This window comes from Budorcas taxicolor, chromosome 14 (assembly GCF_023091745.1).
Source record: "Budorcas taxicolor isolate Tak-1 chromosome 14, Takin1.1, whole genome shotgun sequence".
Classification (NCBI taxonomy): domain Eukaryota; kingdom Metazoa; phylum Chordata; class Mammalia; order Artiodactyla; family Bovidae; genus Budorcas; species Budorcas taxicolor.
This window is the reverse complement of record NC_068923.1, coordinates 40,541,560-40,685,738: the sequence shown is the minus strand read 5'-3', so window position 1 is coordinate 40,685,738 and position 144,179 is coordinate 40,541,560.

Below are 144,179 nucleotides of genomic sequence, written 5' to 3'. Positions count from 1 at the left end.
GAGATGCTCACTGGCTAGTTTGCAAGCAAATATTTACCAAAATAGCAGTAATTCCAAGTTAAAAGGGATATGATTGTTTTAAAAGATAAGTCGGGTTAATCACTTTCACCACTTAAAACTCAACCATGGCTCCCCAAGAGATTTACATGAAAATCCAAACTCCTAGCCTTGGTCTAACCATCTTCCATAGCTCTCTGACTGTACTATCTTTCCTTGCCCTCTGTTATGGCTAGGGTAAAAGTGTTCATTCCAAAGGATTCCAGACTCTCTGTTGCCCCAGGATCCTTGCTCTTGGTTTCTTCCCTCTGCCTGGAAGGCTGCCCCTTGGTTATCGGTCACAGTCCTTTCAGGTGAGAAGGAAGTCGTGAAAAAAGTGAAAAGTGAAAGTATTAGTCTCTCAGCTGTGTCTGACTCTTTGCGATCCCATGGACTGTAGCCTGCAAGGCTCCTTGGTCCTTGAGATTCTCCAGGCAAGAATATTGGAGCAGGTTGCCATTTCCTGCTCCAGGGAATCTTCCTGACGCTGGGACTGAACCCGAGTCTCCTGTATTGGCAGGCGGGTTCTTTGTCACTGAACCACCAAGGAAGCCTCTCTCTCTCCGTATAGTTATAGATACATAGATACGAATGAATCAAGCTATGAATAGGAATCTCTTTGTTCTTGTTTCTCTAGTGAATGCTTAATACAGAAAGGATTCGAGAAAACCTCAAGGTGAGTTGTTCCTTCTGAGACAGAGGGTGAGTGTGGAATATAGAGGTAATAAGCAGCAGTGCAAGTACTTAATGGGCTTCCCTGGTGGCTCAGATTGTAAAGCATCCTTCTGCAATACAGGAGACCTGGTTTGATCCCTGGGTAGGAAAGATCCCCCAGAAATGGGAATGGCAACTCACTCCAGTATTCTTGCCTGGAGAGGTGCATGGACAGAGGCGGGTACTTAATAGATCCTGAATATATTCTTCTATTTTTAAAGATAATTGTTGCCAGGTGGGCTGGTATTGTCCTTTGCTTTAGTGACTTAGGCTTAGCAGAAGCCTTGTGGTTCAGACCTTGATGCCATGAACACCATTCTCATCCCATTCTCATGTTGCTATTGACTAGAAACAGTCTATTAGCATCTACAAGGCACAGTTACAGAGTGAAGGCTTCACTCACTGGTATTTGCAATGCAAGGCTCTCTTAATATAAAAAATCATCCCAAAATAAATCTTCAGGCAGTTCATGTTTGAAATTGAATAAGAAACATTTAGGCAGCATATTCTATCTATTGATACTCTTGCTAACTGCTGCCCTTTAATTCTTCTATTGTTCAAATTAAATACCTTGCAGCCGTTCAGAAACTGTGAATTGTGTTGCCAACATCCCTCTGCCGCCAAAGCAGTTAATTAGCTCCTGACGGGTCTGAACATCTAAGAGTGAAAGAGGATTTCTAATTGCCTTCGGAAGTGCAATAAGTTGCTTAAATGGCTTTCGCTCAGCATGTACGAGTTCTACGCCATTTAGGTTTTCAGCTATCTGATAGAAATAGAAAATTTTATGCTTCATATTCCTCATGGTGGCATCGTTATCATTCTTTTAGCTGGATAAAAGGAAAACCAAAGTGGATCTTACTGCGGCAAATAGCTCTATAAAATCTGAAGAAGACTTCTCTAAGGCAGGTCTATAACCTGAAATTTATTCTTATTGGTACTGATACCTGCAAAGCAGTCAAATCTGAAGAATTTACTGAAAAAAATACCTTCTTATTGTCTTTTGACAGTAAAACAAAGTTCATTATTTTAATATTTATACTGACCATCAAGAATTCCAACAGTGTTTGAAATTGGCAGGTGGATTTCTCTGATCAATTTTCTCCTATTTTCCTATATATACATTATATGACAATTAAACAGGATACCTTTGGATTTTTTCCATATTATTTTTATCCTTTACAGCTCAACTCAATTTTTTTGAAACTCCTTTGAAGTCCTGTGGTGCATAGCGTCTGTATTTGTCTCTTGTCACCTCTTATTTTCAACGAGGTTTAATGTTACTTCCTCGGGTAGTCTTATCAGCATATTTTGAGACTAGAAATCAAGTCTTCTTATCTTCTCTTTGGAACACACTGTTTCATTTTTCATAAATAAGAAAACAACCCTGTTGTTCTAAAAGCCATCTTTCTGTCTAGAGTCAGAACAATGTCTTTAATACTTCCTTGGATTTTCCATCTATTCATAGGTTCAGTTCAGTTGCTCAGTCATGTCAGACTCTCTGTGACGCCATGGACTGCAGCATGCCAGGCTTCCCTGTCTATCACCAACTCCTGGAGCTTGCTCAAACTCATGTGCATCAAGTCAGTGATGACATCCAACCATCTCATCCTCTGTTGTCCCCTTCTCCTCCTGCATTCAATCTTTCCCAGCATCAGGGTCTTTTCCAGTGAGTCAGTTCTTCATATCAGGTGGCCAAAGTATTGGAGTTTCAGCTTCAGCATCAGTCCTTCCAATGAAGTCCTTCCAATCCTTTCCTTTAGGATTGACTGGTTTGATCTCCTTGTAGTGCAAAGGACTCTCAAAAGTCTTCTCCAACACCACAATTCAAAAACATCAGTTCTTCAGCACTCAGCTTTCTTTATAGTCCAGCTCTCCCATCCATACATGACTACTGGAAAACCCATAGCTTTGACTCTGTGGACCTTTGTTGGCAAAGTAATATCTCTGCTTTTTAATATGCTGTCTAGGTTGATCACAGCTTTTCTTCCAAGGAGCAAGTACCTTTTAATTTCATTGATAGGTAGCCCAACTCAATTTTCCATAGAAATAAATAAGACAAATTAGAAGCTAAAATGAAATCATAGTTACTTCTCTGTCTTATTTAAGTCTCCGCTAGGCACATTAGGAGGCACAAATGCTAACTCCAGAGAATGGCCACCTGTGGAGGCAGTGGTCAGAGGGAGAGTTGGTGTCTAATGGGTCAGTGAGTCTGATGTGTCGGCTGAAGAATAGAAGCAAGGGGATCAGTGGGAACTGTCTTGGTCAGGGAGGCCTCCCGCAATAGACAGGGAAGAGGGAGACAGGAAACAAGAATCCCAGCTATATCAGCCAGTGGTCAGGGAACTATGTGGATCGGAATTCAAGCCACAGCCCCAAAGTAGTAACGGCAGAATAATCTTAAAAAAAAAAAAAAAAATGCTGGCTGAGGGGATTAACACCCAGCCCAGTCCTGTGATGTGAACCAAGCCAAAAGATCAGAAAACTGTAATCTGTGGAGCCCACCTGGGGCTGCAAGCACAGCTGCGCTGTTATTGGAGATGAAGTTGTTGATTTGCAGCAGCGGCCAGCAATTGTGGGGGAACGAGAGTGAAAAACAGAAACATCCTTAATGTTCATGACAATGGAGCAAAAAATAGAGAAAAGTAGCACTGCCCTTCTCTCGTTTCCTCCCCACAAACCGCAGCATATCTTGTCTGTTCAGGGGGATGTCTGTGTCAGTAGACCCATAAAACCTTGTTAACTTTCCCATGAACACTGCGGGTTGCACTCAGAAATTTGCATGTTTGACTAGAGTTGGAGAAGCACTATCTTAATTCTTCTCTTCTGGTCAAAATTTAATTTCCTTTTACTTGTTTATTAAACTAGATGTTCAGACATATCATGATGGCAAGAATAACACCAAGGAAATTTCATGACACGCTGAAGACCCTGTACTATGTCACTTCAGTCATGTCCAACTCTTTGCGACCCCACGGACTATAGCCCGCCAGGATCCTCTGTCCATGGGATTCTCCAGGCAGGAATACTGGAGTGGGTTGCCATTTTCTCCTCTAGGGGATCGAACTCTTGTCTCTTATATCTCCTGCGCCGGCAGGTGAGTTCTTTACCACTAGTGCTGCCTGGGAAGCCCCATAATGCCTTCCATCTCCTAGGAGCACAATTCACATTGTACTGATGTGAATGGCACTATCTAATGCTATACTACCTGTTTGCCCTGGGCAAACTTGGGTTGATTCAAATAGAAAAACATCATGTTAAATTGTATCAATAGATGGTGTAGTTAATAGAGTTGCATAAAGGTGTGGTCATGAATAATAGCTCTGTGACTTGAGTCCCTGCAGGCAAATCACAGTTCTGTTTAGTGTCTTACTGAAGACTTTGGACAAGTTACTGAAACTCTGTGCTTTAATTCAGCTCAACAATAATAACACATGGGCTTCCCTGGAGGCTCAGATAGTAAAGAATCCACCTGCAGTACAGGGGACCCTTGTTTGATTCCTGGACTAGCAAGATCCCCTAAAAAAGGAAATGGCAACCCACTCCAGTATTCTTGCCTGGAGAATCCCATGGACAGAGGAGCCTGGTGAGCTATCATCCATGGAGTTGCAAAGAGTCGGACATGGCTGAGCAACTAAGTACATACTCACATAATAAGACATACAAAACTGAAAGGAGACTTCAATGAAACAAAGCAAGCTGTGTGTTTAGAACTGCGCCTGACACATGGCAAGCCCTCCATAAACCTTTATTATTATTATCACTGTAGGTTCCAGTTATGAATTTGCCAATCAGATTTGCATTAGCATCAGCTTAAGGCATTTCACTGTTCCAAGATCGAATAAAAAGGTTTAACTTTTTAGAACCAGTTCAGTGATACTTATTTTATATGAATATTGGGCCCCCGAAAAAGAAGTATGTGTATGAAAACATAAGAAAGCATCAAGAGATTGAATTGCTGTTTCCATCAGATGGGATTTAGGCCAGAGAAGTTTGCACATCTGAAGACTTGTGGGAAAGAAGTGAATGACTGCTGCATTTTTATTGTGTAAACTTTGTTATGGGTGTGCACATTTTCACAGTAGGTGCAAGTTTCCCATGTATCTCAAAAAGAAGATGAAATACTCCTCTCACTTCCCCTATTTTTTCTTTTTGGTAATTTATATGTTACTTTCCTCTCTTTGTCTCTGTCTCCTTTCACCTCTTTCATAAATAACATACAGCTTTCCTCTGTCATTCTAAAAGGGTTGAGGGGACTTTAAACTAAATTGATACAGCTATAAAGCAGGAAACGAGAGGTGAGGGAATAACCTGTGACTTTAGAATGGAAAGATATGTGACTGGACTGCAAATGTAGCGGCAGCTTCACTGAGATGAAATATAGGAAAGGTCCACGAACTACCAGAGAAAAGTTACAGATCTGCTGGGCAGAGGGAAACATCGGTGGGAGAAGTGTTCCCACAGAGGGGTGGGAGGGGAAACAGCTGGTTAGAAGGTTCGAGTATCCATCACGTGGGGAAGTACACAGCGCTGAGCTAGGTAAGAGCGCAGGCTCCTTGCCAGGGCTGGAATGAGGGCAGGGTGCGTGGAGATTCACAGACTCACACATACCCATACACGCATGTGTGCACAGATGGACACACACCTTTTAAGGATTTTCTGCCAAGGACTGGGCCAATAGCACCCGCATGCTCTCCTGGCAGTGAAGAAGCCAGTAGCTGGGTGAGTAGGATAACTGGCCCATCCGTGCACGTCACTGCAGGAGCGCACGCGTTGTTTTCATGGCTCCCATAAATTAGGAGCTGAGGGATTTGCCCCGAGCCCTCTCTTCTGCCACACCCCACCATGTACTGTGATGTTCCTGCTCACAACCTCTGAAGGCAAGGAACCTGAGCCCAGATCCTGCTACCAGCATTTGGACTGATTTCTTTGCTCTCTGTTGCTCACATACTGGCTGTGAGTCAAGGAAACAACTTCTATGTAGATGGTAATTTAAGGCTATTGTTGGCACACTCCCAAATCGCTAGTATTAAGGATATTGGAAACACCATTACCTGCAGAGAGAAGTGTAGGCTTCATAGGCAACCATGAGAGCTGCAGAAGGACATCTTGGAGATGTTCTTACAGGTTCCAGGAAGCATCCCAGAGAAGCAGAAGGTGCTGGGAAGTTGGAGATAGTGTTTGGAACACAGCAACTAGGGGGAGAAGTGAGAAGAATAGTTATGACACCCGATTCAATGTATACAGAGGAGGGAAGCTGTAAAGCAACTCTGGGTAGTTCAAAATCTGGGGAGTAAGAGACGTGGTGGGTGTACGGGAACTGGGAAAGAGACCAGCTCCCTAGTAAATCAGGAATTGAGCAAACACCAAAGAAAAGGTTTTTGGTTGCCTAACATGAATTTAATCCAGGGAGATGAACTCGCATTCATGAACTGAAAGGAAAAACATGAATCTTCTTCATATTAATAGAAAGGTCTAAAGAGGAACATTATAAAATACCAGCATTATGGACTGGGCCACACTGAAAGAATATGAACACTAACAAGAAGAAGTGGTAAAAGGAGAGAGTCCATGTTTCATGGTAGCTTCTGTGTGACATAATATGACAAACAATGGAGAATAATCTGGCTTTAGTGGACATAAAATGTTATTATATCTGAGATCCTTCTGTGACCTGCAGTGACCCAAAATTGCTGTACAGGAAACAAGATTGGGGGAGGAATAGTTTACATTATATGTGTACATGATATGTCTTTTGGGGAAAAATTATGCAAAAATTAATCACATCAGGGGTAGTAAGTGAAAGAGCAGTCTAAGACCAGAATAACAAATGATACTAATGAAAAAAAAAAAAAGATCATAGATTAGACACTTCTCCAAGGAAGGTCTAAAAGTAGCCAATAAACACATGCAAAGGTTCTCATGTCCTAAGTCTTCAGGAAAATACAAATCAAAACCACAACAAGATACTACTTGGCTCCCACTAGGATGGCTAGAATCAAATAGATAATAGCAAGTGTTGATGAGGAAGCAGAAAACTGGAACCACTGTACATTGCTGGTGGAAATATAAAATGGTGCAATCATTTAAGAAAAAAAGTTCATCCACTTTTCGAAAAGAGTAAACATAGAGTTACCGTTTGATCCAATGATTCCATTCTTAGGTATGTACCCAAGAGAAATGAAAGCATACATCCACATGAACCCTGTTCTGTAAGTGCAGATATTTACAGAACAGTACTATTCATTGTGGGCAAAGGTAGAAACAACCCAAGTGTTGCCACAAGTTTGAGGCAATGACCAAAACCTTAGAAAAGCTGCTGGTAACAGTGGTAGTGAGGCTCCAAGCATTACCTCCAAAGCACAGTGTTTTATAGTTTATTTTTTAGGAGGCACTGGAAAACTGCATGGAGTCTATAGAAAGGATTTAATGTCGAATGGGTTAAGTTTCTATATTTTGCTTTTACCATAGGAGAGATAAAAATTAGATGTGTATATTAGTCTCAAATTGTTAAGGATTTTTCATGTTGCTCCAAAAATTTGGACTTTAGTCTGAGTCTGGGGAGCCACTATCTCAGGGATTATATCATTAAGATGTGCTGGAAGCAGGATGTAAGATAGGTAAGAAAGAAAAGAGACAGGAGTCAGCAAGATCAGCATATGCCTTAACTTTTAGAATAAACTCAGGGTGAAGAAACTAAAACCCAAGCTAGGCCAATGATCACTGGAAAGCAAGACAGGGAATAGGGTTTGAAGTGCATTTTGGAGGAGAATCTGACAAGACTTAGCAACAAATCCATTTTGATGTATATGGAAATGTTTTCTAAGTTGAATGACCAGGTGATTATAATGCATCCATTGATTTATGAAATCTAAGTGGAGACAGAGTGTTGAGGGTGGCAATAATGTCTGTGCTGTTTAGCTAAAGTATGTGATTGCATTGGGGAGTCTCACTGCGGAGAGAGGTCAGAAATGGAGATCAAATCAGATTTGAAATTTTTTTGCTTTATAATTGAAGCTCCATGAAAGGATTATATCACACAAGTTGAGAGCAGAAAAGAAATCAAAATAGGGCTGAAGACAACATCCTAGGGACAACACTATTTAAGAGATGAGATAAAGAAAATGAACAAGTAGAGGAGGCTGTAAGAGCAAGATAGGTGGACAAACAGGTGAGAGGCACAGTGGAGGAACCCCATGGACTGTAACCCACCAGGCTCCTCTGTCCATGGAATTCTCCAGTCAAGAATACTGGAGCAGGCTGCCATTTCCTCCTCCAGGAGATCTTCCTGACAAAAAATTCAGAGGATCATTTAAACCAAAGTTGACAAGAATCCTGAAAAATATTTTGCTGCTACTTAGATATCTGATGGTGTCTTGTGATGGTCTTCTAGATGAAAGAGAACGTGCTGGAAAAATCCAATCTCCTCACACACATCCAGACTGAATCTCAGGAGCACGATTATCTTTTATTTTCTTTTTTTTTCAATTGAACCACTAGCTAGAATACCCCATTCCCTGGCCTTGCCAGGTAAGATAATTCTCTGTAATTAATTTTAATAAGCACTTAACCATTTAAAATATCTAAAAGGCAATAATTATCTTCAATACACTGAGGACCCACCTGCATTTCTGACAGGCACTTGGCATCACATGCTGTACTTGGGGCAGGACTGTAGCATTTGATGAGCTTGAGATTGGAGAGTGGAATTTCTCATATACACAATTAGTTTCCAAGGTGACGCAGAACATGCTAAGGAACTGAAGAGGCCTCTGCCTTCTTTTTTAAATAGCACAAAACCCCTCAGAACTATGGGGGTCAGTCTAGGAAATAAAGGACAGCAATGGTCCCTTAGAGATGACATAGTGGAAAATATTCGATGAGGTGTTTTTTTACACACTGAGGGAACATAACCAATATGCAACGGTTCCATTCGTTTCTATAAGAGACATTTATATAGGTAAATTCATCTTTTAAAAAACATTTACGATGGTATATGCTTTCAGAGGATAAAGCAGTATTTTCTGCTTTGTGAAAAAATAGTGTTGCAAATGTGAAGAATCATGGTGAAATTTCCACATGGCTTAACCACTACATTATTACTTTAATATTTTGCTATTAACCTCATTGAAGTTGACTTTTTCCCCAAAAGATAAGATATCTGCATTTTCAAATGTAATGACAAACAAATACATTTATAAATCACTAATTCACAAGAGCTAGGGAGATCAAATCAGTCAACCCTAAAGGAAATCAACCCTGAATATTCATTGGAAGGACTGATGCTGAAGCTGAAGCTCTAATACTTTGGACACCTGACGCGAACAGCTGATTCATTGGAAAAGACCCTGATGCTGGGAAAGACTGAGGGCGAAAGGAGAAGGGAGCGGGAGACAATGAGATGATTAGATAGCATCACAGACTCAATGGACATGAATTTGAGCAAACTCTGGGAGGTAGTGGAGGACAGAAGAACCTGGCGTGCTGCAGCCCATGGGGTCGCGAAGAGTTGGACATAACAACTGAACAATAGCAACAAGGCAGATGTGGTTTATTACACAGCTGTATTTGTATATCATTTCCAATCTTATTATTGCTATGTGCTTTATATAACAATCACATCCTCTTTACCTGCAGCATATCACTCTCAACAGAAGATGCACTTAACCCACATATATCATAGTTCTTGATCCCCAGTCACAATCTAACCATGAGAGTAGAGTTGGGGAGTCAACCAGGAGAATGACAAAAAAACACAGTAACAATAAATCTTTTGGGGTCTTGGAAACATTAGTAAATGTGAGAAATTAACTTTTGTAACTTACTAGGTTTCTAGGAAGACAACTGGCTCGCTGAGGGATTCTTAGGAGTTAGTGATGGACAGGGAGGCCTGGCGTGCTGCAGTTCATGGGGTTGCAAAGAGTCGGACACAACTGAGCGACTGAACTGAACTGAATGATAATTTTCATTTTTATTTTTGTGACCAACTACTGCATCTTCAAATTGTGACTTTATAAAATTTAAAACATTTTAGCAATAACGTATCCATGTGTAAGTCCAAACCAGAATCAGACATCATCTCTAAGACATCCATAAACCTCATCATGTACGGCTGTCTTTCTTTCATTAATATACAGAGAGCATATACTGTTCAGAACACATACTTTTTATATGCTTTGAAGTCATGCCTTTATTATTCTGCCTAATCATATTCTATCCTTCAAGGACAAGCTCAAGAAACACCTACCCAGAAATGGAGATTCCCTCAAGCATGATTATTCTCTAGCATCTGCTTCTAATTTCCCATCGCATGTATGCCCATCTTTATTATAACACTTGTTTATCTGTTTACATAATCATCTGCTCCCCAGCACACTAACCAGACATCAAGTTCTATGAGAGTAGAGATTTCTTCTAATTCACCTTCATATCCCCAGTGTCTACATGCGTGTGATACATTATGTGTTAATGACTTAAGAATGCTATTTACTGGGAGTTCTGTTCTTTTTGAAATTTCATGGAGACTACTTGGGAGAAGTTCTTCGAATATACACCTATCTTAATATTTAGAAAATAGAGTGGATAACAGTGCATGAATACCTACAAGGATAGCTACCAGTAGCAATGCATGAACAGTAAGTTACCAAGTACAAGACAGAGTCTTTGTAGAACACGAGCTGTTCAAGTATACGTAAGGAAAATTAGAGAGGCAGTATGGCCAGTGAGGCTAAGAACATTCAACCTGAAGTCAGCTAAATTCTTTGTTTGAACTGTGGCTTTGCCGCTCATCAGCAGAGCTAAGTTTTAACCTAAGTTTCAGTTTCTTCTCCTGTAAAATCATTTGGGGACTGTCTTGGCCCATTTGGGCTTCTATAATAAAATATCACAGATTGGGTGGCTTATGAACAACAGAAATTTATTTCTTAGAAGTCTGGAGGCTGGAAGATTGACTAGGATTCTGGCATGGTTGGGTGATGGCTCTCTTCCAGATTACAGACTTTTTGTATCCTTGTGGCAGAAAGGGCTAGGGAGCTTTGGAGGGGGGATCTCTCTTTTAAGAGCACTATTCCCATTCATGAGGATTCCACCTTCGTGACCAGTCACTTCCCAAAGGCCCCACCTCCTAATACCATCGCACAGGGTGTTAGGATTCCAGTGTGTGAATTTGGTGGGAGATGAGGGGTATGGGATAGAAACATTCAGACAATAGCAAAGGGTGACTGATAGGTAAATATCCTATGGAGTGCTTGTCCAAGTGCCTGGCACATGCTACATGCTGAATTATAGGTATTAGTGTTATTATTCCTTTCATGTGTAATTTTATTTTCCATCATATTTCTGTTCTTTTGTGTTTTCAAAGATGCATATCTGAGGCTTAAATTACTAAATGTATCCATGATCACTCCTTTAAAAATATAATCTAAAATATTTTGAGTGATGAGAACCTTTAAATTTTAGTAACATATAAACACCATCTCATATATTAATTTGGGAGAGAGATGAGTGAGAACAATGGGCTAGACCAAAACTCTGATGGTCTATAGTAGCTTTTGTAAATGGGGGCACATTTTGCCCTGTTTTTTAAATTTGGAAAATAGAGATAAGAAATCCAAATCTAACTACAGATAGATTATAAGGAATAGCAAGTAGGAAAATAATAACAAAGCACTCAGTATTCTTCAAAGTGTTGCAAGGTGACATCATATTTGAACTGTGGTTTTCCGACAAGAGAAATAGTTAAAAAAAAAAAAATCAATCAATAAACTAAGGGCATAGTTCACTGAATTTAAAAATGGGCCTGAAAATATGATCTGAGACACACTGCAAATAAATCTTCAGTGCCACCCTTTTGTGAATACTGCCCAGTGCCTGAGTAAGTAATTAATGCAGTGGCATTAATGCCATCAGGAGGTGGCAGCAGAGACAGATATGAAATCAAGTACCAACTGCATCGTGGTCTAATATGGGGACCAGTGACACAGTGGTAAAGAACCTGCCTGCCAATGCAGGAGATGCAGGAGATGCAGATTCGATCCCTGGGTCAGGAAGATCCCCTGGAGAAGGAAATGGTAACTTGCTCCAGTATTCTTGCCTGGAAAATTCCATGGACAGAGGAGCCTGGCAGACTACGTTCCATGGGGTTGCAAAAGAGTTGGAAATGACTGAGCACACCTGTGTAAACACACACACACACACACACACACACACACACACACACACTGACCCTGGATACACACACCATCAGGTTATCAGGTGTTCTGCAAACTAAGGATGATTAGCTTCTTCCAACTGCATCAGAGTTGTTGTTAGGATTGAAAACCATAGTAACAGATTTTTATACACCTGTCTGCTTTGTAGAGAAAGCAATGAAAACAGGATGAGATGAAGGGTTATGAATAGCTAATAGAAACTCCCTGAGAAGTTACAGTGAGAGGAACTTAAATGGAAGCTAAAAATGCAAGCAACATTCAGTAGTTTAGTTCTGTGGTGCTGGACTTAGTCACTAAAGAGGAGACTTTCATAAATGCTTATGAGGTGACCCTGGAGGCTGGAGGAAGGCTCCGTCTACCAACCAAGTCCCAGGGCTGGAGTCATGGTAGAAGCAACGTTGTCATGGAAAGAGCAAGAGCTAGCAGGCAGGTGTGCCTGGCTAGGAGTCCTGCTTTGGGGAATTACTGTGATCTGTCTGTCCTTGATGAGTCTCAACACCTCTGTAAGTAAACTGAGGATAATAATATTTATCTTATGGGAGGCTGTGAGGACAAAAGGAGATAATGCCTGTTTAGTGATTAACCTACAGTCACACTCTCTAAATAAGACTAGTGTTAATCCCTTGGAACTGGGTAGACTCAGTGACCTGTTCTTTTCCTCATTCACCTTCATTCTTGCGGGAAACTGCACAGATCAAGTTTCTGTAGATGAGCTCATCATTTTCATTTATTATCAACAACATATTCCCTGTCTATTTTGTCACAAAAAAGGAGATATGTTAAATGTCTGAGAACTTAAAATTGATAGAACAATGTATTGTAAATCTATTGACCTAATCCCTGACCGTGTAGACAGCATCATTTTTACACTTGTGACTTTCACCACTTTTCAGTTACTCTCTCTTACTGGTAAAGTGTCCCGGAAATAACGGAAGAAAGGGAACTGCCCCTCCCTTTTTCTTTTAAGCTCGCCATTTCAAATCTGAAAATTTTGCCATTCTATATTCTTTGCAGGGTACACTGTGGAATTACTTTTTTGGCACGTATTGGAATGTATTTATGATAATATTAGGAATGCCACTCAAAAACACCATTCTTTAACTTGGGTGGCAGAGTTTTACTTGATTTATATAACTTTGGAAAACACGCTCATTTTCAAATTGAGATTTGTGTGAAGATAACAATATATGTTTAAAAAAAATCTAGAAAGAATCTAAGTAATTTTCAGGGTTTACTATTTTGCATACATAAAGCCTTCACATAAAAATATACTTTGGGGGACTTCCCTGGCAGTTCAGTGGATAAGACTTCGCCTTCCAATGTAAGATATTCGGGTTCCATCCCTGGGAGCTAAGATCCCACGTGCTTCAGGGCCAAAAAAACCCAAAACATATAACGGAAACAATATTTTAGTAAATTCAATAAAGATTTTTAAAATGGTCCATATCAAAAAATCTTTTAAAATTTTAATGTATTTTAAATTTAATTTTGAATTAATTTATGAAGCTTAAAGCAGAATGCTTAGTTTACATAAAGCTGTAATTTGGGGAAACACTAGACTTCCCTCTCCGTATAACGCTTGGTTTTGTGACTAGTAAGCGCCTTTATCCTGTCTAGTGGTGCAGCATCCCCATTGTGTTTCTCCTTTTGAGGTATTATTTTTCGTAAAGACCGGAGAAGTCATGCAGGGTGGTGGAAATGTCAGTTGAACTGGGCAGCCTTCTGCAAGCTTGGCACGAAATGATGCCTGAGGCTAACCAATTGGACTCTCTCTCCTGTGATTTGTAAACATAATTAAAATAATGCCTATACAAAAAAGAAAAAGAGAAAAACTAATTGGAGCCAATTCATCTGTCAGCACCCAGGTTTGGTAAATCCAGTGACTTAGTTATAACACTAAAGACCCAGAGTCTTTCTGATTTATCTCTACCTTCACAGACTCATCTTTTTGAGCATCCTCCTTGCTTGGTCTCAAGATGTCTGCTCAGTTCCAGGTCTTACAAGACAATGTGATTCTGTAGAGTGCAGATTATATCAGGGCTCAGCTGGACCACTCACCTCTGCCTACTAAGCTTGGTCATGTGGCTGAATAAATACACACCAACTATAATTGTATTGCTCTAGATTTTCAAATACTCTGATTTATTTTACAAATCTCTGGAAATATCCTAAGTACAATATTCTACCAATTTGCATTATGTCTTTTGAAGTTGTACTTCAAAAGAATACTTTTCAGTGACTCTTTTGGTAGCAGTTTTAGAGGGAAGAGAAAAATATCTTTTCTCCACTACTCAGAAATCCCACACATCTGTCTTATTTTATATTTATCTCTATATAGAGTCCCCTCCAGCTCGAGCAGCTGTAACTAAAATTGCCTATTTGATGCTGCAGTGGGGTTTTGCTTTTTCACTCTCCCGTGCCCACTTATGTCTAAGATATAAGGATCTTCATTAAGTGTTTGAGGAATTAATAATTAAAAATAGATTGAGTGAGGAAAGCAATTATTACAATATAAGCACTAGAGAGTGCTTACTGTAAACATCAGTGTGGACATGATTTCCACAAAAGAGAAGGACATGTATAGCTAAGATTTAGAAAAACGAGCGACTGCAGAATATGAGCTGCATTTATACCACTATCTTGGGGTTCATAAGATTTGGCTTAGAGGGTTATGAGAATCACTCAGGCACACATTCTTAACAATGAACAATTGACATTTTTCTTGTGGTTCTCTCTCTCTCTTTTTTTTTTTTTTTTTTGCTTGTTACAAATTCATTCCGTCAACACTATTCCTGGTAAGAATACAAAGGTAGAAATTGTCTCTATTCTTGTTGTACAGTATAGCAGAAAGCATATCAAATTTACAGTTGTATAGGATTAGAGGAACCTAAATTTATTTTTCAGTCAAATGTGTTCATTTTATCAATGAAAAGATAGAAGCTTGGAGAGATCCAGCTAACCCATACTATTTTAATAGCATGTTGACCATTTATTCTGTGTTGTCTTATTCACACACATTATCTTATTTAATGGATCCAACAACTCTACGAAATAAGAGTCCCAGTTTATGGATCAGGGAACTGAAATTGAGCAAGGTTAAGAAACTAGTCCAAGGTCACACAGCTGTGCTTCTCATCAGCTGTGGGAGGATCTCTGTTGACTCCCAGATGAGCGTTAATTCCACGGCACTGGCAGCCAGTGCCCAGACTTCCAAAGCAGCCTAAGTGGAGAATCTGGAAGCCAGGTTTCAGGCCGAGAAGTTTTAGGTGGCTTTTGTGTGCAGGATGTGGAGTATGATTCTATTCATTTAACAGCTTTCACAAGCACGCTTAACTATTTATAAATGCGAACAAGTGAAAAATGGAAAATTATGAAACTGTCTCTGATTAAATAAACGGCATTACACTAGACCACTAATTCATTCTAAGCAGCTGATGTTCCTGCTGTAGCATAACCAAGGTGTATGGGGAGGAGGCAGGGGATACCACAATTAACAGCTCCATCGATATTGTTTTTTCTTTCTGTCCAACTGATGTTGAGAGCACAGAGTGTCCATATGAAGTCATGACAGACAGGGTTCCAGCAGAAAGAGCCAGATTGTGCCGGAAAGAATGCCTGCCATCAGCTGTCATCTTGACAGCAGATTCTGGTTAATACATTAAATGTCTGCAATGAGTTCAGCAGAAAGCCTCTGTAGCTTCCCATGCTCAAAGCAAGGACTGTGCATTCATTCTTTTACACATGCATTTACTCAATGTGTCATCATGATGGAGCTCATATGATTGGTAGGTTGCAATTATGGCAGGAAATATGGGAAGAGTTCTAAACATTCCCTTTCAAAGAAGCAGAGTTAAAATGTGTTTGGTAACATTATTACAGTAGATTAGACTAATATTAGCTCCTCCTCTTTCTAGAGGTAAAAGCTTCATTTTTCTATATCATTTCATATAATTCGTTTTCTAGCCAGAAATGTTTTAGTTTTGTTCAACAGTCTCTCATTTACTGTCTCTTTTCCTAGGGGAGTATTCCCTAGCATCTTAGTAACTACAGTGGAGTGGCCATGCTCTGCTTAACGGGCATGAGCTTTAGAGAATAATTTCGTTTCGGAATACTTAACACGTTTCACAATGAAGAAAGTGTTGAAGTTCAAAGTCTTATTTTTAAAAAGTCACTTTCTTAATCATAACATAGCCATCTGATTTAGTAATCCAAGTAGTCTTTTCTTCTAATTTAGGGTTCAAAGACATTAATTTATTCCTATTTCTTCATGACCTTGAGATAATCCAAAATGTGAAATGCTATTTGATGACCAGCACAGAAAACTACTATATGTGTATATATGCTTTTGCATGGGTGTATAGACCTATATAAAAGAGTAAATATGGTATAAGGTAAAATCTACACTGCTGCTGCTACTGCTAAGTCGCTTCAGTTGTGTCCAACTCTGTGCGACCCCAGAGATGGCAGCCCACCAGGCTCCCCCGTCCCTGGGATTCTCTAGGCAAGAACGCTGGAGTGGGTTGCCATTTCCTTCTCCAGTGCAAAAAAGTGAAAAGTGAAAGTGAAGTCGCTCAGTCTTGTCTGACTCCTAGCAACCCCATGGACTGCAGCCCACCAGGCTCCTCCATCCATGGGATTTTCCAGGCAAGAGTCCTGGAGTGGGGTGCCAAAATATACCCTACAGATACAGTAGTCTGTATCTGTGTCTATACGCACATATACATATATCGTGTTTTGTCTGATGGTTGTCAAATATCCATATCACATATTGAATTATGCCAGTTATAAGATAGCTATGTGTATGTACTATATTATATATAGTATAGTCTCTATATCCAGATCTACTATATATTATAATGTATATAGGCATGTATTAATGTATATAGTGTTAGTCACTCAGTCATGTCCGACTCTCTGCAACCCCATGGACTGTAGCCCACTAGGCTCCTCTGTCCGTTGGATTTTCCAGGCAAGAATACTGGAATGTGCTGCCAAGCCCTCCTCCTGATCTTCCTGATTCAGGTTTCGAACCCACGCCTCCTGTGTCTCCTGCATTGACAGACAGATTCTTTACCACTGTGCCACCTGGGAAGCATGCACACATTTTCTGGGTGGATAGAAGCATTTCCTACTAGGAGCCAAACAACTGCCAAAGTGACTAAAGTATTGAAAGAAATAACTACCAGGTTTGGACTCCCAGGATTCCTCCAAGACAATAATGGTCCAGCATTTGGGTCTTAAGTGATGAAGGGGATAATGAGATCCCTTGTGACCAGGCCACACAGACCACGTCAGGATGCACTTTCATACAGGCTGGAGACTTAGCTGCATTTTTAGGAAACATCTGACAGGTGACCACATTTCTCTTGCTGATATGTGGGCCATGCATCCTGTGTTGTCTCAGGTCCTTTGTTTCCAAAAGTTAGACAAATGGGGGTCTCTCAGAGCTACAAACACGTAGGGTTGAAGCCTGGGGACAACCAAACACATGTAAGGTGGCTTGGGGCATTTTGCTCCTCTCCCTGGGGTCAGAATGATGCCCACACCCCTGGGAAGTGGTCACAGATGCCAGCCCTGTGCCCTCAGTGTCCCTCAAGAATGAGGAGCAGGACAAAAGGCAGAGGAGACACATGTCACCAGCCTACTCCATGAACAGATCCCAAGAAATGAAAACAGAATCTGGGCAATAAAATCAAGACTAACCTTCCTTTTTCTCCTTTGGGCTCTGTCTAGTTTCATTTGCTCAGAGTGTGCTGTGTGCAGAGGCCTTGCACCTGGCCCTTCAGACCAGAGTTCCTGGTGCAAAATGGCGGCACCAACACCTCAGCTCAGCTGGAGAGACACCATGATTCAAGATGGCAGTGGTGCCTCATAAGAACTGCCCCCAGCAAGAGGTCCCTCCAAACCAGCCCTGCCTACAGCCAGGGTGGTTGGGGAGTGAGGAGTGTGTGCCCCAGAGCTTGAACCAGCACCTCTCCATTCTGTGATCAAAGCCTTCCTCTACTTCTAAGTTGAATTTGGTTTTGTTCTATTGGCTTGAATGCTCCTAGTCAGAAGGACCCATTCAGGAGGGTAGGTAACCCTTCCACGACTGTTACATCCGTCTTTCTAGCACAAATGTCAACAGGGTACAGGCTTTTCAGGATGCCTGCAGAAGCAGAATTTGATTGCCTTCCAAATATAAGAGCAGCTTGTGTTGATTTTTTTAATGATTTAAATATTTTCTTGCACACAGTTTAAGCTGTCATTGTGATGAACCTAAATAGTACGATTAAACAAAAAGCCACATCTATGTTTTAAATTTCCAACTATAGTCTTCAGCTGCATGCTGTTGCTCTTTCTGACTACCATGAAGGGTTTCTGCTGGTCCTTATTGTTTAGATCTCGGAAAAGCTGCCAGGACTAGCAGATTCTTATACAATAATCCTAACAAAAAATCCAGTGAGGCCCATTTTGTGGGAAAAAAAAAAAAAAAGCACTTATTCAGTTAAGCAGCAAGATATCCCTGGAGGATTTCCTCTAACACCCTCAGAAATGGCTTCTCTTTGCTCTACAATATAAATACTGTGTAGTTAGAACTTGTCACATCTTATATCAATAGCTGTGCACTGTGGACCACACAGTGCATTTCTTACACCAAGTTCAATACCTATAAGCTAGTATTTCTCCTTTATAATGTGCTAATAATTGCCCAAGTGTCTTCTATCATTTATAGATTATAGGATAATTTGGACTTTACAAACAGAAACATTATGTATATTATGTTATGCTTATTTCAATCCAGTTTGCATCTTGCAATTTGCATTTGCTTTATTTCCTTCTCTATAACCTAATTTGAAATTGATAGCAAATTAGACCAGAGAAGGTACATCCTATGGACTTGGCAACAGGCAGCCTATTTTTCTACTGGGATTAAGTTCCTCATTGTCACTCCCAGTTCTCTTGTCCCTCTACCAGTTACTTCCTCTGTTGCATCAAACACCACAAACACAGGACGGTTGGTCATAGCAGACACTTATTGGAGACTGGGACAAAAGATGGCAGAAAGCACATGATGAATGAGAATTTATCTTGAACATTAGACATCATGATCTTCAACCATCTTGACAGAGAATTTCTCATTGGTCATTTCTTCCTCTGTCACCATTCTAATTGCCCTCATTCAGCATCTCTCTGATTTCATATTTATAATAGAACTGTATTGAACAGGTCTTTGCAAATACAATTGAATAACTACACTGAAATATATTGTCTCTGCCAATTTTATTTCATACTATATTCTCCCTCCAGTCAACATACAGAAATAAACATTTTTTAAATAAAATGAAATGTTTTGTCTGTGTAATTCATTTCCTTCATAGCTTCAATTCAGGAATACAAATATGAAAGGATTATATTTTCTCCAATAACTCCTTCCCTAATTCTTCTGTGTTACATCCCTGTTTCAATTTCCTTAGTACACCATACATTGAGTCTGGACCAACTTTAACTGTTAAAACTTGATTGTCAAATCTCCATCTCATATTGCTCCCTGGCCAAGCCAACCACACTTGTGGCTTGTGGCTTGAGGGTTTTCTCCTCTTCCCACACTTCCTTCCCCAGGCTCTGCCACCTAAGCAAGGGGCAGGATGGAGCCGCGTTACACGTCTGAGTGAGACTGAAGCTGGAGGGAGGGTGGAGGTAATCTTGCTCTCACTCATCTCTGATCTCCCTGAGGGTCTGTGGATGTGATGGTCTCCACATTTATCCACTTTGCTCACATGCATCGACAAAAACAGCATGTCTTTCTTAATAAATCTGAAATAATTTCAATCTATGAGAGTTAGGTCACTGTTAGCCGAAGTTAAAGCATTGAGAGTAGGCTATGACTGCTAAATGTCAGTGAAAGCATTGCTATGCTCCAAAGAAAACAGCTTTCATAATATTCAGTGCAATATGTTGCTGTGGGTTTTGAAAGGAAATGCGAATGTACAAGTGGGATTCGAGATGGAGCAAGCATATGTATCATAAGGTCATTCTAGAATAACAATGTGTAGAACAAATAGTACACCTGTAAACGTCATTAGGACTGTCAATTACCCTGCAGTGAGGTTAATTCACGTATTTAATGGATACGCCCTTACTGTTACAGTAATAGTTGAGAAACTTCAATGAAGAGGTAATGTGGCATGAAGAATTTTAGGTGACATTTGCAATGTTTCAAAAGACTATAAAAGGGAACCACTAACTACACTGATGTTCAAGTCACACTGTTTTCCTTAACACAATGGCAATGTACGACTTCAAGCAGTTTGATTCAATAGTTAAGAATATATCACAAAATTAAATGGTCACTGATGAATATTTAGCCAAAGGGCCTTGCAGGAACAAAGTTTATAATTTGCAATTATGCAGCACTCCCTTCTGAAATATTATAGAGGAAAAAAAAAGTTATTGAATTGCCATACGAACTTGCCTCTGTAACTCATTTGACAAGAATCACGTACTTATGGCAGAGCTAAAACATTTCTCTTTGCAGAGAAAGTTCACTGCACATTTGACTTGTGGTTTGACTGGTGTGTCAGTCTTAGGACATCCACCAGAGACTAGATCCCCTATGCTGAAGGAGAAAGGCTGAGAGTGAGGATAAACAGAATGATGGGGAAATCAAATGAACTATGTAGCGAAAGATAGAAAAAGGAATTGGCTGAAGCCTAAACAGCCAGCTTGAACCATAAAGTAACCTGGAACAGACAGATCATTCATTTGGATAATAAAACAAAGACAGGAGGAGGGCCTGGGACTTTCTGACTTTAAGGAGCTGTGACATCATATCTAGACTGTCTTATTAGATTTCTTGTAAACAAGAGACTATCCTGTAAGCCATGGTTTTAGGGTTTTTTCATGATACACAAAACAAACCTAATATGAACCAATTCATCCAAATTTTAATTTAGAACTCATGAACATGGCGATCGGGAACATAAAAATACACCAGGTAGTCAGCTTCTGTTCTCAAAAAGTTTTCTACATAATGAGAAACATAAACAATTTAATAAATAATGATCCAATGTGAAAGTATTATAATAAGGGACTTCTCTTAGAATTCTGGCTACATAAAGCAAGAGTGTTAAACCCAAGGATGAACAATGGTCTCCAGAGGCAAACATAATAAGTTTATAAGTTTAAGAACTTATAAACTCACAATTTTAAGACCTAGAGGGAGTGGGATGGGAGGGGGAGGGAGGCTCAAAAAGAAGGTGTATATATACACGCGCCTGTGTGTGCTAAATCGCTTCAGTTGTATATGACTCTACATCCCTATGGACTGTAACCCACCAAGCCCTCTGGCCAGGGGATTCTCCAGGCAAGAATCCTGGAGTGGGCTGCCATGCCCTCCTCCTGGGGACCGTCCTGACCCAGGGATTGAGCCTGCACTGCATCTCCTGCATTGGAAGGCCAGGTTCTTTACCACTAGTGCCCCCTGGGAAGCCCTATGCATACATATAATTAAGACTGATTCAAGTTGTACAACAGAAGCCAACAGAGAATTGTAATTACCCCCAATAAAGAAAAAAGAAAACAAAGTGTGTTTAAGAGCCAAGAGGATATAGCCTTAATATTTCCTATGTAATGTTGATATTCACATATGAGGGTGTTTATGACAAACCACAGTTAAGAAAAGCAGTGTTTTTCCTATCTCCTGTGATGAATTTGTGTTGATTTGCCCATTTCCATCCCACACTCTTTTTCCAGATTCTTTTACCTGTAGCTATGCTTGTGATTGCATGTGATCATGAATCAGAATACGAATCACTGTCCTTAGAAGGTGATCTTGAAGAGAAATGCTCTAAATAAAACTGAGCTACAATGTTATAGACCGGAGCAACTGTGACAAGCCTTCTTGATGGAGATCCTTCTAAGGTGCCTTGAAGTTAATCTTCCTGAGCAAATATAGATAAATGTGTTTCTCACATATAAGACACTTTTATGATCCATGTGTATTATTTAACTCAGAGCCAGTACTGACTAAAAAACATGCTTCAAGGAATGGTACATATGCTTCTGGAAAAAATCCCCTTAAAAAAGTATACTGCTAGGAAAAAAAAATGGTGCTAAGAAGTCTCTGCAGAAAAAACTACATTCCTAAACTGACTTTAGGAACAAAATTCTATTTGTTTGAGCTGTTTAAGATGATTTAGCCCTGTTCCCAGAACAATGTGCAGTGGTGTAATAGCATCATTTCTTAATGGGGCATCTCATGTTTTATCTTGTACAAATAATTAATCATTTAATTGTTAATTAAATGATTACACAATTAACAGAGAAAAACTCTGTATTTGAAACATTAGGGGGCATTGTTAGTCTGAAAAAACAGTCTGCTTTACTTCCTAGCAGTATGGGAGAGCAAAAGCCTGAGTAGTGACTTGTGCTTCAACATCAACTGAGATACTGCAACAGGACGTGTAGTTATTATTCCTGCTTATGGTTTTAATTTTACATTTGAAGACAATAGAAACAATCAAGTGGCAAATTCTATCTCAGTATAAGAGGCAGAATTCCAGGTCCCCAAAATCAATGACTGTCAATCAGAACGTAGACACTGGGTGATCTGATGAATAATTTAAGACTGATTTGTTAACTGTGCAGAAGGAAGTTAGCTGTGCAGGGAGACACATTGTCAATTGCCAGCAATTTGCCATGTTTTTGAAAACCACAGGCAGCAATTTACAGAAAAGATTAGACCCGTTACTGTACACGCATGACATTTACTTGATTTAAGATGTCAATCTGGAAAGCTGTTCACTGACAACTGGAGTTTGGGAATGGGGTTATAAAGTTTATGAAGAATTGCTTTTACCTGAGAGCCTCTGTATTTCTGCCCTGAGGGACCCCTGAATGCACACCTCCTGCTGGGAGTAAATGTGCATATGCAAATGAGCACTGTCAGAAAGGGCGATGCACCTGCCCTGGGACCATTAAGCATCTTTGCATCACTCAGTGCTCTAATGCACTTGTCCCTGAGAGAGCATGGTGATGGGCTTTGTTTCTTAGAGCTGCTACTCTATTGAAGAAAACACTACAAATGCACTTTGTGTAGCTTAAGCCATTTCAGTAGATATAATTGATCCTGCACCAGAATTCTTATTTTAAAAGTTGCTTTTTAAAAGACTATGGTATGAGCAAAGTAGAAAATTCCTCCCTGGATAATACAATAATAATCACTGTAGGCAAGATCCACTAATGAACAATAAATTTAATGGGAAAGCTTTAGGGAGAAACATATTATCTGCATAGCTTCAGAGTGTTTACCTCCAAACACTTGCTTGGGTTTTAACCTATATTTTTTATGTTGCCTTCAGTAAAGGAGGAGCTTTCCTGGTGGCTCAGATGGTAAGGAATCTGTCTGCAATGCAGGAGACACACAGGTTCAATCCCTGCATTGGGAAGATCGCCTGTAGGAGGAAATGGACCCACTCCAGCATTCTTGACTAGAGAACTCCATGGACAGAAGAGCCTGGTGGGCTACAGTCCATAGAGTCACAAAGAGTCGGAAACAACTAACTAAGCAAGTGACATTTTCAATTTTATTTTTCCACTGAAGGAGGTGAAACTTAATTTTCCTTCCTTTTAGTATGAACTGGAGTTAGTAACTTTCCACCAAAGAACAGAATATTGAAAAGGGAAAATGGAAACTTTCCTACAGAGAAACCCTATCAGACAGAACCCTAATCAAATGACCCAGGTTGGTGTCATCAAAGACAAGCCATGTTGGTATCATGGGCCTCCTGATATGGAGTAATGGTCAAGGTTTTTCACTTCTGTGACATCCTTCCCCAAAATTCATAATCCTAGTCTAATTACGAGGCTAATAGAGTTCTGCCAAGAGAACGCACTGGTCATAGCAAACACCATCTTCCAACAACACAAGAGAAGACTCTACACATGGACATCACCAGATGGTCAACACCAAAACCAGATCAATTATATTCTTTGCAGCCAAAGATGGAGAAGCTCTATACAGTCAGCAAAAACAAGATGGGAAGCTGACTGTGGCTCAGATCATGAACTCCTTATTGCCAAATTCATACTTAAATTGAAGAAAGTAGGGAAAACCACTACACCATTCAAGTACGACCTAAATCAAATCCCTAATGATTTTACAGTAGAAGTCACAAATAGATTTAAGGGACTAGATCTAATAGACAGAGTACCTGATGAACTATGGACGGAGGTTCGTGACATTGTACAGGAGACAGGGAGCAAGACCATTCACAAGAAAAAGAAATGCAAAAAAGAAAAATGGCTGTCTGAGAAGCCCTTACAAATAGCTGTGAAAAGAAGAGAAATGAAAAGCAAAGAAGTAAAGGAAAGATATAAGCATCTGAATGCAGAGTTCCAAAGAATAACAAGAAAAGATAAGAAAGTGTTCCTCAGCAATCACTGCAAAGAAATAGAGGAAAACAATATAATGGGAAAGACTAGAAATCTCGTCAAGAATATTAGAGATACCAAGGGAACATTTCATGCAAAGATGGGCTCAGTAAAGGACAGAAATATTATGGACCTAACGGAAGCAGAAGATATTAAGAAGAGGTGGCAAGAATACACAGAAGAACTGTATAAAAAGGATCTTCACAACCCAGATAATCATGATAGTGTGATCACTCACACTCACCTAGACCCAGACATCCTGGACTGTGAAGTCAAGTGGGCCTTAGGAAGCATCACTATGAACAAAGCTAGTGGAGGTGATGGAATTGCAGTTGAGCTCTTTCAAATCGTGAAAGATGATGCTGTGAAAGTGCTGCACTGAATATGCCAGCAAATTTGGAAAACTCAGCAGTGGCCACAGGACTGGAAAAGGTCAGTTTTCATTCCAATTCCAAAGAAAGGCAATACCAAAGAATGCTCAAACTACCACACAATTGCACTCATCTCACACACTAGCAAAATAAGGCTCAAAATTATCCAAGCCAGGCTTCAGCAATGTGTAAAATGTGAACTCCCTGATGTTCAAGCTGGTTTTAGAAAAGGCAGAGGAACCAGAGATCAAATTGCCAACATCCACTGGATCATGGACAAAGCAAGAGAGTTCCAGAAAAACATCTATTTCTGCTTTATTGACTATGCCAAAGCCTTTGACCATGTGGATCACAAGAAACTGCGGAAAATTCTTCAAGAGATGGGAATACCAGACCACCTAACCTGCCTCTTGAGAAACCTGTATGCAGGTCAGGAAGCAACAGTCAGAACTGGAGATGGAACAACAGACTGGTTCCAAATAGGAAAAGGAGTACGTCAAGGCTGTATATTGTCACCCTGCTTATTTAACTTATATGCAGAGTACATCATGAGAAACGCTGGACTGGAGGAAGCACAAGCTGGAATCAAGATTGCCAGGAGAAATATCAATCACCTCAGATATGCAGATGACACCACCCTTATGGCAGAAAGTGAAGAAGGACTAAAGAGCCTCTTGATGAAAGTGAAAGAGGAGAGTGAAAAAGTTGGCTTAAAGCTCAACATTCAGAAAACAAAGATCATGGCATCCAGTCCCATCACTTCATGGCAAATAGATGGGGAAAGAGTGGAAATAATGGCTGACTTTATTTTTCTGGGCTCCGAAGTCACTGCAGATGGTGATTGCAGCCGTGAAATTAAAAGACACTTACTCCTTGGAAGGAAAGTTATGACCAACCTAGACAGTATATTAAAAAGCAGAGACATTACTTTGTCAACAAAGGTCTGTGTAGTCAAGGCTATGGTTTTTGCAGTAGTCATGTATGGATGTGAGAGTTGGACTATAAGGAAAGCTGAGCACTGTTGATGCTTTTGAACTGTGGTGTTGGAGAAGACTCTTGAGAGTCCCTTGGACTGCAAGGAGATCCAACCAGTCCATCCTAAAGGAGATCAGTCCTGGGTGTTCACTGGAAGGTTTGATGTTGAAGCTGAAACTCCAATAATTTGGCCACCTGATGGGAAGTGCTGACTCATTTGAAAAGACCCTGATTCTGGGAAAGATTGAGGGCAGGAGGCAAAAGGGATTATAGAGGATGAGATGGTTGGATGGCATCACTGACTCAGTGGACATGGATTTGAGAAGACTCCAGCAGTTGGTGATGGATTGAGAGGCCTGGCGTGCTACAGTTTATGGGGTTGCAAAGAATCAGATACAACTGAGCTACTGAACTGACCTGAATTATGAGGAAAAATCAGAAAAACCCAGTGAAGGACATTCTACAAAATACTTCATGTTTTGAAAAGATACTCAACATCACTCATTATCAGAGAAATACAAATCAAAACCACAATGAGGTACCATTTCACGCCAGTCAGAATGGCTGCTATCCAAAAGTCTACAAGCAATAAATGCTGGAGAGGGTGTGGAGAAAAGGGAACCCTCTTACACTGTTGGTGGGAATGCAAAACTAGTTCAGCCACTATGGAGAACAGTATGGAGATTCTTTAAAAAAAAACTGGAAATAGAACTGCCATACGACCCAGCAATCCCACTACTGGGCATACACACCAAGGAAACCAGAATTGAAAGAGACACGTGTACCCCAATGTTCATTGCAGCACTGTTTATAATAGCCAGGACATGGAAGCAACCTAGATGTCCATCAGCAGATAAATGGATAAGAAAGCTGTGGTACATATACACAATGGAGTATTACTGATCCATTAAAATGAATACATTTGAATCAGTTCTAATGAGACGGATGAAACTGGAGCCGATTATACAGAGTGAAGTAAGCCAGAAAGAAAAACACCAATACAGTATACTAACACATATATATGGAATTTAGAAAGATGGTAACGATAACCCTGTATGTGAGACAGCAAGAGAGACACAGATGCATAGAACAATCTTTTGGACTCTGGGAGAGGGCGAGGGTGGGATGATTTGGGAGAATGGCATTGAAACACATATAATGTCATATGTGAAACGAATCGCCAGTCCAGGTTCGATGCATGATACAGGATGCTCAGGGCTGGTGCACTGGAATGACCCAGAGGGATGGTATGGGGAAGGAGGTGGGAGGGGGGTTCAGGATGGGGAACACGTGTACACCCGTGGCGGATTCATGTTGATGTATGGCAAAACCAATACAATATGGTAAAGTAATTAGCCTCCAATCAACATAAATAAATTTATATTAAAAAAATACTTCATGTTTTTCAAAAGTCTCTATGGCAGGTTCATAAAATATCAGGTAAAGATTTTAAAAACTGTTACTAAATAAAACTTAATACCCTAGGTTGGATCCTGGAATACACACAAAAAAATTGAAACAGGTATTAGTGGAAAAATTGTTGAAACACATCCTAAATTTATTCTCCAGGCTTATATTAAGTTATTAAATTCTTCAGTATTTCCCAGGAAGTTTAAACCTGTAAACTAGGGTTCTTATTATAATTTCTACACTGAAACTGCATATGCCAACTGTCATTATTTAAAATACCAGTTGAAGTTTTGTTTTCTATGTGAGAAAAAAATCAATCAATATGTTCTTCTTGTTTAGCAAGGAACTATATCTGAACATTTATACTTACAGATTCTTCTGTCTCACACTGTTTACTATTCATATCTGATACTTTTCTTCCTCTGAATTTTTTCTCAAAAGGGGAAAGAAAGATTGTTTAAAAAAATTACTTTTTTTTATCTTCGAACTTGATTTTCAAGAGTTAAATGTAAAATGGTAGATGTGATGATTAAAGTTAACTACTGAAGTGGTTTGTGATTAGAAACTATTATTCAACAATCATCCTGAGTCTACTCAGGGTTTTTATTTAATTTGTGATTACAAAAGACACAATTCTTTGTTTCAACAAATCATCAGAGATGACATTACACTGTACAAGATGAATTACACACCCAGGTAAGTGGACAGGCAAGATGCATATGAATGGGCCGTTGATATTTTATTTACTTTTAAAACACTGTTTTGAAGACTGGCAAATTCAACTCTGAGGTTCTTCATCAGCTGGTCTTTCAGATAATGCTCCTTTTCTCAGACACAATACTTTTTATCTTAAAAACAAGCCATAATATAAACTTTTTAAATGTACATTTGTTTTATAGTCTTTGCATTTATATACATGTTTGTGGACATGTGTGTACAGTTTAATATATTACTAGCATTTTTAATGAAATTCCTATTACTGATGAATTAGCATCCCCCCATAGTCTCAGCATGGTGAAATGCTGATTCAAGGCCTGCAATGTCACTTGGCTTCCTTTCTGAGTACAGCAAAGTTTTAAAGCCCTTTGTTCTTTACAGTTCTGCAAGTTTGAAAATATATTCTATTAGATTGAAGCAGAGTTTGAAGAGCAAAGTGTGCACGAATACAATTTTGGTGCAAAGTTCTTAATTAGGAGATAGTATTTAAATGGCCCTGAAGGATTTTGACGGAGAGAATAAATTCATGCCCTTATTGGAATGGAAATTCTACTCAAATTTAATTAAAACACGTCCCTATCAGTTTTTTTTCCTGTCCAGGAGGAAATGTCCTATTTCTATCTCATCCTTCAGAGGGAATCCGAGGACCTGAGCAGAGTGGCCCTCGGCCACAGGAGGGATCAGGACAGCTCCTGAAGGATTCTCAGATGATTCGTACCAAGCATGCCAAGTTTAGGGCAGGAGCAGGAATCGGCAACCTGTCCCTCCTAATTTCAAATTCTCACTCGTCTCCTAATAGCTGGATGTCTGAGCAAGTTACCTAACTTCCCTGGACTTCTGTTTCTGCTTCTGTAAAAATTAGTCCAAACTTCTCAGGACTGCAATGGACACTCCTCAAAGGATAAAGTTTATTATGTAATACATCTTTGTTTTTCTTATTTCATAATATTTGAGAAATTAAAAATAAAATCATTTCTGAGGATATGCATTCCTACTTGTCTTATTCTTATAAGACAAGTAGGAATGTAATTGCCTCTTCAATGATGTCTTCTGTTTCTACTAACAATTTCATTTCTCATCGTTTCAGAGAAATGAACTTCCTAATCAATGCTAGACTTCTATTTTGAAAACCTCACATTTTTGGATGGAGTTTCCGAGTGTAGTAAAGTCAAATCTACATCTGTAGTCCTGACTTTTCTCTGAATTTCCATGTTTCTTGCAATGAGAAAAATAATAGTGCCTGAATTCCTTGTCATTAATGCAAACTAAGTAGACAACTGGATCATCTCTAGCTTTGCTCTTTTCCACCTGCCTTCTACCTTTAGACAATTTGAATGAGCTGTGAGTTCTTTGGGAACAGGGACTGCTGCTTTCATCTCTGTTCATACAACCTGAGCAGAGTGGTAGGTGGTCAATAAATCGTCAAATAAGGGAGTGAATGAACGATTGAAGAATGAAGAGCTTTTGTAGTTGAAAAGGGTAAGGACAATGGAAACAGAAGGGAAACAAAACGAATAATAAGACATATTACCAATCATTCCCTCTTTAGCTAAAAGAATTGTTTGGGGCTGGGGAATTGTGATGGAAAATGCCAAGTTTTCAATTCTGTTAATAATTAACTTAACCTCTAGTATGCATTTCTCAATGTGTAAAATAGTTATTCTCCAAATATTTTATATCATTACAAGGGCTTCTTGAGATAACCTCAAGAAGTAGAAATAAAGGGTTTACCCATTTCAAAAATTTCAGACTCAAATAAGCTAGCAAAACAGTATGCAGAATAGAGTTTTGTATCTGTCTTATGGTGCCTTGGCCTCTTTTGTTCCTATTCACCTCTAAAATTTCCAGCTGAGACATTTAAATACTAAATACTATTTAAATACTGAAACAATTCTAGAAGATAACATGCTTAGACAGTAAAAAGTCCTTGCTGAGTATATAGTGTTTGTGCCAGACCTAGAACTAAAACATGAAAGTCCCTGTCTAGATAGACCTTCTACCACCCACAGTCCACCACTGTATATCATGCTGAAGATGAATTTATGTATTTCTAATATTTATAGTTTAAAACAATTATATAATATCTATATAGCACTGAATCATTTCCAACATACTTCAGTTCAGTTCAGTTCAGTCGCTCAGTCGTGTCTGACTCTGCAACCCCGTGAATCGCAGCACGCCAGGCCTCCCTGTCCATCACCAACTCCCGGAGTTCACCCAGACTCACGTCCATCAAGTCAGTGATGCCATCCAGCCATCTCATTCTCTGTCATCCCCTTCTCCTCCTGCCCCCAACCCCTCCCAGAATCAGAGTCTTTTCCAATGAGTCAGCTCTTCGCATGAGGTGGCCAAAGTACTGGAGTTTCAGCTTTAGCATCAGTCCTTCCAAAGAACACCCAGGGCTGATCTCCTTCAGAATGGACTGGTTGGATCTCCTTGCAGTCCAAGGGACTCTCAAGAGTCTTCTCCAACACCACAGTTCAAAAGCATCAATTATTCGGCTGAAGATGAATCTATGTATTTCTAATATTTATAGTTTAAAGCAATTATATAATATCTATATAGCACTGAATCATTTCCAACATACTTAGACTTTAGTAATTTTTATTTTTTGAAAAAATACAACATTTAAATAGTTCTCACATCTTACAAACTTGCAATTCATTTTATAACCTTACAAATCACCATCGTTAATTTCTACTCAAGAGATGATAAATTTCAAGTTCAGCAACACAGAAAATGGAAACAATGCATGTGTCCACAACACAGCAAAGAGGCACAAAACCAAGATCAACAAATATAGTGACAGCTAAACACTTTTCAAAGAGGGCAATAGTATATGAAACCTACTCCATTTCAATTATGAAATTAAAAGCCCAAAGAGGACCATGATCAAACACAGTGATGATCGTTAACACCAAGAGACAAGGGTCCAGAAGAATGCAGTGTATCTCCTGAGGATGTTTGTGTCTGGTCTATGTGAGTGACAGCCCCCTGGCCTGCAGGCACTCCACCCCAAGTGCTTCAATCACTCACATGTTGTAAAACTCAGTCTTAAAAACTTCTTAAGAGGATCCATTTTCCCTGTGTTATTGTCAAATCCACATTTAAAACAGAAAGCAGAAAAACTTTGAAATATGTAATGGCAATTGCATTCACATCTCAGGGGTGTTATTTCGTAGAATGGGTAGTAATACATTCTACCTTGCCGTCTTCAAAGCCTTTAAAATGCCATCTCCTGTCATTCTGAAGGAGACCTTCTAAAATAATCTAGAAAAGAAAGTCTATCCCCATAAGTTTTCTAAAATTCTGGGCACTTGCTATTAGAAAAAATTACTTTAAATGAGGTTGTTGTGTTGACATCGCTCTTGGTTTTTAGGCATATTTAAGTCATTATTGTGTGTCAGTCACCATACTGGGTTTGGGGGAAAGTGGCCCCACTCCTATACACAAAGGAGAAGGACAATTAACCCCTCTGATTAAGAGCTCTAGTAAACGTGGCAATGGTGACCATAACAAGGACCCTTCTCAACTGGGGTTAAAGGAGATCCCGGAAGGCTTCCTGGATGAAGTGATATCTAGCTTAATATCAGAAGGATGAGAAATCAACAAGATGAAGAGGAAAGAGAAGACCATTTCAAGCAGAGAAAACAACTTATGGTAGGACTTAGAGGTAAGAAAGATCATGGGACTGTTTGAGTGTTTTGTTTTGTTGTTTCATTGAGCCATGCGGCGGATAGGATCAGAATTTCCCAACTAGTGATGGAATCTGTACCCACTGCTGTGAAGGCTCAAAGTCTTAACCCCTAGACTGCCAGGGAAGTCTCTCTGCCCCAAGTTCTGCTTCTCCTTCTTCCTCTCTGTTAGTATCTGTGATTTCGCCTTTCAGGTTTGGGTGTCGTTAACACCTCAACTGCTGCTGGATTCCTTGCGCTGATAGGAACATCTGTGGTTCTGTAAACCTCGGTACACCCTGGTAATTATTTCCTTTGTAAATTAAAAGTTTCCTTAAAATATCCTAACCTGTGGGTGCCATCTCTTTCCCCTTAGGGTCGATCCTGATTGATCCAAATGTTAAACTTTTATATCCTAATGTTTAAAAAGGAACTTAGACTCACAGACATAGAAAAACAGACGTGTGGGTTGCTAAGGGGTAAGGCAAATATTTTTTTTAACAAAAGGAACTTAAAGCACAACATTCTTATTAAAGAATTTAGCTTGTTATATTGTTTTGTGGGGCTTCTGCTTTGTGATTTTTTCTTTCCATCTTGCCTAGAAAACCCCACGGACAGAGGATCCTGGAGGGCTACAGTCCATGGAGTCACAAAGAATGGACATAGGATCCCCTGGAGAAGGGAAAGGGTACCCAATCCAGTATTCTGGCCTGGAGAATTCCATGGACTGCATAGGCTATGTGGTCGCAAAGAGCTGGACATGACTGAGTGAATTTCACTTTCACTTTGGTGACTAAAAAGAAAAAAAAAGGCATTTTTACTTATTTTTAAAATTTATTTTATTCAAATATAGTTGATTTACAATGTTGTATTTATTTCTGCTAACAGCACAGTGACCCAGTTATACATTATATGTGTGTATATATATATATATATAGAGAGAGAGAGAGTTTATTTTTTTTTTCATCTTCTTTTCCATTATGGTTTGTGTGTTGTTCTGCTTGTAAGGCAGTATTTGAGACAGTCAAATCCTTCAAAATGGCAGACCTAGACCCTGGTGGCTCAGATGGTAGAGAGTCTGGCTGCAGTGCAGGAGACCTGGATTTGATCCCTGGTTCGAGGAGATCCCCTGGAGAAGGAATGCAACTCACTACAGTATTCTTGCCTGGAAAATCTCACCAATGGAGGAGCCTGGCAGGCTGCAGTCTATGGGGTTGCAAAGAGTTGGACACAACTAAGCAACTTCACGTTAGACAACTAGAAACTCTGTTTATCTGCCTTTCTATTTGTCTGAATATCATCCATCCATCCCAAAGTTATGTTTGAGATTTTTAGGGCTCTTTGTAAAGTTAAGTGAATCAGATGTTTCACTCATAAAGTCAATGGAAAAGAAAACCACAGGGCAATAATCTTTCATTACTGCTGAAAACTAAGTAATGGTTGCACATTGATTTTAAATATCAATTCACCTTTTATTCTGAATAGCTTTTGTTATATTTTTTTTCCCAAAGTACTTCTTGAGAAATTAATATGTATCTCTAAGGGCATTATTCTACATCATTCATACCACCTAGCATGCCTTGAGGTAAAGAGCAAGTGATTAATAACTGCTGGCTGATTAATCTGTTCACATAATTAATTGTTTGTGCGATTGACAGTTCTATAGTTATATATGCAGGCAGGTCATCTTTACCTTTATTAACTCTGAAAAATGTGACCTTTTTGCATTGCCTCATTAGATAGATTAAAATAACACTCATTGAGGGACTATGTGGTAAATACCATGTATAGGAAAGGTCTTTCTTCACCCTTTTCCCACCCCCATAATCAATTCACACATTTAAATATCTGAAGACTTAGAAATGATTTTCTGAGACTTAACCCAAAAATATCAGTTTAGATAGGAATGAAAGGTTGCTGGTGCAAGCTATGTGCTATGCCGAGATTTGTGTCCTCTGGAGGAGAGCGATCCGGGGATCAGAGACAAGGCCTGACCACTTGGAGCTTTTGTGTAGCAAAGTTTTATTAAAGTATAATAGAGATAGAAGCACCTTCTCACATAGACATCAGAAGGGAACAAAAAGAGTGCCTGCTTGCTAGTTTTTAGCAAGGCATTTTATGTCTGTTAGCAAGCTGCTAATCAGATAAGAGAGACACTTCAAGGCTAAGAAAGTTTCACCAGGCTCCTCTCCCTGTATTTTTGAGACAGGATGGCACCAGATGTGTCATCCTTTGGCCATAAAACAATTGACATGAATACTGGTTTGTTGAGCCATTATCAAGCCCAAGGTTTGAGAAAAGAAAAAAAGTTAGTCTTAGGCAGAACCATTTTGAAGAAAGGCAGATTCCAAAGCAAATATAGTTTAATTAACATAGCTTAAGAAAAACATTTCCATGAGAAAAATGGTATTGGTTAGCTCAAGGCAGAACCAGGTGTCGCCAACACAGAATTAAAAGTGCCTTTTGATTTTGTGCAGAAAAGGAAAAAACATCTGCCACGTGCAGTTTATTTCCACCTGCCACTTGGGGACCTCTGGCTTTCCTACCTGTTACCCTCTCAGGAGATATGTTTCAAACTACAGAGTCCTTATTAAGCTGATAATAATTTCTCTGAACATAAAATGTAAAGTTAATTTATGTGTTTCTAATATTTATTAAAATCATTGTAATATCCATTCTTTTGTTGTTTTTGTTCAATCTGCTAATTTTGGGGAAAGTTTTTAATGCAACAAAACCTAAATGAAGTATTCCACCTCTAACTGGCATATAGGAACATGTGAAACACCCTAACCCCTAACAATACAACCACAAGTCACTAGGCAAACAACCTATACAGTAGAACCTTGTTGTGTAGCCATCCTGTATATAAGAGTTTACATCTGCTAATCTCAAACTCCCAGTCCCCCCCGCCCCCAACCCCCTCCCCTTTGGAAACCACACACATGTTCTCTATATCTGTGAGTCTGTTTCACTTTTGTAGATAGACTCATTTGTGCCACAGTTTAGATTTCACATATAAGTCATATCATTTGGTATTTGTCTTTCTGACTTACTTCACTTATGAAAATCCATGTTGTTGCAAATGACATTATTTTGTTCTTCTTTATTGTAACGTCCATTCTTAACAGACTTATCTGTATTGTTAAGTTGAATACTTTGGAAATCTATTCTAATTTTTTAAATTATCATTTATGACCTGAGCCCATATGGCATTTAATAATCCTAAAAATTGTCATCAGCAATTAGATTTCAACAGATGATAAGGTTGACAGCTTTCAGAGGTGTTACAGAGCAACAAATGTAATGGAAATAACGTACATGCTCATATAAAGTAACAGACGTCCCCACTTACATGAGCCCACACACAAAAGGATCCTTAAAAATAATGCCATACGGTGGAGCCCCTGAAGTTCCCTGGACTATTGCATCTGGTGGTCCAGCCTCCTCGTCCTCACTCCCACCCTCCCTTCCTAGCAGTGGGAAGCCCACCAGAGATGCCAGAAATACGCTTACAAAAATGGCAGCATTCTTGGCTGCATTGTTTAACCTCCTTCTCTGGATCAGCAATCAGATTTGTGTGTGTGTGTATTTTCTCAGTGTTTAGTATTTTGTTGGAAAAACAAGGTGACTGACACCCAGCCTAATATTCTGAATTCCCCGTCTCCAGGGGATCTTCCCAGCCCAAGGGGAGTGAACCCAGGTCTCCCACACTGTAGGAAGATTCTTTACCATCTGAGCCACCAGGGAAGCCCCAATATTCTGAATAATTATCTTCATTCTAGACATTCAGATAATACTGAGCAGAATTACCTAGAAGGGCAGATGAAGTCAAAACCAGGTGCTAGTCATCATAAATATGAGACCACAAATGCTGTTGAAAATCTTTATAAGAAGGTGAAAATTCTTTACTGGGTTATGACAGGACCTTAAAATATAGAGAAAAGGGCCAAATACATCAGAACAACATGAACTCAGCCTTGTAATAAAGTGATGTTTATGAGCTCAGAAGAAAATAAAGAATTCTTTACTGTGGGATTCAACACCAAAGAAGGAGGAGACCAACTATACTGAAAACAGTTAAATCCTCTCAGGATGTTCATGACAATTATCTGGGGTGTGCAGGTCAGTTTATGAAAGCAGGTGACGATACAGAAGTCACACTAGACAGCTTGAGATGGCTGCTTGTAAACTGTGACCCTGAAGACCCCATTTACTTGGGAGAAGATTTAAGAATGATGTAAACCAGGGCTAGTGGGTAGAGGAACAGGGCCAAGAAGCTGTGACGGTTTATTACTATTAGTACTATTTTATTTATTTATTTACTTACTTCTTTTTATTCAAGGATAATTGCTTACAATGCTATGCTGGTCTCTGACATACAACAGTGCAAATCAATCATAATTTCCAATAAAGCCCTTTCCTCTTGAGCCTCCCTACCTCCATCCCACCTCTGTAGGTCATCACAGGGCTCCAAGCTGTGCCGCGGCCAGCACAAGCAAGAGTTGCACCTGCACAGGGAGAGAACGGAGTGTCCCCGCTAAGAAAAATAAGAGATAGAGACAAAAGATGGGGTTGAGAGGATCAGACCACAAATGGCTGATGCCTTTCTTTATTAGGCTACAATATTTATAGGCTAAAATACGTGACTTAAGACATGCACAGGATTATTTTTTAACCTCAGGATACAATCACCAGACCCTTACCATTGTGTACAGAGCACTATAAGATTATCTATCTTACATGTTGCAGAAACAAGACATCTTGGGGCCTTAAGGGCTATAAAAATTCTTGAGGGTGGCGGGACAGGGAGCTTAGGAACGTGCCTAAGGCTCTGCATACCTGCCGAGCAGCTCCCAAGACTTAACCCTTCACGGGCAGTCCCCCGCAGCTCCCCTCTCTTTATTATTTAAAAGCTCAATAAGATGTCGGTGTTGCAACATGTTTTTATGTATCAGAATTTTTACATGTAAAAATTCTTTAACAATACTACGAATAAAACAAGGAGCCAAACAAATCACGATAAGCACAACAGTCAAAACCACGCCCACAGCAATTATGCTTTGCCACAGTGAATGCAGGCTAGGGAAGTTAGAAAATAAATTTTGTAAAAAATTGTTGACAGTATCAGCTATATTTAAAGTAGCCTTAGGAGAATTTTCAGTATTAAGGATTTCATTATGTAATTGCAATAGATCTAGAGAAACATTAGTATTAAACCAAATTCCTTGTAGATGTTTCTTTACCTTATCCCACGGAAAGTCAGATGCATTATAGGCCTTTTTAGTAACACAAATCCATTTATAATTAGCATGACATTGAATTTTCATACGAAAGTTAATGCTCTGAACTTGTTCCCCTAGAACTCTAACCACATCATATAAAGCTGATAATCTATCTTCTATTTTTCTATCTATATCTTCTTGTGTTCCCATTACTTTAGTAACGTTATATGACAAGGAATCTACAGTATGAGCAGCTTGAATGGATTGTGCTAGAGATACAGAAGCGGTAACAGCAGTTGCTATAAGGGTGATTAAAGATACTATACCCAGAACAATCAGGCTTACACTTCTTTCAGTGCGGCTAAGAGCCGTGTTAATGAGTTGTAGCAATTCTAAAGCAGTCTCGTCATACCAAGCTTCAGTTATTTTAACTGGTAACATTACAAAAGCAGGTTGTTTTACTATTATAACTTGTTCTCCTTTTTCAACACCTCTTATGCAATTGGTAAGTATGCAATTAGAACAATTTAAATGATAAATATTCAATGACAATGTTATTTCTATATGGCCTTGTATCAACATGAATGGGTAAGGGACACAAGCTCGGGGATATAAATACCCCGTAACTCCTACATTACCATATTTACTCCCACTGATATTGGGTTGCAAATATAGACTATTACCATGACCAAAGGCAGCCAAAAGTTTCCACAGTTCTGTTTGATATACATTAGCAGTGTTTACAGAGAGAATGGGTGGATGCTGTCCTCGATTTTCAGGAAAGGGGGGGGGGATTTTCCCCCAGGTGCCCAATCCCACAAAAAAGTGGTATTTGCATTGTTGATGTTGTACACCGACGCAACCCGGGCTCGACATAAAGTCCAAGGAGTGTCTATTCCTATGCGGATGCTTAGATGTTTGTCACAAAACGGAATGTTGAGAGGTCCAGTTCTGTCACGGTGCGATCTTTTTCCGGTTTTTTCATCAATGCCAGAAATAGTCACTCGAGGATAGGATATATCAGCTGACACCTGTATACAGTGAGGATGTTGTAATTGATAAGAAAAGCACATAGGATATTGCGTAGTAAGACCATAAAAGGAGATATTGGCTTGCTGAGGGGAAATATGAGTGTCTGATTTTCCTCCTAAAAGACTTGTGTCATTGACATAGACAGGTACTATTTCTTTATCCCATCCTAATGATTGAATCATAGGCGGGTCAGGAATGTATGCCCAAAAAGCCGTAGCCTCTCCGTTTTGTATCCGCTGTAACAATAATAATAACATGATCAATATATTTGTAGGTGTCACTGGGGGTTGTATATGAGCCTCATTCCAAGCATGCCGCATCAATGCCTCAATCTGCCTTTGGGTAGGCAGCTCACTCGTGGGCTCGCTCAATGTCATGCGGTGCATTTGATATGTCAGGGAGTTCCTCCATCGCGCGTACCAGCCTTTCCGGAACCCAGCACGGCGCTTCGGCATCCTGTGGAAAAATACAAACATGACCCCGACCCCATATTAATACAGGGTCTGGCCCATGCCACAAATTGGTAAGTGGATCTTTCCATCGTACAAGTGGTTTTTTGCATGGAGACCGTTCTCCCCAAAAGCGTTGGGCTGCTGAATTGCCTTCTGCATCTAAAGTTAAAAAGTTTAGAACAAAAAGAGCATGATTTAAGGCGTTATGCGGTGAGGGGCTATACAGTTCATTCCCCTTTTTTTGTTTTAATAATTGATGTTTGAGGCGTTGATGTGCTCGTTCTACAATACCTTGTCCCTGTGGGTTATAGGGAATTCCTGTCTTATGATGAATTTGAAAAGAAAGACAAAAACGCTGTATAACCGGGTCCATTATCTGTTTTAAGGGTGTGTGGGATTCCTGAAATGGAAAAGCAAAAAAGTAAATGTTGAATACAATGACGAGTTGATTCTCCAGTATGAAGGGAGGCCATGAGAAAATGGGAGAAAGTGTCAATAGAGACATGAACATATTTAAGACGTCCAAATTGAGGAATGTGAGTGACATCCGTTTGCCAGAGATGATTAGGGCGTAAACCCCGAGGATTGATTCCATATTGAGGGAGAACAAAGAATTGAGGACAGGTAGAGCAAGATTTTATGATTTGTCGTGCAGCTTCACGGGAAATCTTAAATTGTAACCGTAAAGAATGACTATTTTGATGATGTAAGTTATGAGATTTTTGGGCTGCATCGATAGCTGATTGAAAAAACACCTGTTTAGTAAGAACGTCCGCAGTGTGATTGCCTTGTACCAGGGGACCAGGAAGGGTGGAATGCGCACGAATATGTCCAAAAAAGCACGGGTTTTGACGACGGTGAAGGGCCTGTTGAATTAATGTAAATAAGTTAAGAACTTCAGGAGAGGTTGTGCCGATAATTGGAACAGTTTCAATCATCTGTAGAGCACCGACCACATAGGAGCTGTCTGTAAATAAATTGAAAGAAGTGGGTACAGTCAGCAATGCTTGATGGACTGCAAATAATTCTACAACTTGGGCAGAGGAGAAACTGGTATGTGAATAATAGGTTTGATGGTTAATAATTAAAGCAGCAGTACCATTAGAAGATCCATCTGTAAATATAAGTGTCGCTTTTGGAATGGGTTGTCGGCGAACTATTTTTGGGAAAATAAAGGCATGAAGGCTAGCAAATTGTAGCAATTTATCAGAAGGATAATGGTGAGTAATCCGCCCCGGGTAATTTGCGAACGCTATAGACCAATTATCTGAAAATTGAAAAAGCCAATCTTGTTGTTCCAAAGCATAAGGAATACAAATGAAAGGGGGTTCCATACCAAAATATAGAATGGCTTCATGACATCCTTTTGCTACAACTTTTGCAACAAGCTCATAGTATGGGAGCAAATGTTTAGTTGGAGTAGCCGATAGGTATATCCATCGCAAAGGTTTATCTTGATAAAGAACCCCTGTGGGTGCTCGAGGGGTGGCAAGTATATACAGACCCCATGATCGTTGGTAATCACAATAGGTAATCTGTTGTTGTCTAATAGCTTCTTCTATTGATTGTAAGGCTGATCGTCCTTCTAAAGAAAGTGTTCGGGGTGATGCAGGGTCAGAGTCACCTTTAAGGATGTCAAATAATGGTTGCAAGGTGTAAGTGGGTAATTTCAAGTAAGGGCGTGTCCAATTAATATCTCCCAGGAGCTTTTGAAAATCGTTTAGGGTTTTTAAATGATCAGTCCGTAACTTAACTAATTGAGTGCTATAAGCCCGAGGATATAAGGAGAAGCCCAAATAATTATAGGGAAAGTGAGTTTGAATTTTATCATCAGCTATGACAAGACCATTAGAGCTCAAGTGTTGTTTTAGAATAGAAAAAGCTTGATACAATAGATGTTCGTCAGCATGGGCTAGTAATATATCATCCATATAATGAACTAAATATAACTGAGGAAAAAGCTGACAAACGGGAGCCAACGCTGCGGCAACAAACTTTTGACACAGTGTAGGGCTATTAGTCATTCCTTGTGGAAGGACTCTCCATTGATAGCGTTGCATAGGCTCTTTAAAATTAACAGAGGGCAAGCTAAAGGCAAATCTTTTACAATCTTGGGGTGCAAGAGGAATAGTGTAAAAACAATCTTTTAAATCTATAATTATGATAAAGGATTTGTCAGATATAGCGGAAGGGGTGGGTAACCCAGGTTGTAGGGCTCCCATATGCATCATCGTTTCATTTACCTTGCGAAGGTCTTGTAGCAATCTCCATTTTCCCGATTTCTTTTTAATAACAAAAATTGGGGAATTCCACGCAGAGGTAGAGGGTTCAATATGCCCGAGTCTCAGCTGTTCCTGCACCAGCTGTCGTGCGGCAGTAAGTTTTTCTTGTGTTAGGGGCCACTGATCAACCCATACCGGTTCCTCAGATTTCCAATCAATAGGATCGGCATGTGTCACAAGAGAATCAGAGGTCCCTAAGGAAAACACCCCAAGCCCTTTCGACTCTGATTAGATTTTAAATCAAGAGGCAAAGTGATGCCTTGATGTTGTTTACCTAAACCTTGGTTAGGTAGTAAACCTTGATCTAGCATTAAATCTGTTACGGTGGGTGAAGGACTATATAAGTATACACCCATTTTGCTTAATATATCACGCCCCCATAGATTAACTGGAAGATGGGGCAGAATATAAGGTTTAAATTGGCCCGTATGGCCGTCTTTATCTTTCCAAGTAAGAAGGGACGAACTTTGTTCCGGATTAGTAGTTTGGCCAATTCCTTGAAGAGTGGAAATGGCTATTTGCTTAGGCCATGTAATAGGCCAGTGTTTTTCAGAAATAACACTAATATCAGCCCCTGTATCAAGTACACCGCGGAAAAGCTTACCATTGATGTGCAGTTCAAATTCCGGTCGTGCCTCGGTAACATTTTGTACCCAATAGGCGTCAGAGGACCCGAAACCTTTGTCCTGACGATCTCGGTTAATTGTTCTTCCTTGTAAAACTAATGGAACTAAAAGGAGTTGAGCTATACGTTGTCCTGCATTGATTACAATAATTTTGTTAGGAGCGGAGGCTAATATTTTTATCTCTCCTGTATAATCAGAGTCAATTACGCCAGGATGAATAAGTATTCCTTTTAAAGACGCACTGCTGCGCCCCAAAAGCAGTCCAGCAGTTCCTGGAGGTAAAGGCCCAAACACTCCTGTGGCAAGGGTTTGAACCCCCATCTCAGGAGTTAATACTGTGTAGGAGGTGGCACAGAGGTCCAATCCTGCGCTGCCTCTTGTGGCTCGGTAGAGGTCTGCAATGGTTCTTTGGGAACCTGCAGTGTTGCCCCATAACATTGTTTCGGGGCCAGGGGCTGGCCCCTCACCCAGTTTCCCGAAACCGGGGGTAAAGGATTACCTTGAACATCCGTTTTAGAACGGCAATCTCGGGCCCAATGCTTCCCCTTTTTACATCTTGGGCATAAATTAGGAGTGTTAACAGGAATTTGTTGTTTTGGGGGGCACATTGCAGCCCGATGGCCAGGTTGACCACAAACAAAACAGCCCGAATTACCTGACTTTTGATATCCTTTTTTGTTTTTGGCTTGTTGCTGAAAAAGTACCTCCTTAATGCTGTTTCCTTGTAATGTCGCTGCCATGGCAATGCCTTGCATATAGGAGGGTCCAATGTCAGCACAAATGTGAATAAAATCAGACAGATCTCCCTTCTTTCGGTAAGGTCGTAAAGCAGCTTGACAGGCAGAGCTGGCGTTTTCAAAAGCCAATTGTTTTGCTAATACCATCCCAGCCTTTTCATCTGACATTATCTTACCTATAGTATCTAAGAGTCGTGCCACGAAGTCCTGATAAGGCTCATCAGGTCCCTGTCCGACTTTTGAAAGATCTTCTCTTAGTACTGGAGCTAGGGAGTTTTTTCCATGCCTGCCGGGCTGCATTTGATATTTGCGCATATGCACCAGGTAAGAAATTAAGTTGAGTATTAGTAGCCTGGAAAGCACCTTCACCAATCAACATTTCATAGGAGGTTTGTATACCTTGCTGCCGATTAACATCGGCTATACGAGCACACTGTTCAAAATATTCAGATTTCCACAATAAATAATCTCCCCCCGAAAGACAAGCTCTAGCTATTTGTTTCCAATCATTTGGGGGTAGATTCTGAGTACCCAAATTTTCTATCATAGCAATAGTGAATGGAGCGGTAGGACCGTATTGTGAGCAAGCAATCTTTAACTCTTTTAATTGTTTGAAAGGCAGCGCTTCATAGAAACGCTCGTTGTTATGTTCAAAGACAGGAAAAGCAAGAGAAAAATCGGAGACAACCTCACCAAGTCGTTGTGCTTGTCTTAATGCCTTTTGTAGCGGAGACACAATTTCAGATGGCGGAGGAGGAGGAGGCCCCGGAGGGGGACCAAGACCCGCAACAACAGAAGGAGCATAGGCAGGGGGAAGAGGCGGAGCAGAAGCGGATTTTAAATTGTTATTAGGAAACTTAATTCCTGAGTTCTGTAAAGCAACAGTGAGATTTTTTAAACATTCAACCAATTCATCTTTAGATGTTAACGCCCCCTTTCCTTGTGCTAAAAAACCCCAATCTTCTTGATGGTATTTAGCAGCCCCTTCGTCTAATTCTGCCTCATCTGTGGAGGAAAGTGAATCATCATTATCCGAAGGATGCGATAAGTTACAAAATGGAGGGTCACCTTCAATTCCCTCGGGAACAGCATACTTGGGCTCCGAATCAGGAACATGAAGAGGATTTTCTTCCTGTTTTAAAAAATTTCCTAAACGTTTTAATTCATCATTATCAAAGTCCAAGCAATCACGAATTAGTGTCCAAAAAGATAAAGTTTCTACAGGAACCTTTTCAGGGCCATGTAAAGTATAATGAGTCCGAATTTGTTCCCCTACCTTCTTCCACGTCTCTAAACTTACTGTGCCTTCTCTGGGGAACCAAGGGCAAACTTCTTCAATAAATGAAAGAAAATTGATTAATTTAGGTTTGGAAATAGTAATTCCCCGGTGTTTTAACATTACAGATAACATATGTGCAAACAATTGACGACTATGCGTCTGTCCCATATTTATACTCTCAACTATATACCTTACTACTCCTCCTTAATTTAAATCACTTGTATACTTATATACTCACTCTTTTCAGCTTAATAAGAGTAGTGGCGAGGAAAACTGTCGAGCTGCCCCACATTGGGCGCCACCTGCCGTGGCCAGCACAAGCAAGAGTTGCACCTGCACAGGGAGAGAACGGAGTGTCCCCGCTAAGAAAAATAAGAGATAGAGACAAAAGATGGGGTTGAGAGGATCAGACCACAAATGGCTGATGCCTTTCTTTATTAGGCTACAATATTTATAGGCTAAAATACGTGACTTAAGACATGCACAGGATTATTTTTTAACCTCAGGATACAATCACCAGACCCTTACCATTGTGTACAGAGCACTATAAGATTATCTATCTTACATGTTGCAGAAACAAGACATCTTGGGGCCTTAAGGGCTATAAAAATTCTTGAGGGTGGCGGGACAGGGAGCTTAGGAACGTGCCTAAGGCTCTGCATACCTGCCGAGCAGCTCCCAAGACTTAACCCTTCACGGGCAGTCCCCTGCAAAGCTGGCTTCCTTGGGCCATACAGCAGCTTCCCGCCAGTTATCCGTTTCACACATGATAGTGTACAGATGTCAGTGCTACTGTCTCAATTTGTCCCAGTCTCTCCTTCCCTTGATGTGCCCATAAGTCCATCCTCTACATCTGTGTCTCCATTTTTTCTCTTTAAATAGGTTCATCACTTCTATTTTTCTAGATTCCATATATATATATATATATATATATACACACATTAGCATAGGATATGTTTTTTCTGGAGAAAAGTGTATGCACCTATGTGTATATATATATACATATATGACATTACTGTATATATATAACATTACTATATCAAGAATACATTCTAATATTCTTCATGACTCCTGCCAAAGCCTCAGTTTACAGTCATCTCTATGAAAGAGATGTATGATATCTGTTATGATATCTGATATATGCTATCTGTTTTCCTCTTTCTGACTTACTTTAGTCTGTATAACAGGCTCTAGGTTCATCCATGTCACCACAACTGACTCAGATTCACTCCTTTTTCATGGCTGAGTAATATTCCATTATATATTTTTGTGTGTGTGTGTGTGTGTGTGTGTATATATATACCACATCTTTATACATTCATCTGTCGACAGACATCTAGGTTGTGGAAGACGCCTGGTTTATGGATGCAGTTAAAATGTACACCTGTAGTCTTCTATGCCTGAAGTCTTAGTGCTGGGGAGATACCTGGAAACTCTAACTATAGAAGCAAAAGATTCCAGACATCCCAACACAAAAGAGACTTTCAATCCCCTTTCTGCTCCCCACCCCAAAAAACCCACAAAAAACACCACTTGATCTAAGATTCTCTACCCAGAACTCTTTGGAACTGAAAATGTAACTATTCCACCTCCCTGTGAAGGATTTGGGTTGCTGTTCTGATTTTGCAGTCTCTTTTCCCTATGCTAAAGCTACAACTTGTTTATCATCTCCATCCATATGGTTATGTACACAGATATCAACCTGATTTACCTGAGAATCTACTAAAGAAAACAAGCAAAGTAAACAAAAATAAAGATACAAAAACAAACTTTAAACATCCATGGACACCCATGAAAGAACAAGCATCTAACATGGCACTGAGAATGGGTTGCTGCATCTCCAAAGAGAGCACCGGGGTGGGTCCCAGTGATTGAGTCTTTCTAGATGAACATTCCATATTAGAAATCTTTCATAGAGGTGACTATAAACTGAGGCTTTGGCAGGAGTCATGAAGAATGTTAGAATGTATTCTTGATATAGTAATGTTATATATATACAGTAATGTCATATATATATATACATATATATATATGCACATACACTTTTCTCCAGAAAAAAATTTTTTTTCTGGAAAAAAAGGATTTTTAAACAGTGATCAGAGTGAGAAATATTGTTGTCTATTTCTGATCAGATACTCACGGTCCATCACTGTGAAGATAAAGCGGTTGAACTTACTAAAAGTTAAATTAAAAAGTTGCATTTTAAACAGATTGGCCTTAATGAAAATTCTGGAGGAAATATTGATTGTCAGGTGTTTTTAAACTCAAGATGTGTATTTAAATTGTAATATGACATAAATAACCTGCATCGTCCCTGCATATACCATTTCTGTCTAATAATAATTCCACTCGATTATTTGTAATTACCAGTATTTCTTGTAGAAGAGGGTAGAATAAAAACACCACTTGTCCTAAAATTCACTAGTAAAATCACATTTTGAAAGTATCTTGACTCTTGACTATGTTATATACGTAGTTCTGATTAAAGATTGTTTTTTTACCAAAATGAGCAATTTTCACTTAGCCCTGGCTCTCTCTTTTCTAAATATATTTAACATTTCTTGAGGTCTATTCTTCACAATTAATATTTATTTACATGAGTATTAATAGTGTTTTATAAACATGCCTTTTAAAATGTTCTACAAATTTGCTCATTGTTAGGTATGACTATCTATTAAATAATAAATTTAATGATTATTAAATGATTCTTACATTATTATCATTTTAATGCTTTTTTAAATCCATGCCACCTAGTTTAGGGCCACTCTTAGAAATTCCTAAATGACATTTATACCTGATTAAACTCTTTCAACCACATAATTATAGTTCTTCTTATTCTCATACTGTTGAAAGGTAAGAACTTTTTTGTGTCTTTCATGACTTGCATAAAGCAGTTTTAAAATCATTTCTTTTCAGTCTGATATGGCCATTATTATACTGACAAAATAATTTGAATACAAGGTTTTGATAAAATTGATTGAACACATTAGAAAGTGTTGAATGCTTAAGTAAACTTTCAAGTCAGAAATTAAAAAGCCAAATAATTTATGAATGAACGGTTTATGACCGAAATGTGCTGCTTCTTACTATCGTTAATGTTAAATTTTGCCAATGGATAATAACAAAATCATATACTCAACCAAGACTGTTTCCCAAAGCATATTCACAAATGTTTCATTCTAATTTTACTGATTCTCCCTTTTGTTTAAAGTTTCTGGAAAAAGCAAATTTAATTTCATTTTTCACTGGATTTAGCAAGAATATCCAAGTACATCATAATCTATAGCCTTTCAATAAGCTTATCATTAAAGTTATAAATGATGAATTGCTCATGTTTATCTTCTTGCTAATTTTAATTGACTGAAATTAAGCTGGGCTCTCTGTGCACACATGACAAGTCCTGGCAGACAATAAAGATGAGTGTCTCATTTACCCATTTGCAGTGAAATAAATTCTTGAAGACTGCAGGTTTTAGGTTTTATATTCCAACAGGACCAGAATGTAAGACAGAAAGCAAAGTTTGAAACATGTAATAACAGCTTCATTCACATCTATCTGACATATTTCTTAGTATTTGATGATAAAATCCAGCTAAAAAAATTTAGTGTGTGAAAAGTCATTATAATGCTATCTCATGTAATTCTGTAGGGAAAGCTGTTAAAACAATCTGCAAAGGCATGATAACACATACCAGTTTCCTGAAATTCTAGTGAAAGAAAGCTGGATGTTCTAGACTTGGACAAATGTGAGAAGACAAAAACATTTACAAATGTATTTATACGTTAGACATATTTTTAAGCCAATCACTGTGCCAGGTTTGGGGGAAAGCAGTTATGAGCAACGTAGACAGAGTCCCAACCCCTCTACAGAAGGGGTAGGACAATTCAACATACCCTCCGATGCAGAGCTCCAGGGCAATGAAAGCATACGTCCAGGTGCAGAGTTATACTATGTTCCTCAGAAATCTGCCTGGAAAATGGGCTTTAGCGCTCTGTTGTTGTTCAGTCACTAAGTTGTGTCCAACTCTTTGAGACCCCATGGACTGTAGCCCACCAGGCTCCTTTGTCCCTGGAATTCTCCAGGCAAGAATACTGGAGTGGGTAGGGCATCTTCCCAATTCAGGATCGAACCCAGGTCTCCTGCATTGCAGCCAGATTCTTTACCGTGTGAGTCACATATTAGAAACTAAGTACTCAGAACTAGCCATGAAGTAGAAAACACGGGGAGTATTTGCAACAGAGGAAATCCATCACATAGAAAGAATTACTTAAGGAATGACAGAATCTGGTAAACAAAATGAGAGGGAAGGAACCCAGAAATTAGCTACCCAGAAAGAGCAGGAAGCCACTACCACCCTTGGGTGGGAGGGACTCAGTGCCAGGGTTCTGGGCTCCGGGCCCCAGAGCAGGAACACTTGACCTAAACTGGGGAAAGAGTGGGGATCTCAGGAGGGCTTCCTGAGGGAAGTGATATCTAGGCTGAGACCTGAAGGCTGAGTAGAAGTTAGCAATGTGAAGATGAGAGAGACCGTCTGAAGCAGAGGAAATAGCTTATGTGAAGATTCAGAGGTGAGAAAGAGCATGAGATCCTAAAGAAATAAAAGTTCAGCAGAGATGGAACCCAGACCCTTAGATTGTTGAGAGACGAGAAATGAACCTGAAAATGTAGGTAGAAGGTAACTCCATAACGTTAAAGAATATTTATATAAGGACAACAAAAAGCCTTTGAGAGATGTGTTTTACAGGGATTATCTTCTCAAGAATAGGCTGGAGGGTTGCAGGAGCAGTAGAAAGATGGCTTGGAGAATTTGTGGCAGTGGGGCTGGGATCACGCAGAGGAGGTTAAATTGCATTTAGAAGATAGAATTGTCAAGTCCTGATGGGAGACCTGGTGTAAACAGTGAACAGTATGAGAGAGGGAGGGAATGAGGATTCCAGCTTTCTGATGAAGGCATCTGGATGCATGGTGATGTCATTCACTGAGAAAGGAAATGCCAAAGGAGAGCAGTTTGGGTTTGGCTCATGGATAAGCATGCGGCATGTTGAGCTGGAAATACCTGTAAATTTTCCAAGGACAGGGATCCCATTAGAACTGGCTCCCTGGAGGTGGAGATCCGGGAGTCATCAGATTACATCTTATCATTTTATACATATAAAATGGTTCGTTACATAACAGAAATTTTGACAGTAGGTGATTTCTCCCTGGTAGAATGGAAGTTGTGACAAGACAAAGGACCCAGCAGGATCCCTGGAGAGAAGAAAGATAGTCCCATGTCCTAGCCCAGGTCCCCAAGAAGCAAAGCCAATGCCAAACTCCACTCTGTTGAAGGGCATAGGGCACCATAGCAGGGCAGGAAGTATAAGAGATAAGTAGGAGTAAAGTAGGAAAGGCAAGGGATGTTCCTGGTGGTCTAGTGTCTAAGACTTCGCATTCCAGTGCAAAAGGTGCAGGTTTGATCCCAGGTCGGGGAGCTAACATCTCACAAGCATCTCAGCCAAAAAGCCAAACCATAAAACAGAAGCAATATGATAACGAATTCAATAAAGAGCTTTAAAATTTTTTGGAGAGGCAGGAAAGCAACAACAGTGGCACATTACCTGGCTGGTCCCAGCCCCACAAGAAAATCTAGCCTAGTGCTGAGTCATGAGATTCCCACAGAGGGCAGACCCCACCTCTGGAAGCTTCTGTCAGTCAGGTTCATAATTTCATCAAATGTCTGAGCCCAGGTTAAAAGAGAGATATTGAAGGGCCTTGTAACTTCAGAGTAGGTATGCTTTGATTATAGCACTTATGATAAGTGACCTTTTATTATAATTAGTTGTAAGTGGGACTTCCCTGGGGATCCCATGGTTAGGACTCCTTGTTTCCATTGCAGGGGGCGTGGGTTTTATTCCTGGTGGGAGAACTAAGATCCCTCATGCCATGCAGCCAAAAAAAAAAAAAGAAAGAAAGAAAATTTCTTGAAGTGAACAAAAATGAAAATACAGCATAGCAACTTAAAATATTATTAACAAATAACTAAATATAATGATTAGTTATAAGTATTTGTGTCTTTCTGTTTATCTGTCAGTCTTTCATTAAAAACAGCAAATTTTTTGAACTTGGAGGCTGAATTAGTGGGCTTCAACTCACAAATAAGGCCAGAGGCAGTTAAACAGAGATTGGTTTCTCTAAACGCTGGCAAATGTCAAGTAGATGTTGAGTTCCAAATAAGCTGTCAGAAGTGTGATTGGAGCTCTAATATTATTTTGCTTATTATTTTATTTCATGAACCTGGTCAAGAGGGAACAGTACCAGTCCTGATCTGAGATTTTTAATAAATGTAATATCTTTGTATTTAGATAATGAAAAATTAGCAAGCACACAAGTAACAGTGATGATTGTCTAAAAACAACATTCTCTTTAAATAAAAATTCCTTTTTGCCACGTCTTTCTGCTTTGTATGTTTGTGGGATCTTCACTGAGACCTTATACTCCTCTTCAAACTCACAGAATATCTATAGTAAACAAGGAGATATTTATGCTTGGAATCAGAATTCATTTTCAAGTATTTTCTGATTTCCCATCTGTTCCTGCAAAAAATAAATTATTTTCTGAAAGGAAAAGGGAATGTTTTTGCAAGATTAATTTCCTCTGAGAAAAGTGGAGTTTTCAGAACAATTTTAATGTTTTTTATTTTTCTCTATTTATAAGTTATGATTGAATTTTTATTCACATTTTATATTCATGTTTGCATGATAAAGAGGTACTCTGTCATTTTTAAACACTTCTTTGTCACCTGAATTGTTGAAGGAAGAGCACCAAGGGATAATGTAGAGTAAGGATTTTAAAATCTCATATTGGATCAACTTCCCTAATTCTCCCATAGTGGAAGTGTTAATTGCCCAGTTGTGTCCAACTCTGGGAGCCCATGGACTATAGCCCTCCAGGCTCCTCTGTTCACAGACTTCCCCAGGCCAGAATACTGGAGTGGGTAGCCATTCCCTTCTCCAGGGGATATTCAGCACTAATCAGCAGCGTGAGACAATCGTCTTCCTTGTGGAAGGTTTGGAATGAATACTTTATCACAATTTTCAGCTTTTCGTGGGACCTCAAGAATGTCATCTCATTTTTTTTTTTTAATGGGATGACCTCTGTAATGAAAGTTTATGCCTTCAGTGATAAGAAAAATCATGTGAATTTTCTCGTAACAGAGTCAGCATTAGCTTGGCTGACAGGTGACACAAATCCTGTCTTCTCCCTTTGGATCCAGCAGCTAAGTGGAAAGCACTGTCAGGCATATGCTGAACCATTATTATTGCTGCCAGTAGGGTAAGAAAAATCTTTCTTCCAAAAATGGTAGGACAAAACCATCTTTTTTTTCTTTTCAGTCTATCTATTTGCAAAATATTTCTGAGGATGTTTTAAAAATCCTCATTTGGATTTTCTTTTCAATCTCCTTTTAGGTTTTTAAATTTATTTATGTCTGTGATCCATTTTTCAGTTAATTTTTTGCATATGGTGCAAAGTACAATCAGTTGTTTTGCTGTTTTTGTTAGGGGAAGCACACTGATTGAAACCGCCCACCCTGGCCAGGCACCATAGTAACTATTTGCATGAGTTGTTTTATGACAGGAGATCCTGATAAGGAATACAGAACTAATAAGCCACCACCAACCGGAAGAGTTCGGGAAAGGTCTAAAGGAGACACCGCGTGTCTGTCCACTTCCCAGAATCCCTCTCACTAGCATCCATCTTGGCTGAGCCATGCATGAGCCACCAGGAAAGTCTCTGAATTAGAATGATTGTCCAAAGACCGCCCAGAAACTAATCCCATCACCTTAAAATCCGAGACTGGGAGCCACGTGGCAGAGCAGTTCTCCTGGGTTCCCTTACACTACTGCTCTCCACCCGGGTGCCCTTTCCCAATAAAATCTCTTGCTTTGTCAGCACATGTGTCTCCTTGGACAATTCATTTCCGAATGTTAGACAAGAGCCCAGTTTCAGGCCCTGGAAGGGGTCTGCCTTCCTGCAACATTTTGTTTTGTGCAGAGGTACACAAATTTTTTTCTAGGCCACACAGCATGTGGGATCTTAGTTCCCCTCACCAGGGATCGAACCCACACCACCTGCATTGGAAGGTGAAGTCTTAACTACTACCACCTGGGAAATACCTCTGAGGATGCTTTAAAGAGGGTCATTGTTTTGCAGGAAGGCAGACTCCTTCCAGGGCTGAAACTGGGCTCTTGTCCAACACTCAGAAATGAATTGTCCGAGGAGACACATATGCTGACAAAGCAAGAGATTTTATTGGGAAAGGGCACCCGGGTGGAGAGCAATAGGGTAAGGGAACCCAGGAGAACTGCTCTGCCACGTGGCTCCCAGTCTTGGGTTTTTTGGTGATGGGATTAGTTTCCGGGTGGTCTTTGGCCAATCATTCTAATTCAGAGACTTTCCTGGTGGCTCATGCATGGCTCAGCCAAGATGGATGCTAGTGAGAGGGATTCTGGGAAGTGGACGGACACGCGGTGTCTCCTTTAGACCTTTCCTGAACTCTTCCAGTTGGTGGTGGCTTATTAGTTCTGTATTCCTTATCAGGATCCTGTCATAAAACAACTCATGCAAATAGTTACTATGGTGCCTGGCCAGGGTGGGCAGTTTCAATCAGTGTGCTTCCCCTAACAACTGAGTGGGGTAATGAGGCGTGGCTGGTAGCTGCCAATCCCCATTTTCCATTTCCAAAATTGCTGATAGAAGACAGGAAATGTGGGGCATTATACTACCATTCTGGGGGCCAATTTCTACATGCCAGACCCCTGTCAAGTACCACATACATGTTATCTTCCTATGTTATTCCACACAGCACGTGGAGAAAGGTAGGATTATTATTGTACCATTTTGTCAATGAAACTGAGTCACAGGTTCTTAAGAGAATCAGGTCAAAACATCGATATGTAGAATCTCTTTAGATTTCTCAACAGTGGAAGACAGAGGATGGTGAAGGGATGCCTTTAAAATTAGGCAGGAAAAATATTTCTAACTTGGATTATGCACGAAGGCAAACTATGAATCAAGCAAGAGCAGAATAAAGACATTTTCAAGCAAGAATAGTCTCAAAGTAAAGCACCATTTCTTAAGAATCTGTGGCCAACAAAAGTGTGACGATAAAATGGAAAAACAAAAACAGAAACTCATGGGCTACAGGAGATGAAAATGACAGAGAAGTGCTTTCTCTACTCAACTTGTATCTACACTGGACTATAACTGACTTAGGACAATGGAACAGCAGTAAAAGTGATGCCAACAGAAGCAAGAAAGTTCTTGTGTATTAGAGCCCCCTCGTTATGTTCCTGGGACCCTGTGCCATATCCATGGTGAGAAAGTTTGAGCCTGCCTGACAAATGATGAAGAACACTTCCCAGTCAGACCCCTAGTTCAGGTGCCTAGCCGGCTAACCCCAGAAGCAGAGGCCCCTAACTCAATGCCCTTCAGACGCTGGAGTGACCACCATTGAGACATGGGACGGAGCCCAGTCCAAGCTGCTGATCCACAAAAATTATAAGTCATATAAACTGAGTTTGGGGTGGTTTTTATGCTATAAGACATACTGATGATGCAGCTGGAAGCTAGATGTGGGGTGCTGCCCACAGAAACAGAGAGAAAGGTAGGATTGTTGCACCATTGTTTTAAGAGAATGAAACTGAGTCACAGATTCTTAAGAAAGTCAGGTCAAATTCAAAACCTCGACATGTAACATCTCTTCAGATTTGCTGACAGTGGAAGACAGTGGACAGTGGAGGTCTACAGAAAGAAACGGTTGAAATATATGAGCTTGGCTTTGAGACTAAGCAGAAACTGGAAAAACAGTGAAGAAGCTGGTGGCAAAACTGTAAAAATGGCAACCTGAGTTATAGATAGGACAACAGTGGACAAAACTAACACCTGCAACAAATTGGAAAAAGGGAAATACGTGATGAACTTTGGGATTTGCTGAGGAGATCATCAGAGAGAATCTTCCAAGTGACATTTCATTCCTTTTTCATAGATGTGGGAGGAGGGAGATGAATTAAGGAAAAATTTAGTTGTTGTTGTTGTTGTTGTTATTGCAAAGTGTTTTTTTGTTTTTTGCTTTTTATTAAAGGATAATTGCTTTACAGAATTTTGTGGTTTTCTATCAAACCTCATGGTTGGATGGCATCACCGACTCAATGGACATGAGTTTGAGTAAACTCCGGGAATTGGTGATGAACAGGGAGGCCTGGAGTGCTGCAGTCCATGGGGTCGCAAAGAGTCTGAGTGATTGAACTGAAATGACTGATCAAACCTCAACATGAATCAGCCATAGGTATACATCCCTCCCTTTAGAACCTCCCTCCCATCTCCCTCCCCATCCCACCCCTCCAGGTTGATACAGAGCCCTTGTTTGAGTTTCCTGAGCCATACAGCAAATTCCCATTGGCTATCTATTTTACAAATGGTAATGTAAGTTTCCATGTTACTCTTTCCATACATCTCACCCTCTCCTCCCCTCTCTCCAGGTCCGTAAGTCTATTCTCTATGTCTGTTTCTCCATTGCTGCCCTGTAAATAAGTTCTTCAGTACCATTTTTCTATATTCCATATATGTGCATTAGAATATGATATTTATCTTTCTCTTTCTGACTCATGTCACTCTGTATAATAGCTTCTAGATTCATCCACCTCATTAGAACTGACTCATGCATTCATTTTTATGGCTGAGTAATATTCCACTGTGTATATGTACCACAACTTCTTTATCCATTCATCTGTTGATGGACATCTAGGGTGCTTCCATGTTCTAGCGTGTAAATAGTGCTTCAATGAACAATGGGATACATGTGCCTTCTTCAACACTGGTTTCCTCAGTGTATATGCTTAGGAGTGGGATCACTGGGTCATATGGTGGTTTTATTCCTCATTTTTTTAAGGAAGGTACATACTGTCTTCCATAGTGGCTGTATCAATTTATATTCCCACCAACAGTGCAAGAGCATTCCCTTTTCTCCACACTCTCTAGAGCATTACTTGTTTGTAGATTTTTTGATGATTGCCCTTCTGCCCAGTGTAAGGTGATATCTCATTGTAGTTTTGATTTACATTTCTCTAATAATGAGTGATGTTGAGCATCTTTTCATGTGTTTGTTAGCCATCTATATGTCTTCTTTGGAGAAATGTCTATTTAGGTCTTTTTCCCACTTTTTGATTGAGTTGTTTATTTTTCTAGCAAAGAGTTGTAGGAGCTGCTTGTATATTTTGGAAATTAACCCTTTGTCATTTGTTAGGGTTGTCTTTTCACCTTGCTTATAGTTTCCTTTGCTGTGCAAAAGCTTTTAAGCTTAATCAGGTCCCACTTATTTACTTTTGTTTTTATTTCCATTACTCTAGGAGGCAGGTCATAGAGGATCTTGCTTTGATTTATATCATTGAGTGTTCTGCCTATGCTTCCCTCCAAGAGTTTTATAGTTTCTGGTCTTACATTTAGGTCTTTAATCCATTTGAGTTTATCTTTGTGCATGGTGTTAGGAAGAGTTCTAATTTCATTCTTTTACATGTAGCTGCCAGTTTTCCCAGCATCATTTATTACAAAGGCTGTTTTTGCCCCCATTGTATATTCTTGCCTTCTTTGTCAAAAATAAGGTACCCATGGGTGCATGGGTTTATTTCGGGCTTTCTATCTTGTTCCATTGGTCTATATTTCTGTTTTTGTGCCAGTACCATATTGTCTTGATGACTGTACCTTTGTAGTATAATCTGAAGTCAGGAAGCTTGATTCCTCCAGCTCCATTCTTCTTTCTCAAGACTGCTTTGGGTGTTCAGGGTCTTTTGTGTTTCGATATGAATTGTGAAATTTTCTGTTCTAGTTCTGCGAAAAATGCCATCGGTAATTTGATAGGGATCTCATTGAATCTGTAGATTGCATTTGGTAGTAAAGTCATTTTCACAATATTGATTCTTCATACCCAGGAATATGGAATATCTCTCCATCTGTTTATGTCATCTTTGATTTCTTTCATCAGTGTCCTATAATTTTCTAAGTACAGTTCCTTTGTCTCCTTAGGTAAGTTTATCCCTAGATATTTAATTCTTTTTGTTGCAATGGTGAATGGGATTGATTCCTTCCTTTCTCTTTCTGATTTTTCACTGTTAGTATATAGAAATACAAGTGATTTCTGTGTCTTGATTTTGAATCCTGCAACCTTGCTAAATTCACTGATTAGCTCTAGTAACTTTCTGATACTGTCTTTAGGGTTTTCTATGTACAGTATTCTGTCATCTGCAAACAGTGAGAGTTTACATCTTCTTTTCTGATCTGGATTCCCTTTATTTCTTTTTCTTCTCTGACTGTTGTAGCTAGGACTTCCAGAACTATGTTGAATAACAGTGTTGAAAGTGGATACTCTTGTCTTCTTCCTGATCTTAGGGGAAATGCTTTCAACTTTTCACTGTTGAGAATAATGTTGCTGTAGGCTTATCATATATGGCCTTTACTATGTTGAGGTAGGTTCCTTCTATGTCCATTTTTTGAAGAGTTTTAACCATAAAAGGGTGCTGAATTTTGTCAAAGGCTTTTTCTGCATCTATTGAGATCATATGGTTTTTATCTTTCAATTTATTAATATGGTACATCACATTGATTGATTTGCATATATTGAAGAATCCTTGCATTCATGGAATAAACTCAAGTTGATCATAGTGTATGAGCTTTATTATGTGTTGCTGAACTCTATTTGCTAAAATTTTGTTGAGGATTTTTGCATCTATATTCATCAATGATATTGGCCTGTAGTTTTTTTGTTTTTGTATTGTCTTTGGTTTTGGTATCAGGATGATTGTGGCCTCGTAGAATGAATTTGGAAGTGTTCCTTCCTCTGCAATTTTTTGAAAGAGTTGAGAAGGATAGGCATTAGCTCTTTTCTAAATGTTTGATAGAATTCTCCCGTGAAGCCATCTGGTCCTGGGTTTTTGTCCTTTGGGAGATTTTTATCACAGCTTCAATTTCAGGGCTTGTAATTGGGTTGTCCATAATTTGTTTCTTCCCGGTTCAGTCTTGGAAGATTGAACTTTTCTAAGAATCTGTCCATTTCTTCCAGGTTATTCATTTTTTTGCTATATAGTTGCTCATAATAGTCTCTTATAATCCTTTGTACTTCTGCATTGTCTGTTGTAAGCTCTCCTTTTTCATTTCTAATTTTGTTGATTTGATTCTTCTCTCTTTTTTCTTGATGAGTCTGGCTAAAGGCTTGTCAATTCTATTTATCTTCTCAAAGAACCAGCTTTTAGTTTTATTAATCTTTACTATTGTTTCTTTCATTTCTTTTTCAATTATTTCTGCTGGGATCTTTATGATTTCTTTCCTTCTACTAATCTTGGGGTTTTGTTGTTGTTGTTGTTGTTGTTGTTCTTCTTCTTCTTCTTTTTCCAGTTGTTTTAGGTGTAAAGCTATGTTGTCTATTCAATGTTTTTCTTGTTTCTTGAGGTAGGATTGCTTTTGCTGCATCCCATAGGTTTTGAGTTGTCATGTTTTCATTGTCATTTGTTTCTAGAAGTTTTCTGATTTCCCTTTTGATTTCTTCAGTAACCTGTTGGTTATTTAGAAACGTGCTGTTTAATCTCCATGTGTTTTTGTTTCTTACGGTTTTTTTCCTTGTAATTGATATCTAGTCTCATAGCATTGTAGTCAGAGAAGATACTTGATATGATTTCAGTTCTTTAAAATTTACTGAGGTTTGATTTGTGACCCAAGATGTGGTCTATCCTGGAGAATATTTTATGTGCACTTGAGAAGGTGTATTCTTCTGCATTTAATGGAATGTCCTGAAGATATCAATGAGATCCATCACATCCAATGTATCATTTAAGACTTGTGTTTCCTTATTAATTTTCTGTTTTGGTGATCTGTCCATTGGTGTGGGTCGGGTGTTAAAGTCTCCTACTATTATTGTGTTACTGTCAATTTCTCCTCTTATGTTGGTTAGTGTTTGTCTTGCGTATTGAGATGCTCCTATATTGGGTGCATAGATATTTACAATTGCTGTATCTTCCTCTTGGATTGATCCCTTGATCATTATGTAGTGTCCTTCCCTATCTCTTGTAGTCTTCATTATTTTAAGGTCTATTCTATCTGATATGAGGTTTGCTACTCCAGCTTTCTTTTGCTTCCCATTTGCATGGGATACATTTTTCCATCCTCTCACTTTCAGTCTATATGTGTCTTGAGATCTGAAGTGGGTATCTTGTAGACAGCATATATATGGGTCTTGGAGAAGACTCTTGAGAGTCCCTTGGACTGCAAGAAGATCCAACCAATCCATTCTAAAGGAGATCAGTCCTGGATATTCATTGGAAGGACTGATGTTGAAGCTGAAACTCCAATACTTTGGCCACCTCATGTGAAGAATTGACTCATTTGAAAAGACCCTAATGCTGGGAAGGATTGGGGGCAGGAGGAGAAGGGGACGACAGAGGATGAGATGGCTGGATGGCATCACCAACTCGATGGACATGGGTTTGGATAGACTCCGAGAGTTGGTGAAGGACAGGGAGGCCTGGCGTGCTGCAGTTCATGGGTTTGCAAAGATTTGGACACGACTAAGCAACTGAACTTATGTTTTTGTATCCATTCAGCCAGTCTGTGTCTTTTGGTTGGAGCATTTAATCCATTTACATTTAAAGTAATTATTGATATATATGTTCCTATTGCCATTTTCTTAATTGTTTGGGGTTGATTTTGTAGATCTTTTTTCTTCTCTTGTATTTCTTGACTATATAAGTCTTTTTAACATTTGTTGTAAAGCTGGTTTGGTGGTACTGAATTCTCTTAACTTTTGCTTGTCTGAAAAGCTTTTGATTTCTCCACCAATTTTGAATGAGATCCTTGCCAGATACAGTAATCTTGGTTGGAGATTTTCCCCTTGCAGTACTTTAAGTATATCCTGCCATTCCCTTCTGGCCTGCAGAGTTTCTGCTGAAACATCAGCTGTTAAGCATATAGGGTTTCCCTTGTATGTTAGTTGTTGCTTCTCCCTGCTGCTTTTAATATTCTTTCTTTGTGTTTAGTCTTTGTTAGTCTGATTAGTATGTATCTTGGTATGTTTCTTTTTGGGTTTATCCTGTGTGGGACTCTGTGCCTCTTGGACTTGACTGACTATTTCCTTTTCTATGTTGGGAAAATATTCAACTATAATCTCTTCAAAATTTTTCTCCACACTATCTTTTTCTCTTCTTCTTCTGGGACCCCTATAATTTGAATGTTGGTGAGTTTGATATGATCCCAGAGGTCTCTGACACTATCCTCAGTTCTTTTCTTTCTTTCTTTTTTTTTTTTTTTTTTACTTTATTCTGCTCTTCAGAAGTTATTTCTACCATTCTATCTTCCAGCTCACTGACTCATTCTTCTGCTTCAGATATTCTGCTATTAATTTCAGTAATTGTGTTGTATGTATGTTTATTCTTTAATTCTTCTAGGTCTTTGTTAATTGATTCTTGCATTTTCTCCATTTTGCTTTCAAGGTTTTTGATCATCTTTACTACCATTATTCTGATTTTTTTCTGGTAACTTGCCTATTTCCTCTTCATTTATTTTTACTTCTGTGTTTCTAGTTTGTTCCTTCATTTGCGTAGCATTTCTCTGCCTTTTCATTATTTATTTTTTTAACTTATTGTGTTTGAGGTCCCTATTCCCAGGCTTCAAGGTTGAATTCTTTCTCCCTTTTGATTTCTGCCCACCTAAGGTTGGTTCAGTGGTTTGTGTAAGCTTTTCACTTGTTTGTTTTTTCTCTGGTGGGCCAGGCTGAGTGAGGTGGTAATCCTGTCTGCTGATGACTGGGTTTGTATTTTTACTTTGTTTGTTGTTTAGATGAGGTGCCCTGCACAGGATACGACTGGCAGTTGGGTGATGCTGGGTCTTATATGCCAGTGGTTTCCTTTGTGTGAGTTCCCAGTATTTGATACTCCCTAGGGTAAGTTTTCTGGTAGAATAGGGTCTTGGAGTTAGTGCTACCACTCCAAAGGCTCAAGGCTTGATCTCTGATCAGGAACAAAGATTCCACAAGTGATTTGTTATGACATTAAAGTCAGATTTCCAAAAAGGAAAGCTCCACAGGACTGGAAAGGCCCAGCATAGAAGCAGAGGTTTATAACAACAATAAAATGTGTGACTGAAAATACACATATACAGTTCAGTTCAATTCAGTTTAGTCACTCAGTCGTGTCCGACTCTTTGTGACCCCATGAACCGCAGCAAGCCAAGCCTCCCTGTCCATCATCAACTCCTTGAGTTCACTCAAACTCATGTCTATTGAGTCGGTGATGCCATCCAACCATCTCATCCTCTGTCATCCCCTTCTCCTCCTGCCCTCAATCTTTCCCAGCATCAGAGTCTTTTCAAATGAGTCAGCTCTTCCCATCAGGTGGCCAAAATATTGGAGTTTCAGCTTCAAAATCAACCTACCAATGAACAACCAGGACTGATCTCCTTTAGGATGGACTAGTTGGATCTTCTTGCAGTCCAAGAGACTCTTAAGAGTCTTCTCCAACACCACAGTTCAAAAGCATCAGTTCTTCTGCGCTCAGCTTTCTTTATAGTCCGACTCTCATATCCATACATGAACCCTGGAAAAACCATAACCTTGACTAGACAGACCTTTGTTGACAGAGTAATGTCTCTGCTTTTTAATGTGCTGTCTAGGTTGGTCATAATTTTCCTTCCAAGGAGTAAGCCTCTTTTAATTTTGATCTCTAGTTCCTCTGCCTTTTCTAAAACCAGCTTGAACATCTGGAAGTTCATAGTTCACATATAGCTGAAGCATGGCTTGGAGAATTTTGAGCATTACTTTACTACAGTGTAAGATGAGTGCAATTGTGTAGTAGTTTGAGCATTCTTTGGCATTGCCTTTCTTTGGGATTGGAATGAAAACTGACCTTTTCCAGTCCTGTGGCCACTGCTGAGTTTTCCAAATGTGCTGGCATATTGAGTGCAGCACTTTCACAGCATTATCTTTCAGGATTTGAAACAGTTCAACTGGAATTCCATCACCTCCACTAGCTTTGTTCATAGTGATGCTTCCTGAGGCCCATTTGACTTCACGTTCCAGGATGTCTGGCTGGAATCTATTCATACTCCTCTGTTCTTGCCTCCAATGTTCACAGCTATCAGAACTAGTGCATTTTATTTTGTGAGAGCTCTTAGTGACCTTCTCTGTTCCATAGACACAGAGTCTGCCTAGTTGATCATGTGGATTTAGTCTGTAGCTTGTACAGTTGGTGGGAGGGTTTGGGGTTTCTTCCTTAGTCACACTGCCCCTGGGTTTCAACTGTAGTTTTATTTCCACCTCTGCATGTGGGTTGTCCACTGGGATTTGCTCCTGAGGCTGCCCTGGACGACTTGGGTTTGCCCCTGTGAGGGCCAGGTGTGGAGGTGGCACCACTGCTTGGGTCGCAGGGGTTCTCGCAGCACCAGGTATTCAGGGGGTTTGGTGGCTAGGGCAGCAGGAAATATAGTGCTCTAGAAGGGTAGGGCAACCAATATTGACCCATACACTCCAGTATTCTTGCCTGGAGAACCCCCCTCCCTGACAGAGAAGGCTGGCAGGCCATAGTCTACAGGGTCACAAAGAGTCAGACACTACCAAAGTGACCCTGAGCATGTGCATAGGCACAAGACTTTTTTAGCCTATGGCAGCTCTGCCCCAGTGAGAGCTGAGCATGAAGGTGGCACAGCTGCTTCACTTGTGGGGACCCTGGCAGTGTGCAGGGACATGGACTGCCTCTGCTGCATGAGTTATGGCCCTATCAGAGTCTTTTTTCGAGCCTCTTGTAGCTGGCAATCAGAAGGCCTCTTTGGCCAGTCTTTTTCCATAGCTCCCCCCATTCAGTCACTTAGAGGGCTTCCTTGCCTGGTGTCCGTCTCTGTTGTTCAACACATCAGGCACATAGAGGGCCCCCTCAGCCACTGGGGTCCTACTCTATAGATCAGAATGTCAAGCAGTTAAGGGGGCACTCTGGGTGGGGTGCATCAGGCATTTGATGATCCAGCCTCTCTATTGTTCAGTTGCCCTTGCTGGAGTGTGGAGAGAAGAGAGGCTATGGTGATGGCTCCACTCCCTTTGCATGACTCATTAGTATCGCGTTGCTTCCATGGCTGCTGGGTTTTCCACCACAGGCATTTCCCACCACGATCTCTTTCCTCACATCCCCTTGCTCCTTCTCTCCACAGTCAACAGCAGCCCTCGCCAGGGATTGCTCCACAATCCCTCAACTTCAGCTCCCAGCCACTGCACAGTTAGGGTATATATGGCTGCAGCTTGGACTGTCTGATTCTCTTTCCATTTAGTTTGCCATAGATCAGCTGATTCACTCTCAGCCTTAAATGTTTCTCCTCTGACTCAGACAATGGCCCCGATATGGGGATCAGACCCCTGCTCCAGTTCCCTTACCCACCGAGGGCAGGTCCAGTCCTACTAACATTCCTGTTTTTCCCCTTAGTTCCTTCATCCTACTGAGTTTTGTGTGGGTGTATAGTCTTTTCTGCTGGTCATGTACTCCTGTCTGCCCTCAGCTGGTGTTCTTCATGCACTTCTGTGTCTGAGGGTATATTCCTGATATATCTGTGGAGAGAGATGCACTCCACGTTCACCTACTCATCTGCCATCTTGTTCTCTGCTCAAGATTTAGTTTTAAAGCAGAATTTAGAGGGAATTTAAAAGCCTCAGTAACAACTGAGAAAATAAAACTTCTTCACATCCCACTTCACCATTCAGTAAAATTCTTAATAGTGATGACCAAATCAAAATCATGGCTATAAAAACTTAAGATCTACAAACAATTTAGAGTAGTGTCGAGAAGTAGAGTAGTACCTTTCGACTAGGTAAAAGGGCTTCTAAGAAATCTAAATAAATGTTTTAATGTTTTACCCAAGCAGAAGAGCCACCAGCTTCCATTTAGAGGCACTAATGTCTATTGTTCAGATTGCATGAGGACATTTATACTCTCAAAATTTCACTAGCAGAAAGCAAATTGAGATAGCCACTCACTTACAACAATGGCCATTTTTTTTCTTTTTGGAAGTGAGGGACATTTCAGAGAAGGAATCAAAAGCCCAAGGAATAGAACCAACAGCTCCAGAGAGCAATGGATCAGGAAGCCTGTGATTCATTGGGAGTAGGTACTATGGTGTGATGTATCTATATACAGTATGGTACGGTGCAGTATGGTATTATGTAATCTATTTAGCGACGCTGCTGTCCGGCCTGAGGGTGAGGACAGAGTGGGCCCTGTGGTGGGCTACATGCTCTCTGGCTGGCCGAGTACCTCAGGGGAGGTCTGCCTGCTTCAGCTGAACTGGCGCCACCTCAGGGTTTGCGGACAACACGGTTTCCTGATAGAGCACAGATGCAGGGATCACGTGACCTGGCCTTTAGGTAAGGTTTCCGTGCTAGTTGGGTGATTGACCTTGGACAAACCACTTTCCTTCTCTTCTTTCTATTAAAGCCAAAGAATTGATCTTCTGACCAAACTTCACAAAGATGTAGTGAAAGTTAATGGAGACTATCTGGAGCAATTTCAGAGAGAAACACCATAGAGATTATAGTTAGTTTTACAATCTATAATTAAGTCTATAAATAGTGAGGAGGTATCCACACCTGAATTACACATTTTAAAATGATGCTTCACTTTAAAAAAAACTTCTCTAAAGAAAAGGAAGACCAATTATTGGGTCATATTTGTAGAGATGATGAGCTGGAAAATACAAAGGTCATGGTCTTTGATGGAGCATTAACCTTGGGTTCTCCAGTAAGGTAACAAAGCTGCTGGTGAAGGATAATCTACATAGAAGATGCTCTGGACTAAAGGCAAAAGATACTTAAACTGTAACTCACAAAGCAAAGGTATGAAGGGTATTTCCAGACTAAAGGATTTGGGGCCTAATACAATTCTGGATAGGGGGATTTCATGATAAAATATTAAATTATGAGAGCCTTTGAGAAATTTGGGGGAATCCCTTTCCTTAAACATCTTCTTATATTTTTCCAGTCCATGTTCCTCAGTCTAGGCAAGAATAAGATGATGTGGGAGCACAGGTAGGGCAGAAGAGGGTGGGACAAATTGGGAGAGTAGCATTGACATATACTGGCTCAGAAGAATCAGAATAATCTGCCTGCAGCACAGGAGACATGGGTTAGATCCCTGGATCATGAAGATCCTCTGGAGAAGGGAATGGCAACCCACTCCAGTATTCTTGCCTGGAGAATCCCAGGAACAGAAGTACAGTCCAGGAGGTCACAAAGCACTGGACAGGACTGAGTTACTAACACTTTCACGTGTAAAATACATAGCTAATTGGGAAGCTGCAGTATAAAACAGGGAGCTCAGCTCCTGTGAGCTGTATAACAGCTCACAGTTATACAGCTGTGACAGCTGTATAACAGCTATACAGTGTAACTGTGTAACAGTTATACAGCGCCTCACAGCTGTATTACACAGGTCATCCCAGCTAGCTGTGATGACCTAGAGGGGTGGGATGGAAGGGGATATGTGTATGCATATAACTGATTCATGTGGTAGCACAGCAGAAATCAACATTGTAAAGCAATTATCTTCTAATTTAAAACCAACAGAAAAAAAAAAAAAAGATGCTGTGAAACTGTGGAATTAACGAGGGCATCCGCACAGCAGTCCAGAGCCCATTCAGTCATTGCCTTCTCAGGACGCTTTCATGCTGTGATCCTCTGAGCCTTGGAATTTTTCTTTTTTGGCCTTTCCCATTCAATTCCTCCAATCGAACTCTACTGAGAACAATAGAATGGAGCTCATTTCAGTGTCAAATGCGTGTTTAATGTTACTAGCTTTTTAGGGACTTCCAAATCCTCAATAGAGGCAATTTAGATAAGACAGAGCTCCACAGATCAGAGTAATTGCAGAAACACACTTATATTACCCTGCGAGTTGACAGCAGATTAGAAGCACGGGTACCATCTTCCGGATCGGTCAGCTTTCCTCCCTGGTCGGGGCTCTTGCTGTGAGCTGGGCCTTCCTCTACCCCTGCCCAGTCGGGCTTCACAATCTTGAACTCTTATGACTACTGAGGACAGGCATGCTCTTTTCTGTCTGAGTCTCAGGCTACCACTTGGCTTCCGTCTAAAGCTGCTCTTCTCACAGCCCCGGGACCTCGAAGAGGATAGTTTGCAATGTTAACATACTGGGTTCATAAAAACAAATGAATGACACCTTTCATTTTCTCTTGTGATCTGCTCCTCACCAGCCCCACTTCCCTGGGCAAGACCAAGGAGGTGGGGCAGAGGCAAACTTAGTAGCCCCTAAGTGGATTGCAGTCCAGGTCATCACTGCTGGGTAAATGTCCACTGGTGCAGCTTCACCCTATAGACCTGTTCCTCCCCACCCCTCACTGCTTCTCCCCCAGGTGGCTGCTGTCTGAAGGGGCAGTGGCCCAACCTCCTGATCTCCAGATGGTAGAGGAGGGGCCCTGGCCTGGCCCAAGGTGCTGGCTGGTCCCCTGCACTGGTCCCTGGTCCTGACTGTCCTCTGGCTGGTCTCTACTGAAATGGGTTCATCTGTCCTAACCAGAAAGTCCTGCCTGTGTTCCTGCTCAGGTCCTGCTGGTATAACTCCCTGGGTGTTTGCTCAGCCAGGCCCAGCTCCTGGGAGCCCAGCACCCGACACTGCTGAGCAGGCCCCTCTCCAGTACCTACTAGTACAATTCAAGGTCAAGGTCATTTGTGCGAATCCTGAGGGGCCTGTCCATCAGCCCTTGGATTCAGGGTCACTTAGCTCATGCCAAAATGAGCCCACCTGAGGCTCCCAGCTCCCCCAGCTCCCCTCCTCCCATAGGAAATTGCAATTTCTGGTGTCTTCTGTGCTACATAGGAGCCCGGGCCGGCTGAGGAGCATTAGGTCAGCTCCTCCCTTGTCCACACACTCTGAGCTGCTGTTTCCTTGAAATAAGTATTCCTTCTAGTGTGTGCTGCTGCTGCTACTGCTGCTAAGTCACTTCAGTCATGTCCGACTCTGTGTGACCCCATGGACGGCAGCCCACCAGGCTCCCCCGTCCCTGGGATTCTCCAGGCAAGAACATTGAAGTGGGTTGCCATTTCCTTCTCCAAGGCATGAAAGTGAAAAGTGAAAGGGAAGTCACTCAGTTGTGTCTGACTCTTCGCGACCCCATGGACTGCAGCCCACCAGGCTCCTCTGTCCATGGGATTTTCCAGGCAAGAGTACTGGAGTGGGGTGCCATCGCCTTCTCCTAGTGTGTGCTAAGTCGCTTCAATTATGTCCAACTCTGTGCAACACTATGGACTGTAGCCTACCAGTCTCCTCTGTCCATGGGATTCTCCAGGCAAGAATACTGGAGTGGGTTGCCATGCCCTCCTCCAGGGGATCTTCCCCACTTCTCCTGCATCTCTTGCATTGGCAGCCAGTTTCTTTACCGCTAGCGCCACCTGGGAAGCCATATCAATAATTCCTAAAGTACTTGTAACTGAGTCCATGTTCCTAACCTTTATATTCCCTTTCTTTTTGTAAAAGTTAAAAAATAGAAACTTTAATTAAAATAGGAGTGGTTCCAAATTGGGAAAGGAGTAGGTCAAGGCTATATATTGTCACCTTGCTTATTTAACTTATATGCAGAGTACTTCATGTGTAATGCCGGGTTGGATGAAGCACAAGCTGGAATCAAGATTGCAGGGAGAAATATCAATACCCTCAGATATGCAGATGACACCACCCTTATGGCAGAAAGTGAGAGAAACTAAAAAGCCTCTTCATGAAAATGAAAGAGGAGAGTGAAAAAGCTGACTTAAAACTCAACTTAGAAAACTAACATCACGGCATCCAGTCCCATCACTCCATGGCAAATACATGGGGAAACAATGGAAACAGTGACAGACTTTATTTTCTTAAGCTCCAAAATCACTGCAGATAGTGACTACAGCCATGAAATTAAAAGATACTTGCTCCTTGGAAGGAAAGCTATGACAAACCTAAACAGCATATTGAAAAGCAGAGACATTACTTTGCCAACAAAGGTCCATCTAGTCAAAGCTATCGTTTCTCCAATAGTCATGTAAGCATGTGAGAGTTGGATCATAAAGAAAGCTGAGCACTGAAGAATTAATGCTTTTGAACTGTGGTGTTGGAGAAGACTCTTGAGAGTCCCTAGGACTGCAAGGAGATCCAAACAGCCCATCCTGAAGGAAATCAGTCCTGAATATTCATTGGAAGGACTGATGTTGAAGCTGAAACTCCAATACTTTGGCCACCTGGTGTGAAGAACTGACTCACTGGAAAAGACCCTGATGCTGGAAAAGATTGAGGGCAGGAGGAGAAGGGGATGACAGAGGATGAGATGGTTGGGTGGCATCACCAACTCAATGGACATGAGTCTGAGCAAGCTCTGGGAGTTGGTGATGAACAAGGAAGCCTGGCATGCTGCAGTCCATGGGGTTACAGAGTAGGACAGGACTAAGTGACTGAACTGAACTGAACTGAATCAAAATAGAGTCAGGAGGCCAAAAGAGGGTGCTACTATTACACATGACCAAGGCAGGATCCAATAGGGATTAGGACTTTCTCATCTTACCTGGAAAAACTTCAACCAATGAGGGGCTGCCACAACTCAGCCAATGAAAACCCACTCTACTTTCAGCTCTCATTTCCTCTAGTGGTCTCTTTGTTTACTATAGCCTTCCCAAATTCCCTTTGCTCTGTTCCTTGTTTTGAAGGACTTGTGTGTAGTTCCCTGTAATTGCAGACTCTGAATCACAACTCTTTGCTGATCCCAAATAAACCCATTTTGCTAGAGAAATAACTGGCACTCTAGTTGTATAAGGTCAACACCTTAACAATGCTCTTGCTAAATCACTTCCATCACAGGAGTCATCTCTTCCTCCTACCTTCAGAGGGACTGAATTTGCTACACAATAATCCTCTAAGTTCACATATCCAGGCTTTAGAGTCAACCATAATATTAGCACATAACTAATATTTAATGAATTGGGCTGTCTTCTTCATGTTGGGAATAGAGCAGTTCATAAAACAGTCAAAGTTCCTGCCCTCGTAGGGTATAACTTCAGTGATAACCAAGTATTGCCTAATTTACTTTTATTAATTAAATAATAAACTCAATGGTTCCCGCATTTATGCAAAATTCATTGGGTTCTTATAACGTGCAAAGCAGGTTGAAAGATATTGTATATACATGTGTTTTTGAAGGAATGCTCATTAATGAATAATCAAAAAATTAGACTTCTTACTAAGTCAACACCTGATCATACTAAATATTGATATATACACAGTGCAAATTATTTAAAAATGAATATAGGGAAAGAGAGGGAGAGAATGGGAACTTTCAGTTTATTTTTTATTTTTAAATTATAGACATATAGGTGAATATATCCATAGTATTGATACCTGCTTTGTGTTGGATCTATAAATATTTTCCTTAGTGTGCATATAAACGTGGTCTACATTTTTTAAATTAATTTTTATTGGAGTATAGTTTAGTTGCTTTACAATGTTGTATTTGTAGTCTTCATTTTTGTGAAACTATTGCATAAAAGAAAAATATTAGAGAAGATGCTGTAACTGAATCTTACTTTTATACTCTACCTGCCTACAAATTTTATACTGTGCTTCTCGATAGCAATAAAGAAAAAGACAAAGTGAAAAGGTGACACTTCTTTTTTAACCTTAATTTCTAACTAACCCTGCCTAGGTCATAACAGAATCTAAATCAATTTTACTATAACTAGAGTCTTCTCTAGATATGGATTTTTTTCTATTTTAGAGAAATGAGTTTTGTTATAGAAATGTGTGTGAAGTGTGCAGTTGTGCTGGGTGGTACACATATGCAACAAAGGATAGAGGGAAAAGACATCTTGCAAAGCTATATCCAAGTGGCACATCATATATATAGTTTTTTCCCTGGTTCTTCTATTTGGCTAGTTGAATGTCATTTTGCCTCTATTCCTCTGAGGCAGCGACATGGTGAGGGTGCATTGTAATGGATAAGACTGTCAACCCCTCTGAGTATTTAGATATGGCACTAGTGAATTACACTGACAAAGGGCTGCTTATAGGAAAGTGTGATTGCTTTTTTCTATTACTATTCTTTTGAGTGTAAAGGAAATGGGTTGGCAGTTAAAGAACAATGATGCATTTTTCCCCTTCCTCCCTGCAACCATCTCTTCTTGTGTGTTGCTTAGCTACAATTGACACAAACCTCAAGGCTTTTATTCACAGGCTTTCAGTCTAAGGATGAACTCTCTTCTTCAGCTAGCTTTAAATAATCCAATATGGCAAGGATAAGGTGCTCAGAAACCAGGCTCATCATGCAGATTCTATAGATGAGGATAACCACATTTGCTTACTAGAAACCTGGAGGACAAAGACTTGAAATAAATACGTTACTTTGTTGTCTTGCTCAGTGTGATATTTCCAATAAAAGCATTTTTCACGAATTTACTGATTTACTTGCTATCTCCTCCTTAAAGGTGAATTTGAGAAATCAGCCCTTCTCCTGTTAGGAAGCCTGCCTTTTTTTATTTGCATGGGATCTGGGCTTCCCTGGTGGCTCAGATGGTAAAGCATCTGTCTGGAATGCAAGAGACCCGGGTTCAGGAAGGTCCAGCATTCTTGCTTGGGAAATCCCATGGACAGAGAGAGCCTGGTGGGCTACAGTCCATGGGGTTTCCGAGTCAGACACAAATGAGCAACTAACACTCATTTCTTTCACTGTAAGGGAGCCAGTCTCTTTAAGCAGCAGAACATAGCTTGCAGGCTTACAGTCTCGAACTTCTTCCTCTTACAACGCTTCAGAGTCACACAGCATCATCACAAATATCATCTCCAAGTAGTTCCCACTCCATACCTGCCCTACCATGTGACAGCATGTTACCTTTGAGATGTATATTTCTAGAAACATTTCAATTTTCTGACCAGCTTAAAGCAGCAAAACAAAATGACGGTAATCATGCTGTTTACTCCTTTAGTATCCTGGCTTTCTGAGGAGTTAACAGTTACTTTGGATTCCTGTTCTATAGGTACTGCAGTTGCCAGGTTCACCATTTTGTCTGGATAGAATCCATAATAGTACTCAGATTTCTCTGGGGAGAGTAAATCCAAGTGTCCGCTTCTCCTTGCAGAAATACCAAAGAGACTTTCTTTCCCTGCATGCTGACTCCTGTTATGCCCAGAGTCCGAGTCCCCAAAACTGAGAGAATAAGACGTCCACAGCAATGCAAAAGCATAAAAGGGGTTTATTACCAGCTCGAGCCAGGACCCATGTTTCATCCAGCACAGTGGAATCAGACAAAGGCCCCGAGCTCGGAATCACATATACTTTTATACAGATGGTTCTTTGTTTCTGTAACAGCATAGCTGATTGGTTAAACCCTATGCACGCGCGGGACTTTTAAACCTCGCATCCCTATCCGGATTGGCTCAGGTCTGGCACCGGCAGGGGGCTACGGGGATTTTTTCTGATTGGTCGAGCTACACTGCCTGCGGGAATTCCCAGAGCCTCAGCTTTTCTCAGGCCTAGCCTGCCCCTTAGAGCCTGTCCTGGCTTCAGTTTGGTCCTAACAACTCCATCTCACCACATGATGAATATCTCCTGGGAATCTGCATCTCGACTAAACGATGGAGAGGGAATGATGGAGGTATGTCATTTCTCGTGTAGTAGGTGGAGATCTCCTCCCAGGCTGTGTCCTATTGTATATAGGTGTGTGTTTGGTTTATTTCTCCATTGGTTTCTTCGTGTTCCCAAGTCTCCTATGCTACCTTGTATCAGTTCTATGAGACTCTACTCATAGGGCTCCACACACACCCTAAGATCCATCTTCTCACACAAATGCCTTTTGCTCAAGTTAGACTTAATTTCTGTTCATGACAGAGAACTCTGAGTCTAAATTTTCTAGAAAAGGAAATAACCAAAATCCTAGGGCGGGTGTGCTTGACCTAGTCGTCAAAATTTGAACATTCACAGTTAAGCTAATGAATAATTCAAGTGTGGTGTGACCAATGATATAGAGTAAAAAAAATTCACACAGTGTCTTCAGTTCAGTTCAGTTCAGTTGCTCATAGTTATGTTTTCATGGACACTTTTACCTTCATGTGAAATTGTTCATGTGCTGCCTTCATTCTCAGAAATTTTGAAATGTTAAATCTACGTGGGACTGGTAGAAAGAGCTCAACCAAATTTGCATAATGCCAAATGCCCTTGGGCTTCCTTGTATCCTACTTCACCTGGTGAACAGGAGTTTTTTTAATTTTGGTTTTTCTTTCTTTCTTTCTTTTTTCTTTTTCTTTTCTTTCTTTGTTTTCTTTTCTTTTCTTTTTTTTTTTTTTGGAAAGCTCATCTGGCAGCTAGGTACTCAAGAAATCTTTTTATGCCCAAGAGTATTCCATTCTTTAGCTGTTCTTCATGGTGGTTTAACATTGCTGGTGCTGTTCAGTCACTCAGTCCTGTCTGACTCTTTGTGACCCCATGGACTCCTGCACGCCAGGCTTCCCTGTCCTTCACTATCTCCTGGAGCTTGTTCAAACCCATGTCCATTGAGTCAGTGATGCCATCCAACCATCTCTTCCTCTGTCATCCCCTTTTCCTGCCTTCAAACTTTCCCAACATCAGGGTCTTTTCCAATGAGTTGGTTCTTTGCATCAGGTGGCCAAAGTATTAACATTAAACTGTGTAAAACTATGTAAATTGGAAGTTTTCGTACCAAGATTATATTGAGTTGATAGTACAGATAAATAAGATTATGATACTAGAAGACTGTTTAGAATCTTTTCTAAATATATTGCTTACAGTGACATTGTAACACTAAATATGAATATGAGCTTAGAAATTTCTACTCATCTCTGAGTGAGTTTATTAAAAATAATTTTTTTAAAATAGGTATCTACTCAAATAAAGCACCAGGAAGTACAGGATACAGCATGTTTCTGCATTACCATATTGAAAAAAAAAAAACCTCTCCTGACCTAAGCAGTAAATAAGAATATATTTGCTTATGTAACTGAGATGTGCAGATATGGATCCATCATTAGACACCTACAGCTTGATCCCTAGGGTTATGATGTCTTTGGGGATTTCTCTCTGTCTTTCTAATTCTCTTAGTGCTTCCGTTCTTTCTGCTGGTATTACTAGAAGTCCAGTGGGCTATACATGTTGCAACATGGTGCAGGATATTAAATTTAAAAAAATAAAGTCATAGGACTTCCCTGGTGGCTCAGTGGTAAAGAATCTGCCTGCCAATGCAGGAGATGCCAGTTCGATCCATGATCCAGGAGGACCCCACATGCCGAAGAGCAACTAAGCCCATGGGCCACAACTACTGAGCCTGTGCGCTGGAGCCCTGCTCCACAGAAGAGGCCACTGCAACGAGAAGCTGGCGCTCTGAAACTAGAGAAGAGCCCATACTCACTGCAGCTAGAGAAAAGCCCTCACAGCTGCAAGGGCACAGCACAACCCCTCCAAAAAGTTACATTCATCAGTTAAAAAATAAATGAGGTCATAAAACTCAGAGCTTCGTGTAAAGGTGCCTTCGGCCTGTCAGGTGGTGGTCACAACACTACAAGTAGGATCCACAGCAGGGAGTGAGCGATGCTGTAAACAGATGGCACGGAGAAGGAAAGCCTGGTGCTTATCCCTTCTCTGAGCCTCTTTGAGTAAATGTCACAGCCACCGTCCTTCTCCCAGGGGCTAGGAAAATTCAGGTGTTGAGACGAGTTCACAACACGGATGCAGGTAATTAAGCTTTCACTGTGGTCCATTTGGTATTGGATGACTCTGTTCGCAAGGCTTCCGAGGGCTGTGAGTCTCAACACACACTAATGTGAAAAAGCCTCCTGCCATCTTAAGAAAAGTGTTCAAATGAGCCCATTTTGTGGTAATGCATTTCCCGTGTCTCCCAGGTCCCCAGTGCAGCCTCGGTGATGCTAATGGTAGCTTTTATCCCCTTTTCCACCATACATGCATTTCCTTGACAGGTGGTAACGCCGGCCACATTTTGTTTTCCCTGTAGTTACATTCAGATGTACATCTGGGCCTTGTTATTTTGGATTTGTTTTTAAATTAGAGAGGAGACAATTTGTTTGACATTTTTTCCTCTTGCTTTCAATAATAGCTTTAGTTGCTTTAAAGCATCCACACACAAAAAAAGTACTTTTTCCTGCTGCTCAGTGGAAATTATACTCTGAGAAAGAGTCCCAGGAAACAGAGGAGTTTCTCAGATATCCACATGGGGACAGAAGCAGGAGTGCACATTTATTAACTGCCTCTTTCACGCCAGCCTCAGTACACTAAGTTCTCTACATTGTTGTTCAGTCGCTAGGTCCAACTCTTTGTGACCCCATGGACTGCAGCACACCAGGCTTTCTTGCCCTTCACCATCTTCCAAAGTTTGCTCAAACTCATGTCCATTGAGTCGGTAATGCCATCCAACCATCTCACTCATTCTCTGTGTAACCCTTCTCCTCTTGCCCTAAATCTTTCTCAGCATCAGGGTCTTTTCAGTCTTTGCATCAGGTGGCCAAAATATTGGAGCTTCACCTTGTGCATCAGGCCTTCCAGTGAATATTCAGGATTGCTTTCCTTTAGGATTGACTGGTTTGATCTCCTTGCTGTCCAAGGGACTCTCAAGAGTCTTCTCTGGCATCACAGTCCAAAAGCATCAATCCATCGAGTCCTCTACATGTGAACCTTCAAGTTTCAAACTTTCAAAGATGCGAATGTGTGTTCCTTCAAGGCCAGGCATGAGTGACATTGCAGCTTGCCTTCCATCTCCTGCTGCTGATGATTCTTCAGCTCTGTCTTCTCCACCTTCCTTCCCTCCTCCAGTCCTTCTTGCCTGCTCACTCAATGCCAGCCCCTGTGTGCCAACTATTGTGTTGTACTACTGTACTTCACAAGGCACTAAACTATAAGATTTAAAATGCTTTCTTTATTTTTTGCATTTGTTTTTTATGTGTTACTTGTGTGAAAAGTATTATAAACCATTATAGTATAGTACTATATAGCTGGTTGTGTTAATTGGATAACCAGTTTAACTTGCACTTATGAACAAATTGGACTTGGGAACACACTCTCAGAATGCAAGGCAGTCGTATGTAGGGAACTTAGTGTACTTATGGCCCTGGTCCATTTGGTCCATTTAGTCTTCTGCCTACCAGTCTTCTGGACTGGGGTCCTAGAATCCGCTGAATAGATTCTCCCCAACTGAATAGCCCACAGTGCTTGCCTGTGTCTCCCTGAAAGCTGCACTGGGTCTTCCATTTCCCTGACTCTCTCTATGCCAGTCTCCACCTGTCCCATCACATTCCTGGCCACCGTCCCTCAAAAGCTAACCTGATCTAGCCAAGCTACACATTTGCAAATAAAGCTGCACAATCTCATGCCCTTAAGCTGATTTTTATCAGCAAGACTGCAACCAAAAGTGGAGTCTGGTTGCTCTCCTCTCAAAAGCCAGTAAAGAGGTAAGGTTGATGGAAAGGAAAGTTTGCTTTATTTTGGATGCTGGGGGGAAGGTGATCACCTGTCCAAAGTCCAACTGCCACCCCGCCCTGCCCCTGTGACAATTAGGAAGCAAGAGCTCTTACAGACAGAGTGAGGGGGCTGCATGCAGAAACAGCACAGTCAGCTCTGACAGTCATCTTCAGATTACGCATTGGTGGTCTGACCAACATCAACTTGATAGTTTTAGGTACAGTTAATCTTCAGTTCCAGAGTCGGTCTGTTCCCATTTCCTTGAGGCCAATTATCAGAATTGTGGCAGGTTAAGTCATGACTACAGTCTGGTCATCATATAATTACTTCTTTCGCCAGATGGGGGTTTCAGTATCTATGAGACAGCCCAGGTTATCTACAGCCCTTGAGGAGAAACTGAAGTCCGCAGTTTGCTTCATGACTAAACTACTATTATTTAGTCTTGTTGAACTGTTCTGCTGTGCTTTTGCATTTTCTCACTTTTCTTATCTAACTTACTCTTTGGCTGAATTTTTTTTCACAGACAAAAGGCAGACTGAAGGTATTGGAGGGGGAAAGACCATAGGGTCCTGCTCCATTTCAATACCACTAGTGATTCTGTGAACCTGAGATTGATATTTCAAGCAGAAAAAAAATATGAAAGAGTCAAATATTTGTTAGTGTCATAGGTCACATCCCATAGAAACAAGACACTGAGGTAGAGATTTGCTGCCTGAAGTTGATTGGGAAATGTTTTCAGAATCAACATGCCTGAGGGATGAAGGAAGCAAAATTGATCAGAGAGAATGTGTTGGATTTGTATTGCTGCCATGACAAACTGCTTTTAAAATAAATATATTCTTGCTTTTAAAATATAATATGTAACAGAAAAGTTATTTACCTGGGACCTCGGAAATAATTGTTGCTGAATAAATTACAGCTGTTATAAGACATACTGTGGTATAATCCCAATTGTTCACTTGGCTCTTCAGCTAAATAACTGTAAATTAAGAACAGGATACTGTCTCATGTGCTTCCTTGGTGGCTCAAATGGTTAAAAAAAAAAATCTGCCTGCAGTTCAGAAGACCCGGGTTCAATCCCTGGAGCAGGAAGATCCTCTGGAGGAGGGAATGCCAACCCACTCCAGTATTCTTGCTTGGAGAATCCTACGGACAGAGCAGCCTGGTGGGCTACAGTCCATGGAGTTGCAAAGAGTCGTGCTCAACTGAGCAACTAACACTTTCATTTTTTTTCATACTGTCTCATCCATCACTTCATACTTAGCTCTCAGAACAGTACCTGGCATGAAAGAGTCTGTTCAAGGTTTGTTGATTGGGTAGTTGGCTGATCAAGTGGCTCTGAATACATGAATGAATGATGTCATTTCCATTCCTAACTCCTTACTGAAGTCGCCTCTTTTTATATATATATAATTTTTTTATTTATTTATGTTTGGTTATGCTGGGTCTTCGTTGCTACTCGGGCTTTTCTCTCTTTGAGGTGAGTGATGGCTACTCTGCAGTTACAGTGTGTGGTTGGAGTACTCTCTAGTTGGGGTACTCTCTTTGCAGTGACGTCCCTTGTTGCAGAGCAAGAGCTCTAGGCACATGGGCTTTGGTAGTTGCAGCTCGCAGGCTCTGGAGCACAGGCTCAGCAGTTACGGTGCATGAGCTTACCTGCTCCAAGGCATGTGGACTCTTCCCTGAACAGAGATCAAACCTGTGTCTCCTGCAATGGCAGGCAGATTCTTTACCACTGAGCCTCCAGGGAAGACCCTAAGTCTCTTCTTACAAGTCTTCTATGATATCTTCTCAACAGGACTCTCAAAACTTACCTGCCCAGTACAAGTTCCCCATTTCAACTGGACTGGTCTCCTTATTTCCTCGAATCTAAAAATACTGAATACTGTAGTTTAATCTCACCCCACACCTTGTTTCATGCCTTCCCTCCTTCCCTCCCCAACCAAATCCAGCCCAGGAATCAAGATCCAGGTTGAGTTCCACCCCCTCCCCCTCCATGAAGACTTCCCACCTCATTCCTCTGCCAGATGTTTGTCAATTTTGAATTCTCATTTTGCTGCACATCTGTAACACTTATTCTGCACTTTGATTTAATAACTTCTGCTGTTGTTTGTGTTTTATCTTGTTAATCCTAATGAGATCAGATGTTTCTAAGCTCTTTAAAGGCAGGCTGCTGCTGCTGCAGGAAGTACATGTCATATCCTCTTTCATCTTTTCTGAGTTTTTCCCCACATTTCAACAACTCTACACTCAGAATGCATTTTACAATAAATGGCGATTCAAATCATCTTAGGATTGAGTGGCAGTGTGTTCTTGTAGAGAGTATTTGAGCCTGCTTCTGTCAGATATTACCAATCTGGAACTACTTTGTGTGTGTTTGTGTGTTAGTCGTGGCCGACTCTTTACAACCCCATGGACTTGAGCCCGCCAGGCTCTTCTGTCCATGGGATTTCCCAGGCAAGAATGCTGGAGTGGATAGCAGTTTTCTCCTCCAGGGGAACTTCCTGACCTGGGGATTGAACCCAGGTCTCCTGCATTTCAGGCAGATTCTTTACCATCTGAGCCACCAGGGAAGCCCCAAAATACTTTAGATTAAACCTATAGTGTATATTCAAACCCCATAGATGAGTGAAGATGAAGCTTACCTTTTCAAGTGAGATTTATTTTCTCCCCTTGCGCACTGGTAAGATTGAGACATGTAACTTGCCCTGTGCTTTTCTGTCAGGCTTATTTCTTCTCTACTCTTATACCAAGTTTTTAACATTTGTCTCAGCTTTAAGCAGGGTCTCCCACTACTCTCAGCACTCTTTTCCTTAATTGAAAATAAAATAACACACATCACAAATGGTAGCAGGTTAGAGTCAATTAAATATCATATTACTTTCTGTGCCCCACGTGCTTGACATAGTATTATTAGATTAATGTGTACACGCTGAATTGAACTACAGTCACTCTGGATGCTCTTTTTCTTTTTATTCCACAATCTACCTCTTCGTTGAATCCACTTCCTTTTGCTTATTTAACACTTCCCTTTGCTTACTATCTGGATATTAGGTAATAAGCTTGAGTTAGTGTAGAGTAGCACAGGTTGTCTCCTTTTATAAAGTTTGTGTATTTATTTATTTGGCAGCCTCAGGTCTAAGTTGCTGCACATGGGATCTTTGCTGCATCTTGCAGGATTTTTCATTGGGGCACAGACCCTCTAGATGTGGGGCTCTGGCTCAACAGTTTCCGAGTTCAGACTTAGTTGCTCCACAGCATGTGGGATCTTAGTTCCCCGACCAGGGATAGAACCCATGACCCCTGCACCTCCAGGCAGATTCTTAACCACTGGACCACCAGAGACATCCCTAGCACAGGTTACCTCTGCATCTTGGATTTTCATCTTGGCCCTTCTTTTGCTTTCTACCTCTCATACCTCAGATGTGTAACTTAACCTCTTCAAACCTCAGTTTGCTCATTTGCAAAATGCAGGTTACTGTGGTACTGCCAAAGAATGATGTGAGAATTAATTAAGAAACTCATGTAAAGTCTTCAACCTAGTTTAAGTTTCCGTGTAACCCTCGTTGATCCTTAGTATGTTTTTAGTCAAGTAATATATAAAAGTCCTCCATGCATACCAACAAAAATAATAATGTGTATGAGGTTCTCATTATGTCTCAGTCAGTCATTTTGCCTCGGTTTCTGCTTCTGACAGTAGGGGTGACAGTAGTTCTGATTTTCTAGGGCCGTTGTGAGGATGAAGGGGGATAATAGATCGAAAACGCTCACTGTCCTGTGAGGCATGAGTTGTTGGTACCTCCACCATGATCTCATTTCTTCTCCATCACAGCTCTTTAATATTGGTGCTACGGTTACCTACATTTATAGACCAGAGTTGGAATATGTTGTTCAAGTGCACTCAGGGTTATCTGGGCCAGGATTCCAGCCCAGGCCTGGCTGACATTAGAGTCTGAAACTCCACCACTTCCACCTACCAGTGGAATGTAACCGTCAAATGCGTACTTCAAGCCATTCTGGCTCAACACAGACCATACTCTTTACCAGATATGAATATAGAAAGAAGCATTGAAAGGGATATGGAGTCATCTCTCTAACTTGGAAACAGGTGAGGTTAAAAATATGGTTGTTGTTTAAGCTGAGAATGTATGGATATGATATAAATGTGAATTTAGCAAGTTGAAGAAAAGAAGCATGCAATAAAGGGAAAATTTTAAGTAGAAACTTCTGTATTTCCACACTTTTATATAATAAGTGGCCAGAAGTCTCTTTACTTTGTCATCTCTAAAGACATGTCAATTGTGTGGGATGTTAGTTGTTTGCCTTTCTCTATTTAAAGTGTCTTTTTATATTTTGAGAGTCTTGATAAAAGTCTCTAGCAGCCCTTTTTCAGTAAACGGGTACTTTTCTTGCATGATTAAATGGTTCCTTTATCTGCCTAGTACCAGAGAAGAATAATTGCCTGGAAATTTCTTGTCCATCATATCTTATCCTTAAGTATATAAGAGCATATTGTTAATTACTCTGTTAGAATTTATCAGGCACTAGGAGGCATTAGTAGATAATTATCAAGTTCTTTAATCTCCTGAGCTTCAGCATCAGTACAAAGCCTTTAAAAAATGCCCTTATTTTATAATTATTAATCTTGAAGAATGTTATCTCTTTTTACAGAAATTTGATATTTATATTTGAAGAATTAGTGACTTTGAATTTGCATAATATCCCCCACATAATTGGGCTTCCCAGGTGGCATGAGTGGTAAAAAAAAATCCAGCTGCCAATGCAGGAGACTTAAGGAATACAGGTTCAATCCCTGGGTCAGGAAGATCCCCTAGAGGAGAAAATGGCACACCATCCCAGTATTCTTGCCTGGAAAATTCCATAGGCAGAGGAGTCTGGTGAGCTACCATACATGGAGCCGCAAAGAGTCAGACATGACCAAGCACACCATATAATTATTTAGGAAATTCTAAGACCAGCTCACAGATAATTTGGGACTCTCATTTATCAAAGTTATTATTAAACATCAGATAAAGTTGTTTTAGTGTAGGAAGGCACTAACCATTACATCCTGAAAATACAGGTTTAGGGTTTCTTTCATTCACTCAATTATTGACTCACTTAACATATTTTGTTTGAGCACTTAGGAAGTGCTAGGCAGTGGGACATAGCAGAGAAGAAGACAGATAAGATTACTACTCACATGATGTCTGTATTCTACATTTTCTCATCAGCTACCTTGTTTTACTAGGGTACCAATGATTTTCTAGCCAAAATATCATTTTCTGATATATCTGATGAAATGACTTTTAATGTTTCAGTTGCCACACTGAAACATTTCCCCATAAATCCACATTTAAGATCTTGTTTTTGAGGAAGTGGCATTTTGACAGTGGATGAGAAATCTCTGGAGTAAAGAGACCAGGTCCTCAGTTCCTTAGAGATGAATGTCAGCATGATCGAATAGTTCAAAACCAAATGTTGCTTCCTTTTTTAATTTGATAATTAATACTAAGAAATTATTTCAGCAGGTAGAATATCAAATAAAACTGGAAACGGTATTTTATCTTGACATAAAGTTGGCTTTGAACTCTCATGAAGCAGATTGTGCAGAGTTTATTCGCACCGATGTTCAGCAGGGAGCCTGGAGGAAAAGCTCCCGTAGGGTGGCTTCTGGGGTAACCAACACGATGCTTGCATGTGTCTTGATGGACTTTCAGCTCCAAATAATAAAACACTTGAGTTGAAGGGACATTATATGCCAACTGCTCTAATCTCCATAGCTGATATTCAGAAGAATTGATACAAAGGGCAAGTACTCCTATACCATGTATTATGAACTATATTTCTTACAGTCCCAATTTAAAATTATTTTTTATCATGCTCTAAGTTGATTCAGTCCATGTAAAGGTTTGACCATGAAGAAATATATATTAATTTGTCATTTAATAAAGAAATTAGTAAACCCCCCTCATGGAAATCAATCTGAAGAAATTCTACGGATCTACATATTTTCAATATTATTTATATAAAAGCAGGGGAGATACGTAAAGGTGTAAATAATAGACCATAAGTGAAAGTGTTCATTGCTCAGTTGTGTCCAACTCTTTGTGACCCTATGGACTGTAGCCCTCCAGACTCCTGTCCGTGGGATTCTCCAGGCAAGAATACTGGAGTGGGTTGCCATTTCTTTCTCCAGGGAATCTTCCTGACCCAGGGTCCAAATCCAGGTATCCCGCATTTCAGACAGATTCTTTATCATTTGTGCCACCTGGGAAGCCTCAATTGACCATAAGAAATTAATTAAATAAATGATGATGCAAATCCCTGAGGGATTATTATCTTCTATAACTTCTCACTTTTAAAAAGACGATTATTTTTAAATATTGTAAAATGGAGAAAATACTAATGACATCGTGGGAAGTTAGAAAAGCAGAATGCAACACTTCCATATTGGGCGTCAATACTGTGTTGGTCAGAAGGGGTTATCGTATAGTGGTCAGCAACAACCTAACATCTCAAAGGTTTAGGACAAGGAAAGTTTGTTACTCTTCACAACTGGTCTACTGCATGTTCTGTGGCCACTGCCCCATGTGCTGTCCATGATCCTTCTTTTTGTTCAGTCTCTAAGCCATGTCCAACTCTTTGTGACCCTACGGACTGCAGCATGCCAGGCCTCCTTGTCCCTCAGTATCTCCCGGAGTTTCCCCAAGTTCATGGCCATTGAGTCACTGATGCTGTCCACTCATCTCATCCTCTGCTGCCCTCTTGTCCTTCTGCCCTCAATCTTTCCCAGCATCAGGGTCTTTTCCAATGAGTCAGGTCTTCTAATCAGGTGGACAAAATACTGGAGCTTCAGCATCAGTCTTTCCATTGAATATTCAGGGTTGATTGGTTTGATCTCCTTGCTGTCCAAAGGACTCTCAAGAGTCTTTTCTAGCACCACAATTTGAAAGCAATTTTTCGGTGCTCAGCCTTCTTTATGGTCCACGTCTCACATCCATCCATACATGGGTACCAGAAGACCATAGCTTTAACTATACAGACCACCATCCTTTATCCCATCTTCTTCTCCACCTTTGATGGAGTAGAGAAGAATGACATCCTTCCCTGAACCACCAGGCGATTCAGTCTAGTTTCTGCCTGTTCTGTAAACGTTTGACTATCCACTATCAGAAATCATCAGATGTGTCAAGGTCAAATATCAGGCAAACTAGCATCTAGAGAATAAGCAGACAAAAGAAGGTCTTGCTCCGGAAATGACTTACAGGAGTATATGGGTGGGGGAGATTGGTTGAGCCTGGGTATGTCTGCTGAGACTCAGAGTACTTGCTAAGATGGGCTTGAAATTGCTGTCTGTTTGCCTGACCGATCACCCTGCCAGTGTGTCTAACTCCAGGTCATAGTTTATATTGCACTGTCAGTCCTATTGCTAATATTACTCACGCAAGTCCAAGAGGGTTGCGTCTCAGATCATGTGATTTTTGTCCAGCTTACTGCCACATAGACACTTTATGGAGTTGGGGGCACTTGATTGAAAATCTCTTGCTCTGGCCCAGAAAAGTAATATTTTCAGTTTGTTTCACCTAGACAGCACTTCTTCAGATCCTATGTGGATGTCTGTTTTGTTAGAAAAAGTAATTTATTCCAGTTACTTAGGACTGAAACTCAAAATCTATGCACCGTTGGTAATTTAACATGGATATAACAAAACTTTTCTGAGAATCTTATGGATTATTAAACACAGGGCTTCTGAAGACAATCGTAGGATCTCTCCATGCCAAGTTCTTTGGTTCTCTGAGGAGTCAGGGGAATTGAATATAGTTGCTTCTCAAGGTGCTTCCCAGGCCTGTGATTTTAAGATAGGAACCATAAAATCAATATGCTAAGTTGAGGAAAATTACATCGTATCAGTTGTGAAGAAAAATCTAGAGTGTTCTAGATCAGCACCTACTATGCACTGAGCAAATGTGCTTCCTTAGCAAAGAAATGCACCCAGGTTCTTTGATTATAAAGACTGCAAAAATGCAGCACACTTTGAAAAAAAGTTTAAGTACATGGGGCATTTAGTACAATATTAAATGTGGCAAAGATGGGAAAAGTCTTTCCTTAAAGGAAATCATTGCAAATTCGAAGTGTAATTCTAATTAAATCATTGTTTAACTGCAAAATTATAGTTTTTAAAAAATCATTCAAAGGGTTAGAGCAAAAAAAAAAAAAAAACCTGTGATGAAGAGTATAGCTGAGCACTGAAGAATTGATGCTTTCGATTTGTGGTGCTAGAGAAGACTCTTCAGAGTCCCTTGGACAGCAAGGAAATCAAACCAGTCCTAAAGGAAAACAACCATGAAATATTCATTGGAAGGATCAATGCTGAAGCTGAAGCTCCAGTACGTCGGCCACCTGACACGAAGGGCTGACTCACTGGAAAACACCCTGATGCTGGGAAAGATTGAGGACAGAAGGAGAAGGGGGAGACAGAGGATGAGATGGTTGGATGACATCACAGACTCAATGGACATGAATCTGAGCAAGCTCTGGGAGATGGTGAAAGACAGGGAATCCTGGCCTGCTGCAGTCCACAGGGTCACAAAGAGTTGGACACAACTTAGTGACTGAACAACAATTCCCAAGGGTACAGTTAGCCTTCCTTTCCTACTTTTGGGCACACTGACAAAGAAAAGACTTCTCATATTCACCCATTGTCTTTTAAATCTTTTAAAGAATTTCTGTTGATGATGCAACTCTGTCCATCTTGAAAACTTTCCTTTTAATAAAATGCTCATTGAGTTAGTTTTGTCCTGTCTGAAATAATGTGGAATTTACCTATTATAATAGTTTAAAAGGTAAATATCTTTACTGTGTTGTCATGGACATCAAGAGCTTTATTTTTTTTTTAATTCTCCACTCATTCCCAGACTTCAAGAATGAACTTATGGTTGCTGGAGGGAAGGATGGGGAGAATGGATAGTTAGGGAGTTTGGGATTGACATGCACACGTCGCTATATTTCAAATGGATAACCAACAAGGACATATTGTATAACACAGGGAACTCCACTCAGTGTTATGTGGCAGCCTGGCTGGGGGGGGGGGGAGTTTGGGGGAAAATAGGTACATATATATATATTACTGAGTCCTTTTGCTGCTCACCTGAAACTATCACAACCTTGCTAATTGGCTATGTGTGTGTGTGTTCAGTTAGGTCCAACTCTTTGCAACCCTATGGACTGTAACCCACCAGGTTCCTTTGTCCATGGACTTTTCCAGGCAAGAATACTGGTAATGGGTTGCCATTCCCTTCTTGAGGGGCTTTTCAGACCCAGAGATTGAACCTAGGTCTCCCACATTGCACACAGATTTTTTACCTGCTGACCCACCAGGGAAGCCCCTAATTGGCTATACTCCAGGGAAAAAAAAGTTTTAAAATATTCTCCCAATCTCTGAGTTGGCCTCAGTGGTTCACTTGGTGGTTCCCACTCTCCGCTCCCAGACATTGCCCTTTAGAACACCTCTCATCTCACTGCTGAAACAAGCATAGCTTGTTTGTGCTAAATAATAAAAAAGAACCCTGTGGGACCCATGTGCCATGTGTTCCCAGCTCCCTAATCCAGTATTTCTGCTGTTACATTTCCCACTTAATGCTACATTTACAACTAAGCAAGAATAACTTCTGCTCTTGTCTAGTGGTGCTTTCTCACAATGATCAGGCCACTGTATTTTTCAAAATTGTGTGATATTCTCATCGATTTTAGTTAAATGAAGTCAGGTGACTTCATCTTTAAAAAAAATTCATGTCTAAATATCCACAGCACACATGATTTGGCTGAGTTTAGAATCTTTACACCAGTTAAGTCAATGACAACTGAAGTTTGAACTCGGCTGGAAAAATACAGCTATTCTTTGTCTGACCCCTACTGTTTGCCACGAGTAAGTGTAACGTTGAAAAAGACAAAAGAAAAAACTTGGCAGTTTCTTTTCCAAAATGGTGTTTTGTTTCATTCAAAACAAGAACAAAAAACATGTTCAAGAATAATAATTTGCCTTCACTAAACTTTATATTAAGCACACAAATGTACAAGGAACCTTAGATATTTTCAAATTCCGCTTTTGAATCTGATGGAAGGGAAATTTAAGAATCTGCAGGGCCCACTTCATTTTCTCCCACTCCACTGGTCTCTAGTTTGTTCTAGAGAAGCAGGAAGATGATCTTTGGATTTGCAGATCCTCCCACCATTACCCAGTCAGCACCCCGAAGAACATCACCATCATCACCAGGGCAAGCAATAGCATTCACCAGGACCACGTCCCTTCTTGAGAAACAGGTGCTGTTTCTTCCCTGAAGCCTTGAGGACAGAAGCTATTGAAGCAAAACAAAAGACAGAGAGAGGCTCAGAATTCTGTCTTAGCCCAACCCCAGTGCACAATTTTTTGCTTTCCTTATGTCAAACTGAAGTCGCTGCTCGGTCATTGTCCATCCCAACCACAATTTCTGAAGTAGTGGTTGTTGTTGTTTAGGCACTTAGTCATGTCTAACTCTTGAGCTCCCGTGGACTCTAGTCCACCAGACTCCTCTGTCCGTGGGATTTTCCAGATGAGAATACTGGAGTGGGTTCCCATTTCTTTTTCCAGGGAATCCTCCCATCCCAGGGATCAAACCTCCATCTCCTGCACTGACAGGCAAATTCTTTACCACAGAGCCCCCAGGAGTGTCTTACAATTCAAGCAGTTATGTTTTCTTTGCCATTATCTCTGCTTGGGGATAATCTCTTCTTGTAGTTGGAAGTCTTCTGATGATTTGCATGGAATGTGACACTGTGAAATTATCAACCAGCGGCTTGTATTTTTCTCTATTGTCTTCAAAAACTAAAGGGAACAAACATTTCACTGCTTTTGCTGGTTTGTTTGTGGTTCATTGGATTTCCTTCCCATATAACATGCAGCATCCATTACTTTTAGTCTCTTTGACCCTTCGTACTTCACACCATCCCCAATTTGATTCTTCACATCTGCTTTCTTAAAACACTATTCAAATTTGCTTCACATGAGGCTGAACTCAGCCAGTTCATAGATGTTTTCCCAAAGGTGTGTGTCTAGTTTTAGATCTTCAAATAACTCAATTTCATTTCCAAATTAATAAGAACATTTGTCCTAATTAATTTCTCTAATTCTAAACCAGGAAATCGCCTCTCAGGTGTTCTAAGGTACTTTCAACAAGACATGACCTTTCAGATAGCTAGTTTAGCAGAAGTCTACAGAGCTGGTGGCCCAGTTACACTCAGTTCTTTCATTGGGAATATTGCAAAGTGGCTCAAAGAAGGTCATGTGTGAAAGTAGAATAATTATTAATGTCTGTTCTCTTATGTCTGTATCTACAAAATTGAATATTTGGAATAGAAAGACTTTTTAGAAATAATGGGAAGTACTTTTATTAAAATTATTCAAATACTTTGCAGGATACATATGCATTTAAAATTGTTTGCTGTGTTGTGAAGCCTGCCAGAATCAAAAGCAGTAAATAGATGCTAGTGTATATGTGCATGCTCAGTCATGTCCAACCCTTTTGAGACCCCATGGACTGTAGCCCACCAGGCTCCTCTGTGCATGGGATTTCTGTGCAAGAATACTGGAGTGGGTTGCCATTTCCTTCTCTAGGGGATCTTCCCGACCCAGGGATCCAACCCAAGTCTCCTGCATTGGCAGGCAGATTCTTTAACACTGGTGCCACCTGGGAAGCCAAATAGATGCTGGAAGTAATCATATCTACTAAAATTGGCAGACACATATAGCACATTTTATATTAGGCACTGCTCAAAGTGTTTAACATACATTATTTCACTTAGCCTTCATACCAACTCTATGAGGTTATCAGTAGTATTTTACATTTTACAGATGAAGAAACTAAAATGAAGAAGTTGACAGAAATCAAACCAACATGGTAAAATAATAATCAATCATTTACAAATAAATAAATATATTTTTTCAAAAAAGAAATTGAGTGACTTGCAATGTCACACAGGTACTTCATAGCCAAGCTAGGTTTTAAACCCAGGTAGTGTGGCTTCCAAGTCTGTGTACCTAACCTCTGTGTTTGCGGTCTCTGTGCTATTGAGACATGTAATCTTCACCATAGGCTTTTCAGGCGGCTCAGAGGTAAAGAATTTTCCTGCCAAGCAGGAGATGGGGGTTTGATCCCTGGTTCGTTAAGATCCCCTGGAGAAAGAATCAGTAACCCACTCCAGTGTTCTTGCCTGGAGAATTCCATGGACAGAGGAGCCTGGTGGGCTACAATCCATGGGGTCTAAAAGAGTCAGCCACAACTGAGATACTAAACAACAACATCTTTCACCAAAAAAAAACATTGAATAAGGGGACTGGAGAAAGAGAAGTACATCAGTATTCACTCTAAGGCATTTTCCTACAAATTTGTCATATCATTTAATAAGTTATGGCATTGAGAACATTAACTAACTTCTTTTTCTTGCCTAGAAAAACTTCTCAGTGGTATTTGCTAATCATGCTGGGATTATTAATGTCATCATAATCAACTCAAAAACTAAAGAAAAATAAACCACAAACCACTTGGTTTTTTAAATAAAGTTAAGCAACCATTTTTTTTCCTGCTTAAATAACCACCTAGTTTGAGTGTTATTAAGTTGTGGGTCTACTTTGATAATGGCATAAAGCCTGATCCAAAAACAAATGCTAATATGTGACTGCTGGTTTTGTGCTTTATTTCTGAGGAAGCAAGGTGCCAGTCCTATGACTGAACTTCTCTTGTCTTAGATCTCTCTGGATCCAAGCACCGCACATCCTCTATACATTTAATATAAAACACACTGTCCGTTGGGGCTTCCCTGGTAGTTCAGGTGGTAAAGAATCTGCCTGAATGCAAGAGATGCTGATTCCATCCTTGGGTTGGGAAGATCCCTTGAAGAAGGAAATGGCAATTCAGTATTCTTGCCTGGAGAATCCCATGGATGGAGGAGCCTGGCAGGCTACATAGGGTCACACAGAGTCAGACACAACCGAAGCAACTTAGCAGGAACACACTGTGTGCTATAGAAATTCTGGTGAAATTTTAATTCTGGAAGACTTTGAGTGAGTGAGTGGAGAATATTTACAGAATATTTACAGAATTCAGATTATTTTTCATGATATTTCCACTAAAACAGGGTTGAATATTTCTGCCACTGATTTAAATGATATGTTTAGTTTCTCAGCATTATATATATTTGTGTGTTCATTCCCCATCAATTCAACAACTGGACTCAAAATTAGCATTCAAATATATCAACATCAAAGAAAGTACATTTTCTCAGAGTTTTCCATAATGACGAAAACCTTGCATGCAAATATAAAGCTAGATTCTCCCTGAAGTTACATTAGTCATTTGATTTTTAAAAAAGTATAAAACCTTACTTACCATTTTTCTAAGGTTGATTCACAGGCTAATGTGTAAGTTCTTTTATGTCCATCATGAATATAATACAAATGAAAATTTTGAATTAGAAAGTAAATACAGGGATTAAAAAAAGATTATCTGAAAAATCCATTCATTTCATTGGAAGTGCATCATTAAATGGCTTCCCAGGTGGCCCAGTGCTAAAGAATCCAAATGCCAATGCAAGAGATGCTAGTTCGATCCCTGGGTTGGGGGATCCCTGAAGTAGAAAATGGCAACCAAACAGTATCCTTGCCTGCAAAATTCCATGGACAGAGGAGTCTGGCAGGCTACAGTCCATGGGGTCGCAAAGAGTCAGACACGACTGAGCACAGCACAGCACATAATAAATATATATTACTATTTTCCATAAGAGCTTCCCTGGTGGTGCAGAGGTTAAAGCATCTGCCTGCAATGCAGGAGACCTGGGTTCGATCCCTGGATCGGGAAGGTCCCCTGGAGAAGGAAATGCCAACCCACTCCAGTATTCTTGCCTGGAGAATCCCATGGACGGAGGAGCTTGGTGGGCTACAGTCCACGGGTCGTAAAGAGTCGGACATGACTGAGCGACTTCACTTTCACTTTCACTATTTTCCACACAAGGGTTTTTTCTGTTTGGATAATGACAAAGCATAAAGTATAAATTTCAAAACGTTTTCAACTAAAAGCATGATGCATAGGCTTGACAGAGGAACAAGAGAAATTTTGTACACCAGATTAGTGACAGATTAGTTCCATAAACATGTTAATTCTCTGACAGTTGAAGTGCCCCAGTTTATAGCTGAGATACTCAGAGCCAACCAGAAAACAATTTCTTCCAAAATACACAGAAATACCTTGTGAAAACAATTGATGCTAAAATGTAAGAACTGACATGGAATATGTCAGTAGCAGTTAGGAGCATCACATACGCTATTGTATATTTTAGCTTTGATTTTTCAAATATAGGACTGAAAAAAGCTTTTTTTCCCTCATTGCAGTTACCACCAATCATGAAAGGATGAAAATGTCTAGGCATTTCTTAAAGAAGCAATCATTCATCTGATCTCCTTAAAGAAATTTTCTGTCCTCAAATTTGCACCTGTGTATTTGTTGAGTGAACTGCTGTTTGTCAGCCACTGTGCTAGCTGATTGTAGACAAAATGGTATAAGATATGGTACCTGATCTTACAGACAAAAGCTAATATTTATAGGATATAGTCATATATACATGCAAAGTATGATTAAATGTGGCTATAAAACAACCACACATTGTCGGAACGGCTTCTGTCTGGGAAAAAATCCAAAAAATCTTATTTTACATTTTTTATTACAGAGAAATGATTTTAAAATCATGGCTGAAAAAGATAAGATTGAAAAGAATTGAGCCAAAAAACATTTAAAAATGTTTTGAGAATGAAATGTCTGTAGAGTCTTTGAAAAGTTCTGACATGGATATCTAGAAAGTCATGGTTTAGTTGCTTAAGTCGTGTCCAACACTTACGACCCCATAGACTGGGAACCTACCAGGCTCCTCTGTCCACAGGATTCTCCAGGCAAGAATATTGGACTGGGTAGCTACTTCCTTCTCCAGGGTGATCTTCCCAATTCAGGAATCGAACCCAGGCCTCTTGCGTTGCAGGCAGATTTTTTACTGACTGAGCTGCAAGGGAAGCCCAAGAAAGCCATGTGCATGTGTAAGTCTGTGAGCCTGTCAAAGAAAGACATGAGAAAGCTCTAATATTTCTCCCTGGGCTGGCTTTGAGATTGTTTGAAAGCCAGAGCAAAAGGCACAGTTGCTAACTGCCATTTGAGGCATGAAAGTCATGCCTTAACATACACGCAAAGCCCCTTAGCAAAGGACAGGAAATGTATTGGTTCAAAGAATTTAAGGAAATTTTTGATCAGTCATTAACTGACCACTAAGTTAACCAAACCGTCTAGTCAAAGCTATGGTTTTTCCAGTAGTCATGTATGGATGTGAGAGTTGAACCATAAAGAAAGCTGAACACTGAAGAACTGATACTTTTAAACTATGGTGTTGGTGAAGACTCTTGAGAGTCCCTTGGACTGCAAGGAGATCCAACCAGTCAATCCTAAAGAAAATCAGTCCTGAATATTCATTGGAAGGACGGATGCTGAAGCTGAAACTCCAATACTTTGGCCACCTGTTGAAAAGAACTGACTCATTGGAAAAGACCCTGATGCTAGGAAAGATTGAAGGCGGGAGGAGAAGGGGATGACAGCGTGAGATAGGTGGATGGCATCACCGATTCAATGGACATGATTTTGAGCAAGCTCCGGGAGTTGGTGATAGGAAAGCCTGGCATGCTGCAGTCCACGGGGTCACAAAGCGTCAGACACGACTAAGCAATTGAAATGAAGTTAACCAAGCAGAGATGTCAGTGGCTGCACATAACAAAGATTATGTATTTTAGAGAATTAGCTAAGAAAGTCATTAAACAAAGAGCAACAATAGAAACTGATGGTAAAGCAGGAGTATAATTTCCAGAAAATACAATGTATAGTAAATTGCAACAATATATCCATGTTAATGCCTTGGGGATGGAGGAAGTTCCTGAAATCCTGAAGTGTATACTTTTCTATCCCCCAGCACCATCAAGGAACTAAAGCCATTATGCCTGTTTTTCCTCCTTGCCAGTCATGACTGGAAGCCCACTCTTGCTCTCCCACTCTTTTCTCCAAAACTTTCTGGCTTTTGAAGATCATGTGATAAAAATGATGCTGCTTGTAAATGCTCATTTTTGCTGTGCTCTATGGATCCCAGATCATCATCCTACATTTCTCGATGACTTTAGCTCATGGATCAATATCATTCTCCCATAGGATTGAGATTTCCTTCTTAAAACAAAACAAAAAAAAAACACTTTATTTTGTATTGGAGTATAGCCGATTAACAATGTTCTGATAGTTTCAGATGGACAGCAAAGGGACTCAGCCTTACATGTACATGTATCCATTCCCCCCAAATCCCCCTCCCATCCAGACTGCCACATAACAGTGAGCCGAGCTCCCTGTGCTCTACAGTAGGGCTTTGTTGGTTATCCATGTTAAGTATAGCAGAGTGTACATGTCCATCCCAAACTCCCTAACTATCCCATCCCCTCACTCTTCCCCCATGGCAACCATAAGTTTGTTCTTTAAGGCTGTTTCTGTTTTCTAAGTTCATTGGTATCATTTCTTTTCAGATTCCACATATAAGGGATGTCTTACAAGATTTCTTCCTCTCTGTCTGACTTACTTCACTCAGTATGGCAGTCTCTAGGCCTATTCATGTTACGGCAAATGGCGTTATTTCCTTCTTTTTAATGGCTGAATAATATTCCATTGCATATATGTACCACACCCTCTTGATCTGTTCCTCTGTTGACAGACATTTAGGTTGCTTCCATGTTGTCCCTGAGCTTCCCCCAACGGTGTAAAGAATCTGCCTGCAATGCAGCAGACCAGGGTTCGATCCCTGGGTTAGGAAGTTCCCCTGGAGGAGGGCATGGCAATCCACTCCAGTATTCTTGCCTGGAGAATCCCAAGGACAAAGGAGCCTGGCAGGCTACAGTCCATAGGGTCGCAAAGAGTCAGACACAGCTGAAGCAACTGAACACCCAGGATGTGTGTTGTCATTATTGTAAACAGCACTGTAATGAACACTGGGGTGCACGCATCCTTTTGGGCCATCTTTTTCTCTCTGCTCAGTGCTCAGCCTGCAGCCATGATCATCAACAAAAGCCCTGACTGTAATGCCTGGAAATAAACAACCAGAGACTTGGAGACATTCATCTGACCAAAGCTGCTGCTTCTACTTGAAAAATGAAAGATGAAAGGTCTTTTTGTTCTATAATGGAGAGGCCCACTGAAGATGAGCATCAGTGCCTACTTGTATTATTTATACCCTTGCTCTCTTAAACAAATGAAATGCATTGACTATGTGGTACCCACTCACATTCCCCACAATGTCTTGTAAATAAACCAACCAACTGACAAATATAAATAAATAAATAAGCCAAAGGAGTGGGAGGTCCCAGGGTAAACAAACAAAAAATTGCAGCTCCCACAGTAGAGTCAACTCTGGTCCATAGCAATTCAGATTTACTTTTTGTGAACTGCCTCCAAGAGATGGACTTCGTGTGCTACCCTAAGGTGGCATTGTGTGATTTTTCTAGCTTAGTTTAATTTCAGTTCTGAATACAAGTCATTATCAAAATACACAGGACTGAGTTTGCCCTAGCAGAAGAGCACTATTCACTAATTACAGGTTTAATGTTAAATTAGGTCCTGTTTCTCTGCAGCAGTGAAGTAATCAGAGGAGAGTCCCATGCCTCTATTAAACATTTACATTAGAGCTGCCTAATTATGCCAGGATTTGTTTGGGTATCACTGGCAGATGTTATGAAAGCCTGTGGGAAAATGCAATTGCCATTTTGTAAGAGATGGGCACCTTGATATCAGAGCAGGGGGCATGAGTGCACATGTAGGTCAAAAGACACACCAGGTTTTCTTAAGTATAATTCAGTAAAATGGATCATCTGAGCACCTGTGATGAAGCTACTTGTCATTCATCTGCCTCAGGAAAATATTGTAAAGGTTCACAAACGAAGTCCAGTAAACCTGAAAACTTCCACACTTGTGTGTTATGGAAACAGAAGGTTATGTAAATTATCATCATCAGAGTTTTTAAATCTCATTTTTAAAAAATAGTGAACCTACTTGAATCTCCATTGTGCCAACTGATAATACATTTCCGAGGCCTTCTTCATACAACATAAGGCATGAGATTTGAGAGACTATGAGACTGTGCTTGTTTTAAGCCCTGGTGGTTTGTAGTTGAGTGGGTGGCACCCTGCCAACCATGTCTACAGAACAAAGGAGTGAACAGAGCCGGCTCTGTTTTCTGTTTTTCTTCCCACACTGGGGTACTTGGGGGGCAGGGTGGTAAACTATGGGCCAGACAAGTGACAGATGGCATGTTTACTCCAGTGAGACTTGCCAGTCAGGAGGCTCTTCCCGCCCCTCATGCTCGGGAGCTGCCGTAGCTCCACATCCTCCCAAGATTGCTCCAGGAAGGCTTGCCTGAATGGACGACCTTGGCACTAACCCTGAATCTGGCAGATGGCCTTCCTTGACTTACCGTAGTTCGGGGTTATCATCGGATATTTCCTCGCTCTAGGAGGTATTCCAGGACATTAAAACTACTTCCCAGCAGTACTAAGTAGTTCTTAGACTCCCAGCACGGACCTTCCCTTTCTTTGAAGTCAGATTACTCCTGAAAAAAAAAACAAATTACGTTTACAGCTGGGAGAATAAAATTCTTCCTTATAGGCAATTTTGGGAAAAATCTAATGATGTGATTCCACTTCCCTTCCAGCCTACCTTCCCATGTCGCTGGCTTCCTACTCTATCGTTCCTGCCATGCTCTTGTCATTATCCCCCTTCCTACCCCACTCAGAGCTTGTTCCTCTGATTTTACAGATATGAAAGAGAAAATTCCTTGAAGACAGTGGCTGATATGTTCCCAGCCTCTAGCACTATGCTAGGATATAATAGGATGTAATAAATGCTTACTGAATAAGTTTTGAAAGGGCTATATGAAATCGAGAAAATAAGGAGAAAGAATCAGGACTGTCTGTGTAACAAAATGTATATTCCCAAAGGCAGCAATGGAGATGCAGACATAGAGAACAGACTTACAGACACGGCAGGTTGGGGAGTAGGAAGGAGAGGATGGGATGAATGGAGAGAGTAGCATGGAAACATACACTACCGTATGTAAAATAGATAGCCAGTGGGAATTTGCTGTATGCCTCAGGGAACTCAAACTGGGGCTCTATGACGACCTAGAGGGGTGGGATGGGGTGGGAGATGGGAAGGAGGCTCAAGATGAAGGAGACATATGTATACCTATAACTGAGCCATGTTGGTGCATGGCAGAAACCAACACAATATTGTAACTATTCTTCAATTAAAAATAAATAGTTAAGAAAAAATACAACAGCAAAAAAATACAAGAGCTCCAGGTATTAAATGTCTACACTCCTCTTCAATCTGTTGTTGCTCTTCCCATCAAAAGGTACAGCCTCTCTCTTGATCCACCTGGAATCTGGACTGACTCTGTAGGTGTCTTTGGCCCATTGAACATAAGCTAAGGTACATCCTCTCCATTACAAAGCCTTGTCCTTAAAAGATTCTGCAGATTCAGCTCTTTCTCTCTTGAAAAACTGAAGCCAGTGAAGCTTAGAAAAAGCTAAGTATAGCTTCCTGATGGTGTTGGTTTAGTCACTAAGTCGTGTCCGACTCTTGCAACCCCATGGACTGTAGCCTGCCAGGCTCCTCTGTCCATGGGGATCTCCAGGCAAGAATCTTGGAGTGGGCTGCCATTTCCTCCTCCAGGGGATTTTCTTAACCCAGGGATCAAACCTGGGTCCACCTGCATTGCAGACAGATTCTTCACCATCTGAGCCACCCTTATTCCACAGACAATTTGAAGCTAAGATGAGCTGAACTACCAAATGCCACACGGCTAGACAATGGTAGAATCAGGATTCAAATCCAGGCATGTAACACATTTTATTCATGTTTTTCAAATTTTTTTCAGCAGAGAATGCCTTTTATTGAAACAATACCCAGATCCCTAATACACTAAATTGACAAACTTAACTAGTGTGGTTTGACTGGTGTATGGATGCTGAGAAACCCCCACAGAGCCCTGGGATCTGGGGACTAAGCAAAGATTACTCATTCACTAAGATCCTACATGGTGTGCATGGAATGACTCAGCAGTATCAAGGGCACAGAGCTCTTAGGGAAAATATAAAGTGACAGAAATGGAAGAGCTGCACAGTTGGGAGCCCCTAGAAGGCTTTTCATTGTCAGTTCATCTAGAACAAGCTCCTCCCACTTCCACTGAATCATTTATATTGTGAGCAGAAGGCCCCTTCACCCAGCTTCCTAAGAGAAAAGAAAAGTGTGGGTCATCCACTCTCCAGCCAGGTTGGCTACCAGAGAAGACATGTGAGAAAGATGATCAGCAGCAAGAAATTGCCCCAAGGAGATGTTTTGAAATAGGCTGTGTGCAGACACACACACACACACACACACACACACACACACACACACACACACACACACACACACACACAGGGCTCCTCCAAGGGGTTTGATCCAATAGCACCACCACTCAGGAAATGAGGCTGTGTACCCAGCCCCTCACCTGGATGACTGAAGGTCTGAAGGTGTAGCACTACCTGGTTTGCTGTTCAGTTGCTCAGTCATATCCGACTCTTTGCGACCCCATGGAAGGCAGAACACCAGGCTTCCCTGTCCTCCACTATCTACCAGAACTTGCTAAATTTCATGTCATTGAGACAGTGTTACCATCTAACCACCTTATCCTTTGCAACCCTCTTCTCCTTTTGCCTTCAACCTTCCCCAGCATCAAGCTTTTTTCCAATGAGTTGGCTCTTCACATCAGGTAGCCAAAGTATTGGAGCTTCAGCATCAGTCCTTCCAGTGAATATTAAGGGTGGATTTCCTTGAGGTTGGATCTCCTTGCTGACCAAGGGATTCTCAAGAGTCTTCTCCAACACTACAGTTCAAAAGCATCAATTCTTCGGCTTTCAGCTTTCTTTATAGCCCAACTCTCACATTCATACATGACTGCTGGAAAACCCATAGATTTGATTAGACAGACCTTTCTTAGCAAAGTAACATCTTTGCTTTTTAATATGCTGCTTAGGTTTGTCATAGCTTTTCTTCCATCAGCACTAACCTTCAGTTCAGTTCAGTCGCTCAGTCGTGTCCGACTCTTTGCGACCCTGTGTACCGCAGCAAACCAGCCTCCCTGTCCATCACCAACTCCTGGAGTTTGCCCAAACTCATGTCCATTGAGTCGGTGATGCCATCCAACCATCTCCTCCTCTGTTGTCCCCTTCTCCTTCTTCCCTCAATCTTTCCCAGCATCAGGGTCTTTTCCATTGAGTCAGCTCTTCACATAAGGTGACCAAAGTATTGGAGTTTCAGCTTCAACATCACTCCTAACAATGAACACCCAGGACTGATCTCCTTTAGGATGGACTGGTTGGATTTCCTTGCAGTCCAAGGGACTCTTAAAGGTCTTCTCCAACACCACAGTTCAAAAGCATCAATTTCAGCACTCAGCTTTCTTTATAGTCCAGCTCTCACAACCATATATGACTACTGGAAAAACCATTGCCTTGACTAGAGGGAACTTTGTTGACAAGAAATGTCTCTGCTTTTTAATATGCTGTCTAGGTTGGTCATAACTTTCCTTCCAAGGAGTAAGTGTCTTTTAATTTCATGGCTGCAATCATAATCTGCAGTGATTTTGGAGCCCTAAAAAATAAAGTCTCTCACTGTTTCCAATGATTCTCCATCTATTTGCCATGAAGTAATGGGACCGGATGCTATGGTCTTAGTTTTCTGAATGTTGAGCTTTAAGCCAACTTTATCACTCTCCTCTTTCACTTTAATCAAGAGGCCCTTTAGTTCTCCTTCACTTTCTGCCATAAGGGTGGTATCATCTGCATATCTGAGGTGATTGATATTTCTCTCGGCAATCTTGATTCCAGCTTGTTCTTCCTCCAGCCCAGCGTTTCTCATGATGTACTCTGCATAGAAGTTGAATAAGCAGGGTGACAATATACAGCCTTGACGTACTCCTTTTCCTATTTGGAACCAGTCTGTTGTTCCATGTCCAACTGTTGCTTCCTGACCTGCATACAGATTTCTCAGGAGGCAGGTCAGGTGGTCTGGTATTCCCATCTCTTTCAGAATTTTCCAGGGTTTCTTTTGATCCACGCAGTCAAAGGCTTTGGCATAGTCAACAAAGCAGAAATAGATGTTTTCTGGAACTCTTCCTTTTTCGATGATCCAACGGATGTTGGCAAATTGATCTCTGGTTCCTCTGCCCTTTCTAAATTCAGCTTGAACATCAGGAAGTTGATGGTTCACGTACTATTGAAGTCTGGGTTAGAGAATTTTGAGTCTTATTTTGCTAGCATGTGAGATGAGTGCAATTGTGGGGTAGTTTGAGCATTCTTTGGCTTTGCCTTTCCTAGGAGTTGAAATGAAAACTGACCTTTTCCAGTCCCTTGGCCACTGCTGAGTTTTCCAAATTTGCTGGCATATTGAGGGCAGCACTTTCACAGCATCATCTTTCAGGATTTGAAGTAGCTCAACTGGAATCCCATCACCTCCACTAGCTTTGTTCATAGTGATGCTTTCTAAGGCCCACTTGACTTCATATTCCAGGATGTCTGGCTCTAGGTGAGTGATCACACCATCATGATTATCTAGGTTGAGAATATCTTTTTGTACAGTTCTGTGTATTCTTGCCATGTCTTCTTAATATCTTCTGCTTCTGTTAGGTCCATACCATTTCTGTTCTTTATCAAGCCCATCTTTGCATGAAATGTTCCCTTGGTATCTCTAATTTTCTTGAAGAGATCTCTCGTCTTTCCCATTCTATTGTTTTCCTCTGTTTCTCTGCATTGATCACTGAGGAAGGCTTTCTTATCTCTCCTTGCTATTCTTTGGAATTATGCATTCAAATGAGTATATCTTTCCTTTTCTCCTTTGCTTTTCACTTCTCTTCTTTTCACAGGTATTTGTAAGGCCTCCTCAGACAGCCATTTTTCCTTTTTGCATTTCTTTTTCTTGGGGATGGTCTTGCTCCATTCTCCTGTACAGTGTCACGAACCTCTGTCCATAGTTCATCAGGCACTCTGTCTATCAGATCTAGTCCCTTAAATCTATTTCTCACTTCCACTGTATAATCATAAGGGATTTGATTTAGGCCATATCTGAATGGTCTAGTGGTTTTCCCCACTTTCTTCAATTTAAGTCTGAATTTGGCAATAAGGAGTTCATCATCTGAGCCATAGTCAGCTCTCAGTCTTGTTTTTGCTGACTGTATAGAGCTTGTCCATCTTTGGCTGCAAAGAATATAATCAATCTGATTTCGGTGTTGGCCATCTGCTGACATCCATGTGTAGAGTCTTCTCTTGTGTTTTTGGAAGAGGGTGTTTGCTATGACCAGTGTGTTCTCTTGGCAAAACTCTATTGGCCTTTGCCTTGCTTCATTCTGTACTCCTAGGCCAAATTTGCCTGTTACTTACCTGGTGGCTCAGACAGTAAAGCGTCTGCCTGCAGTATGGTAGACCCAGGTTCGATCCCTGGGTTGGGAAGATCTCCTGGAGAAAGAAATGGCAACCCACTCCAGTACTCTTTCCTGGAGAATCCCACGGATGGAGGAGCCTGTTAGGCTACAGTCCACAGGGTCGCAAGAGTCAGACATGACTGAGCGAGTGCTTTGCTTTTGCCAGGTGTTTCTTGACTTCCTGCTTGTGCATTCCAGTCCCCTATAATGAAAAGGGCATCTTTTGGGGGTGTTAGTTCTCAAAGGTCTTGTAGGTCTTCACAGAACTGTTCAACCTCAGCTTCTTCAGTGTTACTGGTCAGGGCATAGACTTGGCTTACCATGATATTGAATGGTTTGCCTTGGAAATGAACAGATTATTCTGTCATTTCGGAGGATAACCTTACACTGCCTTTATTCAGAGCATCCTACTTGGGCGTTGCCAACTTTTTACTTGACATTGCTGTCATCTTTGGGTCTCAGTGGTCTATGTCAACCTCTGTTTCCATTTCATTTTCAATGCCTTTCTCAACTTCAGCAGTTCTGATGTTTAATGATGGAAATGGTCATTTTCTTGGAAGCTGGAATTTTCAGATTACCTTTGAGAACTGTCATTTTACTGAAAGAGGCTTTGCTGCTCAATGAGGGCTCAGAGAATTTAGTTGGGTTTCTTTGATGCACATATGTAAACGGTCATCCCTGTGGCCTGGTAATTAGACGTTTTGGATGATTACTTCATAGAACTGTGTTGGTGCTCATAGTTCTCAGGAAGGGAAGCTGCTGACCCTCCATCCTGTACTCTGAATGACAGACTTTGGCAGGTACTGCTTCTCAGGTGGTTCAGTGGTTAAGAATCCGCCTGCCAATGCAGGAGATGCGGGTTCAATCCCTGGGTCAGGAAGATGCCCTGTAGAAGGGGGTGGCGATCCATACCAGTATTCTTGCCTAGAAAATACCATAGACAGAGCAACCTGGCAGGCTACAGTCCAAGGGGTCACACAGAGTCAGACATGACTGGGAGACTGAGCACACACAGTGCAAGACCTAGTAGTCCATGTGCACAGTTTTTATATTTTTTCTGTAATCATTTACTAAGGTGAACCCAACAAATCAGAGGAAAAGATATACAGTTTTGCTGAGAAAGAAATGTAAAATGAGTTCATAATATGAGATATGCATTGTAACTTCCTTTTTGAGATTCAGTTTCCAAACATCCCTGAAACCAGTAGCAGTCAATATTCCAGATTTATTAAAGCTGGGAGATGTAGAGGGGAAATATGTGCATACATGAAGTACACAAATTTTTAAATTCGACTTCTTCATCAATGTAGTACACTTCTAAAATAGGCCATATAACATATATTTGATCCTTTACTAAAGTGCTTTTTTCACTTTGAAGCAACATATCTTGGGAAATGTCAAAGCTTCTTTAAAAACATTTTTCATGTACCTTAGCTGGGAATTCTTCCAAACTGCTCTGCTCACCTATAATCCACACCTGTTCTGTAAACAACCATGACAGTTTGCTTGGAACATATGCATCAGCTTGAATTCTAAAGTGACCTCAAGTGATTTTTTCATCAGAAAGAGAAAATAAGGAAAACATCAAGCCTATTAAAATAGTAATAGAACTTATACAAAGTTATGTTGCTTATGGAAGAGAAAAACACTGCCTTAGATTAAAACATTTCTTTTAGTGGAAAATTTAGAAGCAGCAAATTTAGTTTAAAAATTTTTAATAGAATCCTACAGTAGAAATTCAGAGGTAATTATTCCTATCAAAAAATCACTGTGCAGTTCACTGAAGATTTTTGCTGTAATTTAATAGGTACAGCTCCTATCAAACTTAAAATATTATGTAAGATATAAAACTGAAGATAAGATAGAAGTACATCTATATGAACTCTAGAAAGAATATATCTGAATAAATCTAATCTATGGTGAAGCACTGTCAAGCACATCAGTGGTTGTCTGGCTTTGAGAATAGATGTATAGGGAATAATCCCTTGAATCTATTTCTCACTTCCACTGTATAATCATAAGGGATTTGATTTAGGTCATACCTGTATGGTCTAATGGATTTCCCTACTTCGATTTAAGTCTGAATTTGACAATAAGGCATTCATGATCTGAGCCAGTCAGCTCCTGGTCTTTTTCTTGACTGTATACAGTGTCTCCATCTTTGGCTGCAAAGAATGCAATCAATCTGATTTCGGTGTTGGCCATCTGCTGACATCCCTGTGTAGAGTTTTCTCTTGTCTTGTTGGAAGAGAGTGTTTGCTATGACCAGTTGCGTTCTCTTGGCAGAACTCTATTAGCCTTTGCCCTGCTATATGCCATATTCCAAGGCCAAATTTGCCTATTACTCAGGTATTTCTTGACTTCCTACTGTTGCATTCCAGTCCCCTATAATGAAACAGACATCTATTTTGGGTGTTAGTTCTAGAAGGTCTTCATCAGTTCAGTTCAGTTAAGTTCAGTCGCTCAGTCGTATCCGACTCTGCAGCCCCATGAATTGCAGCACGCCAGGCCTCCCTGTCCATCACGATCTCCCGGAGTTCCCTCAGACTCACGTCCATTGAGTCAGTGATGCCATCCAGCCATCTAATCTCTGTCATCCCCTTCTCCTCCTGCCCCCAATCCCTCCCAGCATCAGAATATTTTCCAATGAGTCAACTGTTCCCATGAGGTGGCCAAAGTACTGGAGTTTTCAGCTTCAGCATCATTCCTTCCAAAGAAATCCCAGGGTTGATCTCCTTCAGAATGGATTCGTTGGATGTCCTTGCAGTCCAAGGGACGCTCAAGAGTCTTCTCCAACACCACAGTTCAAAAGCATCAATTCTTTGGTGCTCAGCCTTCTTCACAGTCCAACTCTCACATCCATACAAGACCACTGGAAAAACCATAGCCTTGACTAGACAGACCTTAGTCGGCAAAGTAATGTCTCTGCTTTTCAATATGCTATCTAGGTTGGCCATAACTTTTCTTCCAAGGACTAAGCATCTTTTAATTTCATGGCTGCAATCACCATCTGCAGTGATTTTAGAGCCCCCCAAAATGAAGTCTGACACTGTTTCCACTGTTTCCCCATCTATTTCCCATGAAGTGATGGGACCAGATGCCATGATCTTCGTTTTCTGAATGTTGAGCTTTAAGCCAACCTTTTCAGTCTCCTCTTTTACTTTCATCAAGAGGCTTTTTAGTTCCTCTTCACTTTCTGCCATAAGGGTGGTGTCACCTGCATATCTGAGATGATTGATATTTCTCCCAGCAATCTTGATTCCAGCTTGTGTTTCTTCCAGTCCAGGGTTTCTCATGATGTACTCTGCATAGAAGTTAAATAAGCAGGGTGACAATATACAGCCTTGACATACTCCTTTTCCTATTTGGAACCAGTCTGTTGTTCCATGTCCAGTTCTAACTGTTGCTTCCTGACCTGCATACAGATTTCTCAAGAGGCAGGTCAGGTGGTCTGGTATTCCCATCTCTTTCAGAATTTTCCACAGTTTATTGTGATCCACACAGTCAAAGGCTTTGGCATAGTCAAGAAAGCAGAAATAGATGTTTTTCTGGAACTCTCTTGCTTTTTCAATGATCCAGCAGATGTTGGCAATTTGATCTCTGGTTCCTCTGCCTTTTCTAAAACCAGCTTGAACATCAGGGAGTTCACGGTTCAAGTATTGCTGAAGCCTGGCTTGGAGAATTTTGAGCATTACTTTACTAGCATGTGAGATGAATGCAATTGTGCGGTAGTTTGAGCATTCTTTATAGAACCATTCAACGTCAGCTTCTTTAGCATTACTGGTCAGGGCATAGACTTGGATTACTGTGACATTGAATGGTTTGCCTTGGAGATGAACAGAGATCATTCTGTTGTTTTTGAGATTGCATCCAAGTACTGCATTTTAGACTCTTTTGTTGAACATGATGGCTACTCCATTTCTTCTAAGGGATTCTTGCCCACAGTAGTAGATATAATGGTCTGAGTTAAATTCACCCATTCCAATCCATTTTAGGTTGCTGATTCCTAAAATGTCAATGTTCATTCTTGCCATCTCCCATTTGACCCCTTCCAATTTGCCTTGATTCATGGATCTTGATTCATGCCTGGGATCTTTTGAGGGAGGTCACCATTATCTTCATTACCTCCATCATAGTTTGGCCCCAGGTAAATAGCAGGGAGGGAACACAGCTCCACCCATCAATAGAAAATTGGTTTAAAGATTTACAGAGCATGGCCCTGCCCATCAGAACAAGACCCAGTATCCCCCTCAGTCAGTCTATACCATCAGGAAGCTTTCATAAGCCTCTTAACCTTCATCAGAGGGCAGACAGGCTGAAAATCACCATCACAGAAAACTAACCAATCTGATCACATGGACCACAGCCTTGTCTAACTGAAAGAAACTATGCGACATGCTGCGTAGGGCCACCCAAGACGAATGGGTCATGGTGGAGAGTTCTGACAAAATGTGGTCCACTGGAGAAGGCAATGGAAAACCACTTCAGTTTTCCTGTCTTGAGAACCCCATGAACAGTATGAAATGGCAAAAAGATAGGACACTGAAAGAAGAACTCCCCGGGTTGGTAGGTGCCCAATATTCTACTGGAGATCAGAGGAGAAATAACTTCAGAAACAATGAAGAGATGGAGTCAAAGCAAAAAACAACACCCAGTTGTGGATATTACTGGTGATGGAAGCAAGGTCTGATGCTATAAAGAGCAATACTGCATAGGAACCTGGAATGTTAGGTCCATGAATCAAGGCAAACTGGAAGTGATCAAACAGGAGATGGCAAGAATGAATATCGATGTTTCAGGAATCAGTGAACTAAAATGGACTGAAATGGGTGAATTTAACTCAGATGACCATTATATCTACTATTGTGGGCAAGAATCCCTTAGAAGAAATGGAGTAGGCATCATAGACAACAAAGGAGTCCAAAATGCAGTACTTGGATGCAATCTCAAAAACAACAGAATGATCTCTGTTCATCTCCAAGGCAAGCCATTCAATATCACAGCAATCCAAGACTATGCCCCGACCAGTAATGCTGAAGAAGCTGAAGTTGAATGGTTCTAAGAAGATCTTCTTAGATCTAGTCAAGGCTATGGTTTTTCCTGTGGTCATGTATGGATGTGAGAGTTGGATTGTGAAGAAGGCTGAGTGCCGAAGAATTGCTGCTTTTGAACTGTGGTGTTGGAGAAGACTCTTAAGAGTCCCTTGGACTGCAAGGAGATCCAACCAGTCCATTCTAAAGGAGATCAGCCCTGGGATTTCTTTGGAAGGAATGATGCTGAAGCTGATAACTCCAGTACTTTGGCCAGCTCATGAGAAGAGTTGACTCATTGGAAAATATTCTGATGCTGGGAGGGATTGGGGGCAGGAGGAGAAGGGGACGACCAAGGATGAGATGGCTGGATGGCATCGCTGACTCGATGGACGTGAGTCTGAGGGAACTCCGGAAGATGGTGATGGACGGGGAAGCCTGGCGTGCTGCGATTCATGGGGTCGCAAAGAGTCGGATACGACTGAGTGACTGAACTGAACTGAACTGAACTGAAGAAGATCTTCTAGAACTAACACCCAAAAAAGATGTCCGTTTCATTATAGGGGACTGGAATGCAACAGTAGGAAGTCAAGAAATACCTGAGAAACAGGCAAATTTGGTCTTGGAGTACGAAATGAAGCAGGGCAAAGGCCAATAGAGTTTTGCCAAGAGAACACACTGGTCATAGAAAACACCCACTTCCCACAACACAAGAGAAGACTCTACACATGGATGTCAGCAGATGGCCAACACCGAAATCAGACTGATTATATTCTTTGCAGCCAAAGATGGAAAAGCTCTATACAGTCAGCAAAAACAAGATTGAGAGCTGACTGTGGTTCAGATGATGAACTCCTTATTGCCAAATTCAGACTTAAATTGAAGAAAGTGGGGAAAACCACTAGACCATTCAGATATGATCTAAATCAAATCCCTTATGATTATACAGTGGAAGTGAGAAATAGATTTAAGGGACTAGATTTGATAGACAAAATGCTTGCTGAACTATGGACAGAGGTTCGTGACACTACAGGAGAATGGAGCAAGACCATCCCCAAGAAAAAGAAATGCAAAAAAGAAAAATGGCTGTCTGAGGAGGCCTTACAAATACCTGTGAAAAGAAGAGAAGTGAAAAGCAAAGGAGAAAAGGAAAGCTATGCTCATTTGAATGCATAGTTCCAAAGAATAGCAAGGAGATATAAGAAAGCCTTCCTCAGTGATCAGTGCAAAGAAATAGAGGAAAATAATAGAATGGGAAAGACGAGAGATCTCTTCAAGAAAATTAGAGATACCAAGGGAACATTTCATGCAAAGATGGCGTCAATAAAGAACAGAAATGGTATGGACCTAACAGAAGCAGAAGATATTAAGAAGACATGGCAAGAATACACAGAAGAACTGTACAAAAAAGATCTTCAAGACCCAGATAATTATGATGGTGCGATCACTCACCTAGAGCCAGACATCCTGGAATGTGAAGTTAGTGGGCCTTAGAAAGCATCACTATGAACAAAGCTAGTGGAGGTGATGGGATTCCAGTTGAGCCATTTCAAATCCTAAAAGGTGATGCTGTGAAAGTGCTGCACTCAATATGCCAGCAAATTTGGAAAACTCAGCAGCGGCCAAGGGACTGGAAAAGGTCAGTTTTCATTTCAACTCCTAGGAAAGGCAATGCCAAAGAATGCTCAAACTACCCCACAACTGCACTCATCTCACATGCTAGCAAAATGAGACTCAAAATTCTCTAAGCCAGACTTCAATAGTACGTGAACCACCAAATTCCAGATGTTCAAGCTGAATTTAGAAAGGGCAGAGGAACCAGAGATCAATTTGCCAACATCTGCTGGATTATCGAAAAAGCAAGAGAGTTCCAGACAACATCTATTTCTGCTTTGTTGACTATGCCAAAGCCTTTGACTGTGTGGATCACAATAAACTGTGGAAAATTCTGAAAGAGGTGGGAATACCAGACCACCTGACCTGCCTCCTGAGACATCTGCATGCAGGTCAGGAAGCAACAGTTAGAACTGGACATGAAACAACAGACTGGTTCCAAATTGAGAAGAGTATGTATATTGTCACCCTGCTTATTTAACTTCTATGCAGAGTACATCATAAGAAATAGTGGACTGGATGAAGCACATGCTGTGACCAAGATTGTCAGGAGAAACATCAATAATCTCAGATATGCAAATGACACAACCCTTATCGCAGAAAGCAAAGAGGAACTAAAGCCTCTCGATGACAATGAAACAGGAGAATGAAAATGTTGGCTTAAAACTAAACATTCAGAAAATGAAGATCATGGCATCTGGTTCCATCACTTTGTGGTAAATAGATGGGGAAACAGTGGAAAAAGTGAGAGACTTTATTTTTTAGGGCTCCAAAATCACTGCAGACAGTCACTGCAGCCATGAAATTAAAAGACGCTTACTCCTTGGAAGAAAAGTTATGACCAACCTGGACCGTATATTGAAAAGCAGAGACATTACTTTGCCAACAAATTTCCATCTAGACAAAGCTCTGGTTTTTCCAGTAGTCATTTATGGATGTGAGAGCTGGACTATAAAGAAAACTGAGCATCGAAGAATTGATGCTTTTGAACTGTGGTGTTGGAGAATCTTGAGAGTCCCTTGGCCTGCAAGGAGATCCAACCAGTCCATCCTAAAGAAAATCAGCCCTCAATATTCATTGGAAGGACTGATGCTGAAGCTGAACCTCCAGTACTTTGGCCACCTGATGTGAAGAACTGACTCACTGGAAAAGATCCTGATGCTGGGAAAAATTGAGGCGGGAGGAGAAGGGGATGACAGAGGATGAGATGGTTGGATGGCATCACTGACTCGATGGACTTGAGCTTAAATAAGCTCAGGGAGTAGGTGCTGGACAAGGAAATATGGCATGCTGCAGTCCATGGGGTTACAAAGAGTTGGACACGACTGAGCGACTGAACTGAACTGAACTATAGGAAATAATTGGGGAGGGGCCCAAGTGAACTGTTGAGGGTGATAAAAAAAAAAACAGTCTTCTGTATCTTCACTGCAGTGACAGTTCCATACATGCATACATTTGTCAAAATCCACTGAATATTAAAAGGGGTACATTTTATTGAATGTGAATTAGGCTTAATAAGAATAACCCTCCCTCCAAAGGACAAAACAAAAATATGCACAATATTAAACCAAGATATATCTCTGACTTAATTCTGAGAATCATACATGAAATCTTTTTAATATCTCCCCAAATTCTCCATATTTATTATTTTTATTTCTCTTCCCTGCCATGCTCCATTACTGACCTCTACTGAGCATTAAGTAGATTTTACCAAAAAAACAGGAGTCTTTTCTTAATAGGTTTCCTTCCTACTAGTTAGCTATTCCCTTTCCAGGTGATCTTCTCTACCCAGGGATCTAACCCAGGTCTCCTGCATTGCAGGCAGATTCTTTACTCTCTGAGTCATCAGGGAAGCCCCTACTCATTACTATTTCTTCACACATATATGTGCTTATTAAAACATTTCATCTAACTCATATGGTTCTGACAGAATGTGGTCAACTGGAGAAGGGAATAGCAAACCACTTCAGTATTCTTGCCTTGAGAACCCCATGAACAGTATGAAAAGACAAAATGATAGGATACTGAAAGAGGGACTCCCCAGGTCAGTAGGTGCCCAATATGCTACCAGAGGTCACTGGAGAAATAACTCCAGAAAGAATGAAGTGATGGAGCCAAAGCAAAAACAATACCCAGTTTTGATGTGACTGGTGATAGAACCAAAGTCCCATGCTGTAAAGAGCAATATTGCATAAGAACCTGGAATGTTAGGTCCATGAATCAAGGCAAATTGGAAGTGGTCAAACAGGAGATGGCAAGAGTGAACGTCGACATTCTAGGAATCAGTGAACTAAAACAGACTGGAATGGGTGAATTTAACTCAGATGACCATTATATCTCCTACTGCGGACAGGAATCCCTCAGAAGAAATGGAGTAGCCATCATGGTCAACAAAAGAGTCCAAAATGCAGTACTTGGATGCAATCTCAAAAATGACAGAATGATCTCTGTTCATTTCCAAGGCAAACCATTCAATATCACAGTAATCCAAGTCTATGCCCCAACTAGTAATGCTGAAGAAGCTGAAGTTGAATGGTTCTATGAAGACCTACAAGACCTTTTAGAACTAACACCCAAAAAAGATGTCTTTTTCATTATAGGGGACCGGAATGCAAAAGTAGGAAGTCAAGAAACACCTGGAGTAACAGGAAAATTTGGCATTGGAATACGGAATGAAGCAGGGCAAAGACTAATAGAGTTTTGCCAAGAAAACGCACTGGTCATAACAAACACCCTGTTCCAACAACACAAGAGAAGACTCTACACACGGACATCACTAGATGGTCAACACCAAAATCAGATTGATTATATTCTTTGCAGCCAAAGATGGACAAGCTCTATACAGTCAACAAAAACAAGACCAGGAGCTGACTGTGGCTCAGATCATGAACTCCTTATTACCAAATTCAGACTGAAACTGAAGAAAGTAGGAAAAACCGCTAGACCATTCAGGTATTACCTAAATCAAATCCCTTATGATTATACAGTGGAAACAAGAAATAGATCTAAGGGCTTAGATCTGATAGATAGAGTGCCTGATGAACTATGGACTGAGGTTCGTGACATTGTACAGGAGACAGGGATCAAGACCATCTCCATGGAAAAGAAATGCAAAAAAAGCAAAAGGCTGTCTGAGAAGGCCTTACAAATAGCTGTGAAAAGAAGAGAAGCGAAAAGCAAAGGAGAAAAGGAAAGATACAAGCATCTGAATGCAGAGTTCCAAAGAATAGCAAGAAAAGATAAGAAAGCCTTCCTCAGTGATCAATGCAGAGAAACAGAGGAAAACAATAGAATGGGAAAGACTAGAGATCTCGTCAAGAAAATTAGAGATACCAAGGGAATATCTCATGCAAAGATGGGCTCGATAAAGGACAGAAATCATATGGACCTAACAGAAGCAGAAGATATTAAGAAGAGGTGGCAAGAATACACAGAAGAACTGTACAAAAAAAAGCACTTCTCAAACAAGATAATCACGATGGTGTGATCACTCACCTAGAGCCAGACATCCTGGAATGTGAAGTCAAGTGGGCCTTAGAAAGCATCACTATGAACAAAGCTAGTGGAGGTGATGGAATTCCAGTTGAGCCATTTCAAATCCTGAAAGATGATGCTGTGAAAGTGCTGCACTCAATATGCCAGCAAATTTGGAAAACTCAGCAGTGGCCACAGGACTGGAAAAGGTCCGTTATCATTCTAAACCCAAAGAAAGGCAATGCCAAAAATGCTCAAACAACCACACAATTGCACTCATCTCACATGCTAGTAAAGTAATGCTCAAAATTCTCCAAGCCAGGCTTCAGCAATACATCAACCATGAACTTCCAGATGTTCAAGCTGGTTTTAGAAAAGGCAGAGGAACCAGAGATCAAATTGCCAACATCTGCTGGATTATCGAAAAAGCAAGAGAGTTCCAGAAAAACATCTATTTCTGCTTTCTTGACTATGCCAAAGCCTTTGACTGTGTGGATCACAAGAAACTGTGGAAAATTCTGAAGGAGATGGGAATACCAGACCACCTGACCTGCCTCTTGAGAAATCTATACACAGGTCAGGAAGCAACAGTTAGAACTGGACATGGAACAACAGCCTGGTTCCAAATAGTAAAAGGAATACATCAGGCTGTATATTGTTACCCTGCTTATTTAACTTCTATGCAGAGTACATCATGAGAAACGCTGGGCTGGATGAAGCACAAGCTAGGATCAAGATTGCTGAGAGAAATATCAATCACCTCAGATATGCAGATGACACCACCCTTATGGCAGAAAGCAAAGAGGAACTGAAGAGCCTCTTGATGAAAGTGAAAGAGGAGAGTGAAAAAGCTGGCTTAAAACTCAACTTTTAAAACACTAAGATCATGGCTTCTGGTCCCATCACTTCATGGCAAATAGATGGGGAAACAGTGGAAACAGTGTCAGACTTTATTTTTTTGGGCTCCAAAATCACTGCAAATGGTGATTGCAGCCATGAAATTAAAAGATGCTTAGTCCTTGGAAGAAAAGTTATGGCCAACCTAGATAGCATATTGAAAAGCAGAGACATTACTTTGCCAACAAAGGTCCATCTAGTCAAGGCTATGGTTTTTCCAGTGGTCATGTAAGGATGTGAGAGTTGGTTGTGAAGAAAGCTTAGCACCGAAGAATTGATGCTTTTGAACTGTGGTGTTGAAGAAGACTGTTGAGAGTCCCTTGGACTGCAAGGAGAGCCAACCAGTCCATTCTGAAGGAGATCAGTCCTGGGGTTCTTTGGAAGGAATGATGCTAAAGCTGAAACTCCAGAACTTTGGCCACCTCATGCGAAGAGTTGACTCATTGGGAAAGACTCTGATGCTGGGAGGGATTGGGGGCAGGAGGAGAAGGGGACAACAGAGGATGAGATGGCTGGATGGCATCACTGACTTGATGGACATGAGTCTGAGTGAACTCCGGGAGTTGGTGATGAACAAGGAGGCTGGCATTTTGCGATTCATGGGGTGGCAAAGAGTTGGACACTATTGAGCGACTGAACTGAACTGAACTGAATATGGTTCTATTAGAATCTCTAGTAGAGCAACTTGCAAGGTCAGGGTAACCATGTGTCCACTGGAGGTACCTAGTGGGTTTCAAACTTATTTGCCTTGGGATGGAGTCTATCGAAATCATTCTCATCTCTTCACAAAGAGCTTTACTTTTTTTATTATATTTTTAAAATGTATTTCATGTCTTCAAAAACACTGGATCTGTATTAGTTTCCAAGTATGGTTTTAACAAATTACCACAAAATCAGTGGTTCAACACAAGACAAATTTATAACTTTACAGTCCTAGAAGTCAGAAGGTCAGAAATGAATTTTGCTGTGTTAAAATCCACATGTTAGTGGGGCCATGTTTATTCGTGGCAGCTCTAGGGAAGAATCTGGATTTTTGCTTTCTAGAGTCCCCCTGGCTTGAAGCCCCTTCTTGCATATTCAAAGTGCATTACTGTAAGGAATTCCCTGGCAGTCCAGCGGTTAGGACTCTGCACTTGAACTGCTGAGGCCCTGGGTTCAATCCCTGGTTGGGGAACTAAGACCCTGAAAGTCACACAGTGTAGCAAAAAAAAAGTCATCAGTCCAATCTTCACTTCCATCATAACATGTACTTCTCCTGCTCTGACACTCCTATCTCTGTGATTACTCTGGGCCCCTCCAGATGATGCAGAATACTCATCCCATCTCGACATCCTTTACTTACTCACATCTGCAAAGTGCCTTCCTTTGTATAAGGTATCATATTCATTGGCTTGGAGGGTTAGGGCATGAACAACTTTGGGAGACTATTCCACCTCCCACAGTATCCAGAAGCAATTGGTTATAAATTACCCTCTTAAAAACCAAAAGAACTCAAAAATAAACAGCCCAACTTACTCTGCAGTGGAGGAACTCAGACATGAACTTTGGCTCTGGTCCTGTTAGTGGGAGACCAGCTGGCCTTATTATAACCACTTCCTTACTTGCTCAGGTATATGAAGAGCATGCATAGTAAAAAAAAAAAAAGAAAGAAAAAGAAACTATTATCTCAAAATTAGATTTTAAAAACAGACTTAGTTCAAATAGTGTTTTTTGTTTTATTTTGTTTTTACCAAAGCCTGAAGAATCTCCCATAATTTTTAACTTGATGCCAAGATCAACAAGGCATCTCTTTGTAGCAATCACTGCTATCCTTTCATATTTTGTAAGACTTTCTAATGGAATGTTAGTATACCTTTCCTCTCTGATGATCAAATGAATAAAAGCTGTTTTGTAGCAAAAAAAAAAAAAAAATAAGAAAGAAGGAAAGAAAAAAAAACAATTTAATAGTGGGTCAAAAGTTTGACTAAACATTTCTCCATGTAAGATATGCAACTGACCAACAAGCTTATGCAAAGATGTTCATCATCATTCAGTTCAGTTCTGTTCAGTCGCTCAGTCATGTCCGACTCTTTTCAACCCATGGACTGCAGCAAGCCAGGCTTTCCTGTCCATCACCAACTCCCAGAGCTTGCTCAAACTCATGTCTATCAAGTTGGTGATGACTTCCAACCATCTCATTCTCTATCGTCCCCTTCTCCTCACGCCTTCAATCTTTCCCAGCCTCAGTGTCTTTTCCAATGAGTCAGTTCTTTGCATCAGGTGGCCAAAGTCCTGGAGGTTCAGCTTCAGCATCAGTCCTTCCAATGAATATTCAGGACTGATTTCATCATCATTAGTTATAGGGAAACAGAAATCAAATCCACAAGACACCATTTCACACCTACTACCAGGACTTCTTTTGTTTTCCCATTTTTTGGCCAGGCCTTGTGGCATATGGAATCTCAGTTCCCCAACCAGGAATCAAAGCCATGTCCCCTGCATTGGCAGGGTGGAGTCTTAACCACTGGACCATCAGGGAAGTCCCAGGATGGTTATTTGAAGAAATGGAAAATAATAAGTATCAGCAATGATGTGGAGCTTCTTTCTATCTTCTTGGATTTGCTTATTCTGAGTATTTCAAAAGACGTGTAATTATGTGCAGTCATATGTGGCATTTTGTGTCCAGCTTCTTTCACTTAGCATGTTTTCAAATTTCATCCATTCATCTTGTAACATGTTTCAATATTTCACTCCATTTTACAACTCAACAGTATTCTATTTTAAGGATATAATTTTTTTATTCATTCATCCATTAATGAATATTTTGATTTCTTCGGTCTTTTGGCTATTGTGAATAGTGCTGCTGTGAACAATATGCACGTTTTGTTTGAACAACTATTTTCAGTTTTTCTGAGTTTATATGTAGGAGTAGAATTGCTGAGTCATCGGGTAATTCTGTATTTAGTTTGTTGAAGGATCATCAATCTGCTTTTCATAGAGGCTGCAGCATTGTACATTCCCTTCAGCAAAGCATGTACAACACTGTACACCACTGCGAAGGTACTTGATGCCACTGAACTATACATGTTAAAATGGCAAATTTTAACGTGCTAAGTGTGTGCTAAGTCACTTCAGTCTCGTCAGACTCTTGTGACCCTATAGACTGTAGTTCACTGGGCTCCTCTGCCATGGGATTCTCCAGGCAAGAATATTGCAGTGGGTTGCCATGCCCTCCTCCAGGGGATCTTCCAGACCCAGGAATCAAACCCACGTCTCTTACATTTAACCCTCATTGGCAGGTGGGTTCTTTGCCACTAGCACCACCTGGGAAGCCCTCCAATGCAGGGGACACAGGTTCCATCCCTAGTCAGGGAACTAAGATCCCACATGCTGGTGGAGCAACCAAGCCCACACACCACAAACTAGAGAGAAGCCCGCGTGCAACAACTGGAGAAAGCCCACACACCAAATCTAAGCCAAATTAATTAATTAAAGAATAAGATAAAGGAGTCCCTAAATGTCCAAATATTTCAAAGGTCCTGTGTCTGTGGGAAAAAGAGAGATGGTATAAGAGACAGGAAGTCACAGAGACCCTGCTATGGAGGAAGAAGAATAGGACAGGAAGTATTAGTCCCTCAGTTGTGTCTGACTCTTTTGTGATCCTATGGACTGTAGCCCAGCAGGCTTCTCTATCCATGGGTTTCCCAGGCAGGAATGCTGGAGAGGGTTGCCATTTCCTTCTCCAGGGGATCTTCCACACCCAGGGATCAAACCTGGGTCTCCTGCATTGCAGGTGGACTCTTTACCATCTGAACCACCAGGGAAGGACAGGAAGGAATTTGTAAAAAAATGTAAAGCTCTGTGTGTGTGTGTGTGTGTGGGCGGGGGGGGGGGGGGGGGGGGGGGGCTTCAGTAGCCACACCAGCACACCAGGGATGGTTTGGGGAGGAAGGGCTGACCAAGGGGGAAGCAGCACCTGGGCTGAGACTGCCGTGGTTGAAAGAGAAAGGACATCACAGCCCCTTTCAGGAGGGAGGGCAGATGAATCTGGCCATGCTGTTACCATAATCTCTGTTCCCCAGGTATGGTCAAAAAAGACCACTGTAGGCACTGGAGGGAGTTTAGCTAGTCCTGAAAGAATGTCTTTTTCACTGTAATGACTGTATAGATTTCTTGCATTTCATTTCCTTGTGTTCTCAATGTATACCTAGTGTCAAACACTCAGTATCACAACTTTATTGGGACAAGAAGGAGGATAGAGTAAGCTACATTGTTACCCACCAGACATGCACTGCATGGACCATAGGCATGCCCTGGAGCTACTACATGGATATGTGTGAACTGGTGACCACTTTAGGTGAATGTTGGAGATTAGAGAAATACTGTTTATGATGATTTCCCAAGAAGTTGGCCCTGGCTTTTCTCAAACTTTGCAGGACCCTGTGATACAAATTCTTACAACATTACAAAACCTAACTTTGGGGGCAAAGAACTTGTTTGCTGGTACATCAAACCAGCAATACCAGCAAACCATCAAAGATAGTAGAGAATGTGTGCGTGCTCAATCATGTCAAACTCTTTGAGATTCCATGGACAGTAGCCCACCAGGCTCCTCTGTCCATGAGATTTCCCAGGCAAGAATACTGGAGTGGGTTGTCATTTCCTCCTCAGGATCTTAGGGATCGAACTGGCATCTCCTGTATCTCCTACACTGGCAAGCAGATTCTTTACCACTGTACCACCTAGGAAGCCCCCAAATAGATGTGAAGGGAGAAAGGTTAACATTCATGCCCAGACAAGCACAGGCTAGAGCTCCCCAGATGCAAGAGGAAAGAAGAGTCCATAGGAGTATGTAGTAGAAGTATCAGGCTTCTGTATATTATGAATACCTAACATGGCACAGGTCTAATACGAAACTTTCTTTAATCAAAGATTGTATCATTTTAGGCCCTGTCTTTCCTTTTATGACAAGAAAGAAAAGAACTTGCTTTTGATAGAGTAAGTTTATCCTTCTAAAGGAAGGATAATACCATATGTAAAATAGATAACCAGTGTGAGTTCGATGCATGAAGCAGGGCACTCAGAGTTGGTGCTCTGGGACAACCCAGAGGGATAGGGTGGGGAGGGAAGTGTGTAAGGGGGTCAGGATGGGAAGGCACATGTACATCCATGGCTGATTCATGTCAATGTATGGCAAAAACCATCACAATATTCTAAAGCAATTATCTTTCAATTAAAATAAATTAATTAATTTTAAAAATAAAGGAAGAATAATATTTTATTATTTTCTTCCCTAAAGTCTGTTTCAGAAAAAATTTTAAAAGAGTAATATTTTCTATTATTATTTTCCCACACTGAATTACAGCAATTTTCAAAGTATTTCCTGTTTTTAGTCTTGTAATCCACTTACACCCTCCTCAGGGAAAAAGATGATCAAGAGATACTTCTTGGGAAATGCTCTGAATTTATTCCAGGTTTGTTTTGTAATAAAAAATAAAAAAGCATTCTGGAACATATTCGTTGGTAGAAATGAAGCAGAGATGGTAGAAACAAGCTTTTTTAACAAGACCTAATTCCACAAGTAGAACATATAGAAATACTACTGAGACAGGAAATCAAAACAGCACTGAGTGTTAAGAATTATTGAGAAGAACACTGTGTGTGTGCGTGTGTGTGTGTGTAGAAAAAGAGAGCTATCCTTACTCAATTTTAAAAAATGTACATTTTCTTTTGGAACTGGAAAGCAGTATTGATTTGTTCCATCCCTGGGTTGGGAAGATTCCCTGAAGGAGGGCATGGCAGCCCTCTCCAGTATTCTTGCCTGGAGAATCCCATGGACAGAGGAGCCTGGTGGGCTACAGTCCATAGGGTCACAAAGGGTCAGACACAACCGAAGCAACTGAGCACCCACGCACATTTTTATTTGCCTTGGAATAGTTTTCCCCAAGGAGCAGAAAACAATGCAATAGAAGACTTGTTGATATACTTAATCACTCTTGAATTAATAAACTACTTACAAACTCGTGTCTCTATGGATACAAGTGTGATAAATACTTATTTTTATTTATTTGTGTATTTGTCTGTACCAGGTCTTAGTTGCAGCGTGAGCGATATTTAGTTGCAGCTTGTGAACTCTTAGTTGTGGCATGTGGGATCTAGCTCCCCAACCAGGGATGGAACCCTGGCCTGCTGCATTCGGAGCACTGAGTCTTAGCCACTGGACCACCAGGGAAGTTCCAAGTGTGATTTATTAAACATAAAGATATCCTAACAGTGTCCCCAACCTCAAATCCAAATGCTGGTGAAAACTAAAAGCAGCAGCTATCCATAACACTTAGTCTAACTTCACAATTCATTCAAGTATTGGGCACAAGTATAAATGAAAGTCAGGCAACATGATTGGACATCATTGCCAGTACAAGGCATGCAAAGAAGACATCAGACCACAAGGTTAAACATGGTTGCTTCTAAAATGGGATCATACATGAAGGGGGCTAGGAGGTGAGAAGACAAAGATCACTGGACCAAAAGGCCATTGAGAAGGCCTCATGGAAGAAGTGGCAGTTGATGCAGACCCTGAGAAGTAAATATTTAGAGATAAGTAGGAATGAGAGAGGGCTTTCCTGGTGGCTCAGACTGCAAAGAATCTGCCTGCAGTGTTGGAGACGTGGGTGGGATCCATGAGTTGGGAAGATCCCCTGGAGGAGGGCATGGCAACACACTCCAGTATTCTTACCTAGAGAATCCCTGTGGACAAAGGAGCTTGGCGAGCTATAATTCATGGGGTCACAAAGAGTTGGATATGACTGAGCAACTAAGCACATCACAGGAATGAGAGAAAGAAATTCTAGACAGAGGAAACAGAATATACAAAGCGACAAAGAGAGAAAAACATGGAATGTGCAGCTTTCGGGAAAAATGTACCAGTTTGGAAAAAGCCAGTGTTATGTGAAGGAAATTACTTATAACAGGTAGAATATGGCTGAAACTGTTTCATTTTATATATAATATGTCATTTAATCCTCACCACAATTGTCTGAAGTGGTTACTATTTTATCATGATACTGAAATGAGGAAACTAGAGCACAGGGGATTAAAGAATTTGTTTGACCATCTGTTTGTAGTTAAACATGTATGCAGTGACTGTAGACCCTACTAACTTACAGTATTGGAGTTGTTCAGTGATTAATCAGCAATTTAAGTGCTTTCAGTGAGATGTTTTTTGATCAATTCATTCCTTATGCCACTTAAAATGTTTATTATTAATGAAGGTGTTCCACAGCTTGATTTAAAACAAAAAAAAGAAATTTGAGGTTCTCCAGGTGGGAGGGTATAAAGCTGACATTCAAACACAGGAAGTACAAGTTCAGCACCTATATGCTTGGTGGCAGCATCATATTTCACCTCAAGCTGAACTCGGCACCTTCTGCCTTAAGATGTGCTTCTCCTCCTTCGCATCTCAGTTTTTTAAGCTGCATCCATCCACCCAGGCTCTTTCCTGGTGACATAGTGATAAAGAATCTGCCTGCCAATGCAGGAGAGTTGGGTTCCATCCCTGGGTCAGGAAGATCCCCTGGAGAAGGCAATGGAAACCCACTCCAGTATTCTTGCCTGGAGAATCCCATGGACAGAGGAGCCAGGCGGGTTATAGTCGGTGGGGTTGCAAAGAGTTGAACATGACTGAGTGACTCAAAAACAACAATCCAATGAGGGGTTGACACCAGAAATTAGGCACCATCTTGGCTCCTTCCTCCCATTACCTCCACATCCCATCGATGGCCTAATCTGGGCTTGTCCAGCTTGGCACAGCTCTCAAGACCTCACTCTTCTCTCCATCACTGCACTCTCCTATAGTCCAGGTCACCCATCACAGCTCACCTGGGCTTATAGAGAGCCTCCAGCCTCCAGTCTTGCTTCCCTCTGAGCAATGGTTCTCAAATGTGGAGCTTTAACGTCTCCTGGGAGCTTGTCAGAAATGTAGACTCTTAGGTTCTTCCCAGATCTACTTGGAGGTGTGATTCAGCAGAGGGTGTTCTAACAAGCTCTCCGAAAGATGCTAGTACACACTAAACCTTGAAGGCCACTCTCTCAAGTCATCTTTCTACACTGCAACCTGGACACACCTTCTAACTGCAAATTAGATCAAGCTCTTTCTTGTGCTGATTAAATTTTAAACATTTCAACTTCAGTGTTGTTTCTTCACCCTACTCAGTAAGAGATCCTTGTGCATCCGCCTTCCACCCCCACACTTCCCTATTAGAGCACTGATCACATTTGACGGGATTGCTTATCTGTCTTTTAGCTGCACGCTCTAGAAAGGCAGGTGTGGAGTTTGTCCCGCACATCACATATCCCCAGCACCTCATCACTCATGAAGGAGAAGAAGAAGGAAAAGAATGGATGACATGACAGCTAAGGTTGTATCCTAGAAAACGTGAATGTCAGATTAGAAAGTTAGAAGTTCAGTAGAATGGGGAGTCATTGCAAAGTTTCTGTGCTGGCAGCCAGGAGAGGAGTAGTAGTCAAAAAGCTCAAACCACCAGCAGAGGATAGCTTGTGAGCTATGGTATGGAGGTCAGACTGGGCAGAGTGAGGGAGGCAGAGACCAGAGAACCCTCAAAATGGAAAGCAAGTGAAGACCTGAAATACAGAATGAGTTTGATGGAAAAAGGGACAGAATTGGACCAGCATTACTTGACTTTGGATTATCCAACCAGAGCAACCCAGAGGTGATACAACCTGAAAGATGCTACTGATTCAAATCCAAGTGAATCGAAAGATGGTGATGCTATAAGCAAAATAATAATAATAAGTGTGGAGGTAAACTAAGTTCTGACAGAAGGATTTATAAGCTTAGATTGTGTTGCATTCAAGGTCACCATTGGTTATCTAGATAGAAAGGTTCAGTGTAGGGACTTCCCTGGTGGTTCAGTGGTTAACACTCCAGGCTCCCAATGCAGGGGGGCCGGGGTTCGATCCTTGGTCAGGGAAATAGATCCCACATGCCGCAACTAAGAACTGCACAGCCAAAAAAACAAAAAGTGGGCTTCTTGGACCTAACCTTTAAAAAAAAAATTTCAGTGTAAAGGTTCAGTGGGGGTGTCTCAGGAGAAAGAGTGGGCAAAAGAAGCAGGCTTGGAAGGCATCTGTGGAGAGTTTGGGGGTGAAGCCACAGGGAGTCTGGCGTTGGTGATAGCTAGTGACAGAAGGAATGTGAAGGAAAGACCAGCTACTTTTTTAAGGGTGAAGAGGGACAGATTTAAGAATCATTATTAACACACATAAAAGTAAAAAAATAAAAATTGTAAACCCAGCAATTGAAACATTAAGAGGAGTAAGCAGTGTTTCTTACTTTCATCCCATTCCACAAAGAAAATAACACCAAAATGCTTACCAGGCACCCCCCACCAGACTTGCCCTTTGCTTGTTCATACGGAATCAAAAGCTCCCCTAGGGGTCCACTCCAATCTCAGATATCCACACCCTTCCAATTCATTCTCCAGGCACATTTAAAACATACTAGAGGGAAAATGGATTTCTGAGTTCAGAAGCATACAAACCCACAACTATAATTGTATAGAGGGAAACATAAAACATTTGTGCACCGAATTTATAGAACTAAATTATAGAACTACCTTATTAAAATGCAGCATTTTTAATCCATACACTCAAATACTCAAATGTCAGTTTTTAATGGAGGGATATAATTATAAGCATTATATTAGTTAAGCTTTCAAAGACTTCAGATTGTTGATTTGATATGCAATTTGGGTTACTTTACTTTCTATAAATATTCAGAACAAAAAAGAATTGTACTGAGGAGTCTGTAAAAGCTTTTATGAACTTAGCCTGTCCAGTGGCAGGAGAGCTGTAAGTATCCAGTAAGGACACTTGGATCATTAGAGAAGACCCCGCTCTAACAATTGGGAGAATTGCCTGATAAATCAGCTCTTTGAACCATATACAGAAAGGAGATAAAAAACGTTTTTAACTCACTCTGACTGAGTCTCAGAATCTTTGTAGTCACCATATTGTATCCACTGGAATCTGTGTGTATATGCTCAGGCACTCAGCCGTGCCCATCTTTTTGCGACCCCATGGACTCTAGCCCACCAGGCTCCTTTGTCCATGGAATTCTCCAGGCAAGAATCCTGAAGTGGGTTGCCATGACCTCCTCCAGGGGATCTTCCCGACCCAGAGATCAACCCCGTGTCTCTTTTGTCTCCTGCACTGGCACGCAAGTTCTTTTCCACTAGTGCCACCTTGGAAGCCGCTTTGTAGGGTTCAGTTGAGTTCAGTTCAGTCGTTCAGTCGTGTCCGACTCTTTGCGACCCCATGAATCGCAGCATGCCATGCCTCCCTGTCGATCACCAACTCCTGGAGTTCACTCAAACTCACGTCCATCGAGTCAGTGATACCATCCAGCCATCTCATCCTCTGTCGTCCCCTTTTCCTCCTGCCCCCAATCACTCCCAGCATCAGAGTCTTTTCCAATTAGTCAACTCTACGCATGAGGTGGCCAAAGTACTGGAGTTTCAGCTTTAGCATCATTCCTTCCAAAAAAAATCCCAGGGCTGATCTCCTTTAGAATGGACTGATTGGATCTCCTTGCAGTCCAAGGGACTCTCAAGAGTCTTCTCCAACACCACAGTTCAAAAGCATCAATTCTTCAGAACTCAGCTTTCTTCACAGTCCAACTCTCACATCCATACATGACCACTGGAAAAACCACAGCCTTGACTAGAGGGACCTTTGTTGGCAAAGTAATGTCTCTGCTTTTCAATATGCTATCTAGGTTGGTCATAACTTTTCTTCCAAGGAGTAAGCATCTTAATTTCATGGCTGCAATCACCATCTGCAGTGATTTTGGAGACCAAAAAAATAAAGTCTGACACTGTTTCCACTGTTTCCCCATCTATTTCCCATGAAGTGATGGGACCAGATGCCATGATATTCGTTTTCTGAATGTTGAGCTTTAAGCCAGCTTTTTCACTCTCCTCTTTCACTTTCATCAAGAGGCTTTTTAGTTCCTCTTCACTTTCTGCCATAAGGGTGGTGTCATCTGCATATCTGAGGTTATTGATATTTCTCCCAGCAATCTTGATTCCAGCTTGTGCTTCTTCCAGCCCAGTGTTTCTCATGATGTACTCTACATAGAAGTTAAATAAGCAGGGTGACAATATACAGCCTTGACGTACTCCTTTTCCTATTTGGAACCAGTCTGTTGTTCCATGTACAGTACTAACTGTTGCTTCCTGACCTGTGAAAGTGTTTCAAAAACCAGCTCGAACATCTGGAAGTTCACGGTTGATGTATTGCTGAAGCCTGGCTTGGAGAATTTTGAGCATTACTTTACTAGCGTGTGAGGTGAGTGCAATTGTGTGGTAGTTTGAGCATTCTTTGGCATTGTCTTTCTTTGGAATTGGATTGAAAATGGACCTTTTCCAGTCCTGTGGCCACTGCTGAGTTTTCCAAATTTGCTGGCATATTGAGTGCAGCATTTTCACAGCATATAGATTTCTCAAGAGGCAGGTCAGGTGGTCTGGTATTCCCACCTCTTTCAGAATTTTCCACAATTTGTTGTGAGCCACACAGTCAAAGGCTTTAGCATAGTCAATAAAGCAGAAATAGATGTTGTCTGGAACTCTCTTGCTTTTTCGATAATCCAGCGGATGTTCACAATTTGATCTCTGGTTCCTCTGCCTTTTCAAACACCAGCTTGAACATCTGGAAGTTCACGGTTGATGTATTGCTGAAGCCTGGCTTGGAGAATTTTGAGCATTACTTTACTAGTGTGTGAGATGAGTGCAATTGTGTGGTAGTTTGAACATTCTTTCGCATTGCCTTTCTTTGGGATTGGAAGGAAAACGGACCTTTTCCAGTCCTGTGGCCACCGCTGAGTTTTTCAAATTTGCTGGCATGTTGAGTGCAGCAAATCATCATCTTTCAGCATTTGAAATATGCATCATCTTTCAATTCACAGCATCATCTTTCAGGATTTGAAAGAGCTCAACTGAAATTCCATCACCTCCACTAGCTTTGTTCATAGTGATGCTTTCTAAGGCCCACTTGACTTCACATTCCACAATGTCTGGCTCTAGGATCACATCACATCATCATGATTATCTGGGTCGTGGAGACCTTTTTTGTACAGTTCTTCTGTGTATTCTTGCCACCTCTTCTTAATATCTTCTGCTTCTGTTAGGTCCATACCATTTCCGTCCTTTATCGAGCCCATCTTTGCATGAAATGTTCCCTTGGTATCTCCAATTTTCTTGACGAGATCTCTAGTCTTTCCCATTCTGTTGTTTTCCTCTATTTCTTTGCATTGATTGCTGAGGAAGGCTTTCTTATCTCTTCTTGTTATTCTTTGGAACTCTACATTCAGATGCTTATATTTGTCCCTTGTAGAATAGCTTCCCCAAAATTATTTTCAAAACTGTAAAGTAAGACACTTCACATTTTTTAAGCATCTGGCCAAGGATCTCTTTTAGTTTTCCACTCTACCATGAGCGGACTATCTCAGTTATGAAGATACTTAAATACTAAAATTTTCCTTACAGAGCAAAAGATGGCTTAAATTTCATATTTATCATATCTACTTTAGGAAGATAAGAATGTTCTTATGTTGATTATACTGAAACTAGCTTGGTGAAAACTTTCCTAAATAATCTGAGCTACTTTTATGAAAATGTTACTTAAAAAGTATATGACCATTTACAAAGCACTCTTAAATATATTTTCTGAACAATCATGAGAGAAAATAGGAAATCCAATTTAACAGATTAGAAAATTGAGGCTCAGAAGAATTTAATAACATATTTAAAGTTACAAAACTTGAAGAAGAGCAACAGATATATGAATTTTGATATATCTGCTTCTTTCAGAGGAAAAAAAATTTTTTTTCAATTGTTAGTATTTGATTCGTTAGCCAAGGCAAGCGTCTTGCCATTGGCTCTCATCTTCCTATCTCTCACTAGATTATTATACAAAACACTAGCTCAGTAGAACTGGATTGAATTCTCACAAGAGAGATTTTTGGATGTGGTTAAAAACTACACAAACCATCAACACTTCTGCTTCAATCAATTATGTACATAAGAAGTCTTTTCTGTGTGTTTTAGAATGCACAGTTGTCAAACTGTTCCATTCACTTTATTTGTCTGGAAATTAATATTTGTGTATCTTTCCATCACTAATGCATCCCCGTGATCTTCTACACTGAAGCTGCCTTTAGAGGAGACAAAGTATAAATGTAAGTCATAGTATTCAAAGGCAAGAAAAGGCCATAAGCCATCATTTGAGAACACATAATAAAAAGTAGCAGTTGATGATTCTTAGAAAGCTAACGTTTTTCAAACCTGAGTTTTTTTGTTTTTTTTTTTTAATGATCAAGAGTGTGGCAACAAGTTCAGAGTATTTGAATACCTTGACTAAAAGGAGTCTGTGTTATCTGGGCAAAAATATGGTTTTGATTTTAGTTGCTAAATTGCGTTCCAATCTTTATGACTCCATGGACTGCAGCCCACCAGGCTCCTCTGTCCATAGGATTTCCAAGGCAAGGATATTGGAGTGAGTTGCCATTTCTTTCTCCAGGGGTTCTTCTTGAACCAGGGAAAGTATAACTTGCTCATTTTATAGTGTTCTGGATTTTTGGCCATTCTAATAGGTATGTAGTAATATCTCACTGTTGTTTTAATCTGCAATTCCCTGATGACGTATGGTATTGAGCCTCTCTTCATATTCTTGTCATCTCTATATTTTCTTTGGTGAAGTGTCTACTCAGGTCTTTGGCCCATTTTTCAACTGGGTTGTTTGCATTCTTATCGTGGAGTTTTAGGAGTTCTCTGTGCGTTTCAGAAAACAATCTTTATCAGATACATATATGCAAATATTTTTTCTCTCCTGATCTTCAGTCTTTCAACAGTGTCTTCGAAGAGCAGTTTTTTATTTTAATGCAGTTCAGCTTTATTAGTTATTTCTTTCATAGATTGTACCTTTGATATTGTATCTAAAAAGTCATCACAATGCACAAGGTCACCTAGATTTTTTTCATAAAGTTGAGGGATACCCAAATATGCTTCTTTAGTATATGATATGGATTATTTTGAGCTAAAGACCACTGAAAATTAATAGATGCAAGAAAAATTCTAAAAATTGACACAAGCTTTCCTTTTGTAATGTAAATTTAAGTTTATATGGGAAATTTCTGTTTGGAAGTCTTCTTCCTTACTAGGAGGAGGAGGACTCAACAATGGTACAACACCCCCTTAAACCTGTGTAACAAACCTTGCTAAACAATTCTGGATTCCCATAATTTTCCTGGTCACCTCCTGAGAACCTACCGTGCCAAAATCCAAAATGCCTTTTCTTTCTTTTTGGCCTGGCTTCCCTGGGGCTCAGATGATAAAGAATCTGCCTGGAATTCAGGAGACCCAGGTTTGATTCCTAGGTCTGGAAGATCCCCTAGAGATGGGAATGACAACCCACTCCAGTATTATTGCCTGGAGAATCCCATGGACAGAAGAGCCTGGCGGGCTACAGTCCATGGGGTCACAAAGAGTCGGACACGAGTGAGTGACTAACACTGTAACACTATAATTATGAGTTGATATATAAACCAAAGTTCTAACCACCCTTCCAAGTTTCTCACCTCTGGATATTCATATATGTAAATGCATGCAAATAAACTTGTGATTTTCTCTTATTAATCTATCTCTGTGTGCTGTGCTAAGTTGCTCAGTTGTGTCCACCTCTTTGTGACCCCATGGACTGTAGCCCTCCAGGCTCCTCTGTCCATGGATTCTCCAGGAAAGAATACTGGAGCAGGTTGCCATTCCCTCCTCCAGAGGATCTCCCTGAATCCACATCTCCTGAGTGTCCTATTTTGGCAGGTGGATTCTTCACCATTGCACCTCCTGGGCAGCTAGTAGATTTTAACTTAAAAAAAAAAAAATACAGATATTATATACAATATAGAACTGTCAAAAGTTCAGGTTTGAACCCTGACCTGTCACTATTAGCTCTTTGATATTGAGCAAATCACTTAACCTCTCTGAGTGTCAGTTATCCTAGCTATAAAATGAGGATAATAATGGGTTTCCTTATAGCTATTGTGAAGATTAAATGAAATTAATTACCTTGAAATACTTACTACAGAGGATGGTCTTACGAAACACTAACCAATGATTTTAAGTCAAATGCTTTTAACTTTAAACTGTCACTTCCAAACACTTCAAACTTTGGAAAGTACCAAAGCTTTTCCAAAAATCAATTCCATAGCCGTGTGTTTAAGTATATAACATAGGTAGATTTGTTCTAAACTATTTCATGTGAAACAGTCTCTCTTGTTTGTGTATATGACTCAGTTGATCTGGAAGCTGGTGTGTCCATGAATTAGGACGAGGGTTTTGAGCCCTATTATCATGCATGACCAAAAAGAGATCAAAGCAGCCTTTATTTTCCTCTCTGAAACGTAATACAAACCGACGGACCATAAGCAGCAATTTCTGCCTTCTGTGTCGGTTCCAAGGAACACACCACGCCTCCTGACCTTCCCCTGACCCCAGTTCTCAGATGGTCCCTCTAGGCAATGATGGAAATTTACTCCCCAGCTCACAATGCTTCAGTCTCCTGGATTTTCTTCCAAGATCTGCCAAGTGAGAAGTGTCAAACTTCCAGGTTCCTTTCAAAACATTGTACAGTACTTGTTTAAAAAAGAAAACAGAAAGATACCCCAGATTCCTGCCTCTGAGAATCAGCTGTTAGGACCACCACACAGTGCCGCATGGGGTACACCTCTCCGGGAAAGGGGCAGCTGAAGATGACTCCAGATTTGGTTGGGGTGAGTGGACCCCTAAGACATCTGATTTTTTTCAGTGTCAGGTGGCTTCTGAGCTGATCACTTGGAGGAGTTACTTTCATTTCAGTCTTGGATAAACTTTTTGGAAATTACATCCACTTGGGCAAATTGTATATGATAGGCAGTAGTGGGGAGAGGACCTGCTCTCACCTAATACTGTTTGTAAAAAATCCTCTGGGGACTTAACAAAAAGATTTCTTATTTTTTTTCAAAATTCAGAATAGTAAAGATAATGAGATCAAACGATGAATGTTCAGTGTCTCCCGATCTGCTCTAAGAGTTGCCTCTTTGGTGTTATATTCATGGATGAATCTAGCATTTCCACTGTAACTTTGAATTCAGTCTGGAGTTAAGCATCACTGATGTTTTGTGCGTGCAGAAGCCGAACAACCTACCTGAAAATTTCTAAAAGCCAGTTATTCTTTTTATTATTATTCAAAGAATAATTCGAATAGGGTTGCCAGACTTAACAAATAAAAATACAGAACTCCTGTATTCTGCAGTTCAAATTCAATCAAGTGTCCTGTATTTCATAAGTGAGCCTAAGTTAGAAAAAAAATTTTAAATGAAACAAAAAACTAAGAATAGCAATGACCACTTAAACCTAGGCTGGGAAGGGGCTGCTATCGGATTCACTGACATTAAAAGATTTGTCGATGAGGCAGGCACAGAGGTACTGGATCCCAATTCTGCAGATAAAAGATACCCAAATAGAACCAAAGAAACTCATTTTAATACAGGCAGCTATCTATAATGAACATGAAGTGCTTAAAATTTTACAAGAAAATACCAGTATTTTCTTGTAATAATACATAATAATAATCATGTATTAGAGACATAATAATATTATGTATTAGAAAAACTGAAAAGTGTTATGAAACCAAGTTTACCAAGTCCAAATGGCTAAGAAACGTGAAATAAATAGGAAAATGCAAAATAGTATCTGATATATTGTTATTTCCCTTAGGATGACACGGCAAGTGCCCAACTAGAAAAATGATGGATTTTACTCCATTTAAAATGGTTTTCAGTGGTGTCGTGTGGATCTAGACACAGCCTAAGAATGTTTGTGTTGAAGGTTATTTGAGAACAGGATCTTCCAGACATGTTTTTAATATCCTTTACCTTCAACCTTTGTATCCAATATGTTTAGGCGTGTCCTTTGTAAAACAGCACCTGTCAATATTTGTTTTTTAATCGGCATGTTTAGTTTATTCGCTTTATGTAATTACTGATATACATTTCTTTCTACTACCTGTATTTATTACTGCAGTTTGTCCCTTACTTTTTTGGTGTTCCATCTTAATCAGCTTCCAAACAAGAATTTTAGGGTCCTTCACCCCGTGGCCTATTCTTTGCCCACCACTCATCAGGTTCACACCACGCAAACCCTTGGTGAGTGGTCATAGCAATCCGTAAAGATGACAAGGAGTATCAAATCATTTGATCATCTTTTCTTTACTGTATTTCTTGCAACACTGTCTCCTGGGTTTATTTTTAAATGCTCCATGCAAAATTCTTCTCAGTGAGGAGTTTTGCATGGCAAACAAAGATCAAAGCCTTACATGCCTGAGAATGTTTATTTCATGCCTTGAGATTTAAATGACAGTTGCTTCAATATAATATTCATATGTTTTCTAAGATTTTTTTTCTTCAGTGTTTTGAGACACTTCTCCATTCTCCATAGAAATCTTATTTTTGTTCTTCTGTATCCTTGTCTCTCTATATGTAAGTTTTAGAATTTCCTCTTGTCCAAGGAGAAGTGGCTGCACGGGCGCAGGAGGGCCTAGAGGAGCTATTCCATGTTCAAGGTCAGGAGGGGCGGCAGTGAGGAGATACCCCTCATCCAAGGTAAGGAGCAGTGGCTGCGCTTTGCTGGAGCAGCCATGAAGAGATACCCCACGTCCAAGTTAAGAGAAACCCAAGTAAGACGCTAGGTGTTGCAAGAGGGCATCAGAGGGCAGACACACTGAAACCATAATCACAGAAAACTAGTCAATCTAATCACACTAGGACCACAACCTTGTCTAACTCAATGAAACTAAGCCATGCCCATGGGGCCAACTAGGATGGGCGGGTCATGGTGGAGAGGTCTGACAGAATGTGGTCCACTGGAGAAGGGAATAGCAAACCACTTCAGTATTCTTTCCTTAAGAACCCCATGAACAGTATGAAAAGGCAAAATGATAGGATACTGAAAGAGGGACTCCCCAGGTCAGTATGTGCCCAACATGCTACTGGAGATCAGTGGAGAAATAACTCCAGAAAGAATGAAGGGATGGAGCCAAAGCAAAACCAATACCCAGCTGTGGATGTGACTGGTGATACAAGCAAGGTCCGATGCTGTAAAGAGTAATAATGCATAGGAACCTGGAATGTTAGGTCCATGAATCAAGGCAAATTGAAAGTGGTCAAACAAGAGATGGCAAGATTGAAAGTCAATATTCTAGGAATCAGCGAACTAAAATGGACTGGATGACTGGACTGAGATAACTAAAATTAACTCAGATGACCATTATATCTCCTACTGCAGACAGGAATCCCTTAGAAGAAATGGAGTAGTCATCATGGTCAACAAAAGAGTCCAAAATGCAGTACTTGGATGCAATCTCAAAAACAACAGATGATCTCTGTTCGTTTCCAAGGCAAACCATTCAATATCACAGTAATCCAAGTCTATGCCCCAACTAGTAATGTTGAAGAAGCTGAAGTTGAACGGTTCTATGCAGACCTACAAGACCTTTTAGAAATAACACCCAAAAAAGATGTCCTTTTCAATACAGGGGACTGGAATGCAAAAGTAGGAAGTCAAGAAACACCTGGAGTAACAGGCAAATTTGGCGTTGGAATATGGAATGAAGCAGGGTAAGACTAACAGAGTTTTGCCAAGAAAATGCACTGGTCATAAAAAACACGCTCTTCCAACAGCACAAGAGAAGACTCTACACATGGACATCACTAGATGGTCAACACCAGAATCAGACTGATTATATTCTTTGCAGCCAAAGATGGACAAGCTCTATACAGTCAACAAAAACAAGACCAGGAGCTGACTGTGGCTCAGATCATGAACTCCTTATTGCCAAATTCAGACTTAAATTGAAGAAAGTAGGGAAAACCACTAGATCATTCAGGTATGACCTAAGTCAAATCCCTTATGATTATACAGTGAAAGTGAGAAATAGATTTAAGGGCCTAGATCTGATAGATAGAGTGCCTGATGAACTATGGACTGAGGTTCGTGACATTGTACAGGAGACAGGGATCAAGATCATCCCCATGGAAAAGAAATGCAAAAAGAGCAAAATGGCTGTCTAGGGAGGCCTTACAAATAGCTGTGAAAAGAAGAGAAGCAAAAAGCAAAGGAGAAAAGGAGAGATATAAACATCTGAATGCAGAGTTCCAAAGAATAGCAAGAAGAGATAAGAAAGCATTCCTCAGCAATCAATTCAAAGAAATAGAGGAAAACAACAGAATGGGAAAGACTAGAGATCTCGTCAAGAAAATTGGAGATACCAAGGGAACATTTCATGCAAAGATGGGCTCGATAAAGGACGGAAATGGTATGGACCTAACAGAAGCAGAAGATATTAAGAAGAGGTGGCAAGAATACACAGAAGAACTGTACAAAAAAGATCTTCAAGACCAAGATAATCACGATGGTGTGATCACTCACCTAGAGCCAGACATCCTGGAATGTGAAGTCAAGTGGGCATTAGAAAGCATCACTACGAACAAAGCTAGTGGAGGTGATAGAATTTCAGTTGAGCTCTTTCAAATCCTGAAAGATGATGCTGTGAAAGTGCTGCACTCAATATGCCAGCAAATTTGGAAAACTCAGCAGTGGCCACAGGACTGCAAAAGGTCAGTTTTCATTCCAATCCCAAAGAAAGACAATGCCAAGGAATGCTCAAACTACTGCACAGTTGCACTCATCTCACATGCTAGTAAAGTAATGGTCAAAATTGTCCAAGCCAGTCTTCAGCAATACGTGAACCATGAACTTCCAGATGTTCAAGCTGGTTTTAGAAAAGGCAGAGGAACCAGAGATCAAATTGCCAACATCCGCTGGATCATTGAAAAAGCAAGAGAGTTCCAGAAAGACATCTATTTCTGCTTTCTTGACTATGCCAAAGCCTTTGACTGTGTGGATCACAATAAACTGTGGAAAATTCTGAAAGAGATGGGAATACCAGACCACCTGACCTGCCTCTTGAGAAACCTATATGCAGGTCAGGAAGCAACAATTAGAACTGGACATGGAACAACAGACTGGTTCCAAATAGGAAAAGGATTATATCAAGGCTGTATAATGTTACCCTGCTTATTTAACTTCTATGCAGAGTACATCATGAGAAACGCTGGGCTGGAAGAAGCACAAGCTGGAATCAAGATTGCCAGGAGAAATATCAATAACCTTAGATATGCAGATGACACCACCCTTATGGCAGAAAGTGAAGAGGAACTCAAAAGCCTCTTGATGAAAGTGAAAGAGGAGAGTGAAAATGTTGGCTTAAAGCTCAACATTCAGAAAACGAAGATCATGGCAAATATGTGGGGAAACAGTGGAAACAGTGTCAGACTTTATTTTTTTGGTCTCCAAAATCACTGCAGATGGTGATTGCAGCCATGAAATCTGTTGGCAAAGTAATGTCTCTGCTTTTGAATATGCTATCTAGGTTGGTCATAAATTTTCCTCCAAGGGTAAGTGTCTTTTGATTTCATGGCTGCAGTCACCACCTGCAGTGATTTTGGAGCCCAAAAAAATAAAGTCTGACACTGTTTCTACTGTTTCCCCAGCTATTTCCCATGAAGTGATGGGACCAGATGCCATGATCTTCATTTTCTGAATGTTGAGCTTTAAGCCAACTTTTTCACTCTCCTTTTTCACTTTCATCAAGAGGCTTTTTAGTTCCTCTTCACTTTCTGCCATAAAGGTGGTGTCATCTGCATATCTGAGGCTATTGATATTTCTCCTGGCAATCTTGATTCCAGCTTGTGCTTCTTCCAGTCCAGCGTTTCTCATGATATACTCTGCATATAATTTAAATAAGCCAGGTGACAATATATTTCCTCCTCTCCATTTTTAATTTCTGTCTCTTTCTGGGACAACATTTCAATGAGATATTCTTCTATCCTCCATATTATAGACTTTTTAAAAATAATTTTTGTTTCTTTGCCCTTTCTTCCCTTTTGGGAGATTTTTCCAAGTCTAGTGTTCCAATTGACTAATTCATTTCTTGGCTGTGTCCATTCCGTTACTCTTCAGACTAATGTGTGCTTTATTAAAAGTACATTTAGGGAGATAGCTTGTTTCTCATTGTCCTTTCTTATTGCTAATAAGTTTCCTAAGCTTATTTTTCACGCTTATGAGGTTATGTTTAAATCATTGGTCCTTCTGTTCTTGGAGTTCTGCCTCTTATAGAAACTGTAACAGTTTTCCTTTGAAGTATTCCTCCATAGTTTTACTACATTGTTGGGTGAGCTCCTGTTGGCCCTGACCCTATAGGGCAGTGTGTCAGATAAGACTCCAGAGAACAGTGACATCAGTGAGCCCAGAGGAGTGGAGGGGCCCTGGGTGGAGCACACCAACCACTAACCCACATCCGTCAACCAGCCCTCCTGCCTCAAAACAGCCCCTCAGCTCAGCTTCTTCATTCTCATAGCCCGGTCCACTCCACCCCAGCCATACCACCCACTCCGTCCACTCCCAGCGGTAATGGTGGGGCCTGGGAAGGAAGGTCTCTAGAATATCCTTCTCCACCAGGTGGCTTTGGAGGGACAGAGGCAAAGAGAGCACTGCCCATAGTCAGTCCCTACTTGTTTTTCTCAATTCCTTGAAAAAAAAAAATCTTTTATGCATTCATTTATTTTTGGCTGTGCTGGGTCTTGGTTGCCTCTCCGGGTTTCTCTAGTTGCAGTGAGCAGGAGCTTCTCACTGTGGTGGCTTCTCTCATTACAGAGTATGGGCTCTAGGGCACACTTCCTTAGTTGCCAGCTCCCCAACCCTAGAGCACAGGCTCAGTAGTTGTGGCTCGGGGGCTCAGTTGGTGCCCTGCATATGGGATCTTCCCGAATCGCACCCATGTCTCCTGCACTGGAGGCCGATTCTTTACCGCTGAGCCACCAGGGAAGCACTGTTTTTCTCAGTTCTTTAGCCCACGACATCCAGGCTGCCCTGATTTTCCTCCAAAAAATCCTGGAACCAGAGCTCTAAGTTTCTACAGGTGGCCGGGCAGGCACTGTCACCCAAGGCAAAGCAAGCAGAACAGAGAATGCTACTAACATCCTTTCTACTTCCTCCTCCTGCCACATCAGCACCACCACTGCCCGCCACCACAGCCCAGGCCCTCCCCACCTACGCCCCTCCCCAGTTCTGCCGCACCCTGTGGTTTCTTAGGTTTTCTTCAGTTCAGTTCAGTTCAGGCTCTCAGTCGTGTCCGACTCTTTGCGACCCCATGAATCACAGCACACCAGGCCTCCCTATCCATCACCAACTCCCGGAGTTCACTCAGACTCACGTCCATGGAGTCAGTGATGCCATCCAGCCATCTCATCCTCTGTTGTCCCCTTCTCTTCCTGCTGCCAATCCCTCCCAGCATCAGAGTCTTTTCCAATGAGTCAACTCTTCACATGAGGTGGCCAAAGTAGTGGAGTTTCAGTTTCAGCATCAGTCCTTCCAAAGAAATCCCAGGGTTGATCTCCTTCAGAGTGGACTGGTTGGATCTCCTTGCAGTCCAAGGGGCTCTCAACAGTCTTCTCCAACACCACGGTTCAAAAGCATAAATCCTTTGGCGCTCAACATTCTTCACAGTCCAACTCTCACATCCATACATGACCACTGGAAAAACCATAGCCTCGACTAGACGGACATTTGTTGGCAAAGTAATGTCTCTGCTTTTCAATATACTATCTAGGTTGGTCATAACTTTTCTTCCAAGGAGCAAGCGTCTTTTAATTTCATGGCTGCAATCACCATCTGCAGTGATTTTGGAGCCCCCCAAAATAAAGAGTGACACTGTTTCCACTGTTTCCCTGTCTATTTCCCATGAAGTGATGGGACCAGATGCCATGATCTTCATTTTCTGAATGTTGAGTTTTAAGCCAACTTTTTCACTCTCCACTTTCACTTTCATCAAGAGGCTTTTTAGTTCCTCTTCATAGTTCCTTCAGTTCCTCTTTCTGCCATAAGAGTGGTGTCATCTGCATATCTGAGGTGATTGATATTTCTCCCGGCAATCTTGATTCCAGCTTGTGTTTCTTCCAGTCCAGCGTTTCTCATGATGTACTCTGCATAGAAGTTAAATAAGCAGGGTGACAATATACAGCCTTGACGCACTCCTTTTCTTATTTTGAACCAGTCTGTTGTTCCATGTCCAGTTCTAACTGTTGCTTCCTGACCTGCATACAGATTTCTCAAGAGGCAGGTCAGGTGCTCTGGCTCTTGGTGGTGTTTTTTCTTCCACCATTCCCCCAGGGTGGACCTCTTGTGGGAGTTACAGGAAATTAGAACTTTGTAGACACTGGAAACTATTCACTCTAGTTACTTAATACATTCAAATGAACGTGTACAAATGCTTTTGTACACAAGCACAGTGTAACACCCTCCCCTGAGTTGTCTAGGGCCAGCAGAAGAAGGCAGGACAGATTGGGGAGAGAACACCCCCCCCACCCAGCCACCCATCCCCACCCCTCAGTGATTCTCAGCCCAGGATTCAGCAGGGGAGGGCAATGATACTCTTTCATTATAAGATTATGAACTTCAAGGAGCTATTTGAGGTGGAGTGCTGAGAACATGCATTTGGAAATAGTGTTTGCCCAGCAACAATTTAGGGACCTGTCATTTTGTTGAGATTTACTGGGTGCACTTCCTTATTTTAGGAGGATATAGAAAAGAAAAAAAGCAGATTTTTTTTCTTTTTAAGTGATGCAGGTGTTCAGAAGGCTTCCCAGGTGGCGCTAGTAGTAAAGAATCTGCCTGCCAAATGTAGGACATGTAAGATACACAGGTTCGATCCCTGGGTTGGGAAGATGCCCTGGAGTAGGAAATGGCACGCCACTGCAGTACTCTTGCCTGGAGAATCCCATGAATAGAGGAGCCTGGTGGATGACTGTCCATGGGAATGCAAAGAGTCGGAACATGACTTGAGCGCACACAGCAGTAGCAGCTGGTGTTCAGAAGGCATTTGGTTCCACGGGTCTGCAGTTTTGGGGGTGTTTGGGCCACACTTCAGTTTACCAAGGACAGTGGGAGCCATGGCAACAGATGGAAATCTTGAGAGAAGACGCCAGAGGAAGGGGAAGAGAAGATGGAGGCTAGAACAGTGGAAGAGCCCACCATCAAAAAGCAGGTGGGGAGGTACATGCTGCATGCGGAGTCACTCAGTCGTGCCCAACTCTTTGTGATCCCATGGATTCTAGCCTGCCAGGCTTCTCTCTCCATGGGTTTCTCCAGGCAAGGATACTGGAGTGGGTTGCCATATCCTTCTCCCAGAGATCTTCCCTACTCAGAGATCAAACCTGCATACTTGGAAAGCAGTGAGAGGAAACAGGAAACCATGAGCCAGGGGCTTTGCGGAGCCAGGGAAATGAAGGGTTTACAAAGAACAGCGACAAGCATCTAATACCCTGGTCAGATCAAGTACCACCAGGGATGAAGTGTCCTTGATTTTTACCAACAAGGAGGTTATGGAATTCAAAATGTTAGAAGCAGAAAGCAAATTTCACTTAGGGGTAACCTGACAGTAAAACAGACAGCAAGTATGAACAACCGTTCCAAGATATTTGGTTGTAAAGTGGAGGAGATAGGAAGGAAATGAAGAGGTTTTGTACATTAAAGAACTGAGAATGTTCAAATGACTCAGGCAGCAGATCTCAGACATGGCCACCCGGGAAGCCGTAAAACAGACCTGTGAACAAGCCATGCTCACAGATATGGTGGCTCAGGTGTTAGTACATTTTTGAAAGCTCCCTAGGCAAGTCTAATGCAGCCTGATTTGGAGTTCCTGGTCTGAGGGAAGGACCCTGGTGAGAAGGAAAGAGAAAAAATGTGAGAGAAAAAAGATAGAATCCCCTATCGGTCCAGTGGTTAGAACTTGGTGCTTTCACTTTGAGGGCCCAAGTTTAATCCCTGGTTACCTACTCAGTGGGTAAAGAATGGGCCTGGAAAGAAGGAGACACAGAGACACAGGTTCTTTCCCTGGTATGGGAGGATTCCCTGGAGAAGGAAATGGCAACCCAATCCAGTATTCTTGCCTGGAGAATTCCATGGACAGAGGAGCCTGGCAGGCTACAGTCCACGGGGTCGCAAAGAGTTGGACACAGCTGTAGAGACTGAGCACACCGCAGTGCCCCCATATATAACATATAAATATAGTTACATACTATATACCTTGCTTGCACAACGTACATTTAAAAACATAAAAGGGAGGAAAAAAGGAAAAAAAATGTATATACAGTTTAAAAGGACTAAATGAAAATAAATCAAAATGTTAATGGTGAGATGGTGGTTCATTTTTTCCTTTTATTTTATCAAAAATCAAATATTTCTATGATTATAAAGGGCAATACATTTTATATTTTAAAAGAAAATGGTTTCCCCTAAATGAACTTTGCACCTTCAAGATGGATTAGTCTGGAAGGGAAGTAATATTCTGAACTACAGAACATATTGGCCATGTATCAGTACAAGGAACGTAATGCAAACAGCAACTCCAATGAGTCACTTTCTTTCCGGCTTATTTTAAACTGTGAGATAGCTATCAGGCCTAATTATCTGAATTTATAAATATTTACTCTCAAGACAAGTTCCTTATGTTGATAATGTTGACTCAGTAAATGCAAGTTGACATTGATATATTACAAGACTTCCTGTTTGAAAGGGTTAGGTGTCATATTGAAAGAATTTCATGCAAAAGAGCAATACGAAAGCAAGCAAGAAGAGCTTCTCTGACTACCCAGGTTTAACCTGCAATTTCTCCAACAAACACACACACATTTTCTGTTTCCCCTTCCACCTTATTTCCCTCCATAGCACTTGCTGACATAGTATCTGTACCGCTGGAATGTGTGAAATCTGATATACACACATATACACAGGTATTCATGTGTCTTTGGTAGAAATTAATTCAGAAATTCTGATTTACCTGGTCTGTGGTAGGAAGTGGGTGTTGCTAATTTTTGAAGCTCCCAAGATGACTCTTACCAACAACCAGGATTCCTCATCATCAACTCAGTTAAGCCCAAATGGAATTTTGGGAGCTTTGCCCCCTTGTTCCATGAATATCAAGACATTCTCTGTCTGTTGACATTCCTGCCGCTATTGGTCCCAGCCATCCTGAATACCTGATTGTTTCATTTCCTGACACATCTGTTTTCAGTGTCTGCCTTTTCATCTCCCTTTGGGGAAATTTAACTGTACTAGCCAAGTGAAAATGAAGAAAATAGGTGCCTATAGTCCTTTGAAAAATAATAAAGGTCAAATCACCTCTCTTAGGTACTTCAAAAAGGGAAAATTAAGGAAAATACCTTTGATGGAAAAGTTACACCTTTAAGAATTTGTCAAGGGCTGCTTGAAAATATTAAATGGTGAGTGCAGGGGTATAGTTGGCAAGAGCACCATAATGAGGTTGACCAGAAACCCAGGAGCTGCAGCTGGCTGAGCTCATGCAGGGCTGCTATGGGGTTGTTACTCAGGGATTATGAAGCAGCAGGTGGCAGGGCTGAAATCAGGTGGTGGTGAAATCAACCCAGATGACATAAACTTTACACAAAAAATCACTTTCTCAGCCAGATCATCTTTTTGTCAAGTTTTGTTTTTGAAATAATTATGGACTTAAAGGAAACTGCAGAGATAACAGAGAGGGCCCATGTGTCTTTTATTCGGTTGCCATGGGTGATTGCATCTTGTGTACCTACAGTCTAATATCAAACCCAGTAAAGCCACTGATACAGTTTGGGTGTCCATTTCTATGCTGTTTTTGTCACCTGTGTAGATTCATGCACCATCACTGCAACTGAGGTATAGAAATAGCCCATCATTTTCATTTCTCTGGGATAAATGCCTAGGAGTATGATTGCTAGGTCTTCCTGGTGGACTGACCTTTCTATCCTTATGGTCCTCTCTGTAGCTGGTAATTCTCTTTGCTCTCAAGTAAGCTTTATCTGATTTTTCCGGACTAATGTTTGCATGCTATATCTTTTTCTACTCTTTTAAACTATCTATATTGTTATAGTTGAACTGAATGGATTATAGACAGCATATAATTCTCCCATTTTTTAAAACAAAGAAAAATTGATAGATTCATATTTTAGAGGTTTTATTTTTATGGGAAAATCTTGCAATGAGTAGAGAATTCCCATATACCCTCTCCCTTCACACTCTCCCCGCCCCCCCCCAATTCTCCTATTATTGACATCTTGCTCTAGTTTGGAACACTTGTTACAATTGATAAACCAATATTGATGTGTCATTATTAACAAAAATTCATCCCTTACATGGAGGTTCTCTTATGTGTTATACATTCTATGATTTTGACAAATGCATCATGTCATGTCCCTGCCATTCCAGTGTCATGAAAAATAGCTTCACTGCCTGAAAAATATCCTTTCCTCCATTCTCATTCCTCCCCTGCCCCATGCTCAACAATCACTGATCATTTTATTGTCTCTATAGCTGTGTCTTTTTCATGATGTCCTGTAGTTGGACTCATACAGTATGTAGCCTTTTCAGATTGGCTGTCTCTAATTAACAATATGCATTTACTATTCCTATGTGACTTTTTATGGCTTTGGTAGTTTGTCATTTTTAACATCGAAGAGTTACAATTCCATCATATGGATGTATCACAGTTTGTTTATTCATTCATGTTAAAGGACATCTTGGTTGCTTCCAAGTTTTGGTAATTATGAACAAAGCTTCTACAAATGTTTGTATGTAGTTTTTCATGTATACATATGTTTTCAACTCATTTAGGTTAATACCAAGGAAAATTGCATCTAGTCCATCCTCCTGGAAGGAGAAATCTGCTAGTCAGCCCTATCTGAGAAGAGGAAGTCAATGTATTGCTAATCTGTAGCTACTGATTTTTTTTTTTTTACCATGATCATAATTTCTTTCGAGCTACTAAAATGGGCTTCCCTGGTAGCTCAGTTGGTAAAGAATCTGCCTGCAATGCAGGAGACTCGATCCCTGGGTTGGGAGGATCCCCTTGAGAAGGAAATGGCAACCCACTCCAGTATTCTTGCCTGGAGAATTTCACAGATGGAGGAGCCTGGCAGGTTACAGTCCACAGGATGGCAAAGAGTCGGACATGACTGAGTGACTAACACTTAATTTCTTTTGATTATCATATGAATGCATCAACTGTGTTTTCTTTAGCCAAACAATAAAGATGGGGTTAGCCTGGAAAGACAGAGTACCTTTTTCAAATTATCAGTCACCCAACATTAACTGAACTACTATGGGACCAAGGGTGATAAACTAAATTTAGTTTTAAAGCTAAAGATAATCTCTGTACAAGACATTTAAAACAAGTAAGTAGATCTATCACTCAACAGACATTTCTCTATCACATTGCCACATAACTGCCGTCATATTTTGGTGATAGGAATGAAGAGACTTTTTAAAGTATAACTTGACTTTCTTAAAGAATCATAAACTATATAACTGTAAAAGAAAATTGAGACACTTAAATGAAATTGACTGAAAAATGGGCTTCGCAGGTGGCACAGTGGTAAAGAATCTGCCTGCCAATGCAGGAGATGCAGGAGATGTGGGTTAGATCTCTGAGTCAGGAAGATCCCCTGAAGGAGGGAATGGCAAAATTCCATAGAGAAACCTGGCGGCTGCAGTCCATAGTGACTAAGCACACAGACACACAACTGAAAAATAGCTTTCAAATGAGATCAAATTTCAATAAGTAACATAAATATAGCAAATTATTAGTTCTGATTAGATTCTAAAAATGTAACTCTATTTTAAACTCTTGAATTTGATATAAGTAGTTTTGCCTAATGATTACCTTTTAAACTGTGGCTTAGCATTTTTCTTCAGCTGTCAGTAATCAGTTTGTTAAATTACAGACAGGCAATAGAAATTCCAAATATGAAGACAGAGTATATTCATTGGTTTCTAAGTTGTTAATGTTTATACTAGCTGTATCTCAGGAAAAGGTGACTTTGTTACCTCTTGCATAATTTAAGTCTGCCGTTTTCAGCATATTTTGTACAACTGAAAATAAAATATGTTTTTCATTGCTTAAAGTAAACAATGACAATATAAATATTGTAGATTCGTCATGAAAGTGATCTAAACTTTAATAGAAAGGAAAGTCTTCAGGAATACTAAAAAGTGCTGACTTGTATTAATATAACACAGTGCAAAAGTCATTCAGGGAAATATGCAAATTTTACCCATCAGTCTCAACAATCCCAACCTTTCACGTTGTTAATAGGATATGAAGTCTGCTCTGAATCTGCTTTGTGAAAGTGAAGTCAATGTGTTAGTTTCTCAGTCTTGTCTGAGTCTTTTCGAGTCCATGGATGGTAGCCCACTAGGCTCCTCTGTCCATGGAATTCCCCAGGCAAGAATACTGCAGGGGGTTGCCATTCCCTTCTCCAGGGGAATCCCCTGACCCAGGAATCAAATCCGGGTCTCCTGCAATACAGGTGGATTATTTACAGTCTGAGCCACCAGGGAACCTGCTTCGTACCCCATTTCAATTCTCCCCACACCTTCCCCTTCTCAGCCACTCACATGAACTACCCCATCAGGATTAATCTCATGTCCTAGAGGCTAATGCCCTGCATGCCATGTCTTGTACTTCCAAGGGGCAGGACAGCCTCCGGTTGACCCAGTACAAGAAATGGGACTGGCATCTCTAGCCAAGCTCACCAGGGTCTTCTACTGATGCTTCCCCCTTTCCACTGTCTGCTTATTCTAAATAACCAAGAAAGACAGAAAACACATTCTCTAGAGGACCACTTATTTATTCCATAAACATTTGAGTACCTACTATGTGAGGTAAGTAGAGGAACTTCAGGAAACCCCCAAATTTGTAAATACCACCCTAACCTATGGTTTTTCCCTTAAAACACAGTATAGTGGCCTTTTCCTTTTCCCCCTTGAAGATCTCTCAAAAGTCCTAAGAAAAATATCTAAGAAAATAAATATTTCTAAGACTGTATTTTTTAATGGAAATTTGTGAGATGCACCCCAGTAAAATTACCTTTCCAAATTTTGAAAATAATAAAGTTGATATTTAGATATTAAAACAATTCTTATGTTAATTGTAGCTATTTGTCCACTGCCTAAGATAAATTAGTCAAAGTTTAAATGAAATCATTTGTTCCAGAATCATCAAAAACCGATTGAAAACAGTTATGGCTGAAGCCAGAGAAATCTTTTGAAATGACATCATAAATGTCCTTTTCTTATTGCTCCATTAGACCACAGAGTGTTCCCATCCAGGATGTGAATGTTCTACACAAAAATTTCACCTTGCACTCTAGTTTATCCAGACCTTTCAATTTTTAGCTAAGGATTTTTTTTTCTTTTTAGGCATTTCACTTCCATCAACAGCATTAGCAGTAATTTTCTTTCTTGGCTACTTTTCAAAATGAAATAGAATTGATTTTGCCTCATTAGTGTTTCTGAATATGGGACAATGACTCAGCGTAAGAAGCTAAGTCATGACAAGATTGCTAAATGAGCTAGGAGCATCGTTCAGGAGCTGAGTAGCTCATTCAGGAAAATCAGCCTGCCTATACCTAAAGTATTCAACTGTTTGAGTCAGTCAAATCTGAAATTCTTTCAAGTTATAGACCAGGGAGCCTTCAGTTCAGTTCAGTTCAGTCTCAGTCATGTCCGACTCTTTGCAACCCCATGGACGGCAGCACGCCAGGCTTCCCTGTCCATCACCAACCCCTGGAGTTTACTCAGACTCATGTCCACTAAATTGGTGATGCCATACAACCATCTCATCCTTTGTCATCCCCTTCTACTCCCACCTTCAATCATTCCCAGCATCAAGTCTCTTCAAATGAGTCAATTCTTCGCATCAGGTGGCAAGAGTATTGGAGTTTTAGCTTCAGCATCAGTTCCTCCAATGAGTATTCAGGACTTATTTCCTTTAGGATTCACTGGTTTGATCTCCTTGCTGTCCAAGGGACTCTCAAGAGTCTTCTCCAACACCACAGTTCAAAAGCATCAAATCTTCCATGCTCAGCTTTCTTTATAGTCCAACTCTCAAATCCATACATGACATACATCCATAGCTTTGACTAGATGGACCTTTGTTGGCAAAGTAATGTCTCTGCTTTTAAATATGCTGTCTAGGTTGGTCACAGCTTTTCTTCCAAGGAGGAAGCATCTTTCATGGGTGCAGCCACCATCTGCAGTGATTTTGGAGTCCAAGAAAATAAAGTCTCAGGGATCCTTATGAATGGTTAAAACCTTTAATTTTAAATCCAAGAATGTATACATTGATCACATCCCATTTCTGCTAATTTGATTTACGTCCTTTATGCTCTCCATGAAGCTGTATGATCTAAGACTCCTCCCTTTATGCTCCTGGGTAATACAAAGCGTCCCCTACCTACTTTTTTTTCAAGTATTCATTTATTTATGTATTTATTTGGCTGCACTGGGTCTTAGGTGCAGCACTCGGCCTCAGTAGTTGCAGTGCACAGGCTTACTGCTCCATGTCATGTCAGGTCCCCTGCACTGCAAGGTGGATTCTTAACCACTGGTACCACCAGGGAAGGCCCCCTGCCTACTTTTAAGAATTTGTAAGACCTCAGTAAAGTTTTAGATGTCTTAAAGAGGACATGCTTGAATAGAAACAGAAAGAACTGGGTTCAAGTTTTATCTTGGCCATTTACAGGCTGTGTGACTTCTGGAAAGCTGCTTAGCCTCTCTGAGCATGTATCCCTCTTTCGGTGGGGATGATGGCACTTCCTTTGTGAGGTGTTTGAAAATGACCCAGAGTAAGTGCCTGTGGAGATGGTCATGGAGATGCACCACACAGACCGCCTACAAGAGACGCTGCTAGGAAGAGCTCAGTGCACCAGCCGCTCTGGAGGCCACATATCTGGCTTTCTGTGGCATTTACATGAAGGTCATTCCTTCCAGCCCAAGACAGAACAAGGCAGAGATGTTAGAGCTGGGCCATTTGATGTCTAAAGGTTAAACTCTGCTGGATTTTCATTGGCCTGGCTGAGATTTTTCTCAGAGCTGCTTTAAACAACCTGTGACTATTTCTACCCAATCATCTTTCCTTTTCTCTCTATGCACAGCTGTCAGACCTCATCACAGCCTGAAGGAGCTCCCTTCTCCTCAGCTATCTAACCCTTCATAGGTCACACTTGTTTCCCTCAATATACCTCCCACATGTCTGACTGTGGCTTAGCATCTGCCCCTCATAGGACTCTGACATGCTGCCTTTAATGAAGACAAACGGGACCTTATACAAGAGTCTTGAGTGGCCTAGTACTTGTCACTAGGACGTAGACCACATGGCAGCTTCTCTGCAACTTTACTTGTGAGTAGCTAGTTCAACATTAGCCATGCTTCAAAATTTCTGGCCCATAACTGCTCTTAGCTTTTGACCTCCAAAGCACATATACAAACTACCCAGCATGGTTTTGTCTGTCTTCTTCAAAATTCTTAACTCCACGTTTGTGTCAGGTTTTTTATGACCCTACCACACCCCATCCCATCACTATTTCAGCTCCCTAAACTTTCCAGGCTCCTGGAAAATACATGTACAGATGACCTCCGGAACTGAGTTACAATCCTCCTACACTAGCATTACCAAGGAAATAAGAACTCAGCTGTGCAACTGCCCAGACTGCCTCCAAGTTTGTGTCATAATCACCAGCATAGTGTGGAGGGAAACACTTGTACTCTGGAGTCAGACTGCCAGGTTCAGAACCTGCCACTTATGAGACATGTGGTCTTGACTATGAGAGTGTGACTTTGAGTCGCTGGTACCTCAGTTCCTTTGTTTTGTAAAAATAAGACAACCGTCACTTGGTGTTCATTGCTCATTAATGTTTACTATGATAAGTATAACCATAAAATATTTTCCCAATAAACTAGGATGCTTTAATGAATTTTGGTTTTTAAATATGGATGTGGTTTTAGAGAATAAAGTTAAGGGAGTGTGCTTCCTACATCTGTTCATTTACATAAGTTTCACAGTATTAGTAAAGCCATATCAGAGGGTATACTGTCTGAATATAAGTAATTCAGTAGCAACATATTAACCAACTCGTAATGGTTGGATGGAAAAAAAATAAAGAGTTAAAGAAAAAATAGAGAAGAAATGGGAATAAAGAAAATTAGACAAAATAATATTTAAGACAAGGATAAAGATAAGGTGTTAATGTAGAAGGATGTTTATTACTGAATTTGTTATGTAATATAGCAGAAAAAAACAGTCATCTGGATGCAAGGAAGTGCTTCTCAACATTTTAAAAACAGGTTTATTGAAGTATAAGTGACATGTTAAAACCTGTATTTATTTAATACATACAATTTGATGAGTTTGGACTCATATTCATGAAACCACCACAGTGAAGTCAGTTTGTTAAAACAATGATTGTCCCCTACTCTGTGAAAAGCCTTTCTAGATATTTCTTTTTCTGTACTCATCCGCCCATCCCATGAAAATATAATATCACAGATACGTATTTAAGCAGTTTGGCCATTTAGAGACGACGGTTGTGTGACCATTTGATGTGAAGAGCTGACTTACTGGAAAAGACATTGATGCTGGGAAAGACTGAAGGCAAAAGAAGAGTGTGGCAGAGGATGAGGTGGTTGGATGGCATCATCAATTCAATGGACTTGAGTTTGAGCAAACTCTGGGAGACAGTGAAGGACAGGGAAGCTTTGCATGCTGTAATCCATGGAGTCACAAAGAGTCAGACAGGACTTAGCGACTGAACAATGACAACAAATTGTAAGATCTAAATTTTGTTACCCCCAAGAACCAATTTCCTTTCATTGGAGGCAACCTTGCCCTTGCTGAGAAGGCATCTGGTAAGGCACCTTGAGTTCTAGTCCTGGTTTAACTGATTTATCAACCTTCGCAAGTCACTCTCACTCTCTGAGACTCAATTTTGAACAACACACTGTAGAAGACATCAGCAGTTCTGGACTCCTGACTTGTCTGTGGTTCACAAGGACCCTCGGAGACTGACTCATCCTGTCCTCCCCACTTTCTCGTTTACCCACCTTTGCAGGCCGAAGAAGAAGGCAACACACTCTGTTACCATTTTTAGTGTGGGTGTCAGTCTCCCTCCAAAATGACGTGAGCTCCTGGAAGACCAAGTTCACTGCATTTGGTATAGTAGCTGCCAGGAAATGGGCACTTGGTTGATTCTGTAGAATGGGCTACACAGTGCATGTACAGGTGGAAGCAGATGAAGTTGCCAACATTAGCCCTTTTTGACATCAAAATACAGGCTAACTCAGGCACTATGGAATTAAATGACACCTGCCTTGTACTGCAGCTCACGGGCTAGTATCTGGCATTTCAAGAGATCAAGTGACATTTAAAGAAGGAAGAAAAGTTGACAATAAGAGAAGGGAAAATAAAGATGTCATTCTGTTACCAGTTTTATAATTCTTCAACAGAGCTTAGAGTAGATTGATCTCCCCTAGATCCAGCAAGTTAGTTAATGAGCTTGGCTCAGATTGGGCATATAGGAATATTGCCATTGAAAAATCTTATGCTCTTTATAGTATAAATCTGTCATTAACAAATAAAAAGGAAACAGTTGCTCACATTTGAAGAGCACGTCCTAGTTTCCAAGGGACTTTCTCCTTGAGTATTCCATTGCAGGCTCCAGAAAATTTTCATCTAGTGCCAAAGGCAGTCAAACTAAATCCATTGAAGCAGTAATAGGATCATTCCATTGTCAACCACATTTTTATTTTATGTAAATATCTCAAGTTTTATCCTTACAGACTAGTTGAGAGTATTCAAAGTTGCCATGGATATAAGATAGCGACAGAACCCATTTGTCATTTCTCATCTTCAGCCGCTAACCCTGTGAATAGAGTAGGAAAATATAAGAAACCAGTGCCACTAGCAATGCCCAAGGCTTAATGCAAGAAGTAGAGGGAACTGTATCTCCCTGTGCAGACATTCTTAACCTTAGGTATGCGAACATCTAAAATTCACTACAAAGCTATGGCTATGAGAATGTTTCTCATGCCATTCCATTAGCTTTCATCAGATGATGAAGGCAAATAGGCTTCATGATGATAGCCCACCATTTACATATGAGATAATGGAGTCTGGAGAGGCCAAGGGAATTTCTTGGGGTTCCACAGTACTAGTAAAGGCAGAATTGGACTTGTGGCACTTCTAGTTAAATATTCTTTTCCCTTGTCACTCAAATGTCTTCAGGAGGGACTTCTCTGGTGGCTAGGCACTCCCAGGGCAGGAGGCCCGGGTTCGATCGCTGGTCAGGGAACTAGATCACACATGACAGAACTGAGTTTGCATGCTTCAAGGAAAATCCTGATGCCACGGCTAAGACTTGGTGCAGCTAAATGAATAAATGTATGGAGTTTTTAAAAAAGCCTTCAGAAAAAAAATAAAAATAAAAATAAAAAAAGTAAAAAAGCCTTCAGGAGCCATACAGTTTTTTACTTCAATCAGGGAATAGTCATATCCGTGTTTTTCTGAATTAAAATATGAAAGCCTGTTGCATAAGCCTGTCTCATATATCCTAAGGTTCTAGCGTTTCATTGGAATGAGTTAGCATTATCTTAATTATACAATCTCAGCAGTGAAGTGTGCAGAAAATGAGTCATTTCACCAGGAGAAAATCTGGTGGGTGCATATTAAAATTTTGAAAAGAACTGTTAATGCTCCATGATTACAGATTAATATGTACATTCAGTTTCCTACGAAATGGTTAGGGCAGATGCCATTATTTAAGAATTAAGAAACTGGGAACAAACCTCATTTGGAACCTGAAGAGCCTTAATGCATACAGAAAGCAGCAATGAAGATGCTGGAAAAGCTTATTCAGGTAAATGTCAAG